The sequence below is a fragment of the Malaya genurostris genome, chromosome 3 (assembly GCF_030247185.1).
Source record: "Malaya genurostris strain Urasoe2022 chromosome 3, Malgen_1.1, whole genome shotgun sequence".
NCBI lineage: Eukaryota > Metazoa > Arthropoda > Insecta > Diptera > Culicidae > Malaya > Malaya genurostris.
In genome coordinates this window covers 218676157-218820335 of record NC_080572.1, presented here as the reverse complement: position 1 = coordinate 218820335, position 144179 = coordinate 218676157, and the positions used below count along the sequence as shown (strand labels likewise).

The following is a 144179-nucleotide window of genomic DNA, read 5'->3' as shown; positions in this document are numbered from 1 at the left end:
CGATTCAATGCGAGGTACTGTGATCGCATCATAATCACACGGATAGGTTTGTTTTGATCAAATGTACCAAGCTCGCACGCGTGTCTAGACGCTTCGCGTAACGCTTGCCCTCTGACACGGACCTAAGGTTGCTGTTACAGCACAAGCGTCATGCGAAGCGTCAAGACGTGCAAACGGGTTAGTAAAATTTGATCAAATCAAACTTGTAAGAATAAATGCGATGCGATAACAATTCATCGTATTGAATCGCATCGCTTCGCTCCGCCTGTGACAGCAACCTAAGAGTGATCGCGATGCGGTAAAAGTGCATCGCAGCAAAACGCTTCGCAAATCGCGTTTTCTCTGACAGCACCTTTAATCAGTCTCGGGTTGGCGGTTCAATGCATAGGGCACTGGTCTAACAAACCAGTTGTCGTATTTTCGAGCCCCGACTTAGAAGGATTCATAGTACCAGTAAGATCGTAGCACCAGCCATGCAATGGTTCTGTACACTAAGAATCGGCTGCGAAGTCTGTTGAAACAGAAGGTCAAATTCCACTACAGGAATGTAATACACAGGCTTTGCTTTTACCTTTAATCAGCCCAATCAAATCACTTCATGTGAGCTAATTATGCGGGAGTATCGTGTTTATACGTACTTGAAATTCATTCTTAAGCTTGATCCATTAGTGAAATTTTGGATCAGAACGATCACGTATTTTTTCTGATAGATCAATAATCGACATACTTTAGTCAGAGATGCTTTGAAAATATTCCAATATTTCAACAAAACACCTCTTTTACGCAAAGTTTGTCATGAACATTTGCTGAATTTCGGGGATAATACAAAAGTGACAAAATCTGTAACTTTGTTCTTCAGAATTCTGAAATGGTACTACCATTTGCCTATATTTTACAAGCAGATTTTTACTATATATTTACAGCCTATATTTTACCTAATGGATTTTACAGCCTATATTTTACAGCCTATATTTTACCTAATGGATTCAAATTATACAATTTTTACTTTAAGCTTCTTTTTTATAACACACCAGGTAACCGTTCTCGTTAAAAATAATGACTAGCTCGCAATGACCAGCGAACCATTCCTCATAGAGCATCAATTATTGAACAAAAAACTGAGTTATAAGAATTTCTTGTCTGAATGTATCGAGAGCAGTTACTTCTAGGAGAAAGATCCCTATGAAAAAATTGGTTACCTTTTATCTAAAGAATCGTTTTCTAGTGTTTAAATGACTGCCTAATCAAGAATCGGGAGTCGTTCAAGTACCTGTAAACTGTTTGAGCTGAAATTGCCTCATTCGTAGCATTAGGAGGTCAATATAAACTGCTAATGTACTGATGAGTCGAAGACGAAAAGAAGTTTTTTTTTTAAATTTATGTTATCTTACAATGTTCTATAAGAGTATTCGTTTTGGTTATAGTTCTGCTATGATCTGCTGATCGAGAATAATAGAAACGTGAAACGAAAAAGATTCTTCCAGAGCGATGGTCTTAAAATAATTTTCAAACTGTTCGATTTATCCAGCTTAAAAAAACAGCAATTTTAGGGCCAATCCAATCGACTTAGATAGTAACTGGCCTTTTGGTATCTTTTTTGAACCAGATACCTAAATCCCCATGTTTGCGCAAATTAGCCGCTCTTTCTGTGTCAACCGTGTTCTTTCTTTCCTCGCCGAACTAACAAATCATTGGATAAAAGCCATTTGCCGACTCAAGAGCTGCACCCACTTGGGTGGAAAAAAATCTATCCACCTCGCACTGAACTGCTACCGGTTCTCGAGCATACAGGCTGCAAAGTTTACGTTCGATCGTGCGTCGTAGCAAAAAAAAGCACACACACAAACACGCGCACAAAAATTTTAATTTATACAGTTTAACGCGTTTATTAAATTACATAATTTATTGAATATTATGCAGATCACTAAGCCACAGAGAGGGAAAATGAAATCGATATTTCACGTACATGGAATGAAACGAATAATCAATGAAACCCTTCCAACTCAGGCGTGGTTGGATTGAAGGGTTGTTATCTGTTATAATAAATTATTTTAAAAATGTATTCAATCTAAGCTCATTTGCAATTATTACATTGCTGTTGTATTTTTCCTTCACAAAAAAACTGCGCAAAATGCCTGTGTTGAAATGAAGTGTGCAAGATTTTTTTTTGACGAGAGATATCTACGATTTTCTCACGTGAGCGTAATGGCTTATCAGCTATCCAGATCACAAGAAATAGTTGAAGAATACTTTATTGTGCCCTTGTCTCCTACTAGTAAAAAGGCTTAAAGTGATATTTGTAAGGTTGAATTAATAGCTAAAATCGCTCAACAAAATACATAACAGTGACTGAGCCTAAACTAAATTTTAATTATCTTTGAGAGAACACGGTTGACGGGTTCGAAGAGTATATTTCTTCTCTAAAAAATTTCAAAATTTTCTGACAATTTTTTAAATACATTGGTACAATACCTACATAAATTAAATTATCTCTAAATTGCGGATTAATAGCAAAACTTTTATTGAAACATTATTCCGCCATTTTGAAATAAAATAATGCGTAACTAAACAATAATAGCAAAATGAACTATTACTTTAATGTCAGTTTTCTATCGATTTTTATTCGAGTACGGCGCACTCGGTAAATAGAACTTTCTAAGTGAACGATGTGAGTTCAATTTCGAAGTATTTGACCGCAACTTTCTCCGTTTCGGATCCAATTCAAAAATTTCGTACTCACTTTGTGTTATCACATTTATAAATCTTTAACGCTCATTCGAAATCTTTAACGCTCAACAATAATTTCTGAGCTGAAAGTCCTTTTCCTCTAAATTGAATAGCAATTGACTCCGGTGTAAAAATAATATAAGATCGGTTTCTGAATTTTTAAGTACTGCTTTCGTTTCTTCCGAAAACAAAACCCAGAGAGCCGTGTAGCGGAAATGAGTTTGTTAAAAAATAACTAGCAAAATAGGTTAATTAGAAGAATTTACCGTTTAGTTTTCAAAAATGTCTCTCCTATTTGCATAGTCACTTAGTAAAATACACCCCAAAATTGAAATTTTCAACACTTCTAATGTTATTCAGGAATAGTAAATCAAGTCCGGACAAAATTCAATAACAAGCTAAGAGATCATTAGATTTTGAAGAAAATTACTAGCACTTAATTTATATTTCTTGAATACACTGTAAGTCCCAGAACCAATTATTCCTAACATTAATTCTAGTTAGAAAAATTTCTTTCGCAAAACTACTCAGCTTGGATTGTGTGAACAGTTGGTAGAAAATACAAAATTTCATCCAAATCAAAAGTGATGATTTTTGTTAATTGATTTTAAATATTTAAAATTGTTTCTTTTTAGTTCAGTTCTCAATAAGAAACCTTTCCAGTACTATAATACGAAAATTGAACTAATTTTCATGAAAATCATCAGATGAACACTTTTTTGTAGGATTTGTCATTTTTCGTCTATGACATAAAATTGGTAAAAATAAGTATGTCCCTTTTTAAAGCACAGACTAGGTCTATTTTTGAAAAACATAGTGTAAAAAATGGGTTCTTGTGACATACTCAGATTTTTTCTTTAATTTTAATAGAGTGTTGCCAGCTCCGGGTCTGATTTGAAGCGAAATTCGTCCTTTGAGAATGACGTGTCACTTTTGAGGTATGCTTTGGATAAAGTTTTCAGTTGTGCTAGTAGTAGTAGGCCACATTTTCCTACAACAACTGTCTTCTGTCTTCTGTCTTCTGTCTTCTGTCTTCTGTCTTCTGTCTTCTGTCTTCTGTCTTCTGTCTTCTGTCTTCTGTCTTCTGTCTTCTGTCTTCTGTCTTCTGTCTTCTGTCTTCTGTCTTCTGTCTTCTGTCTTCTGTCTTCTGTCTTCTGTCTTCTGTCTTCTGTCTTCTGTCTTCTGTCTTCTGTCTTCTGTCTTCTGTCTTCTGTCTTCTGTCTTCTGTCTTCTGTCTTCTGTCTTCTGTCTTCTGTCTTCTGTCTTCTGTCTTCTGTCTTCTGTCTTCTGTCTTCTGTCTTCTGTCTTCTGTCTTCTGTCTTCTGTCTTCTGTCTTCTGTCTTCTGTCTTCTGTCTTCTGTCTTCTGTCTTCTGTCTTCTGTCTTCTGTCTTCTGTCTTCTGTCTTCTGTCTTCTGTCTTCTGTCTTCTGTCTTCTGTCTTCTGTCTTCTGTCTTCTGTCTTCTGTCTTCTGTCTTCTGTCTTCTGTCTTCTGTCTTCTGTCTTCTGTCTTCTGTCTTCTGTCTTCTGTCTTCTGTCTTCTGTCTTCTGTCTTCTGTCTTCTGTCTTCTGTCTTCTGTCTTCTGTCTTCTGTCTTCTGTCTTCTGTCTTCTGTCTTCTGTCTTCTGTCTTCTGTCTTCTGTCTTCTGTCTTCTGTCTTCTGCCTTCTGTCTTCTGTCTTCTGACCTTCGATGCGTCAAAACAGGACAATAACAAAAAAATACAAGCAATCGTTTTGACCACCCGGAAGATGAGCTTGTAGATTTTACAAGAACTAGTACTGAACGTACGTTTTGACGAAAAGATTAGTTTGCCGTAGAGTGCCGCGCATACTGGCGCCAGACCAGAAACTTGAACGCGAGCCAACTTCGGAAGTGTGTCCGGTCAGTCCCTTAACGGATCACTTATTCTGTTAGTCCAAGTCTACCCGATTTGATATCAGCATGGTTAAACACACTTCCGAAGTTGGCTCGCGTTCAAGTTTCTGGTCTGGCGCCAGTATGCACGGCACTCTACGGCAAACTAATCTTTTCGTCAAAACGTACGTTCAGTACTAGTTCTTGTAAAATCTACAAGCTCATCTTCCGGGTGGTCAAAACGATTGCTTGTATTTTTTTGTTATTGTTGCCAAAACAACTGCTTTGAAGCGACTCTACGGGTTGGAAAGGTTAAGAGTTTTCAGAGATTTTCAAGACATATTTTCAAATGATTTTCTTCAAATGGTAAAACTATCAACTGAGTTTATTACTGTTCTTTGTTAGAGTGGCCTCTCGTGGAGCAATAAAAATTGGTTTTTGCTATACAAAGCACTAGCACACAAGAACATCCAAACCATTGACAAAATTACCGATTTGATGATTCAATTGCTTCCTATTCTCTTTATTCACTAATATCAGTTTATTTTTAAATAAATTTTTTACGTGGCCAATTGAGCCATATTTTTGTTAAATAAACATAATTTTTTACTATTGGATCTCGTTGTCAGCCCTTTCCTTGGGGGAGAGCTTCCATTGTCGCATGATCGGTGTTGTGGGTGGTTTCCGTTTTCATTTCGTTTTTCTTGTTATTCGCAGTCTAATATCAGTTCCCAAGTCTCAATCTCAGTCTCATCTACGCTACTGAGCGAGGATTTTGCAAACCTTTCGTAGAATTACGCTTCGAGCGGAATCAAAAAGTTGGCAAATAGCTCAAATAAAAGTTGAGACACAAAAAGAAATATATTTCATAAAATTTAAAAAAAAATTCAGGGAGACTACTTCTCAATGTACCTAGTACAGTATTTTACAAAATAAAAAGTAGTAGCTTCCGTCTAACTTAATTGGAAGACGCTAATATCGATATCGCGTCTGCAAATGGGTTAAAGCACGCAAACTAAATTCTCATCTTCTCATTTTACTACTAACGCCGCAGAATAGCATCCAGACGACGCCGTATTACGGATAAAATAGAATATACTGATACCCATGAAGGAGGTACTTGTAAGAATCAGCAAACCAGTTAGTGTCAAAAAATAATCACAACCTTCAAAAAGATCAATCTCTGGCCCGATAGATAAAACAGTTTGCAAGAATTATGCGGATTGTGCGCACGCGTCAATGCCAGAGACGCGATAAAATAAGTGTAAAATCTTGAACGCCTTAGGCTCACTTTAACAATCTCAGTTTATGCCATAATTTTTTTTTCGGTCGACCAATTGATTCGTGATTAGGTGCCATTGCGCAACATTTGCTACAAATTGAATCACGGAGAGGTCGAGTCCGAAAAATGCGGTTTGCAGTTAAGATAATTGCATACCACCGGGGAACCTTTCTTTTTTCCATAAATTCTATTGCCTGCCAAAAGGCAACCGCCAAACAGCTGCACCGAGCGGGTCAGGGAATTAGACTGGCAGTCGGCACGACAGTTCGAAAAGTGGTTTAATTAAAACAAGTTACGCATTGCACGCTGCTTGACGGTCTGCAAGATCCTAGAATTGGATCGAATATATAAAATATTCAACGAGCGCATTTGTGCGTGCAAATCTGAGGAAAAAAGATACGTGAACATTAGTCTTATATTCAATTTATTTCGAATTGCCTTATAAACATACAGTGGAAAACGCGCCAAAGCTGAGAATGACCGACACGTTGTGGGTTGGGCCCGTACCTGAATAAATGTTGCACATTTTTCAACGCACCAAGCAGATTGTCCCTCTGAGCGAAACTGCATCATCAAAACTGCATCGAGAATTGCTATTTATCGCCTTCTTTGAAATCAGTTTCCGTTCACCATCGACATATTAAATCTTAATTATCTGAGTCACAGTCCGTAGATTGTTTGAAAATCAGTTTTGACACTTCATAAGATATAATTTGACAACTTGGAGTAAGATTACAGTATTTGCTTGTCAGTTTGTACACGGTTCACGCGAAACCATTACGGTATGGCATTTATCAGATCCCCTTTTGCCGTTTCTTGTAGATCAAAGATAGTTACGATTGCTTGCTCAATGTCAAAAAGATTTGTTGGAGACACTGTATACAGAAATATCCAAGGACACACCAAGCATAAAACCGACCAAAGCAACCCGATCGAGACAAGCCCGATTTAACATCCCAATAAGTCGCTGAAACAATTGTAAATAAATAGGCCAAAGCAATGGCGGTCACGACGGCGACGCGTCGCGTTTGGTTTGTCTTCTCATGTTTTTGGCTCCTACACGGACCAGAAAAGAAAACAAAAACGTCCATATCCAGCGAACTGCTACACTTAGCCATATTTGTCCGGCTCGACCTTGAACTTTGATATTGGTTTTCAACTCTCATCGGTTGGAGGAATTTCCGTGAGGGTTGGTTGTATCTATCTCTCTAAAGGTTATGATTCGCATGAAACTCGATGGATTTGAAATTTAGGGGAAGGCATTATAAAGCGCCCCTACTGACTAAAACGACTAAACTGATTGTGTTTTTCCCGTGAATATTCTTCGTTGTGTGACGTTTGACAATCGATTAAGCATTCCATGAGATGTAGAAGTTTTTGTCATTATTTATGGTACTTCCAGAAACAGTATTCAGACCCCAGCATAATTAAAAATAGTTCGTATGTCCATGAATTAGTATGACGAATAAATTGAAATAGTTTTGAGCCCAACTTTGAAGATTTTTTGGTATCGTCATCTTTTATGACGGTTTGAATTTTGAAAACTCACAACCCCGTGATTTCAAAATTGAAAGTAAATTCACTACTAGGTGAATAAAGCACGTTTTTTTTTGCTTTTCTCATATAGAAATGCTATGTAATCGCTGTGAGAACCGACTTTTGAACCGAGGCCCGGAGAGCCGAGTGTCATATACCATTCGACTCAGTTCATCAAGATCTCAATATGTCTGTGTGTGTATGTGTATGTATATGTATGTATGACTGTGACAAATAATGTCACTCAGTTTTATCAGAGATGGCTGAACCGATTGTCAAAACTCAGATTCAAATGAATGTTTGTACGGTCCCATAGACTGCAGTTAAATTTTATACCGATCCGACTTCCGGTTCCGAAATTACAGGGTGATATGCACCAAAAGAAAGAAAAACATTAGTCACACACGTTTCTCAGAGATGGCGTGACCGATTTTCACAAACTTAGATGCAAATAAAAGATCTTATGATCTTATACAATTTCTTTCTGAATTTCATTTGGATTCGGCTTCCGGTTCCGGAATTATAAAGAAATGGGTGGAAATTTAGGAAAAAAATGCAATCAATTTTCTAGGAAATTTCCTAACCGATTTTCACAAACTAAGATGAAAATGAAAGGCCTTGAAATTCTTTTAAAAGTCCCCGAAAAGTTGATCCAGATCCGACTTTTAGTTCCGGAATTACAGAGTGATTAGTGAAAATTTTCAATTCCATGAGTATTTTTCCACAAGCGATGGTGAATCGAGGTGCACATTTTTATAAAACTTACTGCTAAATTCATCTAGTTGACAAATCTTGTTAGCTAGAGCATATATATAACACTACTTTAGGACTAATAGTCCCCGGTTTCCGTTTTCGAAAGCACCGATAATAGTGAAGATTTCTAGTACCAAAAACGGAACACTCTTCGATTTCTCAACAACGGTTAAACCGATTTTCACAAATCATGATTCAAATTAAAGCTCTCATTGTCCTGAAATATGCTGTGCAATTTCATCCAGATCCGACTTCCGGTTCCGAAATTACAGAACGCGGAGTGTCAAAACATTCAAATCGTAATTGAAAATGACGATGCAAAACTGGTATGCGTCGGTACCTGCGGCTTTGCTCCGTTCGCAGCGTGCTTTGTTCAATTTCGTATAGCGTGCAGGGTTACCACATTTAAATCTATATTTTTCAGGTGAAAAATATGTAAATTTGTGAAACTATTATTCAGTTTGTACCTACTTGTTAGTGTTATTACAAAATCATGATAACGATGCTTTTCTATAAAAGTACACTGACTGCCTTTTTCATATAGAAAATTTATTCAATCACTTGAAAAATTGACTAGTGAAAATTGGTCCGGAGGGCGAAGTGTTCTGTACCATTCGACACAGTTTATCGAGCTGAGCAATGTCTGTGGGTGAGTATGTCAAATAATGTCACTCGTAAACTAAAAAATCAATAGTAGTCAAAAACTCTAAAACGAGACTCGTTCAATTTTCTCAGAGATGATTTGATCGATTTCCACAAACAAACTCAAATAAAAGTTCTTATAGTCTCATAGGATAAAGTGTTTTTAATCATTTAGCACGACGATGAAAAATGAAGACAAAATTCTTATTAACTTGACATAACTGTTAATAAATTGAAAAGGTGAGGTTAGTTCATACCCAAAGAAAGCTTCTTATTTTATACAAGATTCAAAAAAAAAATTTCTTGACGGCATCTAAACTAGTGATATTTTTGGAATTATATGCAATATGAAAAAAGATTTTTATTGTTATAGTTCCTCTATAGACATTATTCCCCTCTATCGATTCAGCAGTATGCTTCGATTAAAAATATTATTTTATAAATTTATAACGATTATTCAGACCTGAGGACAGTGGGTCGCGTATAGATTTTGAATCTCCCTCCCTGATTCCCTCAATTCCCTTTGCGACTCTGTGTCTATGAACCTTGTTGAGTAGATTTTATTCCTTTCCTCTCCTCTCCTCTTCTTTTCCCGAAAACTACCAGGAAATTAAAACGAATAAAATGGCGGACGCATTGCAACGGATTGTTTTTCACAGAAAAATCTAAGACTTTATTGTTTATCGCGACAACATATATGTTTTATGTACTAATCGGAGCTAAACTAAATTATCTAGACTTCGTCACGGGAGATTTAAAGTACACAGAAAAAAATTGTGAATTTCACAGGTGACAGAATTCTACAAACGATACAATTCACAACTACTAAATTTTTCAAATGACGTAATATTTTATTCGCACAGAATTTTACATGCTCCGCGTGTAATTTGCACTCGACTACCAAGTGCTGCTGTATGGATTTATATTAATCAATTATTCAATGAACAGATACGAACTCTGCGGTTAAGTCGAGTACCCGATATGCTTGTGATCTAATGTTTCTCGGTTCAAGTCGCGCTGCTGCTATCAAGTTTTATTTCATTCGAATTCAAGACATGTAATTTTCAATTCACACAATTTTACATGTTCTTGAATATAAATTTGTATGAAATACGACGCCCCATTTATGTGCATCTTATAAGATGTAAAATCACAAGATTTTTTCGAACTGTGTATAAGTCATCAAAGTCGAGATATTCGATGAACAAATAGAGGTATGTCATTCCAAGTGTTGCAATTTTCATCAGTTCTTCAGTCAGAAAGAAATACTACACATAATATTCTCAACTATATTTCGCATTGTCATTCATCACCGTTTCCAAACAAATTTAGTTTGACATTTAGAAAATAGCAAAAAAACCTACGTCTTTAACGTACTGTCCTCAGCCCTAACAAAATGTAACATTGCAAAGTGATCCCAATCATGTCAGAACAAAAAGCAAAGCAAAGTCTTGGCATTACATTCCTTTGGTAGAATATGGCCTTTCTGTTTCAACAGGCTTCGCAGCCGATTCTTAGTGTACAGAATCATTGCATGGCTAGTACTATGGATCCTACTGACACTAAGAATCCTTCCAGGTCGGGGCTCGAACATACAACAACTGGCTTGTAAGACCAGCGTCCTATGCATTGAACCGCCAACCTGGGTTGTCAGAACAAACGTTTTTTTTTTGTGCTTCAGAAGTTGATTTTGGATCATTCATGTCTTCAGAAGAATTTCTGTTTGATATAGTCCACTTCTATATAATATAATCAAAGTTGTAATCAATCCACCTACAAGTGAGTTAGAAAAATTATTTTGACGAGATAGAGCATTTATGTCTTCAGAAAAGTTGTAGATCATGTTTGAACAAGAAAAAATGTCGAAGACGTGAACACTATAATATGCATTGGTGTCGAGATATTGGCGACCGCCATTGTTTATTGGGTACAGCCAAAATCAAGTTTTTCCATCATAACTTTTTTTAGTGAATTTGTAGAATTTTCTAATGTTCTACAATTATATTTCAATTATCAAAATACAATTTTTTATCAAAGATTGCATACTTTTAAGTTTACAAACTAAAAAGTTTTTTAAACTATTTAATTACAAAATACTATATATTGAAGTATCAATGTCTCAAAAATGTGAAACCAATTTCAATTTGTAGCATCCTAACATACAGTATTCATTAACCCTGTACATTTAATTCAATATTATTTAAAGTAAACGTGAGAATGGGAGCAGTTGAAAATTTCAGACAGAAGTAATTTTCTGAAGATAGACGAGGTTTTCAATTTTTTCTTCAATAAAATATTGTCGATCTGTTTAGCGGTTTGTATTTCTTTTTTGATTGAAAGGAACACTGTATCATGAGAACTCTCCGTTCTTTTATGTTTCAGTACTTTGTGGAAAGTTGTTTATTTTGTTTTCGTCTTCTCCTATTTTTTCGTTTACTTTGATTAGTGAAAACGTGTCATGACCTAAAGTTGCTGTCAGAGTAAAAGCGTCGAGGCGTGCGTGCGAGCTAGTTGCATTTGATCAAAGCAAGCCTGTCAGCAAGGATGGCTTTTATCGTATCAACGATTGAATCAGTGCCATCAAAGAGAAACGGAAATCATCGCAACAACAAAAACCTGGCATGGCTCATTTAACATAGAATCGACACCAGTGCGAGAGCGAATTTCTCTCGATGACATTTCTGAGAATCAAAGGTTAGCATGCTGCTGTAGGGATCCTCTCTGAAGCAACAAACGGTCGCTTATTCTCGTTTCGCGATCCGATTCTATACAGGCAGTTGGTAATTGCGATAGAATCATTTTACTATTGCCGCTTATTCTAACTATGTGCATATAACCTTTGTGTAAGTTGTGTCTATGAAAATGTCTGTGAATGCTCCACACAAAGGTTTTGAAATATTGCAACCTAGTATGAGAATCATCGATTCGATTTTCAACGATAATTGTCAACTTGCGATTCTCTCTTGTTAAATTCCACACAGCACCAATCATCATCAGACTGTAAATTTTTTTAAGGGCGTGAAATACTCATAGTATGAAGTGGAGCGAAAAAATGTAGCAAAATTCTCTCAAGGTTCATGCATTGAGAGACTCGAGTTCTTGTAGCATCTTCTACCGGATTGGAAATGTTGTATACAATATAGATAGCAATATAGCAGCTTCTGTCAAATTTTCGGCAATCACCAACACTGCCTGTCAGAGTGAATGCAATGCGAAAACAGTACATCGCATTGAATCGCTTCGCTTCGGTTCGCGTTCCGCGCTCACTCTGACATCAACCTAAGACTTTAATATTGATATTTTAAAGAAAACTGCTTAGTAAATGCAGCAAAATCAATGTTTATGTAAATCAAAGTTCAGAAAACATAACTTTTTCTAACTGTGTCTCACAAGTTTCAAATTGTTTCATTTTCAATTACCGAAGTTATATCGTGATAAAAAATATATTGACACGAATTACTGCAGTACAGTTACAGAAAAAAATGAAGATGAATCAGATATCAGTAATTCAAAGAAAACAAAAGCATTCTAAAATTGGCTTTTACTTTTTTGATTCAATTCATGTCTATATGGTAGCTGAAAGAAAAAAACATTTGTGACTCTTTACGAACTGAAAAATTCAGTAAATTGTAGTTTTTGGCTCTTGCGACCCAAAAAGTTGCCCTGTCATAGACTATTCCTTGTTGCTTTTCCATTAAAAAGATTAATTTCGACCGTGTTGGAATACAATAAAAATCTTTCCAAGCGCTTCTACTCCCTACTTCCAGTTCTATGGGTTACGTCGGAAAAGGAGGTTCTGATGCAGTCTAGGTAGGTTCAATGGATTGGACAGGTCATGACATTGCTTATCTGGGATTTTCATGATATACTTTTCATGAACTGCCTTAAAAACGAAAAATAAACCATCGACAGTGAGTATTAGTGTGCAATATTGGAGCGATTAATTAAAAAAATCGACAATGATAACGTTACTCTTTACAATGTTCCATCGAGCTAGTACGCAGTATTCTGGAATACGGAATTACAATTTGGACCTTGTGTCACAATGTTCACATCGATTGGATCAAAAAGGTCAACGAAAGTCAAAAATGTTTCGTCCTATTTGTTCTTCGAAGACTCCCGGCTGAATCGTCTGTCGTAATTGTGCTCTTGCGACCGAAAAAGTTGCCACTGCTGCTATAGGCTATTCCTTGTTGTTTTCCCATTAAAAAGAATAATTTCGGTCTTGTTGAAATACAATAAAAATCTTTCCAAGCGCTTCTATGCTTCTACTGCTACTAATCCTTCAACTTCCAGTTCTATGAGTTACGTCGGAAAAGGAGGTTAGAAAATTTTTATTGAATTATTTTCTTTTTATATGTTAATTAAATAAAACCGCGAAGCTCTGAACGTAATCGTTTCAACTTAGTAGTTAATCTAGTGAATCTAGTTACTGTAATTACATTTTGTTTGTCATAAAAATTGACGCTCATGATATTGAAAGTATCATGTACCACAATGATCAGCTGTGCAGTGGTGCAGCATTTACGAGCTTGCGTTAAATTTTATTACCGTTGATTGCCCCCGTTTAATTGCATAGGTAGCTCATTTTTACGTTTCAATTAGGTCTCTAAATGTAGTGCATTTTTAATTTAACATTGTAAAAATATGATGATGAAATGAGGATAAATTTAGTAAATAAAACAGACGAAAGCGGCCCTAGAGTGCTTCATTGAATGGAAACAAATCTTGAGCAAAATTTATTCTAATTACTCAACCTGCGTTGAGTCGCGCGAATCGTCTAACAGAGAAAAACTGAAAACCAACCAAAGACACGAATTATCATGTCATAATCATTAATGATACTGTATCCACTGACATCACGTGTAACGCAACAAGCTGGTCAGTAGCAGCCCCTGCGGGTCTTAATCTAGCACGCACATGAACTGATCTACTCGATATAAGCCAAATCACCAGGATTAGCTTTTGCATGCAGCTTAACGGTGTAAAATTTTCGCCCAAAGCCGAGTAAGATAATATCTCATTCAAACGGACTCAAAGTGACAGCAGGCATACTGCGGCACTACTACCACTACTACTAGAGACTGGTTAAAAAGTGCGTACCAGCAGAACATGTCGTGAGACATTCGGTGCCCGCGGGCCGCGAGTGATTTCTCGTAGGAAGTGAAGGTGCTGAATGGATCACTTTCAGTCTCAATCGAAACTTGTGCTGAGCTTGCATGGCCCAGACTGGATTTGTAAAAGTATAAATCTCTATGAAATATGTCAAATTTGCATGTTGAAATTATTTTAAATAGACAACGTTATCGGCTGAAAATTCCATCCATAACGTTCAAGAATTTTCAGTGAAATATAGACTGTTGCACGCATAATCCAAATGGATCATTCACACCAATCTTGAAAGCAATAATTTTGCGATTAGAACAGCACAACCCAGCAGCCCAGCGTGGAGTTAAGTGCGACACGCAAAGCCCCGGGCTCAATATTCAACTTCTAATACGAACATGCCCATATGCAACGCACGTTACACGGCGCTTAAACCTGTATCGACTGTCGATAGGTCACAGCAGGTCCGCATCATGGTCGGGATTGACCGCGCAGTTTGAGCCGAGAGATACAGACGGAACGGGCAATACAGATTAAAAGTGAAAGGAGCTGAGTACAAACTAGATCAATACCTAAACTCGATCATCTAATCTGACGCACTAACCACAGCCACACCGCAAAATATTAGAACAAAGAAGGGTACAATTAACATCGTAAGCAGAAAATAATGTTTGAATTACGGTAAAAATATTATCATCTCAGCACCTCCTGAGTTAACCCACAAACACCGGTTTTCCTTCTATTCACACACGGAACGACCGAAATCAGCATTTTCGCGAAAAATTTAGTTGAATTGCTGATTTTAGTTAGTTATTTTTTGAGACAACTAAAAAAATCTTACTTTTGCTAATTTAGATTTTTTATTCTCATTCCCTTAATAATAATAAAATATTTGTTGAAATGACTATTTTTTTTAGTTGAATTCACAAATTAAACGTGCTGTCATTTCTTAGCTGAGGCACATTTCATTTCCTTTCAACTAATTTTTTAGTTGAATTAAAGAAATAAAATGTTGTTTTCAACCAATATGAATGGTTGAATTGGTTTCTGCAATCTGCAGCTATATGGCGCCCTGTCACCGAAACGCTAACACCGTTATGACTACTAGCCACTAGATGGCACACTACTGCCGAAAAAATTTCAGCGCGGTTGTCTTTTCTATATTGGCAGGTATAAATACGATGCTGTATTGGAGAAAAAGACATAAACGAAACATAAACATCTTTTTGAATTTTTTAGAATCACTGTTTTCTTCATTCTCACTGAAAACTTTGAGCACTCGGAAACAAAAACCGAATACAAGTAGTACACCGGACGGCGCAGCTCGGAAGGTTTGAAGATACAAAAAAACTTCATCACAATTAGAGTGAAACATTCGAAATTCACTTCACTGTTCCGCGTAAAGACATTATTACGCAGAATCGCTTCAAGTGCGCACAAATTCTGAATAAATACGATTTCCACTAACAGTTTACGACATTTTTACATATCGGTTTAGAAATTTATATAAAGATATATCGAACACATGCGAAAAACATCAATTTTCAAGCAGTTTCAATAAGACTGTCCTTTTTAGCTTTTTAATGGATTGTTTTGCTTTGACACTTCTCATGAGTTTTTGGCTAATAAAGATGTTAATAATACCCATTTCAATTTTGTTTTCTTTGTGCTGTCCTTCAGTAATGATGGTGATAGATAAATAGAAACAAATTTTCTGATTTTAATAACAAAATTAGTTGTCAATGAGAATTTCGTGTTGGATTGAAATATTGCTGGTTTGTGCCCAGGATATTCACCAACTAAACACATTCTCTAAAAATAAGAGTTTTTTCAGCAAAGTAAATTCTCAATTTCAACTAATTTTATAGTTATTTTGGAAATTTTGTTGTTAAAATCAACTAATTCAAAAACAGTAATACGAATTAGGCGCAGAGCTAATTTCGGTCGTTCCGTGCAAGTAACAGTTTTCAGTTATTCAATTCAATTTGTTATGAAGAACATGGATCATAATTCCAAACGGGAAATTAAATACCGTGCTTCAGCTTTTGCGGTTCAATTTGGTCGACTATCAGCTCGCTATGTAAGTGGCTCATTCTGCGGTTAGACAAGAGTAGATTCTTGAAAGGTAGACTGCATTTTTTTCAGCGCAAACAGGTTGTTGTTTGACTATAACGTATCATTACGAATTTCACAGACGTCATAGAGCCGAGCAAAGGACTTACTGTCAGGGTTTGATCGTTTATCTTATGTTTGATGATGAGTTAGGAATTTGCAGCGTAAGATAAGATGCTAAACAGCAATTTATTCGAAAAATAATAACTTTTCAGCATATCAACAATCAGTAATCCCTTTTTTGTAAATCAGCTGGGCAGAATAAATTGAAATCGATTCCCAAAGCAGCAGTTTTCTGAGATTGTCAAAGTATACTTTAGGAGGACTACTTCAATGCAAGTATTATCGTGCATTAATGGAGCGATTGCATACCGAAATCGCTGTGCAAGGGCCTTACATGAAGCACATGAGCATCGCTACCATGGTTAAAATCAACGGTTTAGGGTTCCGATTGCTTGTCCATCCACTTTGTTCACCTGTTTTGGAATTTTAGGCCACTACTTCCGGAACCTGATATCGAAACCTGTAAAGCACCAATAAGTTTGTATGACCATCAACTAATATGACCTACAAATGTAGAAGATGTTTTCCGTTCTCCACGAATCGAACATGTGCGACTGAAATGGTATGACAGTAAACGTTAAGAAATTTAATACGACAACCTTCTCTTGGTCACAGTCACAAATTTTATTCAAATACCTAATAATAATAGTTCCAGTGGAAAAGATTAAAAAAGTCTGTTCAAAACGCCGGTAAAAGGCGCACCGAAAATTAGGTACATAAGTAATCTTCAGTAACATATTTTTTTATCTTTGGGCCTCTCCAGAAACAAAATCCTGGGTACGGCCCTGTATATCATTAGACAAATATTTCATTATTACTTCGTTATTTTTTTGTTAGGTTCTGAAAAAGAATCTAAGAAACTTGAATCTTTTTTATTTTTTAGAAACGATTACTGCTCTCTGCATAAGTTTGTCTATTTTATCAATAAGGTTTCGGAACAAATTCATCAACAGGCTTGATAATGGATTCCAAAGTACAGCGATCAGTATACAGGCATTGCGAAAAAAAACAATATCTTCTTTGTCGTTTGATTCTGTTCGCATTGCGAATTCCTTTTCAATGTACTCTTTGGAAGCACAATTTTTCACATGCACCACGAAAGCAATAACTTGTTGTAGTAGTTTTATCACAAAGCATTTTTTCTATCATTTCTTCCTATGACACAGTTCTTAAACATTTCTGTGACACAATTAGATTGACATTTTCATGGATTGTACATATACATTATGCGTTCCTGTACAATCAAGCAGAATGCAATGTTTTGATATTTTTGTACCTATCTATAAAAATCATATTCGCCTCTATGAGCGACATCATTAAAAAGAGTGTTGAACGTCGGAAACAAAACCATTTGTTCCTGGTATAGATCGGCTGATATCATTATAATCATAAAGTTCCCTTATTGATTGTTCTGTACTGTCGTCGATACCACGCTCCTTTTTTTGTTGGTTCTATAAAGGATATTTTGTTAATCAACAAGTTGCTTTACTTGTCTCATTACCTGAATTAAGCGGAACCATATCTTTACGTCCACATGAATGCAACTACCATACAAAACGGCAATTTTCCCGAACAATTTTTAGCGAAATCGATAAAAGAAATAGTTAGTTTATAATCCATTTAAGAATTACCCTCGCTCAGTGGAACATCCAAACAGTTTCAATACCACAGTATATACACATTTGTAGGGTAAAGTGTTATAATATGCCCCCCTGAGAAAACATTGAGTTATTTATAAATGTACTGATATTTTTTTCCAGGATGTAGGTAATTCTTGGCAATACACCTGAGTAACATAATTTTCAATTTTTACGTTTCGTCTTTGACTCATCAGTCTCAATGATTCCGGTAGATCTCTTCAAAACGAAGCAGCTCCTTCGCTCTCTCAAGTCATGGTCATATCGAGCAAAAGTGAATTGATTCTGAATTTTGTATTATTTTTACCCATTTTGTACTTTGAATTAAGTAAAAGTAATTTTCTAATCTGAATTTATGGCCTTTTTAATTGGTTACACTTCGAGTGCCGGACCCTGTATAAGCACTTTTAGATTGTTGAGTATGGAGGAAATGTCGTTTATATTTAAAATGAAAAGAAGAGGCCCTAGGTGAGAGCCCTGAGGTACGCCAGATGTTACATTAGTTGGTTCAGAGTTTATGTTTTGGAAGCGAACTACTTGTACACGATTCGTTAAGTATGATTCAAGCCAATCCATAAGGCTATGTTCTATGCCATATTTTTGTAGTTTGTATAGAAGTAATGGTGTGTCAGTACGGTCGAAAGCTTTACTAAAGTCGGTGTAAAGAGTTTCTACGAGGTTGCCAGCGTCCATTGCGTTCAGAGTGAATGTGACAAATTCAAGGAGATTTGTTGTAGTTGAGCGGCCTTTGAAAAAGCCATGCTGTTCGTTAGTTATTACGTTCTTCAATTGTTGAAAAAGTTTTTCGTTTATAATTTTTTCAAATAATTTTGGAATGCCACAGTTACTTTTCACTACAATCAGTATTTACAGTATTTGCACTGGTCTAACAAACCAGGTGTCGTATGTTCGAGCCCCGATCTGGAAGAATTCGTAGTGTCAGTAGGATCGTAGCACCAGCCATGCAGTAGTTCAAATTCCACTACAGGAATGTAGTACCAAAACTTTGCTTCACTAGAAACATTTGTAGTATTTTTCTATTACAGTTTTACAGCAAAATACCGTTCAAAATTATTTAAGCGTTCTCATCCAACTATTTTATCGACAGTGTCGGAAGGGATAGAAAAAAAACCTTATAAATGTTTTGCGTTGCTCTCGTTGCATTCATTTAACTTTGATTTCAACTCCCATCGATGTAGGCAAATCTAATGTATTTGATTGTATCCTGAAGAAGACCTGCCGCTTTTTATATAGAGCTATAACTGTAATTAAGTGCCACTTTACAGAAATTACAAACCTCTGTAGTTTATTGTACCGATTTGCTATGTTGCTCGAATATCAAAAATGCAACGAACGCCAATGATCATCGTTCGCTTCCCTTCGCCTTTGTTCGATATTCGTTTTGGTATTCGGACTTGTCCGTATATTCAGATGCGAACGAACCCGACGATGCTTCATTGCTCGCACGAAGATCTATTCCTTGCATTCGCATTAAACATACCCCCGAATGACTTAAGGCGAATATGGAACGAATATTCATACAGCGATCATCGTCAAAACCTAAAAGGCTATCCGCATCAGGCCTTCGGCTTCGGCTACGGCTGAGATGCACATGCAGCTGTGTGCAGTGCGGTAAAATTTCATTTTCAATCGAATAATATAATATGAAAATGAAATTTATGGCCACTGACCGTCAGCATATCCCTACTAATTCATTTGACTTTTCCTGGAATTTTCAAGTGAAGCTCCCGAAATTCAACGTCAGTTGAATAATCGTACCTAGTCATTTGACGTTTTGCTTGCTCAGTTTCGAGTGCCAAGTAGTGTAGCTCCTTCATTGCCTTCGCTCTTGGTAGTAAGCAAGTTCGAACGAATAGAATTATGAATGGAGTATAGTATTAAAAATGAAAACTGAAGGAGGAAACAATTAATTCATGTGTATTCTGTGATTGATATTTCATCTATATGGGTTGTCTTTCATCTATTATCTTGAACCAATTCGAATTTTTTCATGAACCTCATTTGAAGGCCGCTCTCACACTATTGAAAGAGATATTTTGTTACTTCAAGAGAACTGACGGTGGTTAAACTGAGCCTCGATTGAAGAGAAACGAGTGATGAACTGAATGCTGCCCGTTCGGACCGTCAGCAAACATTGTGTGTGTCAGAGAGTGAAGGTTACTGCATTAGAGAGATCGTCAATGTTTTTCACATTCAGTTTCAATTGAATTGAATGAAGTTTTACTGCACTGGCTGTGTACATGTGCAGCTCAGCCATAGACGAAGCGGAGAAAAAGTTAACGCCGGAGAGCTCGGATCGGTCGGATCGGCCTAATGCGAATAGCCTTTAATTCGCGATGATCGTTCATGCTGTCTTCGAAACAAGCAAATTAAGACCCTCTGCATTATTACCATAGTCTCATGTGTATGTGATGAACCATATTCCAGCACTCTTCCATTGATGCTACTTCTCGAGATATGATGAATTTATTAGTTGAAGCATGCTTCGCGAAGAATGGGAACCAACGATCAACGATTCGAACCAATTCGAAGAATAAAGTAAATGAATGAATGACGAACGAATGTATAAAACGAACATGCACGATGTATACCAGCAGCGAAGAATGTATTAGTATATTCGGGTTCTCTACTAACTACGGTACACTATATATCCACGAAAAAAATGTCTAGAAAAAATGATACTTCATTTCCCGGTCGTCTAGAATTAGGAGCGCCTTTCTGAGCACTGCACAACCCGTCAAGTCCACCAGAAATTACCTCAAACGAAATGTTTTGACAGCAAGTGGACATAGTGATATGAAATTGTTTTCTGCATAAGTAAACAAAAAGTTTTGAGTATTTCTAATGTTTTAAAAACTTGTGCACCTGTACCTCACTCCATTCGATGGAAAAGACACTTACTGATAATTTTAATAACTGTTTAACAGTTACTTTTCACTACAATCAGTATTTACAGAAGTTCGGTTATTGGAAGATAATTTTACCATGCGGACGGTATGGTTTTTACCGTACTCACCGACTATTCAGATTTACCGTATGAATTGTATATCTTTTCACAGAATTCTGTAGTGAAAATTCGCGTTAAACTGATCGTTCGGTAAAAATTTGCATAATTGTTTTTAAAATGCAGTTCATGTACCGAAAAATGAGTTAGTTATATTGATTACCAAAAGTTTTCGTCAAAAAAATTACCGAACAACGGAATCAAATCTTTGTGAGAAGACGCTGAATTGGTCCAGACTCTTCATAAATTCAATTTAGACGGAAAGCAATGATACTATATTTACATTTAACAATACGTATGATGGGTAGGGGAAAAAAGATATCTAGGGAACAGAATAATTCAGTTGGGCTGACGCGAAATAAAACATTAAAATTCGTTCATTCATAACTGTACGTGGTTGGAGCATTATTAAACAGAGCCATATGAATCTATACTACAACGATAATAGTCATAGTGAATTCATGGCATATGGTTCAGAACAAGTTTGTATAACATTTTAATCGCCTGCATTTTTTTGTTACTACAGCATATTATAAAATAACCATATACTATATTTCAACAACAAATCATACCATCTGTGTACAATACTTTGTAGTTGAACAAACACATACCATAACAAATGAGGTTGCCACAACACGTAAGGTTTTTTAAATAATTTGAGCTATACCAGTTGCCATTTTCACTTCTGCGGCCAATCATCGTGTTATACTATTAAAACTACCCCACATTATCAGATCCGAATGAATTCCGAAACAATTCCGAATCGACGACAAATTTTCATTCGGAATTCCATGTGGAAAGAACAGCATAAACTGTTGAAATTCGATGGAAATTAACAAAAAGGCCTACCTTAGTCAGTATCATCCATTCCTCTAGCTGGAGTGTAATGGATTGATGCAAGTCGCCAAACTTTTACACTAACTCATAAAAAGAGCGAAATATCAATGACATTTTTTAATGTCACTGTCAATGGGGTTGATCGAGCACCCAGAAACGAGCAACCGTTTGAAAATTCATTTCGATAATGCGGATATATGTGGATTGTGTCTTGAAACTTTCCATGGAACAGTTCGCAAGAAATTTTAACTGTGTGAAGAAATTAATGCAAAAGAAATTCGCGATGTTAATTTTGTTACGAAATGACTAAATTGGACAAATTTTTGAACTCTTCAAATATATTCTTCACTCAACGCCCTTTCGATAATCGTAATGAAATTCAAACGCCCTTTTAAAAAGACGATTTGACAGAACCGGAGAACCAAAATTTTTGTGACTTGAGAATAATAGAAGCTGTCAAGTTATTACCCGGTTGATTATATACCATTTCCAAAAGACTTGAAAGATATTGAAAATATCTAACAAAACAAATCGATTTCCTCACCTTCTCTCAAAGCAAAGTTTTGGCATCATATTTCTTTTTTGGAATAAGACCACAGCCCATTTTTAGCGTACAGAACCATTTCATGGCAAATTCAACAATTCTATTGACACTAAAAATCCACAGTGTCGCACAGTCTCTCTCCTTCCTTAGATTTCCTTAATTAGCTTAAATGGAAAATTTTAGAAAAGCAAGAAAAACATATTTATTAAATTACCAGAAGGGCAGAAGTGTAAAATATGAATAATATTTTCTAGAAGTTAGACTTAAGTAAAATGCAGTGAGACTTGAGCGAGTAAAAAGTTCTGTATCATTATCTCGACACATAAACTCTATAAAATTTCATACGAAACTGCCAATGTCAGTACTAAACCAAAGAATTCATGTTCCTGAAAGCTCGTATATCGCTAGGCGATTTATTCAACACAAATGCACACTGTTCAAGTTGAACACTCCCATTAATAATTTTTAAGTCAGGTGCCACTCCAGTAGCTATTATTGTTAGTTTTACTGTGCGAAAATGAGTTGATCGGTGCGGTTATGGTCGACACTAGCCAAGTGTGACAATGTCACCGCGAGCATTCGAGCCGAGATCACATGTATATTTTACGTTCTCCTAACGCGATAAACGCGCTTCATAATGTATAATTAAATTATCATTCATTCATCGCATTTTGCTCGTATTTACTTGATCCAGTTTTTTTGTGTATTAATAAGTATCCATGAAAAATGCTCACATTGCACGCAAGGATTTTTATCTTCTCAATATTTTAATGCTGCTATTATCCAAATGATAAGCACGTTTCAAGTACCAGGTTGAAATGCAAGAATTGCAGAATTAAGAAAGAATGTTTTCCTGTTCGTTCATAAATCTCACGAATACCGGTCAATCGACCGACAGTGCGTTACTGGAATGGGTAACTTTCCATAAGAATTCGCCGATACAAGAAATCAAACCAGTAGCTGCTGCTGGTACATATACTAATGGTATAATTAATTGGATTTATTTATTTAATAATTAATAAACCTCTGGGGGTTTTCCAGCAATGTTGCGTACCACGGTGGAAACTGGAGCGGACTTATCGGCACCGAGCTTCAAACGCAACCATACACCAACTTGTAGAGCTTAGAGGCAATGTTGCGAAATTTAGCACGTCCACGACCATATTAATCTCCCATCAGCCAGTATGTCCAGTGCTTAGTCACCTTTGGGAGTCTGTGAGGCCGCGAAGGGGGCAACGACTTGAGTTGACTCTGGTGCAAGGTGGCCGGTTTTTTTTTGTGTTCGTGCAGGTCCGTGATTACTGGTTGGCAGTTCGACTACAGCCAGAAGATCTCTTGCATGCGCCAAGTCAATAGAATTGACAAACGTAGCCCGAAAATAAGATGCAATGGATATCTGATGCTTACTAACCGATATACACGAAAAATAATTGGAGAAAAACTCGTCGACACTGGAATCAGCTTACAAAGCTATAAATCAAAGAAATTGGTATCTCAAGCGGTGGGGCTACCTTATCTGTTCGGAATTTCTATATAGAAAAATAGTAATACATATACTTAACACTAAATAATCGATGAATAATGTCAGTCATTTAGCGAAAATAATTGCTCCACATTAATAACCACCTCGATTTTCATGAACAACCCAAACGACCATTCGGCTCCTTGATGTACTGTCCACTCAGAAACAGGTTCACGCAATAATAAGTTGAAAGAAAAATTACCACCAGTAAGCTCGCGGAAGGTGATGAATGCATAACAATTTATCTGTCAATGATTAAGTGTGTTATACTTTGAAAATTCTTGAGAACGAATAGGATCGAGGTTATTAGAATAAATCAAGGTTCAACGTTTTTTGAATTTTACAAAAAAATCAATCGGGCTGTGAATAAACAATAGTTGACAACAAATGCCCTCGGCATCTTGGAGCTAATTCACTATGCCTTATTAAAAATGAACACCAAAAAAATTCGAATTTTACAGGTTACATAATCTCTCATACGATGTAGTTCATAGAGACCTAACATGATGAAAAATTCCATTTGTGACTTAATGTTAGAATAGCATGAATTTTACTGGTTTCGACGGTAACTTACATTCGGCTAGCAGGTGGGACTGTATGAATTTAAATGTATCACTTACCAGCCAAGCAGACGTGTGCTTCTGTGACTCAGTCGATAAACGGACGTACTTTGTGATCCAGTGATTCTCTGTTCAAGTCGCGTTCAAGCTTTATAAGACCAAACCATTGTGAACTTCTCAATACTTCAGATTGTCATAATATGTATGTGTTTGTGTGCAATTCATGAATTAAAAAATATTCCTTTCAAAAGTTTTATACGATTGGGCTTCTAAAAGGAATCAAGATAATTTCAGAGCAATCTCGTTTCGTTATATGTCACAAGAGGAATATGGCGATGGTGCTGTAGAATGGAAATATATTTGTTAACAAACAAACAAAATTCAAGGTATCTTTGATTCATTCCAGTAACAGAAAATAAGATTGCTGCGAAATTATTTTCAACAGATACAGAAATGAGCTATCATATTATATATAAATCTACAAAAAGTAAAGCTTTAATAATTAGTTAAAGTTAAAGTCTTTTATAATAAGGAAATTCAAAACATGAAAACTGCAATGAGTATTAGTGCCGATGGGAAATAATGAAGTTGGTTTGCAAAATGACAATTGTCTTATAATTTTTTGCAAATTATATCTTCAATATTGTACTTTGCAACTTAAATACAGTCCGCCCTTGTATTGCTTATGGAAAACCGAGCTAATTTTTAAAAATATATGTATTTTATAAACCAGCGATTCTTCTTTGATTTTGTTTTCAAAATACCTCGAAAACAGCCAGTCGCATCGTCTTGATTACAAAGAATAATTTATTGAAAATTTCATGAGAATTACAAAAATTTTCGATTTCGCAAAAAAAAACAATGTATATTTTTTTAGAAAGTTGAACCTACAACTTCTTTTAAGACATATTTTATATAGAAGCTATAGGTTTCTAGTTTTAATTGTTTGAAAATTTGTCTTCATTCAGTAAAAAAGGTAAAACCACTCAAGCGAAGCGGTTGTGTTTCAATTATACTGCTCGTGAGTTAATGGCTGCAGGTAGTTGAAACTGCTGGTGCTAATAGCCAAGGCAATATTCGGGGCGTTTCCCGACTGGAAAGCTAGCAACGAAGGCCATCCCGTTCATACGCACAGAGGTGTAGACACAGAGGTGCGAGCGCATAGAAGTGACGAGTCACAGAGGTGCCATCGCATAAAGGTGCGAAGACGAAGGGGTGAAAAGGCACAGAGGTGCTAAAGCAACCCAGTGCTGATCTACCAGGTACAAGTATTTATACGCTGAGTAGGATCGAAGGATACGACATATATCGTGAGGTGCTACACTGAAAGGATCACATTTGATCGCCACCAAGAGCAATAGCACTGTATCTGGGGTCAGGTACAGGCAGCACACCAAGTTCAGTGGTGACCACCAGAGATGGCATTTCACTAGAGTTATACACCAGGGCGTAGGTTTCAATTCAACACTGCGGATACATTTGGTCTGCTCCACACAAAGAGGAAAGCGCACTTCTTCTCAGTGTCCATTGGACAGCCTTTGAGTGCGTGCTTGTGTTGAAAGAAGCTGGTGCAAGAGAATCACATTCTCTTCGCACGAATCGCTCTCACGTGCTCTCGCCTAAAAACACCCAAGTGATCACTGGCGCGTGATGGTGAGCGAACACTTCAGTGAACTTCAATTAATGGAGAGTAGAGATCTGACCTTGCTATGAAAAAATTTGCAAAGGAAAAACGAAAATTCAACGATAAATTGTTTCATTTTGCTGATTTTGCGTGCCCTACGTCACTTATACGCAAAGCATACACCAGAGTGCTCACCGGCGTGTACACCTCTGTGAATGTATCTGCATTCACCTCTGAGAATTTATGAGCTCTGCTCTAGCACTTTGGTGCGATTCAGTGGAGGAGGTAAAAGGAAATAAACAAACGCACTCATGATGCGTGCACACTTTATATAACAGTGGTGTATATATGTGAAAGAGAAGCGCTCTCGTTGAAGTTGTCAGTGCGAGGGGAGAAATTTTGCTCGCTCTTCGCCACACAGAGGAGATGGACATCTCTGGTGACCACAACGACGGCAGAGCAACTGAGGTACAGAAAACGATACCAAAAGACTGCCAATTGGAAATCGTTGGATGAGCTTCACGTCGTTCTTTACGACAGAGGAACAGAGACAACAGCAACAAGGTAGATTTAATTTAATTTAATTTTTTTATTTCTCTTACAGCTGAAATTTATACTATACATAAGTTTTCTTTTTGATATTATTAATTTACGAAAAAACTATTAATGTGATGGATGATCTTATGAAAGATTATCCGAATCCGATTCCGGATACTAGTAAGATCTTAAATACTCCAAGGGCTAAACATTATCCAGAGGGTATCACTAGGCCATGGATAGTCTATTTTCGAAAAAAAGAAAAGGAATTAAATTTGATGCGAATTACAAAGGAATTGACATCACATTTTTCAAAAATTGTAGGAATCTGTAAAGTTAATAGAAATAAAATTCGAGTTGTTGTTGACGATTTGAAACAGGCAAACAATATTGTAACCTGTAAATTATTTGCTGTTGAATATAGAGTTTACATTCCATCGAAGGAGGTGGAAATTGACAGTGTTGTGACTGAAGCAAGTCTGACAGCCGATGATTTACTTAAAAATACCTAATTAATTAATCGTTTTAAAAACTGCATGCTTGAGGGAATTAAGATACTCGAGTGCAAGCAATTGTACTCAGCATCTACTGTTGATGGAAAAAAGTCTTATCGTCCCTCAGATTCGTTTCGAGTAACATTAACCGGATCTGCGTTGCCTAGCCATGTCTATATCGATAAAATTCGTCTTCTTGTTCGGCTTTTCGTACCGCATGTTATGAATTGCACGAACTGTAAAAAAATCGGGCATACAGCTACTTACTGTAAAAATAAGTCCAAATGTATCAAATATCAAGAGCCTTATAAGGATAATCTTTGCGATAAAGATGTTGAAAAATGTGTTTATTGTGGGGAGAGTCCTCATGATGATCTTTCAGTATGCGCTGCATTTAAGTTGCGTAAAGACAAAATGAAGCTTTCTATAAAAGCATGGTCTAAGCGCACATATGCAGAAATGCTTAAAACAATTATTGAGTTCCCCACTCGAAACAGAAAACGGTTTTTCAAATCTAGAGCCAGAGGAATCAGACTCTGATGAAAATAGTGAAGTCACTCCTTAAGGTTCTATTAAGAGGAGGAAGTCCTTCTCCAAATTACCAAAAAGACACCTAAAATTACACCTTCAAAAAAAGATCCCCGTGTTAAAGCTAAAAATCCAAATTTAAAACCAAAAACTGTGCCTCCTGGTTTGTCAAATTCACAAACCAATCCAGGAACTAGCACAAGAGAAGACAATAATCTAGTGGGCTCCGTTTCACAGCCACCATCAGGATTACTGGAGTTTTCGGAAATTGTAGAATGGATTTTCGCAGCATTCAATATTTCTGAGCCTCTAAAGACCATTATAACGGCATTCCTTCCAATAGCTAGAACTTTTTTAAAACAGTTATCAGCTCAATGGCCAGCTCTCTCAGCTTTTGTATCATTTGATGGATAATCTATCATCCGCCGCAAATGATTCAATCACTGTCCTGCAGTGGAATTGTCGAAGCATCATGCCAAAACTTAATTCATTTAAAGTTTTGTTGCATAGTCAAAAATGTGATGTATTTGCTTTATGACTTTAACATTATACGTCTCGATAGAGACTCTCCCTATGGCGGAGTGCTTTCAGGAATAAAAAGATGTTATTCCTTTCATAGATTAAACATTCCTTCGACTTCTAGTATAGAAGTACCTTGCAAAAAGACGTTTGTTGAAATTGTTCAACAAGTTTCTTGAGCAAAATATTGTCCCACCTGACTGGAGGCAAGTGAAAGTTATCGCCATTCAAAAGCCGGGGAAACCAACTTCCAGTCACAATTCATATAAACCAAATGCAATGTTGTCCTGCATCAGAAAATTGTTCGAAAAAAATATTCATCGGACTTTTGTCGAGACGAACGGTTTGTTGTCAGATACTCAATTTGGCTTCCGTAGAAATAAAGGGACGAATGATTGCCTTGCATTGCTTTCGTCTGACATCCAAATTGCCTTCGCTCAAAAGCAACAAATGGCATCTGTATTTTTAGACATTAAAGGATCATTTGATTCAGTTTCCATTGAAGAATTGATTGAATTTCTTTCAGACGAGCTTCATCAACATGGACTCCCAGCGGTTATAAATAATTATTTGCACAACCTTTTGTCAGAGAAACGCATGCATTTTTCACATGGCGATTTGGTAACATTCAGAATTAGCTACATGGGTCTACCGCAAGGCTCTTGCCTCAGTCCGCTCCTCTATAATTTTTACGTAAATGACATTGACAGCTGTCTAGTATCCCCATGTACACTAAGACAATTGGCAGATGATGGCGTAGTTTCAGTTATTGGACCCAAAGCTATTGATTTGCAAAAACCATTGCAAGATACCTTAGATAACTTGTCCGTTTGGGCTGTTCATCTGGGTATCGAATTCTCTGCGGAGAACTACAGAGCTGGTCGTCTTTTCAAGAAAGCATGATCCTGCACAGCTTCAGCTTTACTTTCAAAAACCTCGGGGGTGGTTTGATTCCAAATGCACGTGGGGAGGACGCATTAGGTATCTGATAACAAAATGCCAACAAAGTGTAAATTTTCTTCGATCAATAACAGGATCTTGGTGGGGTGCTCATTCGGAAGATCTAATAAAATTATATCAGATAACGAATGCTTCAGTGATGGAATATAAATGCGTTTGCTTTCTTTCCGCTGCAGACTCTCATATTATCGAACTGGACCGAATTCAGTATCGTTGTTTGCGAATTGCTTTTGGTTGCATGCATTCGACACATACAATGAGTCTTGAAGTTCTGGCGGGAGTTCTTCCATTGAAAGATCGTTTTTGGGAGCTTTCATCGTGACTGCTAATAAGATATGAGGTACTGAATCCTCTGGTTATTAATAACTTTTTTTTTGACACATCCATGCAGCGCGAAGTGCGTGGAATCCCGGAACATCTACGCTCGATGGAAATCCCAAAAATATTTACAAGTAAGTTCAGGCGTGTATATTTTACACGGACGGATCACGAATTGAAGAGGCTACTGGGTTTGGCATGTTCAACAATAATGTTTCGGCTTCATTTAGGCTTCAAGAACCTGCATCTGTTTATATAGCAGAGTTAGCAGCAGTTCATTATAGTTTGAGTGTAATCGGCACATTATCTCCAAACCATTATTTTCTTTTCACAGATAGTCTGAGTGCAATTGAAGCCATTCGCTCAAACGCTGCTGGCAAAAATGAACCTTTTTTGTTGGGCAAAATAAAACAATACCTGAACGACATTTTGAATAATAATTATCAAATCATAATAGTTTGGGTCCCGGCTCATTGCTCCATTCCAGGCAATGAAAGAGCCGATATTTTAGCCAAACGAGGTGCTGTTGAGGGTGAAATTTATGAGAGACCGATTGCTTTCAACGAATTCCATAGCGCGTCCCGCCAAAGAACACTTGTCAGCTTCACTGGCACTGGCAAGCTTCTTGGGATAGAGATGATCTGGATCGGTGGATGCACTCAACTATTCCTAAAATATCGACAACGGCATGGTTCAGGGGACTGGATACGAGTAGGGACTTCATTCGTGTGATGTCCAGACTCATGTTCATTCACTACACGTTAGCTGCAGTTCGAATTGAACTTTCCGAGACTAATCATTGTGCTTGTGGCGAAGGTTATCGCGATATTGATTATGTCGTTTGGACATGCGTATAATGCTTTACCCTAGTTGGTGTTTATTGAAACTTCGTCCGGATTTACCCATTTCGGGATTAAGGAAATGCCGGAAGTAGTAATAAATTTTTAGAATAGAATTTGCATCAATTTGAATGAGGATTCAAACAGATTTTTCATATACATAATATACGGCACAACTCATTTCCACTTGGAAATGACATACTTAGTACATGTAGTAAAAGATAGTTGAGTGAACACGAAACTAAACATGCATCTAAGTGAATTTCAATATAAACTCATAAAACAAATCCCGTTTGTTTTTGTTTTAATTAGCTAAATCCCATCAAGTAGAAAAGCTATTGTATCTATTTTCAGAAAGTGTGAGCTTATAATTACATTACTTTCTCTTGATGCATCACTTCAGCCTCTAACTTCTAACAAAATAACCAGCAGTACTGAGAAGCCATAATCAACCGGCTCCACCGGGTTAATTCTCAACCCGGAAAAGTACTTGGCCCTTGGTTATCCAAATTGCCGCCAAGCCTTCAAGGTTGATTTGAATGATTTGAATAATAAGTGTTTATTTTCAGCTCCGTGTCTGGATCAACCACATTGCAGGAGAAAAGTCGATTTACTAAGCTCATTTTTTTTCTCTACTTCTATGCCAGTAAACCCAACACTTCTAGTGCTGGGGCTGTGGTATAGCCGTTTCCCTTTTCCCAGCATCCAACCGCAGCACGAATGACGCAGCCTACCATGAGTCGTTCTCCTTTTCACACTCGTTTGAACTCTCCCCTCGCTGGCGGCGACGGCGACGGCGGCGACGTCGATGGTGGCGTCGGATTTAAACGTTGTCGTCGCGTGCGGAAAGAAGGGTGATGCAGCCAGTGCCCACTTAATAAGTGTATCAAATCTTGCAGCCGCAGCACTTCGGGCACGCAAGGTGGGGACATTCTTCTACGCTGGCTGTCGATCAGTGTTTTTTTTTCTACTATCGGGTGTAGTCGGCTGTGGAGACCCACAGCCTAATGGAAGAGAAAAGAGAGAAGGATACATATCTCGGCGCGAGTCGTGATCGGCGTTCTAGGGTCCGATCGGGGCAAACCGGTGGCCGTAGAATGATCACATTTGCGCGTGGAAATCCGAATAACTAGAGCAGAGCAGGAGGGTGCGATATCCGAGAGTTGCTGTCGCGGAGGTCCTCCGTACTACGAGATCTCGGGTGCGTGTCAACACAGGGGGGACACATTCTGTGTACAGTCGATCGCAACGCGTTTCGCACATTTGGCGGCATATTCCGATTCCGAATCGGTGACGGTTTACAGTATATAAGAGACTAGAGGGCTAGGCCGAGCCATCAGTAGTAATTTTAGGTCGCTCTATGTCAATGTAGAGCTTTTAATTTTTTTTCTCTCGGGCGTTTCTTGCGAATATCCTGTTTCGGGTTCTAGCCGGGAGTTCCAGTTGTGTTCTATTTGTCGTACGTGCGTAGTGATCCAATTTTCTGCTGAAATTTTGGTGATTTATTAAAAAACTTCAAAATGAAGGTGAGTTTCAAGGACGATTATTCAGTAGAACGGATGTAAAGGATTTAAACTAACAGAACTGAAACACGGGAAGAAGCTGAGTTATGGTGTGTACGGAGAATTAAGTGATTTTTTTTCGAAATGCATAATTAGTGACAAAAAACAAAACAAATGGATTCGAGCTTACGAGCCTATATATTTTAAGTGAAGAAATCACACAGGATATTGACTAATGCACCTTCAAGTTCGACACCTGATCAATTTAGAGCATGATCGTGCAAAAAGTGGTTGCTACTAGCAAACAAGTGACATGAACTACCAGCGCAGCGAAGGTTGTTTTCAGTGGTGACTCGACTAATTGATCCACATCGCTTCGATAGATCCTGTTGTAGCCCGTGAAGTCGCATGAGTGATGTTTTGAGGCCGTACGGTTCTGCTTGAATAGAAACTGAAATTACTTACTGCTGTGCAGCTACCGTCTAAGGATCATGTCGTACGCGACGTTGACAGTTCGTTTAGGAGCAACCGTCTGTACAATCCGTGCGGCAACCAGTTGAATCGATTCCCAATTTGATCACCTTCCAAGCTACAATGCCTTGAGCGACCTGGTGACCGACAGACGCTGTTTGGAGCACCGCTTGACGTGTGCTTGAATCAACGCACCAACAGTTTGCTCGATTAGATTATGCTCGATTAGTAAATGCTAAACTGTGACCGACCTCAGAATCGTTTGTGCAGCTCTAGGGGTTCAAAAAAAAAACAAAGTTGGTATGATAATTGTAAGCTAAGAATCGAGCAGATTGATGGAGCAAGCACACGCCCAACGGTAATTCCATAAGCGGCTCGAGAATGCGCTGACAGGCTGCTGCAACAGGAAATGCAAATCAACTGCCGCAACTGCAGGCTGTGGCAACCAAACGCGACACTGTGTTCCACCTGCTGAATCCGGCTTAGGAACTACAACAAGCGGGCTAGTGGTTTTTGTAGGCGCCCTTTTCTCACAGCTAGTTCAAGTGTGATCTAATAGTGCGTGGTGGCAAATAGATAAATGAATAAATTACAACCGTTCTGATTAATTGCGCTACTGCTGCGGTGAGAGCTAACAGAAGAAATATAAAAAAAAAACATTTAACAAGTGATTCATGGACTGTTTTGAGAAGGGGGGCGGGGGCACGGAATGTTGTGTTGAAATGAACAATGATGTGATTGGATCACAACATGGACTGAGTAGTGCAAACGGATCTTTGAGGACATGTTTTTGTTTTATTAATCCTAAGGGTGTTCTTTACAATTTGGTAAGTTGGTGGATTGTGTTCTAATAAGGATGATTGTGGCTCTTCGCGACTACTCAACCCGAATGCTCTTATATCAAGAACAATATTTTGGAACTAGATACCAAGACTCGGTTTTAAATTCGTCCAACTGATTTCTAAGCACCGAACGGTGAAGTATCATATAATTACTATTTCAAATAACCAACATCATTTATTTGATCTATTTACATAAATAATTGATCGTAAAAATGGGTTCATGTATTGAACGATTTCAAGTGCAATTTGATCAAACACTCTCAAGAAAAGGAAACGACAAGAGAAACGGAAGCGTACAATTTTTTAGGCTTTTATCAATATCTAATTGAAAAACAACAGATTGGAAAACGACTGACGAGAGCAACGGAAAATTGCAAATTTTGCGATAAAATTTCCACATAAATAGGACTCATACCCAGGCGCGTACCCAGAAATTTTTTTTCGAGTGTGTTTCAGAACACGATAAATAATTTCCATAACCATGGAAATATGTATATAATCACTTGAATTTTTTTTGGATGAAGTCGTTTGTTGAAAATTAATTTGTTCTAAAATATTACATTTGGTCTAAAATGTTGAAATTCATTTGTTCTAAAAATGTAAAGTGTCTTTTCATTTAAACTAAACTTAAAGTCATTATTATCCAAGAATGCAATGCATCTCAATATAAGAAATTTCACAAAGAACTGATTGCCAAATATTTGCAAAGAATATCAGTAATGGACAAGGAGAAGTTTTATTTAAATACCCTTTTTGCCTTTCTCTATAAAAAGGTATTAGAATTGTTGAAAACCCCGACTTTTGAACGGAGCTTTGGAGACCCATAATGTTATATACCATTCGACTCAGTTCGACGAGATCGGAAAATGTCTGATTGTGTATGTATGTGTGTGTGTGTGCACTTTTCGAAGATATTTATACTCAATTTTCTCAGAGATGGCTGAACCGATTAACAAACTCGTTTGAAAGCTACTATCGGGCCATTGATCAAGTTCAAAGATCAAATGGCTGTGACTTTTGGTTCCGGAGATATAATGGTATAAGTGACATAACCGACAAAACACGTTGATTTTTACCGCTCTTATACATATAAGGGTGCCAATATTTTTGGATCACTTTTAATTCTATTATTCAAAAGTTCAAGCACCTCGAAAAAAGTCCTCTTGCAAAATTTGAGCTAAATCGGACATGGATAATGGGTGCTGCCCAGCGGTTAAAGTTTGAAAATTTTCGATCTTAAAAAAGCACCATAGGGGAAAGTACATGAAATTTCCGAAATCGAAAAATTTTTTTGAAGCCAAAAATCTTAAAATTGCATGAAACGTTTGACTAATTTGACAATTATGTAAGATCGATTTTTTCAGTGTAAAATAAGATTAGTAATTTTTCAGTATTTTCATTCCAAAACTAGACTTTTTTTGAGAACATCAACAGTATTACAATTTTGTGTAGGATTCATCATTTTGCTACTCTAATCGTTTGCAAAAAAAAAAGGTTAAATGTCTAGTCTTTTTCAATAGATAGTCTAGATAAATTTTGAAAAAATAAAAAGCAAAGAAATGGAAAAGCAAAGTTTCGAATTCTACATTGAAAAAAACGGATTTTAAATTTAATGCGGATTTAGTGTTATCTCAAAAAAAATTTTTTTGAAAAAAATCGACTTTCTGGGACTTGATACTTTTTCTAAGTCCTAGAAAGTCGATTTAAGAAAAAAAAATTCGAGATGGCATCAAAAATTTTTTTTCGATTTCGGAAATTTCTATGGTGATTTTTCAAGATCTATGAAAATTCCACTAAGTGGACTTAGGGGTTTTTTTAAATTAGCATCACTCTTCTCATACAAATAGGCAACGCAAATGTCAAGCGCTTGGTTGGAAAAAATGATGCCTACTATGTGATATAAACACTGAAGAATGCTTTTGTGAACTACTCGATTCAATCTGAATCACTTGGTGTCAAAAATAAGCCCATATTAGTGTCATAAATTATTTAATAAAAAGATAAAAAATGTTTTATGAGACTGTTTTGAAGAAAGAGAAAGGCATTATCACCCCACTAGGTGGATTAAGAAGGCTTTTCTAAAGCTTCCCGCCTTACAATACATGAACGGTGTGAAGGAAATATAATAACCTATACTGGGACAAAGTTTCGTTGAATTCGAAAGTGGTGCTTAATTTTGTAAATTGGCATTAAATTTGAAATCCGTTTTTTTTTTCAATGTAGAATTCGAATTGACGAGTTTCGTGCAAAATCGTATTCGGAGTATAAGCATATAAGTTTTAACACAACAAAAACACTTTGCTCACTTTATTTTTCCAAAATTTGTCTAGACTATCTATTGAAAAAGACTAGACATTTTAACTATTTTTTTTTAAATTAGAGTAGCAAAATGATAAATCCTACACAAAATTGTAGTGCTGTTGATGTTCTCAAAATAAGTCTATATTTCGAATGAAAATACTGAAAAAATTACTAATCTTATTTTACACTGAAAAAATCAATCTTAAATTTTTGAAGTCAAATTACAAAAAAAAACATCATTCTTTATTTGAATATATTTATATATTATATTCAGTTTAGTTTAGTTTTCAATAAAAAGGCACTGGATAAAAAATTCAGTTTGGACAAAAAATAGTTTTTTTTTTGAAATTTTGTTTCCTTGAATCTTACAATGTATGTATGATTGGTTGCTTTTTACAACTTCAAATTTATATAAGATTCTAAGCTACATCAAAATGCTCAGGAAATCTACTATTTTTGTACATTTAAAATATATGTCAATAGTTTCTACTTGACTTTCAAAATATGATTGTCGTATATCAAATATTATTGATAGTAGATGAAACTAACGTTCTGCGATTTTTGAAATAGTGTAGTTTACTTACAATTAAAAGAAGTAAATTTAGAATTATTGGAAAGTGATCGTTTGAAATAACAGTTTCTTACATATCGCAACTTGTCATTTGTATCAAAAGTTGTTAAAAAATACTCCGATTGAGACATCTATTGATGCCCCAAAGGACCAAAGAATACATTGTTGGGTAATAATGCTGGAATGTACCAGGTGCGCAAACTGAGATGTCGTTTTTTCATCAAAGAAATAAATGAGTATTCAAGAACAAAGGAAAAATATTTGTTTCTGGTAAATATTGGCCCTCTTTTTCAATATACTGATTTCAGTACACTCTTTTTACGCGAGGGATACGTACCGCGAAAAAAAAAACCGCGTAACTTTTGAAATCCATGTAAAAAAAACCTCAAAAGTAAAGAAATATATCTTAGAAATGCATGAAACGTCCAGATCTGGTGTGATAACAAAAAAAAATTTTTTTGAAAAAAACTGGTTTTGAGGTTTTTGAAATCGAATTTTCATTTATGCCAAATGTCGAATTTTCCAAATGTCAGAGAGTTGACTTAAAATTTCGGGATAACACCAGATCTTGACGTGTCATGCAATTCTAAGACAAAAGAAGAACACCGGATAAGCTTGAAAATTCGCATAAAAACGCGTAACTTCATAAATCCGCGAAAAAACCGCGTAACTTCGGAGATCCGTGAAAAAAAACTCATAACTTCGGAAATCCGCGTAAAAAATATCTCTGTGTACATTTCGGTCATCTTTTCGGAAGGACCGGGGCGAAAATGGTCGCTTTTGGTCTTGGGCAAAAAAAAGCTCGGGGAACAATATTTTCACTCCGAACGTTGTATACTGTTCGGAAGCAGGGTAGCCGCATTCAAATCTGATTTTTTCAAGCAAAAATTCTGTAAATCTGTGTTAAATTGAAAAATCTGTATTAAAAAATCTGTACACGGAAATGATAAGAAATTGAAACATAACAAATAATGTAGTTGAAAAATGATGGAAGTGATTTTTCCGTTCGATCGTCTCGAAAGGATGATTTGATGAAAAACATTTGAACTTCAATTTAAAAATGAAAACTTATTCTGTTTACTTTCACATTGGTTCATTGACAAGAACGTATCTGCCGATCTTTCTGTTTTACTGCCTTACATTATGACCGAGTCCATCATCTTTCCATTTTATCAGAAGAAATTTGTTGAAGTATATAGAAATAGCGCTATACTAATTGCAAGAAAAAGTGACCATAGAAAAATGTTTATCAACAAATAGGACAATTTCTAATGTTTACCACAAAATCAGGATAACGGTTTTACTTCGAGAAAAACAGATCATTGCTCAATTTTGAATCCGTGCTATTAAAAAATCTTCACTTGGTTTAGAATTTATTTTGATTTTGCGCTCGGTGTCAGAGAGTATTTTTTTTCTTCAACAGAACAATATTTTTAATGTTCTTTAGAACTTTCATAATATAAAAAAATGTGAGATTAAAATTGACTACAGTGTATTTGTTGATTTATTCGATTTGGATACAATAAATGTAAAATAAGTGTAAAATGATTTATCAGTTCATAAACAAAAACTTTAGACCGTGTATTAAAAACAATATATTTTTCAATTCATTAGTTTTGATGCTTGTTTCCCTTACTGGTCCTTTTTTATGAAATACAACCATCCGCTGGCAATATGTTCACTAATGAGTGCAAACTTACTGTTTCCCTACATTATTTTTAGCTAAATCGAGACAGTCATATTAGTCCCATATTGAAAATCGGAAAGATGAATGAATACATATTTCGGTAAGAATTCGCTTTTTTCCGCTACTGTAATGATTGATACTCTTGAATCACATACATGGATCACGTTCTAAACTTTTCATCTGAAGTGAAATATTCACCCCTATTCAGTATTTCGATCGAGTCGGACTTTGTCGAACGAATGTAAAAATTTGCATTCTCGAATTGGATCGAGTGATGCTTTTGTATGAAAAACTCAAACTCGATCGGGCTACAGAATACCAAATTTCGTATTCGAAAGAAACAATCCGATTCGAACGAAATACAGAATCGGGGTGATTGCATTTTTTTGTCATTCGTTTATATAAAATCCGTTACGCAACAAGATGGGGCTCATATACGAGTACTTTTGTTAACGAACGAAAAGATACGCGCATACCGGTCCCATCTTAGCATGCTATGCTTCTCTCGCGCGTGGCTCAACCAGTAACTTTGGAGGTTCCAATACCAATAGAAGTCGAACCACCCTAACGCCACAAATATGGCGGTTAAAGGGATAAAATTTTGGGAAAACCATCTCCAATACAAACTCTTTCAAACAGCGGACCCGTGCTGCAAACGGAATATTGCTGGACTATCAATTAGGTATAGATTGAATTTACCTACACCTAAAATGAACCTTGAACCGGCCATGCTATTTGTAATTCTATGTATTATGGAAATTAAAAATATCAAAATGATTTTTTTTTCCTGCAAAGCTCTTAACATCGTCATTCGAGAATGATTTTCCATTTGGTTGGTTGTCTCTATAAATTGCTGTTTGTTGAAAACTAGTGCAATCGGTGTGTAAATTCTTTGAACTGATTCAAAACATAACATTCTATCATCATAAAACCGCAACATGATTTGACCTTGGAACGGTTGTTCTAAAACAAATATCAAGATGAGTGACCTTGAACTGATTTTTTCCATCGTCGAAACGTATATGAACCCGGAATATCCGTTCCAGGAAAGTATCCTTGTCAGCTTACCACCGCGAAGTGAACATGAATGAAATTATTATTGAAAAACAGTGCTTAGTTCACCTATCAGTTCACATTTTTTATGGATCAGGGTCATTTCGCCGAAAGCCGTTTCGCCGAATGCCATTTCGCCGAATGCCATTTCGCCGAATGCCATTTCGCCGAATGCCATTTTTCGAAAGGGTCATTTCGCCGAATCCTGAAAACGTCTTAAATCGTAATTAGAATTGATTTAAATTAAAGACAAACTAAAGATAATAGCGTTAACGCCCGTTTTGTTTACCTACCATTGTAGTTCCCGAGAAAACTTGTTGACTATTAGCTACTAAGCATCAAAGCAATTGCATAGGTGTATCTATCAGGCAAATGTAGGTGGTATTTTCAGTTTGTTAAGTGAAAATGAAAAAATATCTAATGCGGCTACGCCACATCGTTTTGGTTCATGTGCTGTCCGACCTCGCTACCGCTAACTAAAGCAAAGAAACCTAGACCGGGCAAACGAGGTAGTTACAGGTTTGTATGCAAGAGGCCGCCGCTTCCGCCGAGCCTTCTTGGCTTCGGTCATGTGGCTGCGCCACATCAGTTATATAGAAGACATAACATGCATGAGATATGACCCTTTCGGCGAAATAACCCATTCGGCGAAATGACCTATTCGGCGAAACGACTTTCGGCGAAATGTCTTTCGGCGATATGACCCGCTCCCATTTTTTATCAATCCGCATGCGTTTTTTGATGAAAATTCTTCAGTGTTTTTAGTTTTCATGAAACTATTTTTATTGACCGTCGTTTTAGTGTCAGTTTGAGATTTCAATCACTTATTACCCTGTAGTTCCGGACCTACAAGTTAAATCTAAAAGAAAAATTTCTTGAAACCATAAAATTATCCCCAACGCATGAAAATCGGTTAAGCATTCCATGAGATGTCCAAGTAAGTTCCACTTCAGAGTTTTTGGTCATTATTTATGGTATAGTTTTTGGTAATTATTTAGCGGTATTCAATGAACAACTTAACCCGGAACGGTTCGTATGGCCATAAATTAATATGTCGAATAAACAAAAATATTTTCGAGCCCAATTTTTGTGGAATCGTCATTTTCTATAACGGTTTGAATCTAAAAAACTTATCACCCTGTCATTCCAGAATCGGAGGTCGGAAAAAATTATTAATTTTGTATGGGAGAAGTCTTTCAGTTTGATCTTTTGTTTATGAAATTCACAGATTGAAGTCCTTTATTTCCGATACTTTCGGAACCGAAATTCGGAAATCGGTGTAGCTGAAGTCAGTTAAATTCACCTAAGGGATTGTAAAGCATTTCGTTTGATTCGAAATTTGAATCTTTGAAGATGGAGGAAACCGTTTGAACCATCTTCGAGAAAACTGAATGATAGTATTTTTATTCTGTTACATATATCATTCAGTAGCTCCGGAATCAGAAGTCGGATCCAAACGAAATTTAGGAACCTTTTATGGGGGCACAGGACTTCTCATAAGAATTTAAGTTTGTAAAAATAGTTTGTAAGCCATCTTCGAGAAAATTGAGTAAAATTATTTGACTAGACTAGACTCCCGGGTCACGATTTTTTTTTTGAAGCTTGCGCGAATTCTATACATTTTTTTTAATTCAAAATAAAAGATTTAAACGGTTATTTCGATTGATTTGGAATCTTCGGCAATGCTTGAGGTAATTATTTATAATCGGTTATATTATAAAATCGGTTTTTCCAACACAGGTATTGTTTCATTTTTGTATATGTTGTAGCTGATAATTGAAAAAGGTCATGATAGACCACAAAGTTATAGTCTTTTATAGTAATGTTAGCTACACCACAAAAAATGCTACAAAATATACGAATTCATATATTGCTAAAATATTCTATGTCAGTAGCTTCCAGGAGAATATTTACTTTTTTATGTGTTAATTTGAACAGTCTTTAAACGCCATCTTTCGTATAACACCACGAACTAATTCTAACTAAAATGTTGGAAAACTGTATTTGTTACAGATTATTGATTTTTGTTTCATAATACTTTGAAGAGCAAAAAAACATTATAGGAAAGAACAATCTAATTTATTTTCTCAAAACTATATATTCACAGTAGAATTACAAGCTATCTAATTTCCATTGCTATAAATTGCAATGATTTACTAAGTTGAGATAGAGTTGTCCTACCATATAAATGCTAATGTTTGCACCATTAAGCAATGTTACAATTTTAAAAATTTCAAAATTTTCGGTTGCCATTTGTTAGATTATCCAAATAGGTAGGATGTTTCTCAGTGTCATAAAATGAATCTTTTTCAGAAAAATTTCGCAGAATTTGGTATTTTGTCACCGAATTTTCAACAGCTAAACGTTCGTTAATTGAATTGAAAAATTGTTGAACACTGTAAATGTTTACCTGTACACCAAATGGAATAATGTAACAAATGGTTCACTCAAAGCCCGGATAGTTTGTACATTCCCACTCCACTGGATCGATCCACCTTGCTCGTTGTGCTTCTCTTTTTCTTGTGCTCACCGGATTAGATTCAAGAACCATTTTCACTAGGTTGCCGTCCGGTATCCTAGTGACATGCCCAGCCCATCGTAACCGTCCAATTTTAGCTGTCTGATAGGTGGTTCTCTAAGCAGCTGTTGCAATTCATACGCGGTCTCCACACTCCGTCTTCCATCTGCACTCCGCCATAGATGGTACACAGGACCATTCTTTCAAAAACACTTAGGACGCGTTGATCCTCTGTCAACATAGTCCAGGTCGCGTGACCATAGAGCGTTCCGATCAGATGTGATTGTCAAAATTGTATCAAATTTTGATCAGATGTGATTGTCCCGATCAGATGTGATTGTCAAAATTGTATCAAGTTTTGATATTATAAATAACACAAAACCTATCTGAATTTGATATAAACTCACTACGGATAGTTGTTAAAATATCAAGATTTTATATCAATAATTTGTATCGATTGTATCTGCTTATATCTATAACTATTTTTAAGTAAAATATTCTTGGTGCATCTTAAATGTTTTAAAAGTGTGTATTGAAAAACGTACTTTATTTGCATTTTCTTTAAGAGAAAAAAATGATAATTTCACTATAATGTCCAAAACACAGTTTTTTACCACTATTAACAAATCAAATTTTGGTATAATTTAGATAGAATTATACATGGACTGGAAAACTACATCTTAATTATATGTCTTGGGTTTAAATATCAAAACGAGCATTTTTTAAATATTTCTGATATGGTTTCTTGTTCAGGTTCCTTCTAAAATACGTCTCTGAATTTCTCTGCTAGTATCATTATCGTCTTGAGGAATACTCGAACCGATGGATATTTGATTTTGCGAGGAAAGTTTGTCCAGATTCTGTTCCTACGCATAGCATTATTAGGGAATCTTTTTCAAATAATGGTTCCATTGATAGCCCCTTTTCTATGATGGAATTTTCCATAGCACTCATGTCTTGTAACAATAACGCTCCTGGGTTGGACAGAATTAAATTCAACTTGGTGAAGAATCTGCCCGACCTCGCAAAAAGACGTTTGTTGGAATTGTTCAACAAGCTTCTTGAGCAAAATATTGTTCCACCTGACTGGAGGCAAGTGAAAGTTATCGCCATTCAAAAGCCGGGGAAACCAGCTTCCAATCACAACTCATATAGACCCATCGCGATGTTGTCCTGCATCAGAAAATTGTTCGAAAAAATTATTCTACGACGTCTCGACACTTGGGTCGAGACGAACGGTTTGTTGTCAGATACTCAGTTTGGCTTCCGTAGAAATAAAGGGACGAATGATTGCCTTGCATTACTTTCGTCTGACATCCAAATTGCCTTCGCTCAAAAGCAACAAATGGCATCTGTATTTTTAGACATTAAAGGAGCATTTGATTCAGTTTCCATTGATGTTCTTTCAGACAAGCTTCACCAACATGGACTCCCAGCGGTTATAAATAATTATTTGCACAACCTTTTGTCAGAGAAACGCATGCATTTTTCACATGGCGATTTGGTAACATTCAGAATTAGCTACATGGGTCTACCGCAAGGCTCTTGCCTCAGTCCGCTCCTCTATAATTTTTACGTAAATGACATTGACAGCTGTCTAGTATCCCCATGTACACTAAGACAATTGGCAGATGATGGCGTAGTTTCAGTTACTGGACCCAAAGCTATTGATCTGCATAAACCATTGCAAGATACCTTAGATAACTTGTCCGATTGGGCTGTTTATCTTGGTATCGAATTCTCTGCGGAGAAAACAGAGTTAGTCGTCTTTTCAAGAAAGCATGATCCCGCGCAGCTTCAGCTCCATATGATGGGAAGAATGATCCAACAGGTTTTGACTTTCAAATACCTCGGGGTGTGGTTTGATTCCAAATGCACGTGGGGAGGACACATTAGGTTTCTGATAACAAAATGCCAACAAAGAGTAAATTTTCTTCGAACAATAACCGGATCTTGGTGGGGTGCTCATCCGGAAGATCTAATAAAATTGTATCAGACAACGATACTTTCAGTGATGGAATATGGATGCGTTTGCTTTCGTTCCGCTGCAAACTCTCATATTATCAAATTAGAGCGAATTCAATATCGTTGTTTGCGAATTGCTTTAGGCTGCATGCATTCGACACATACAATGAGTCTTGAAGTTCTGGCGGGAGTTCTTCCATTGAAGGATCGTTTTTGGGAGCTTTCGTCGCGACTGCTAATAAGATGCGAGGTACTGAATCCCCTAGTTATTAATAACTTCGAAAGGCTAGTTGAGCTTCAATCTCAAACAAGATTCATGACTGTATATTTTAACCATATGTCACAGGAAATCAACCCTTCAAGATATATTCCTATCCGTGTCAGCCTCCTAAATGTCCCTGACTCAACTTTATTTTTCGACACATCCATGCAGCGCGAAGTGCGTGGAATTCCGGAACACCTACGCTCGTTGGAAATCCCAAAAATATTTACAAGTAAGTTCAGGCATATCGACTCTGAGAAAATGTTTTACACGGACGGATCGCGAATTGAAGAAGCGACAGGGTTTGGTATGTTCAACAATAATGTTTCGGTCTCCTTTAGGCTTCAAGAACCTGCATCTGTTTATATAGCAGAGTTAGCAGCAGTTCATTATAGTTTGAGTATAATCGTCACATTATCTCCAAACCATTATTTTCTTTTCACAGATAGTCTGAGTGCAATTGAAGCCATTCGCTCAAAGGCTGCTGGCAAAAATGAACCTTTTTTCTTGGGCAAAATAAAACAGTGCCTGAACGTCATATTGAATAATAATTATCAAATCACAATAGTTTGGGTTCCGGCTCATTGCTCCATTCCAGGCAATGAAAGAGCCGATATTTTAGCCAAACGTGGTGCTATTGAGGGTGAAATTTATGAGAGACCAATTGCTTTCAATGAATTCTATAGCGCGTCTCGCCAAAGAACACTTGCCAGCTGGCAAGCTTCTTGGGATAAAGATGATCTGGGTCGGTGGATGCACTCAATTATTCCTAAAATATCGACAAAGGCATGGTTCAGGGGACTGGATGTGAGTAGAGATTTCATTCGTGTGATGTCCAGACTCATGTCCAATCACTACACGTTAGATGCACATCTCCTTCGAATTGGACTTTCCGAGACTAATCATTGTGCTTGTGGCGAAGGTTACCGCGATATTGACCATGTTGTTTGGACATGCGTGGAGTATCGTGATGTCAGATCTCAACTAATAAATTCCTTGCGTACCCAAGGTAGACTATCCAATGTCCCAGTTCGCGACATTCTTGCTTGTCGTGACGTTCCTTACATGAAACTTCTTTATTATTTCATTAAGTCCATTGGAGTTCCAATTTAAATTTTATTTTATGTTAGATTGTTTTCTCTTCCATGAGCTCAACCAATAGCCAGCTATCTTATATTAAATAAAAGTGATGAACTGATACAAACAAACCTGAAATAGTTATAAGATCATGTACAAAATAAATGTATTTCATTTAATGTAATTTATAATAGCAACTCGCTTGATAAAAACAGTGTTTAGATTAACTAATGAATACCAACATACTAATAGGATATTCGAAATGTATTAGGTTTAAAGTACTATGTATTGTAGATGCCACGGCGAAGAAAAACTTATGTATATTGCCTATGAAATAAACGTATTTATGAAAAAAAAAAAAAATCATTATCGTCTCCAGTGAGCCCAAATACACGAACTATTCAACAACGTCGATATCGTTACCGTCTATGAACATTCGTGGTGGGAAGCGTAGTGTTTCTTCTTTAGATCCTCTTCGTCTCATGTATTTCGTTTTTGACGCATTCATAGCCAGTCGGACACGCCCTGCTCCAGCTTTCAGTCCGATGTATGTTTCCAATATCCTCTGTCACAATATCACCGTAATCAACGAAGCCGAAAAGCTGTACGGGCTTTCGAAATATCGTACCACTCGTGTCGGCCCTCGCTCTTCGAATCACTCCTTCCAAAGCAATATTGAACAAGAGACAAGAGATTCCATTACTTTGCTGTAGCTCCGAGATTCGATGGGACTCCAGAGTGCTCAGATACTCGGGCGTAACACATCACTCTATCCATCGTTTCTTTTACCAATATTTGCATAGTTGTGGTGAAATTAAATTTATGTACCGAGATTTCGGTTATTTCAATATTTTTCTGAAGCTTCCTGTACTTCACCCGAATCTTCCTTTTGATGCCATCGATAACCATCGGGACCCGAGCTAAAATCAAACAACCTGTAGCCCCCTTCCGGGTTAGTTATCCTTTTATTTGTTAGTCTAATCCTGGGTAGAAATGATTCACAAACCAAGAGCAAATTTTGTTAATAAAACCAGATATCTCAATGGTAAAAAATAACATTATTTTGTTTGAAATAAGAGTTGAAATTTCGAAAATCAAGACTTAGTCTACATGACAAAAAAAGCAACAAAAAATGAAACTCTGTCATTGTGATATCAAAGCAAGAACAAAATATTAATAGAAGAATTTTTCAGTTATGTGATCTTCTAGCATTCTATTCTATTCATTCTATATCATAAAAATTCTCTTATCTGATTCTGATTCAGTTTATTCAATTAATTTTATTTTAAATAAGATATAATAACTAATATTGATACTGTACAGATATTGCACTATTTCTTGATTCCTGCAATGTAATATCCAAAAAATATCAAGTGTCGCTATGACATCACAGAAACATCAAAATTGTAATAGAATTTGCTTTTATTTTGATTTTTGTTTCCTATTTTGGTCTTTTGACGAATTTGACAAATGACGAATACGCTACGACTATGTTAAGGTACAACTGTCAAACTTAGTAAATAGTTTTCTTTAATGCAGGACCTACCATGGTATATGTTATAGCTTACGTGCATGCAAAAAAAAACAAAGGCATTGTATGCACAGATGAAACGGGAACATAATCTGTCCGAGGGTGCAAACCTTATCACGCATACGGTAGCTTATAGTTTCGTTCGAAAAAGTTAAAGTCGAATGTATATTAGCTTTAGACAAGATTAGATCAATAAATAAACATTTTCTTGTATTCTGTTGTACTTATAAATAACTTTTGGTTGAATAATATTTTCGAACAAATTTAGTATTGATTAAATCCCTCTGAAAATATTCAAAAGTTGGAAAATAAAACCGAGTTCTCCAAATAGGAAAAGCATTCAACAAAGTGTTCAAAAGAGGGAAAATCATTAATGAAACAAAAATGTTAATTTCATGCCGCTTCTGGCATCCAGCACCGGTATCAAACCCATATTAATAAAAAAAATTCCCATTCAAATAAGACGAAAATACGTTCCCGAGTAATGTAACTCACGAGACATGTGATTCCGAATACGACATAACTAATTAATCGATCAAACGACTCTACGAAAAGTGTACGACTGATCGAATCCGCAGTGTCCGGTGACCAATCATTCTAGAAATGCTTTAATTTGGTCAGACTGTCGCATAACAAGTTCGTTAGCCATTGAATTATACGAATCACGATAAACCAAGCCTCGTCACGAGATACAGCCAGCCTGTTGGCATGGGTTCGATGTCCATTCCATTTTACTTTGAACGGTATGTCGCGCGACCTAATGCAGGTATGAAATCAAACGATGCAAGGTTGTTCACATTCCGTAAGTCGAATAAAGTCGTGATAAACCTTTGCCATCCGTTTTTTATTTTGTGTTTTTTTTTTTACATTTTGTCATATTCAAACACACATAGCGAAAGCTTCTGTCCGTGCACTTGAAAATATGCCAGTATAAGCAAGTAATTAGATATTTTCTCTCTGTTTCGTTTCACAGTTTTTCGCTGCAATCTTGATTGTGGCCTTAGCAGCGTCTAGTTTAGGGAACCCTGCTCCAGACTGTCCGCCCGGAGGACACGGTTACTCTTATCCAGCACCCGAAGTACAACTATCCATAGGCAAAGCAATCAATTCAGTCAGCGTAACACCGGGTTTTTCCTCGTATTCAGTGGATGGAGCCGTCAAGTATGCATCCGTTGGACCTTCGTACAGTTCGTACGAAGCATCGCCAGCCTATTCCGCATACGGAAGTGATTCCGGGCTGAAACTCTCGAGCTATGTTCCGGCCGTAAAGACCGTATCGGCATCACCGGGAATTGTGTATGCAGGCAAATCACCAGCCGCCTCGTTTGCCTCGGTGCTACCTGCTACCAAGCTGTTTTCGGCTGCACCTGCCATTGTTTCCAAAGAATATTTACCACCTGTGAAGACAGTGGTATCCGCTGGCCCATCCTATTCATCGTACGATGCTAGCCCAGCTATTTCAGCTTATTCCGCAACGCCCGCAATATCTTCTTATATTTCAACACCAGCCGTTAGTAAGATCGTAAGTTCTCCCGCTTACAGTTATGCATCTGCTGCACCGATCGCAAAGGTTGCCACATATTCAGCACCCGTGGCCTACGCTGCTCCTGCCGTAGGTTATGCTAAGGTGGCAGCTCCTGCTGTATCGTACGGTGCCTATGCTCCAGCTGCTAAAATCGCCATTTCTGCTCCATCCTTGTCCTATGCCGCATACGCTCCCGCTGCCAAAGTAGCAACATATGCCGCACCTGCTGTAAGCTACGCATCTCCAGTTGCTAAAGTAGCCGTAGCTGCACCAGCTGTTTCCTATGCTGCCTACGCCCCAGTCACAAAAACGGCCAGCTACGCAGCTCCAGTTTCTTACGCATCCTATGCGCCTGCCGCCAAGGTAGCAACATATGCCGCACCTGCCATTAGCTATGCTGCTCCTGTTGCTAAAGTTGCCGTAGGTGCTCCTGCTGTATCCTACGCTTCGTACGCCCCAGTAACCAAAACGGCCAGCTATGCTGCACCAATATCCTACACATCATACGCTCCTGCTGCTAAAGTAGCAACATATGCCACACCAGCTGTAAGCTATGCAGCTCCTGTCGCTAAAGTTGCCGTAGCTGCTCCGGCTGTTTCTTATGCATCATACGCTCCAGCTGCAAAAATAGCCTCGTACGCTGCACCAGCTGCCTATGCATCGTACGCTCCCGTAGCTAAAGTTGCTTACGCAGCTCCAGCATCTTACGCAACCTCGTATGCAACTAGCTCGAAAGTTGCCTACGCTGCTCCTGTGGCGAAAGTTGCATCGTACGCCTCTCCGGTAGCATATGCTAGTTATGCACCAAAGGTAGCATACGCTGCTCCGGCCGTATCTTATGCTGCCGCTGCTCCTGCCATATCAAAATACGTTTCTACTCCAGCCGTGTCTTCATACTACGCAACACCAGCTATTGCGAAATATACTGCCGGTCCGGCCATATCAAGTTCTTATGTATCGGCACCAGCCGTCACCAAATACGCTCCATATTCGGCTCACGCATACGCACCAGCTGTTTCGAAGTACGTGTCATCCCCAGCATACTCCGCATACTCAGCAACACCAGCCGTTTCGTCTTACTACTCTTCGCCTGCCGTATCTAAGGTAGTATCCGGTCCAGCATACTCATCGTACATCGCGGCTCCAGCCGTCGCAAAGGTGACCGCCGTTCCTGCTGTCTCGACATCATACGTTTCACCAGCTGTCTCGTCGGCTTATGTCACACCAGCCATCGCTAAAGTTGCTGCAACTCCTGCAATCTCAACTGCCTACGTGTCGGGACCGGCTGTTAGCAAATATGTAACAGGTCCCTCTTATGCGGCATACAGTTCTGGTCCAGCCATCGCCAAGTATGCCGTTAGTCCAGCCGTTTCTGCCTACAGTTCTGGAGCCGGTTATTCTAAAATAGTTGCAGGACCTGCCTATTCCACCTATCACAGTAGTCCGGCTATCTCCAAGGTAATCAGCACTCCGGCAGTGGCTGCCTACAGTGCTGGTCCGGTCTACTCAGCCTACTCAGTTGCACCCACCGTCGCTAAGTACGCTGCTGGTCCGGCTTACGCCACTTACGCCTCTTCCGGTGCTGATGTTCGTTATGCAGCTGCTATTCCTGCCATTTCTACAAGTTACGCGGCTGCACCAGTCTCAACAATTGTGAAGTCTGCAGTACCCGCTACAATCGTGAAGACAGTCGCCGAGAAACATCTCGAATACTATGTAATTATACCACTTTCTGTTCGTCATTTCAAAACGGCATAATTCGTGTTATTGTTTTTGTTTTAGGATGATCATCCACGATACGCTTTCGAATATGGAGTCAATGATCCTCTGACCGGCGATCACAAACACCAGAAGGAGGAACGTGACGGTGATGTCGTGCGGGGTCAGTACTCCCTGGTTGAACCGGATGGCAATGTGCGTACGGTCGATTACTACGCCGATTGGGCCACCGGATTCCATGCCACCGTGACCAACAGCAGGGATCAGGTCCACGCGACTAAAGTACTGGGAAAACGTGCCGTTGTTAAAGCGTAAAGTTTCAGGCGTTGAAAATTCTGCCACCTAATTGACCCACGACGAAACTGTGTATAAATGTGTTTAGTTATTAGACTGTAAGTACCGATGAAAAGTGCCCACGCAAATTATTTATTGATCAAAGCAAAACGCCACCTGCGAGAGAGGGAGGAAGTTTCTAAACGAGCCTTCTGTTCAAATATTTGTTGTTTTATTAGTCACGATCTTCCATTCCGTCCTGTATTTCTTGTATATACTAATTTTAATCAAACGTTAATCATCACTAAAACTGCTCCTACTCCATCTCCCTTCTTACATTTTCCTCACTTTTCTGTTTTCTGTCATTCTATGAAAATCGAAGTTTGTAAAACGAAATGCCAGCAAGAGTAACGAATAGGAAGCATTTGACTCATTCAAAGGAAAACGCATGATTTCAATGTGATAAACGTGTCATAAAATATTATTTGTATTTGCCTAAAAGAAAGAAAAAATATATAAAAACACGAAAAAAAAAGCCTAATCAGAATATTTTATTACAAAATATAGTTCAAAGATGATCGATCCGATTTTCGTTTAGATTCAATATGATGGTCATCTTCGGATTTTATGTTCCTGGAATATTTTGAATTTTCCTTCGCGTTTCGCCTTCGATTCATCAGTGCTAGACCGTTCAAATTGAACAACTATTGCCATTCAGCAGTTCGACTTGAATCGCTGAGTAGCTTTAAAGTAGTCTCCACTTCTCGAAGCGTGCGACGTCGTTAATGTAATTTTGAAATGTCGTTTTGTTTGAATTGATATGCGTTTTGCGAGAATTGTTCATTGCAAGTATTGTAGGATGTAGACAACACACGAATGTAACGACAACTTACAGAGGCACTGGGAGTTCAACAACAAGCAATGCCCAAACGTCTACAAGCCATGGGAATGATTAGGAAGAATAGAATACGGTGCCGCATGAACTGACCGAGAGACAAATGAAGAACCGAAAAGTGACGTGTGAAACGCTGCATCTACGATACAAAAGAAGTCGCTGGTAACGCAAGATATCGTGGGTGAAGTCTGGTAAAACATCGACATCGATAGCACGGCCGGAAGACAGTCAATTCTTCTAGCAAAGCATCCACATTTTTTTTTAGAAAAATGACAAAACTATGTAGAAAGCAATGGAAAACATATCAAATGAAATAACTATAACAGTTCCTTTGCATTTAATGTGCGTGTTTACAGGTTAGTATGCGAAATGCCGTCGATTCCAACAACGGGTCAGCTTTCGATGAAATGGTTCTTCGGTGGAACGCCTTTCGGCGATAGGACAAACTTACATTTTATTCGAAACACCTCCAATGATTTTATGTAAGCAGAGTTAGCGTTTTTGCTCAACTTTTAAATGTGAAATTTTTTAACAGTACCGGAATAAGAAAGGCATCCTTATATGGCTTTTGTTTTTTGTTTATGTATGTGGTAGAGGCAGAATTTTTGTATGATAATTTCTCGAGTTTCGGAGAGGTTTGAACCTCTAAAACACCTCTCTGTATACGCGTCTGGGTGGAGGATCAAAGCGTTTAATATTTATGAACAGGCCAATGCAGAAATCAGATAAGTGCAATTTTGTTTGGTAATTTTTTAATACAAAACCGAATAGAAACATTGAGTGCAAAAACCGGACACGGACTTCGCAATGCAAAAATCGTTTCAAAACATCTTTCTTGCAAGAATCGGACAAATAAACTTTGTATGCAAAACCCAACAAAATAACTTAGCTGCTTCTTTCGAAACAAATGTTTTTATCCGGATCTTGCATTCTGTTTTTATTTCGTCGACTTGTTGGAATTGACAAATATTTCGATTTGATTCAAAGCTTCAATGTATCTAAAGGGTGGTATTTTGCTGGTATCTTTTTGGCAACACTGTCTTTGACAAATGACGCGTGAATCATGTCTTGTGTCATTGGCAAACTTGTTTAGCTTGCTTCAGCTTTAGATTCTATCATGAATCGTCGTTTGGTCTATGATTGAATCCTGAACGAACGCTGACATAGTTGAAGGAAGATCCACTTTGTTATCGAAAATTGTGTTCTGCGACGAAGCTCATTTCTGGTTGAATGGATACGTCAACAAGCAAAATTGCCGCATTTGAAGACCAGCCAGAAGCATTGCAAGAGCTACCAATGCATTTAAAAAAAGTTACTGTTTGGTGTAGATTATGAACCGGTGGCATTAGTCGTGAAATACCGGCCGATATGCTGGAGAGAGTGTGCCAAAATTGGACCTTGCACATGGGCCATCTAAAGCGGGGCCGCGGCCAACATTTGATGAAATCATTTTCAAACATTTAATTATATTGAAGATCAAATCCTACATCTCTTGAAAAATAACCCTTTACATCAATTATTAACGGTATTAGTTTCATCGTTACCCATTAGACTCAATCAAACTGAGGATCAAATCATCATAATGGTACATGCATGATTAAAGAACAGAAAGATCTACACCAATTATTAGAGAAAAACACGCTCAGGTCGATTCAACATAGATTATGGATAACTCATCATGTGGATAGATCAATTTGATATTTTCTTCCAATGAAATAAATAAATCTACAACAGAATAAACAATATGGATATTCTGTTTGCTGTATTTTTTCATTCGTTAGCTTAGCCTTATTAAGGTGACCATGGAAGCGAGCCACAAATGGCAACCAAGAAACCACCTACCCTCCCACTCCACCTTCCGCTATTTTGCCCTGCTCTAAATGTAAACAAACCATGAAACACATTTTTTCTACGCGTAGGGGTAAATATGTTGGATAGAATTGCTACTGCAATTTGGTGACATATTCACTCATCGTATTGATATATGTATACGATAAACTATCAACTCTGAAGAATGATTTGTGCAAAACTTTTTCGGACCTTCATTAGAATTTTTCTTCTTAGAATGTTATTATTTTTCACTCACCTCAAGATTTCAACTGCTGTTTATAGCTCTGTGACATAAATGAGCTTTATGAAACTCTTTTGAGTTGTTCTTCACCGATAAACTTATCCTCTGATCTAAACATTTAATTATAAAACCTTTGAATAATTCACAATTCTGGTTTTGAAAATTTTCCAAAAATCCACGATAAAAAGTTTGCCGGCCTGCTTTAGTATTGGTAATACCACCCTTTTATATTGGCAGTGATGCCATACATAATTAGAAAAAAAAACTTGTAATGCACTAAAAATTGCATTATTTTTAATTAGTCGCACATTGATATAGTTAAAATTACGGATCAAAACTACTTTCGTACAAGCACTTCAAGTATTGCAATCTGTTCAAAATGCCTCGTCCATCTAAGAAGAGGTAAGCAGCGCTCATTCGCGAAAATCAATAGAAAAATAAGTAGAATACGTTGATAGAGTGTGTTTTGGGTAGTGAGTATGTGCGGGACTCATCAGTTCAAACAGTGGAAGAACTGCCAGAAGTGACGGTTCAAAACAATACCACGGAATTTAGAAACTGTACTGGATCCAATAATTTTGTATCAATAGGTAAAGTTTTAGAATATTTTCGTTAATATATGAAATTATATCTTCAAATTTGCATAATAAATCTTTTCAGAGCAAATAGCCAATTTGTCATCAAGCCCTCTCGTGTCGATTTGTCATCAAGCCCTCTCGTCAAGTACCACTTGACTGTTCTCTGGGTGAGGTTGCTTTCCTATCCGAAAACGATGATGTTGTTGACAAAATGGAAAATGTAGAATTTGTTGGTTTGTATTTTTTTCAACATGGGAGCTTCATATTCAAAAATTAAATTTAATATAAAAAGCCATTGCAGCAGAGTTTGTTCTGATTTCGTGTCACTATACTTATTTCATCAATGTAACAGCTTCCTTTTTACTTTGTAATGTAAGAAAAATGCCAAGAACCAAGCGAAGGCAAACAGTAAACTATCTTCTTTGGCACAATCATTATATTCTTTTGGTCGCATGATTGCAATTTGTTAACTCCAGAATGAGCATGAAGATGAGATAAGTCCACTCTGTTCTGCTAGGTGATTTGAATAGTTTCAATGTTTACGTTTTGATCTGGCAACTGTATTCCTTTCAGCACAAATATTATTGTTTCATTCCTCTCTACTCACAAATACTATTACTAAATGAAAAAGTATTGTTTCACCAATACTTTTACATTTATTTTCCTTGGCTTCTGTCCACGGTCACCTTAAACGAAAACGTGTAATGAAGCGAATATTTAAGTTCAGAACATGTCTGTGTGAATGTATGCATGTAATTATGTGTGTATGTGAACTTTCTAAGCACAATTTTGTCAGAGATGACTAAACCGATTTCATCAAACTTATTAAACTTCATTGATTCAACTGCCAATGTTTTGCGCTAAAATTTGAGCGATTTTATAAAGTTTGCAATGTTATTTGTTAATTTTCGTTGGTATTGGTTTGCACGCTTGTTGCTCGGAAAAGAAAACAGGTGCAAAATACCTAGTTGTCCGCAAATTGCTCCGAAACTGATTTTTTTTGTGCGATACATATCATTCTTTTTTTTCAGAACCAACATATCGATTGCAAATAATTAACGATAATTACTTTGATCGAAATAATAAAATCTTAAGTGAAATATTTATTTTTCGTATCGATGTCAATCCAGAAACGTATCTGACATTACCCACCCGCAATTTTTAATTCTTGCGATCACAAAATTTCCGAAGAAGTGTACAATTTTCATCCAACCATTTCAGCTGTTCACTACATATTTCAGCTCGATCGAAATACAGAATGCAAATTTTCGCATCCAATCGAAAAATTCCGATTCTATCGAAATACACAATAGAGATGATTATATTGGTCCGAATATTGGCAGGGAAATAACAAGAAAAACTCGAGAAAACTATTTCTAGAAACACAACTTCCATCTACTATTTTTGTCATTAAATTATAAACTTGAATTGAAATTAACGAAATTACGTCATCATAATTTTATAAGTTTTCGAATCATTCTACCAATTTCCTAGGTAAACTAAACCAAATATTTTTAACTGTATATGATAAAAGACGAAATACTTTTCACCCCGGGTAGGTTTGGATGTGTTTCTTTGGATTTTTGTTTCATTTTTATAGTACCTAAAATAGATCTGTGATATTTGGAGAAATAAAAAGCGACAAATATTTGACTTTTGAAATATTTATTATGTTTCTTAATCGTGTTGTATAGTATGCTGAAATGGTTCACGACAATGTGTTACCCGAACATGGTTTATCTTGATTAATGTAATGCATATTTGAAAGGTATTTCGTCGTCTGTAGCGTTCCATCCAGTTGTTCACAGACGTCCTACCGTAAGTCCAACAACTTGTGAAATTCTAGGAAGGAACTATAGCATAAAACAGGCAGGACTATAATTTTGCATTGAAAAATACATGCCTTTGATAACTCAACATAACGTCCTGTTGTCTGCACCCAGATATGAACTCATTAGCAATCAAGGAACATAAAAAAATAGCGCAAGTACCTACGATTCTAGGAAGTAGAATGAATATCAATTTATTGTTCAACATTACAATCATTCGCTTTGTAAATCATTGAAAATCCCAATTATCATACCCTAAAATGTAATTCTACAGCTAGTAAAATTTGTCCTTACCATAGCGGAACCATCATCGTCGATGTCTGCCTTAGTCGGAAATACTTTGTTGTTTTTTCATCGACTTGAGAGCTCGTTCTCGCAATTGTTTCTCCAGGTCGTCATTGACAGCCGGGCCACGTACGTCCTCGTCTTCGTCGGACGAAGAACTACTGTCACGTTTGCTCTTGATTTTCTTATGTTTCTTGTGTTTCTTGTGCTTCTTAGTATGCTTCTTATGTTTCTTGTGTTTCTTCTTCTTGCCATCAGATTCGGAAGAACTTCCTTCGGAAACCTCCTTCTTTTTCTTATCTTTGCGGCGTTTTTTCTTCAATCGGTCAGATTCTGAATCGCTCGACGAGGAAGATGAAGGTTTTTCAATCTTCTTAACCTTGACATCTTTCGTAACGACTTTCTTTTCCTCGGTAGGTTTAGACTCAGAATTACTGGTATGCTTGCGTTTCTTGATGCTTTCGTCTCGTACTTTTGCAGCAGCCGCGGAAGCCGCAGCTGCAGCAGCAGCTTGAGCGGCAGCAGCAGCCGCAGCCGCAGCTGCTGCGGCGGCAGCTTCTTTTTCCTTCTCCAACTTTGCGGATCGTTTACGTTCCTCTTGGAGCGCCGCGGCTGCATCTTGTTTTGTGGCTTTCTTCGGTGGTTCCTCATCCTGATCACTGTCCTTGGATGATTCATCTTCGCTAGATGACGAAGAATGTCTTCGTTTTTTAGGTTGTTTCTTCTTCAACTTCTTCTTGCTGGGCTTCTCCTCCTCTTCTGTTTCGCTGCTACTGGCAGAACTTTCGCTGTCACTGGTTTCTTTTTTGTTATTATTGCTGACTTTGGTTTTACCCTTACTGCCAGCGGTAGGTGCTGTATTAGCCTTGGAAGCCGATTTCTCCTCCTTGTTCGTTGTAGAACTTCCAACCGAAGTTAGGCTGTTGGAAGCGGATGCCGTTTTTACTGTAGACGCAGCAGCATTGGCTGCAACAGCCGCTGCAGCACGCTCGTGTGGCTTCAGGAAAGGTGATGGAGTTCTCGATAAACTGCTGCTATACCTCGGTCTAACGGCTGGTTTCTTTTCTTCGACCTTCACTACTTCTTTCTTAGGTTCTTCCTTTTTAGTGACTTCCGGTTTTTTGGATATTTTCTTGGTATCTTCATAATCAGAATCACGTTTCCTCTCTTTTGTCGGTTTGAAATCGCTGATAATTGGAGCAGCGTCTCCATCATCCCAAAGCTCTCCCGAATCTAAAGTATCCAACACTTTGCCGCTAGCGGGCTTTCTTTCATCACCCCAACTGGGTCTGCCTTCGACCGGTTTCCTTCTGTTATCAGTTTGATCTCTACTTGGCTGACTGTTGTTTGTACTACCGCGTCTGTCATCAAACCTCGAACCCGGAGGTCCCATTGCAGGCCGACCAGATTGTTGCTGGTCATCCGAACGACGCCACTGGTTACCCTGTCTCTCTCGCGACGAACGTCGGTTGTAGCTGTTATACTCACGAGACGGAGGACTTTCCGCTCTCTGGCGAGATGACGACTGATAACCTCCTGAAGATCCACCACCACCACCACGGTCACCACGACCACCACCACCACCACCAGGTCCGTTTCTTCCTCCATCTCCTCGTTTAGGTGATTGACGTCGACCTCCGCTGTTGGTTACACTTCCACCCCTACCTCCTCTGCCACCTCGTCCACCACCGACACCGGCTTTATCACTATAACGATAGAAAAAGAGATACGATTTTGTTACAAAGTGTCTTACTACAGAAGCATTACGGAATCCTAAGATAGAAAAAATCAGTTTCATTAATCGCCTTACCGAGAATATTGAACTGAAATAGGACAAAACATTAGTATTCAGTAGAAACATTTAATATGGATTTTTGCAATAATATAAAAGAAATTTCCAATATTTGTGAATAAACTCATTTCGATTAGTAAAAATTGAATGACATTTTTCACCTAAATCATAACAAATGAAACCATCATCCGGGTAATCTTACATTCGTTAATAACTCACTATTGTGGTAACGCTGCGCAAACGGTAAAGTAAATGATTAGCCCGAAAACAAAGCTCACATCGAAATCAGTTAGCATTTCGATGAGAGTATCTCGGTGGAAAATATTCAAATCCAAGTGTCGAAACCGTTGGTGTTGTTCACACCAAAGCGGTTATGGTTCTAACTAGAACCGCTGAACAGATATGAAGCTGATTTTAGGAATGATACGTGCAAAAGGCGGTCACCATCACCATACCGGTTTACCTGTGACTAGCAACTTTCTCTTATACCGTTTTCGTTTTTAAATTGTACATTTTTTTGTATTTTATATTAAATACAAGAGCATACTTCATGTCAAAGTGTAGCTTTTAGAGATTAAGAAACCTATAGAAAATCAACTTGATGTTTGATGTTTGTCTCTTCTTCTCCTCCGCGAATGGCTAGCAAACTGAATTTCTATAAAAGTGGAGTGCTTCTGGCAAGTGGGTAATATCCGGTACATACTCGGTAACTGAATTCTAGAATAGAATTCTGAATTGATAAAATGATCACCTAGCCTGTGTTTTGGAACTGAATTCTGAACCTGAATCCCAGCACTGAATTCGGACCGCGATTCGATATTCGATCCAGAACTTCAGGAACTGTGTTCTAAATCTGAATTCCAGACAGGAATTTCGGAACTGAATTCTGGTCTGAACATCAGTTTCAGTTTCAAACTTCAGATCCAAAATCCAGGTCTAGAAACAAGATCCCAGATTCAGAATTCAGTTTCAAAATCCTGGCTTAGAATCTAGTTCTGAAATTATGTTCCAGTTCCAGAATTCTGGTACTTGATTCTGACCTTGGATTCTAGACGAGGAACTGACTTTTAGATCTGACTTCTGGAAATGAGAAAAAAAATAAAACCGAATTTCAGAACTTGATTCTGAAACTAGATCATGTAGCTGGAACTGAATTGAGTCGCGGGCCTCTCACAGAAAGGACATGAATAGTTTCGAACCATGTATATTTTTGTTGATAACAAGCCTCTAGATGGCCCAATACCAAACTTCATGAGTGTTTGAATAATAGCTGATCGTGTCAGACGAGTTCAAGTTTTTATCAAGCAATGGTGAAATTAAATGATTTACGGTACGGATTGGTCCATCATCCCCCGTATTCTCCAGATCTGGCTCCCAGTGACTATTATCTATTCCCAAATCTGAAATGGTTTATCCAAGGAAAAAAAATTTCGTCGAATGCTGGGGTCATAGCAGAAACGGAAGCCTAATTTGAAGGCCTTGACAAATCTTTTTTTTTTTCAAAGGGTATCAAAATGTTGGGGGACTGATGGGTAAAGTGAGTCGCTCTAGATAAAGAATATATTGAGATTATACTGAACAATAAAAAAGTTTTCACTGTGAAAAATTAATTTTTTCTTTGTTAGCCTTGGGACTTCTCATTCCATGTAGTATACCAAAAGCTATCGCAGCTATACACTGGTTTAGACAGGTATTATGAGATGTAATGTCTCACAATATTATAAACGAAATCCGACAAAAATCGATAAAATTGATTCATTCTCCAATAAAAAGTGAACATTAAAAAAAGCTATTTACGAGACATTTTTAATTGCGCCGAAGCGCAATGTCTTCTGTGACGTCCTGAAGGAATCGAATAGGCATCCATCTCCTCTGTGTGACGAAGAGCAAGAAAAAATTCTCCCCTCACACTGACAACATCAACGAGAGCTCTTAAGTGTACACGCATCATGAGAGCGCGTGTTTATTTTCTTTCACCTCTAGCACTGGATCACACCAAAGTTCTAGAAAAGAGCTCTCAAATTCTCTCAGGTGGGTGTATTTAGTCGAGAGCGCGTGAGAGCGATTCACGTAACCCGGGTTGGCGGTTCAATGCATAGGACGCTGGTCTTACAAGCCAGTTGTCGTATGTTCTAATCCCAACCTGGAAAAATTCTTAGTGTCAGTAGGATCGTAGTACTAGGTATGCAATGATTCTGTACGCTATGAATCGGCTGCGAAGTCTGTTGAAATTTCGCTTTTCCTTGCTGCGAAAAAGATTTTCGTACCAAACCAACGCACGCTACCGTCTAAAAATATAAAAATTAAATCACAGAAGTTTTAAATTTAAAAAGAAAATCACCCGCATTTAGGTGTATTTAATCGAGATCGCGTGAGAGCGATTCATGCGAAGGGAGTGTGCTTTACTCGCACCAGCTGCTTTAATCAAAAGCACACGTTCAAATTCTGTCTATTCGACACTGAAAAGAAATGCGCTTTCCTTTTTGTATGTTGTTCACCGGCTGCATCCCAGTGTAGACATAAAACTTACACGATGATGTATCACTCTGCAGGGGGCTCCATCTTTTATGTCGGGATGTAAACGCTGAATAACTTTCACATTTATGAACCGAGAGATTACATGAGATAGGTTTTCGAACATGCCGTTCATCATAGACCAAGACCAAGGATTTGCGCAAAAACCAACATTGGGCCATATCAAAGAAAACAAAAGCGTCGATGGAAATCAATTTCGGTGGATGTTGGCTCATTATGTCTGCACGCAAATGCGTGAGAAAGGTCTCATTTTTGCAAAATTTCCGGGACGTCTGGTGTCAAAAAGGGGCGACATTGACTGACCACTCACCCGATTCGAATCCGAACTGTAGCGACACCAGGTTACTAAAACAAACATTTTAAAAGTTGTTTGGGCGACTCTGGGTCAGCTCTCGGGCTGCTCTGATCAATAAGCGAAACGTAATCGTATAGGCCTAAAAACATATTCTGTCTTCAAGGTGAATTGTTACAGATATGGTAAAAAAACTGAAAATTTTGAAGTAACTATAACTCAAAAAGCAAAAGTCCGATCTCAAAAACATTGAGCAGCGCTCAGGACGACCGGGGGACCTTTCATTTGCGACTAGTTTGATCGAAATCGGTCCAGTTATCTCTGAGATCTCGACCTCTTTGTTTTTTTTTCGTTTATTTTACCCCGGCTTTAACCATTTTGGTCGTTCACCGGGGACCTCTTTGTTGACAACATACATACCGCTACACACACATACACGAACTTTTGCTCAGCTCATCGATTGGTATATGACTCTGCCGAAAAAATTTTCTAAAGCTTGAGCGAATTCTATACCTATTTTTATATTTATAAAAAAAAGGCAAAATTAAATTTGTTGCGTCTATATGTGACAATACATGAAACATGGATCCATCCAGTGGCATCTCGTCCTCATGTGCACCTCGTGCACTGCACAAACAGTCGAATTCAAGGAATGAACTGCACCCCCAGTCCCATCCAAATTCAACTATTTTTCTGAAAACTTTATTTATTCGATGAAAGCAGGTTGGATCGCGCCGAAATTGCGTGTATTTACACGCATCTCATATACATCAGACATAAAATTTCAAGTATCTGTTGTTGCTCTGTTAGTGTCTTTTCCGTGCACATGAGTTACTGCACAGATTCAAGAAGAGAAAGAATTACCCAGCGCAGCTCTGAAATTTGTTTGTTTATTAAAAAATTCCATTCGAAAGAATATCGTTATCTCATTGTATTGAAAACAACAAGCGAATCTCCATTCCTCAATTCGTTTTCACTTACAACGGACTGTTACATCTGCCAGCATACCACAGAAGCAGTGCACAACTAGTCAATCTTGTCACGAGACGCCACTGGATCCATTACTTCACTCCGGAATCAAAACTACATCATCTGAGTGGACTGCAGCCGGTGAACCACCCTCGATGCGTCCAAAGGCACAACTGTCATCTGGGAAGATTATGGCTTCAGCATTTTGGGATACACATGGTATAATCTTCATTGACTATCTTGAGAAAGAAAAAACAGCGTTGTTAGATCGTTTGAATGCCAAAACTAAGGAAAAATGACCTCATATGTCGAAGAAAAATGTTCGCCGATAAGAAATTCAACTCAAGCGAAGCAGCAATTTCTGAATTTGAAGACTGTTTTGAAGCACAAGATAAATCCTTCCACAAACGCAGCATCGAGAAATTAGAGAAGCGTTGGAATGATTTTATTCCTCTTGATTTTCGACAAAAATGCGTTTTCCTTAGTTAGTTACACGACTTATTGTGTAATTTTGTTTTATGCAAGTACGAAACAAGATACCAAGTGGTTTTTGGAAAACGTTTCAGTTTGTGTACTTAGCAAAGTGGCTGTAAAAAAGATAAAATGAACATAAACATAATCAACGAGAAAGTTATATACGTTGAATTAAATTTCAATGTCAAGATACAAATGTTAGAAACGACAAACTTGTTTTTTTTTGCAACTACATTAAACTCTTCCGAGAAAGTAGAACTCATAGTGTAGAGTTAGGGTTGTGAATTGATAAACATATTCAACACATAACACATTCAACGTAATTTTGTTTCATTTTCAACAACCTTGACCTACTTGACTGAGAATTTAGTTAATCTACACATTATACATGCTTCTAGTGGAATGTTCATATTAAACATTATAAAAATTGTAACAATAAAATATACTCCTAAATTTGCATCCAATCAATTGAACAAAAGTGATAAATGAAATAGCGAAAATTCACTCAAGTCTGTTCTATTCGGAGAATACGCATGGCATGGAAAAGATCGCATAAAAAACCGCGTATAACTTCAAAAATATCCATGCGAAACTGTATTACTTTGAAAATACGTGAATCTAAAATTTTTTTTTCAACCAGATGACTTAAAAATTCCAGAAACGTCAAGATCTGAGGTATCTAAAAAAAACTTATAAAAATCGGCTCAATTGGACTTGGAAATGTTTTGAGATTTCCGCAGTAAATTTTTTTTGATGTGGAACACATCTTAATTTTCTATATAGGGGTGCAAATCAGAAACTAAAGGAAAAATACACTTAGAAATGTGGTCAGGTTTTAAACACTTGCACCTCAGTCCATTTTAAATCAATTATTAATATTATTTCATTATTTGATTGGAAATATTTCTAAGTTTCGATTTGAATGTATCAAGCCCCGGTTTTTTTTTATTATATATAATTGAAATTTTGATTAGTAGCGAACAGTGTCCTATTTTGTCTGCTAAATATCTCCGACATACCGGATTTCCCTGGAATACACGACGGTTTTGAAGGAGTAAGCGATATATCAAAGGGAGAGCATCGCTCTGATTGGTCAATCGATGCAAAAGTGAAGCTGTTGGAAGCACGCGAATCTATAAATATAAGCGAAATTATAGCTAACGTTTCAGTCCTACGTGTAGCATTCCAGAGGTAGGTTGTTGCTAGACAGCAAGACAAAAAGTGCTATGAAACGATTTGAAGCTTTAATTGGTATGCTCTGATCTTGGGTCATGCAAGCTCGGATGAAATTCCATGTTATGTCGTTTCGCCTGAGAAATTGACAACTACCTCTGGGTCATTTTTGAGTGCTTGAGATTAATTTCTAATTTATATAAGATGAACGCGATTGATAATGAGAAAAAGTTTATCGCTTCAACCGAAATCGCAGAATGGTAGAGGAACTTAACGCTACAAAAATAACTGCTTGCATACAAAAGTTGAACACAAGCTTGGCGAAGAGAAGCTTAAATATCGATATCCGAATCGCAAGTATGTACAGAGATATAATTGCATACATTTGGGATATTGGTGTAATTCCGTCGGCTATAAAACAAATACAAATCAAGACAAAGAATATTCGGTGTTGGTTCCTAATCAAGATCAATCTAAGCAAGCTCTCGTGCAATTGTGTGACGATTGATTGAACTGTGTGATTGTAGATCATCAGAAATTTTGATTGCCTTGTTCCACATCAATGGCTCGAACAAACCCATGGGCCTGAACCTTGTAGTTTTGTTTGTTCGTTTTTTGCCAGATATCTTAGAAATGCATAAAATGTAGAGATCGGTATTAGATCGAAAAAAATGGTCTGAACAGGACACCCAAAGTAATAATAGTAACATAAAACCTCGTATAAAAAAGAACTTGTGTATTCCTTAAAGAATAACCTTCTCGAACCAGCAAACATCCTCCAATCTGTGGAACTGCTCTGCCAACGAGCTACTCTGAAGATGTATGGAAACCACATTTCAGATGGAACTCGATGATTGTTCTATCGGTGTTTCCTTTTTTGGATATAATTAAACCCGGTACTCAGGGTAGTTTCAAGGTAATAACATTATGAAGCTGCTTTGTGTTTGAGAAGAAACCACATTTTACCCCACACCACATATACTGCAGTGTGACCTAATATCGCAAGTAACATTCACAACCATACACAGTCATCGATCCATCTTTTTTTCTTCGATTCATCGGTTGAAGACATTTTGTTCATTTTGTCGCTTGATTTGGGTCATGGTGGTCAGCTTCATCAACTACTCTTTTTGATATTGAAAAGATCTGAAAACCAACATCGATGTGAAGCAATTTAAGTGTTCGGTGCACCATAACCATGAATTAGTTGAATTGAACATGTTATCTCTTTGGAATAGCTAGAAACAGGAAAATAACGCTCATTTGAGCATAACTTACACTCCTACCTCTTCATAATCTTCTTCTTCTTCTTCGTCTCTGTGTGCTTGTCTCTGGTCCAGAACGGAACTGTCTTTGTCTAGGCAGTGTGCGCTTGAAATCAAACTGAACCACTCAGCGGTAAAGAGTCTGGACCAGTAAAGGTGTGTGTATGTGTGGGAGACCGCAGACAACGGCCCTGCAACCGGCGTTTTTATTTTGGTACGCATCCTGACACGGAAAAGTGACCGTTCGTTTGAAGGTTGAACCAAGTGATATTACTTCGGACAGGACGATGTTATTAAGCAGCTTACTCCTGGCATATCCCAAGGTTGTCATCATAGCGCATAGCGCTTCGGTGGAATCGGCTTGTCATCATTGACCTGGTCGAGCTGGTACATTCCGACTCGGACAAGGAATCCAAGCATGAGAAACAAGGTTCGGTCCCGGAGAAACGCGTCCGTTCGGATTGGTTTTATCGGAGACTTATTTTTCCCAAAATTGTCCGGAACAAATGTCATCAGCCGCCGAGGACCAAACCGGACCAAAGAAGTTGGGTTGAACAGAAATCAAGCAATCGACGCACCGTAGTCGGCAGATGTACACCCGAACGGTCAGTAACGGTCACGAACGGACTCAGGCAGCTGAGCACGATCGGCCATTTGCAAACGCCTGAATTGGATTTTTGCTGTTCTAACTGAGGAAATTGAGAGGGTCGCACAAATAAGGTAACACTTTCAAGAGAAAGAAAAACGAGGAGCACGATCAAATGATGGTTCATTTGAAAATTTAACAAAAGAAAATCAAAAGCAAGTAGGCAACAATAAGCTGGTACCAGAAATGGATCTTGTGCACGACGCAATACAGTTTCGGAAGGGTTTTCTATACATACCGATTTGATCGTCCACGGTTGTCTCTCGGTGAACGCGACCAGCGTCTTGGCGAACGGGAACGATTCCGGGAGCGCGAACGGTTGCGAGACCTGGATCGATGTCTGGATCTGGAGCGATCCTTTCTGCCTCTGGGAGAGCGACGACCTCGATCGCCCTTTCTAGTGGTACTTCTTCCACCACGATCCGACTCCGAACCCGATGAGTCCTTGTTCGATCGATAGTGACGTTTCTTCTGGATGCTGTCTTCCTTCTTTTGTATTTCGAAATCGTTCGGTTTCTTTGGACGTGATGATGATCTGCTGCTGCGAGATCGACTTCTGGATCTTGAAGTGTCTCTACGACTGTGGCTACGACTGCGGCTTCTACTGCGACTTTTATCGTTACGTAGCTTCTTATCGATGTTGGCTGAGACTGGTTTTTTCGCACGATCACCACTGCGACTGCTAGAGGATGACCGTGATGATGCCGAACTCGGCGATCGTCTGGAGCGCGAACGTGATTTCCTATCCCCTTTGGAGGATCTGAAAAAAAATCCAATAATCTTTCTTTTTCTACAGAACAAATGAATATCTCACTTTGGTTTGGACTTCGATCTGGACCGAGAATGCGAACTAACACTCTTCTTTCGGCTTACCGACCGGGACCTGGATCTGGATCGAGAACGTGATGTTGAGCGACTGTGGCTGTGACGCTTGACCGCAGGTGATATTTTTTTACCCTCTGCAAAGTTCATTAGCTTTGACTGTAGCTTTGACATTGAACCATTGTCTAGCAAAATGCAATGTAATGGATTTTAGATCATACAAATCGTATGTTCTACGAAAATCTTACCTGTTGGTTTCTCCTTCGGTTCAATCTTCTTGCCACGGGATGAGCTTCGTGAGCGCTTCCGATCACTTAATGTTGATAAAAGAATAATTATTATTTAACCAGTACTAACATACACATACAAAACTCACCGAACATCGCGATCCCGTTTGATTTTCGGTGATCGGCTTCGTTTTTTGGATCGATCTGGAGAACGGCTACGTTTCTTAGATCGGTCCGGAGAACGGCTTCTTTTCTTGGACCGATCCGGTGACCGACGAGGAGATCTTGACCGGCGCCGGTCCCGTGATGACTTCCGTTCTCGTGAGGATTTTCGATCACGCGAAGACTTTCGATCACGAGAAGATTTTCGATCACGAGATGATTTACGGTCCCGCGAAGACTTTTTATCTCTAGATGAGTGCCTGTCGTGGGAACGACGACGATCACGGGAACGCGAGCGGTCCCGAGATCTTCGACGATTTTTCTCGGTTGATTTTCGAGATTCCCGTGATTTTTCCGGTGATTTTTTGGAGTTCTTTTCCATCCCGTGGTCTTCCGCACCTAGCTTGGACTCTTCGGTCGGTTTCTTATTCTCCTTATCCTTTGAAATTGGAACATCCGCTTCAATGAAATCTTCTATCATTTTCTCTTCATCATCGAGATAGTCGTCCGGTTCCGGTTTGTACATGGGACGTGATTCTCTCTTCGATTTTCTATGATCGTCCCTCTCGCGACTTCCTCCACGACTGCGTGATCTTCGTGACCTAATTTCGTCCAACAATTTAGACTCCTCTTCTCTCTTCATTATCTCCTCTTTTTTCTGCTCTATAAATTCCGCAGGAATTCCGCTTTCAGACTCCTGTGCTGACAGTAATAAGGTCCACAAGTCTTCCATAAACACGCGAGCGTTTTTACCATTCAAAAAGCCAGTCATGTTGATTTGCATCTTCTTAGGACAGGGATACTTTTCTTCCTCCAGCTGATTGTAGACAAACTCCACAATCACATCATCCTCAATATTTAGCATATCGGTAATTTTCTTGCTGATCCACGGCCGAAGTACATCCAATTTTACCTTGGACATATCAACGCGTTTGTTTAAATTATCCCCAAATTTCATCTGCTTCAACAGTTTCTTTTCTTTATCGCTGAAACGCGTATCCTGCTGTTGATTAGTACCCTAAAAATGATCCAACATTCAATTTCGTGACATCAAATTTAAGAACGCGAAGCCGAATGCCACTTTCAAAAGGCAACAAAGATGTGCCAATGTTATAATTTGATTCTATCAAAACTCACCGTAAACATCATTTTCGTCTTTTTCGTACTAACAAGCAAAACAAAACGTTAATTCACGTTTTATAAACAATGCTTTTATATCCAATTACTAGTTAACTTCAGTGGATAAATTTTCACTTGACCTTTTTGCCACTTTCAATCGATACTGCAAACCTTTCTCGACTTCGTATGGATTATACCGGTAAGCAACAATTTTGTGGCACAAAAACAATCCTCAATAAACGAAATCCTTCATCTGTCGCAAAAGATACTGCATATTTTCATCAACGACAGCATTCTTAGCGAACTAGAAACCGACACATGCAAAATGGCGATTTTTCGAAACAGGCAACGAGACGATGAAAAAATCCGAAAAAACTTCTTGTTCTTTATTTGACAGCACGACTGACTGATCAAAAGAGGGAAAAGACAGCCGGCGTCACAAGCGAATATCACAAAATAAAACACGCTACCTGCAAAATACATCAATGTAAAGTATTTTTTTCTACTAAATTTTATTGTAAACAGGATTCACACGCTCGTTCAATATTACTCTACAGTGAGTACAATTTCATATACTACCGCTAAAAGTGGAACTAAATATATATATATATATATATATATATATATATATATATATATATATATATATATATATGTATATATATATATATATATATATATATATATATATATATATATATATATATATATATATATATATATATATATATATATATATATATATATATATATATATATATATATATATATATATATATATATATAGTGAATAAAGCAAGATTTACTCACTTTTGAGTAAAAGTGTGCTAGAAAAGGGAATAGGGGCAAACATTTCCCAAATTTCTGCGAACAACCTCTAACTTACTTTTTGGCGAAACAAAATTCTTCCTTTTCAATGGCAAGAAATCTAATCGATACTTATTGTCCACTTCAAATTCATATTCATCGAAAATCTTTAATTGCTTCCACAATCAAGTTTTACAAAATTTCCTCGCTCTTTGAAGCACTATGAGTACAATTTGTTTTGCACTGGAAAAACAGAGTAGAAACTACTCAGTTTTCTTAATCAATATTACTCAGTTGCTGGCAAATAAACAAAATATTTGCCCTCGGCATCTTAGAGCTTAAGCATTGTGCCTCCAAATTAGATTATTTAATAAACAAAATAAGCACAATTGAGTAAAAGTTGCTCACTAGAGAAGGACGCAGTTGTGAAGTTGTGATAACACCAACTTTGACAGCAAATTTTGTATTTAAATTTGAGTGCTTTAACTGCAGTAGTATTTATTTTTGGTAATTTTTCAACAATTTCATTACGATTCACTTACAACAACTTAATGAATCGATTGAAAAAGGAAACTTTGCTTACAACATTTTTCCAATATGCAATGGGTTTAAATTCTACAATTTTTAAACCTGAATTCAATTTACCTTCAAGCACAACTACATGTGATGGCCTAAGTGTACTACCTTGGATTCGATTTAGCTATTTCCGCGCTTGAAATATTGGTAATAACATTTTGAAATGCAGATATAACTAGATTCAGTGTTGCCACTTTCAACATCACTGATAACTCGACGTAGTGTTTTAAAATTGCATGTTCAAATTCACTAAGATGCTAGATTAAATTATTTTTCACTACGCTTCCATGTGTTTTTCCTTTGAATGCGATGTATTTTGCTGTTGAATCGAACTACATGTGTTAAACACTTCATTTTCTAATGGAAATGAGTACAGCACAAATGTATGTACAAAACACTTGAATTAGTCAACTGCGTTTCAATTGAAATCTATGTGGAAAACTATATGACATTCATATGAAATTCATATAGAGTCTAGAGCTAACGTTATATCTTATCGTTTTGATGTGCATTTCAGATAAATGTAGCATGATTTCCACTTAATATCAACAGTTTTTACACTCATTTTATAAGGTAAGTGTATATTTTCATGAATTTCATGTGTTCTACAAGTAGTGATAGTTCAAATTATTTTCAGTGTAGATGTGGCACTTCGGTGCCAAATAAAGTGTTTTACAAGTAGCATTAACTTACGTCTGCTTAACGATTCAATTAATTTGATTTAATTTATGTCGTTCATTTGTACTCGGCTTTAACCTAGTTATTAGCGTACAAGTTGAACTATTTATGACTACATTAAACAGTCCAATTTGAGCTGTTGTGTAAAACAAACAAAACGATTAGCTGTTTAAACAAAGATTCAAACGAAATACGTTATTTTGACTAGAACAAAGGTTGTTTGTTAAAAAAAAAGTTGCATGAAACTGAAATTGTTGTTGTCGAACATCAAAAAATTCAAAACTTCATTTATTTTTACAATACTTTTTCTCTGAGTGTAATAGACTTTACGTTTGAGAGGAACTAAAAATGGTTAGAGTGACTATAATCAGAGTGGTGACAGCTGTTCGTTTGGAATGACAGCTACCAGTTCCAAACGAGCAAACGACCTGTCAATTCAATGTAAAGCTAATGGAATGTATTTAATTGTTGCCAGCATTACGGATGAGATGTCGTCACTCTGGTTATAGGCACTCTAAAAATGGTATGTCTGCAAGCAAACGTAAATAAACATTGACAGTTGGTTTTAAGAAAATCGGTTCGCTTCATTCCGGAACTATTTAGTATTCAGAACAAATATATTTGTCGGGTTCGGGTCGAGTGACGCATTCAAATATTCGGTCTGGTCTCAGGTATTCGAGCACGTTACCGGACCAATTTTTCTATAAAAATTATACTTGGTCTCGAGTCATGTAAGGGTTGAGATTTTTTTTGAATTTTCGATCGTGTACGTGTCAATGTTGTCTTGTCTATGTTGTCAATCCAATTAGCTTGGTAACTTGTGTCCGCATTTTTCGAAAAAAAATCTAGCGTTTTGAGTTTTATATATTGCAAAGGAATATGTAAAAATTATTTCTGAAATTTTCTAACTAAAACGGTTGAGACACTTCTCACACGATTTCCACATGTGTAAAACACACATTTCATTCGCGTGTCGTTTAAATCTAATGTGAACTCAATTGAAAGATCCACACCCATACCAAATTCCACACCTAGGCATTTCCCACACGCTGCCAAAAAAAACCCAACGGTTGACTTAAATTCACCTAACATGAAGTAATCAAGCATGTTTTTAATTGTTGGGTGAAAAGTACTGTATCGGTTGAGTAGTTTTCACTCAACAGTGTAGTTTACTTCAATAAGTTGCTGTTGGGTGAAAAAATTTTGTGTGTTGCATTGCAGAAACTATCGGTCAGATTTGAAGTGAGTGAAATTATTTTGTAAAATTGCCGGTTTTGGGAGAATAATTCAATGATTGTCATCAATCGCAGTGTGAGTAGCTCTATATAATTTCTTTTTAAAATAATAATTACACCGCAATATCATTTCAGGTGATGGAAGATATTGAGATGCGTTCGATCGCTCAACGGTGCAGTTCCAGCAGCTGAACAGAACAGCCTTGGTAGTTCAATGATATAGTTATATTGTTGAAATATGTAAAAAGATTAATATTAAATAAATAAAGTAATCATAGTTGACTTTATTGTTGCGTTTTATTTTTCAAACCATCGAACGAAAACTGAAATCAAATTACCCAAGTTGATTTTTATATCGCTTGCGTAGTTTCTACCTAATCAGTACTATTGATGCTTTTACTCAAAAATAAGTAAAACCCATTTTACCCAAAATTGGCTTCCTGCACACAACCCCTCTATTGAGTGAAAAGTACTTAAAATTAGGTAATTTTTTGGCAGCGTGCAGGTGTGGAGTTCAGTATATCCAATAATATTCTGTACGTGTATATCTGTTTTCTGTTATATAAGTTACGTGAGTTCTTCGAACGTCTATTCTTTGTAGAATTTTTTCCAATATGATTATCTTGAAATAAGAGTGAACATCACAAATCCATCGTTCGAAAAGCGCAGCGACGCTTCTACTGTCAAATTTGGTTTGTCGGATCCACTGAACTAACATTGACAACTTCCGGCATTTTGTCTTGTGTACTTTTCTTTTCGTCCAAAACTGTCAAGATGGTAAGTAACGTGTAGCGCAAATCAATAGGATAATTTGACGAAATTCACCGTAATTGCTTTTCTTTCATACGTGAAAATACTACAAAATTGTGATATTAATTACGCTAGTGTCTGGATCCATCAAGTTTTTGAATATTGTTTTGATATAGTCGAAAAATCAGTGATAGCAGCCGCATGTAAATGGTTGTTGATGTATGCGTGGTACACTGAATTGAAGATATTTGCCGATGGCTACCGAACTCGTCAACAGCTAGTTATATTAGCAGCAAATATTTTGATGTTTAAGTATTCCAGTAAGATACTGTTTGTGTGTTTTAATTCCTAAGAAGGAATATATTCCTTAGATGCCGAAAGAATAAGAAATAATACTGGGCTTTCTATATAAATCGTTACAATACGACCTCGATTGTTTCTAACCACATATTCGTTCCCTTGCAGGCTCGTGGACCCAAAAAACATTTGAAGCGCTTAAACGCTCCGAGAGGATGGATGTTGGATAAGACCGGTGGTGCCTTTGCACCTCGGCCATCCACTGGACCGCACAAATTACGCGAATCGTTGCCGTTGGTGATCTTTCTGCGTAATCGTCTGAAGTACGCTCTGACGAACAATGAGGTAACCAGGATTGTAATGCAGCGTCACATTAAAATTGACGGCAAGGTGCGCACCGATCCGAACTACCCGGCTGGATTTATGGGTGAGTTCTTGTTTACCATTCATAATAGTAATGACGGCCTAATCGAAGCAGACTAACAACGACTTGCTACGTGTTATCTGTCAATATTTTGGCCAAAAGCAATTTTCCGTCGACGGTCATTGAAAACCTTTGTGGTTCTTTAATAACATAATTGACGGAGCACAGATATTTAGCTGGGAGAACAGTTCATCAGATTTTTATATCTACATACTTCATACTTCTATCTTCAATTCCTTTTTACAGATGTCATCACTATTGACAAAACCAACGAAAATTTCCGTTTGATCTATGATGTCAAGGGTCGTTTCACTGTTCACCGTATCACCCCTGAGGAAGCCAAGGTTTGTTGCTGTTGTGGGCAGATTGGAATCCCGATTAGTAACTTTTTTTCTTTCTATTTCTACAGTACAAACTTCTGAAAGTGAAACGTGTCCAGATCGGTCCGAAGCGTGTCCCTTACATTCTGACTCACGACGGACGCACCATTCGCTATCCGGATCCAATCATTCATCAGAATGATTCGATCCAGTACGACATAGCCACCGGCAAGGTGATGGATGTACTGAAGTTTGAACCAGGAAATCTGTGTATGATCACCGGCGGAAGAAATTTGGGTCGTTGTGGAACCGTAATTCAGCGAGAAAAACATCCCGGATCGTTCGAGATTGTTCACGTGAAAGATGCTACTGGACACGTTTTTGCCACTCGATTGACCAACGTCTTCATTATTGGCAAGAGCATCAAGGCATTCATTTCGCTACCCAAGGGTAAGGGTGTTAAGCTGTCCATCGCCGAAGAACGCGACCGACGACTGGCTAGCAAGGCTGCGCATTAAAGGATTACACCATCCCGGAAGTGTACGAGTGTTATTTTTGTTCACGTACAGATTGAAAGACAAATTGTCGGAAAATTCATTTGAAGATTCACATCTGTATTCAAATGCTGGAAATAAGAAACTGATGAAAAACTAAATGATGTTTAATATGTCCTGTTTATTCCGGTAATACAAAAAAAGGTTCAGCGGTTTCCATAACACGCAAGACCCGGAATCTCCTACTGGTTCTTCTTACCACAACTGCGCCAAAATCTTTTCAATAGCGAATTGGCTTCGAGCCTTTCTCATAGAGAATAATGTCAATTATTTGCAACCGAAGTCTCACATTCAAGATAACTGCACTCCACTTAGTTTAAATTCACTTTGTTTAAAAATTTTGTCTTCAGTTTAGCTTAACGAAGTCGATCCTAATAATCATTTCGTATTTCAATCCATTCAATTAAGAGAATTTACAACGGAATAGTCGATGACGAAATTCTGTTAAATTGTTGATCTCGTCAGTTCCGTCTTATTAACTGTACACATATAACGACGCAAATATTTAAAGAGAATCCTCAAATTCAGCTAACCACCCCTATTTTTATTCTATTTCGATCGAATCGGATTTTGACGGACGAATGTAAGAATTTGTATGGAAAACTCGAACTCGATCGAGCTACAGAATGCCAAATTTCGTATTCGATCAAAACAATCCGATTCGAACGAAACAGAATCGGGGTTAACATCAGTATTGATTCGATTCGAGCTGCGGACTGTTTTGAGGTTGTGTAACTTCTTTGGTTTGCTTTCGCCAGATACCAGCAGTTAGAAAGTTTGCTTTGTTCCTTTCGCACTGTAAAAGTTGCAATTATTTCCATCAATATTCAGAAGTAAAAATTTCAGTATCGTGCCCACGGACAACAGGTCAGCCTGGAAATAGATCCAAGACAAAAGGTCCTTTCTAGAACTGTCATTATTGTCATAAAAATTAACGTTTTTGGCAGTCTGCTTGTAACTAGTTGATAATCAGAATTAATAGTATTAGTTTCATACTATAAGAAATGAATTGCTGCTCAGAAATTGAACTCAATAGTTATTAACAGCGAGTTGAAGTTCCCGTTAGAATAACTTTGTTCCGTTATTACATCCGTTTCGTCTTATACTCGTCAGTGCATAACAGTTTTTGTTGAACTGTAATGCCACCTAGCATTTGTTTGCATTGAAGACTACTACTCTGAAAATTTCAGAATGACATCTTGAGAGTTTTTGAAAAACACCTGTAAATAATGCTTTTGCTCGTCAACGCTTTAAAATGGTAAATACACCGTATAAATAAAGCAGATACCATAACTAGTTTTCTATTCCGATTTCATAGTTTATGGTAGTATTGAAAGAACGCGAATTTATAATGTTTTATACAGGCCAGGCCCGTAAAATTGCCTTAAGAAATAAAAAAATACTGGTACGTGCGCTGAGGGGGAGGCTTGAGGGTTTCAACACCCCCCCCTCATGGAAGATTTTTTAACATTAATTTCCATGAACAATAGAGTACTTAACTGCAAATAACTTGACAATTCATATTTCAATCTCAGAATTTACAGGGTCCGACATGTAACTTTTTTTTAAACATGCAATAAAACACAAACGGTTCATCCGATTTCAAAATTTATTTTTTCATATTAAAGTACAATCCTTCCGGGTAATTGTGGAATATAATTTCAATCAAATGGCTGCCTCGGCTGGCCTTGCAGTACGCCATACGAATGTTGTCCTTCAAGGCTTGAATTGTCTCTGGCTTGTCCACATAACACTTATCTTTGACTGCCCCCCAAAAATATTTGTCTAACGGCGTCAAATCACAGCTCCGAGACGGCCAACCGACATCCGACATCCGAACTGATAATTCGATCTTCGAAGACTGTGCGCAGAAGATCGATCGTAGCGTTGGCTGTGTGGCACGGAGCGTGTCCAAGGTGTCCAAGTCTTCCTCTTCAAGTAACGGGAAGAACCAATCGCTAATCGCTCGCCATTGACCGTGGAGGCGGCTCCTGCCTCATTTTCAAAGAAAAATTTCCCAATGATGCCACCAAACCAAAATCCGCACCAAACCGTCACTCTCTGAGGATACATCGGCTTCTCCATGATAACGTGCGGGTTTTCCGTCCCCCAGATGCGACAATTTTGCTTATTAACATACCCGCCGAGATGAAAATGTGCCTCATCCGAGAAGATGATTTTTTGGCAAAAATCGGCGTTTTCTTCAAAGTAAAACTGCACTTTTTTCACGCGTTCCTCAAGCGTATACACAACCATTTTCGTTCAGCGGAAGGATAAAACTAAGTTTCTGTCAAATCAGAAGTGACATCAAGGTTACCAATGTCGAAAAACCCGCCAGTTCAAAAAAAAAGTTAGATGGCGGACCCTGTATTTTACAATGTCAATATTGTTGATGACGCACTTTTCTTTCAAGTTTTTGCGCCTTTCCCAACTTTCGAACACCCCCTCATCTCCATTAACCATATGTCAGAATTATTGCTGTTGTCACATATATTTTATGTGTCACGCACTTACTTGAATTCATTTTGTCATGTTCATTTTGTGCTCGCAATATGGCGTCAGTTGAAAAACCTAGAACAAACAACATAGGCAAAATTCCTTCTACCCTTCTACGGTATTTATCACAGTGATTTTAGGGTAAATAATTGCTCATTGATTTTATCGACAGTTATGAAGTCTAGCTAATTTTTATTATACTTTCAGATCTAATATTAGTACCAAGCAGAAGTATAATTTATAAGCGAATGTACTATGTAGTGAGTTTAGTACAACTTATTTGCATGACCAATTGGCATTACGCGAATTCTGTGCTCTAAAAATACGGAACTGAAACACAATTCAGTTTTGTTTTTTTTTTTCTACAGCGGAGTTCAAAAGGCAAAACCTCTAGATATGGTTCCAGCACATCAATCACATTTAGAACTACTAGTTCCAGCTGAATGCATTCCTCAAAGGGAACAATGTTCGCTTCAGTTTAGCTGCTCCGGAGAAAGGATTTATAACAATGCATTCTGTATTTTTGATATTTTTCGCAAGTGATTCAACAGAAACGAATTTAAAAGTAAAATTTTCAGAATATCTGCGTGCGAACAAAATTTATCGCAATGTTATGTCCAACAGACTATGTAATCTATTAGTTTTTAATACCAATATACCAATATTAAGATTCAATATAGAACTTTATAGTAACAATTACATGAAAATAATGTGATTATTAGGTAAAATTCTGGTAAAAAGTAAGTTCAAATGAAATAAATTTTACAGCACAATTTAAATGAACTTTTTATAAATTTCACAAAAGTATTCTATAGAATCTACGAAAAAAGTGACGTAGATATTACGTGATACAAATGTGGACTAAGAGTTCAAGAGTTTATTCTGTGCTATCTATACTTCACATAAGTATTACATGAAAAGTTCTATGGATAAAAATCACATACGTTTTCACGTAGCATTGAAGTGAGGATTTTTCTGAGTGTATCACTGGTGTAGTGCAATGGTAAAAACGAACGGTTTCGGTGCAGCTTTCGCTACACCAGTGTAGTGCAATTTAAAAACGAAAACGACACATGGCGTTTTTCATTGAAAAACACTGGTGGCGTGGATTGCTCTGGTTTTGCACTTTCGAGCAGAAATCGCAATGAAACACAGTTAGAATGTTGCATTTCTACTCGAAAGTGCAAAACCAGAGCAATCCACGCCACCAGTGTTTTTCAATGAAAAACGGCAATAAGTATAGCTGAATTTTAACATTCGGGAGTTTCTTTTGGTTTGTACAATAATCACACATTTCATGAACCGAAGGCCAGAGAAGAGAATTTGTGCCCGCCCATGGACTGACACCGGCTCGAGTACTTCGAAGGTACATGGCGTCGGTTTCTCTGGGATTGTCTTGGCATACTTTTTGTGAACTAAGCACTGTACACGAAAAGATGCAACAGACAAAAATTTGAATATATTTCAGATATATTCGGTTATGGATACATTTGAAAGTCTCGAGGATTAGATACACACATATTAGGATTTGAATAGTTGATTTATTCAATCTCCTCTACTAGGGTAAACTACCAAACCTTGGACTTAACACTACCGATCGAATTCTGTGGAACGATCACGTCATCGTCACGTCACTTTAATCTATATTTGTTTTCAAATTCTTTTCGTTTTTGAAAACCTTTGTTTTCCGAATTTTATCCTTCATAATAGTTCAGAATTTTGCTATTGGGGGGAGTGCTGACAAGTTTGGCGGAATTCCTTCATTCGATACAAAACAACATCGTTGGCTTCGTATCACTCTGTGTAATCGGGAAATCACCTACCTAGTTTAACTCGGGAAATCACCTATTGCGCAGATCACCGATCTGGACATTGATGCCCGTTTTACTTGCTTGAAACTTGAAACTGTGCCTGTAATGGCGGCTCGCGCCAATCAAGCTGCATTGCTGTCCATCTGATGTGTGAGGAAGTATGACATGTAGAGTGGCGCACGGTCATGCAGTGTTGCCCCACACACACACTCCATCACCGGTTTCGCGCAAGGGCACGATGCTAAATTCCGCCAAAACAAAGTGTCTCCTTTGTGAGACCGGAGGAAGGGCAGTGGACATCTCCTCTTTATGTTTTTGACCATTGACGATCGGCACCGTTATGTACGCTTTGCTGAATTTAACGCAATCACAGATCACCTGCCACACCAAATACTTCTTGACAAAATTCATACCAGAGATCTACTTGGTGTCCGCTTTAATGTACTTCTCGTCGTCCATTTCGGCTACACCAACCACTCACGGTACAACTTTTCGGCATGGAATTTGACCATCGTTTTCGGTTTATGGTTTCAGTTAGACAACTTCGTTGTCTTGTCGGCGTCATCTGGGTCTCCTTAAACGATTTTACCGCACGGGGCACGGCCTAATTGTCGATTCACAAATGTTCCACGATCCACCTGTGGGACAGGCCTGGATTTTTCTCAACCGAGCACATTTTTTAAGCACTTCTTGCTTAGAAGGCATCTCAATAACTATCTGAGAAATTGTAACGAGATTTTGCACATGTAAACGTTACACTTCAAACTTGTTCTTTTTTTCAAAATTGCATCAATATTTACACTCAAAATAATAATCATGTTATAGTTACGTGAGAAGTTATGTGAATATTTTCCACCCTACTTTTCACGTAGGTTTTAATGGACTGGCATTTAGAAACTATTTAATGCATAATCCAATAAAAGTTACGTGTTTCATAGGTAAAATGTAATGTACTGTTCATATCACATTTACCTATCAGTTCATATCAAATTTAGATACCAGAGAATTACTATTTTATATATTGGTTGAAGTCAAAAGGGAGATTTCAGATTTTTATATAAATCTATGAAATGCAAAACACCATGAAAAATAAAACATTTATTTCAGAAAATTAGCTTAAAAAATCGAAGCCGAAGTCGAGATCCGAGAACTCCCCCAACACTACCGATGCAATTTGATGTAACATTACATGGTTTCAGTGTCTCTAGCTTCATGCCGATTCTGAACTCGTTTTTCGGTGGACCAACGGCATTTGAAGCATTCGTCAGGAGCGGACAAACTTCCGGGCTCACGCAGGCACTCAGTTCAGTCTAACACATGGAAACTTTCATACTGGAATGGTCCGGTCGATGTAGTGAAAAATTGTAATTAAATAACATTTTTCGCAAATATTTACACTACTTACACTTTGAGGGCCACTGTTCGCCATTTTCAAAATCGAGTTTTTCGCACTGGAAATTCACGTAGATTGTTTGACGTTTGGTCATTTCACGTAAAACTTATGTGATGACTCTATTCATTTTAGGGAATGTTCGTATAACATTTTCGTCACGTAAAATATTCAATTTGACATTTGAAACCATTTTACGTGATTTTTCCAGTGAATCGAACGTGAATTTTTATTTGAGTGTACCCATTCAACACAAAGTTGTATACAAATAAATGTGGCATTTATTTCGAGTATAGTCCTTGTATGCATTGAAACGTGTGGACGAATATAAGTATCCATGAACGGACCCAGACGTAATGATGAGAATATGCCTTAACGATACTGAATCAGTCTTCTGTACGATTCAGACAGTCCGCCTTCTTCCGTCACCGTCACCAGAACGTCAGCGTCCGTCAAAATTAGTTCAATACTTTCTTTACTGGCATTTTCACACTTCTGTCAAGACATTTCGTGACGGTGACTCCAATTACGAATAAGTCTTAAAAAAGTGATTTTCTGTTTTTTTTTTAGAAAATAACGATCGCACTGTAGCCCAGTATAATTTTCATAAGGTCAGCAGCCCGACAGATTCTTTCTAACCCAACGGTTAAGCTATGATAACGTAAGTAATATGGGTCTGTCAAATTAAAAGAGTTTTGGTATCTATGATATTCATTAACAATAATTCCGTACAGAAATGCTTCGTCACATTCTAGAACGAAACATCCATCTGTGTTAGAAAAATGTGAAGAAATTGAAAATTGTTGTCATCTTCATTTATTTGGTATTTTACCAAAGTTTATTTTATACGGTGAATGATTGAAAGTAGTATTCAAAAAGGTATTTATTTGTTAAAAATAAATAATTTATTAAATTTAGTCCATTCTCGCATGTACAATAATTAAGTATAATAGATAGTGAAAACAGTTGGATCCATTATATTTCCTAAGACACAAGCAAAGTCTGAATATTTAGCAATGCAACTAGTTGGATTCAATGTTCTCACTGTTCAATGGATCAAATGCACGTTAACATGGTTAATACTATAGGACAAAAAGCAAAACATATTTACAAGAAAACTTCAGTTACACATATATCCGGATGCTGGACCCTAATTAACAGTAATTTATCCAGTAAAGTAAATAAATCTTAAAGCTATGGGCATAAACGCCATTTTGTAGCGCTCTTCCCATTCGATTCGTATTTGAACTATCGGCTCCAGATCGCTAAGATGATCGAACCGTTGTCTATCTTTTTCATCCACTTGTTTTCATTTCCTCTGCAAGAAGTACAACTTGCGCCACAAACAGAAACGGTTTCAGCAAACCGCATCATAAAAATAGCATCACTTCAATGTACACTCGGAGCAAGTTAGTTTCCTCAGTTTAAGCACTCTGAATTAAATCTCAATCTTCTGTTCTGTTGGTTGGCCATCGTCTCTTCCCGTGTGTCGACATTCACGGTATGAAGTTCCCACCTGTTTCACGTGGCTTCTCGGCAACATACTTTGGCTTGCACACACATCCACTCTCCACCAGCACGTAATCCTGTCCGGTGAGTGTCACGGGACCCAGTGGAATCACCAGGAATAGATATGGAACGTACGTTTGGGTACATTCACCCCGGACCACGTCGCATTCGGATGATCTGCAAAAAAAAAAAACGAAGCAAAAACAAATACGATAGGTGAGTGCGTTAAACTAGCGTGAGATCAAACATAAATAAAGCAATTAATATACGTTCGAGCTGCCTACGAGAAGCGAATTTCTCGAAGCGATTCCCAGATGTTAAACATATACTTATCGGCTTTTTGATGTTGTATTCGTGCACAAACAAGATAATTGAAATATTAAACAAATGATTTGAATGCCGCCTGAGCTTGAAAAGTGCCGAACCGCTTCAATTATGTTTTTCTTTGGAGGAAACTTTTCTCACTAGATTTTCGATGATCGTGAAACTTGTGTGAACTTATAATGTTTTACATAACATTATTAATCGTTGGGGTAAAACATAGGAAACTAAACTGTTGCACTTATAATACAGTATGTGATAATCAATACGAAGCAGAACTCTAATCCATAGATAAGCCGGTGCTATAAGACCACCAAATATGGAGGACGTTTTTAAAGTTGGGTTGCTTAGGAGTTTCTGAATTGAGTTGTAGGGTAACAGAGGTATTTTGGCCACTACATATATTTTGGCCCACCTAACAAACTTATGGACTGTAGAAAAAAAAGAGAAGGACTTTTTTGGGGAATTATTTTGGGATCCAATAAATAGAGTAATCCGAATTTTGTATAAAGCACTTTTTAATATGTATATTAAGGTACAAAAAAATGATTAGTTTTAAAAATTGAAAAACAAAATGGCGGCTTGGCGGCATTTCCCGCGAAAGTGCTGCATGTGGAGATAAATATCAAGAATATTCTGTAAAATTTTTGAATCGATTGGTCAAGATTTACTTGACTTATGTTTCCGGTCGTTAAAATGCAGCACTTTCGCGGAAATGCCGCCAAGCCGCCATTTTGTTTTTCAATTTTTAAATCTGATCATTTTCTTGTACTTAAATATACATATTAAAAAGTAAAAGCAAAGTCCTGGCATTACGTTCCTTTTGTGGAATTTGGCCTTTCTGTTTCAACAGACTTCGCAGCCGATTCTTAGTGTACAGAATCATTGCATGGCTAGTACTATGGATCCTACTGACACTAAGAATCCTTCCAGGTCGGGGCTCGAACATACGACAACTGGCTTGTAAGACCAGCGCCCTATGCATTGAACCACCAACCCGGTCTGTATCCATACTAGATCCAATTTGTTCAGGAATTGAAGCTGCTTGACCATGGTAAGCGTCGAACACTCGCTCAGTGGGCATTGGATAAATTGACCGAAGATCCGCTTTTTACCGCAAAATTGTGTTCACTAACGAGCTGCAGTCGAATTTATTGGCTTCTTATCCACTAAGCAACATTTAATGCCAATAATCAGTGCATTAAAGTTCATTTTCCTTGACTTGGACGATTTGTTTGAAGTCGCCATGGCTAACGGAACCAGAGAACCAAAGTTTTTACTTATATGACGGATGTATTGAAGCCGTCAAGTTGTCCACGTGTTGCATGTCACCAGAAACTTTGGTTGCGAAAATTTTGAAAGCATCCGGTATTAAATCACGAAATAGATCGATTTCATCTCATAAATATTCGATCCACTCACCTTTTCGATTGATGCTTTTCAATTTATGATACTAAAAAAAATGTCATAAAAAACTTTTGTGTTGATTTTCACGCAGTTAAAATTTGTTTCGAGTGCAGCAAAAAGTACAAGCGTCTGTTTGCTTTGGTATTCGACACAAAAAGTACGTGCTCCTATTACACACACATGTCATTTTTCGACTTTCTGTAAAAATTTATGGTGGGGTGCCGGCAACCGAACATCTTCCCCTACATTTAAAACCATACAGCGACACTTGGTAGACTAGTGCAAATTAAAACCGGAGCGTGTAAAATTCTGTTCAAGTGGAATATTGCGTCATTAGAAAAATTAAGTAATTGTGAATTGTAAGGTACACACTTAAAAAATGTTACATCTTTATAGATGCACATAAAAGGAGCGTCGCGATTTACTTACATTCACAATACAAAGCATTTAAAGATAAGTCATATCATTAACTTCACAGTTGTTTTAGCTGAAACTCACATCGATATAGACGCAAAATATATGTTTACATGTTAGTAGATGTAATATTGTGTTATCACCGAAGAAATTACGGCATACTTGAATTTACGCCAAGCGTAAATTTCATTTTTTCTAAGAGTGTATGTAGAAATATGTCACCAGGAAAATTCTTAATTTTTTTTCTGTGTAGAGACAAAGTCTTTGTTTTTATTCCATTTGTTTGGTCTGCATCTAATGCTCTATTTCTGTTGCTTTTGTATATAAAATTCTAGCTAAACAGGGTATCGAATCAGCTGCATAAAACAAATTTTGTGATTGAATTTTTGATCAATTTTGGTTACAATACGATATTTACAGTTTTCATTAACATCACTACACCACCGGTACGATATTATTGTACTACCGACTGTAAAAATTTGATATACATCGCAAAGCATGCAATTCCAACGCATATATCTTTTTAAATAAGTCTGAATCCATTGAAATTTTTTCTGTCTTTTGGGGGTGGCTATGATTACCTCAGCACCGTATTCAACAAAAATCAGGAATTCGTGCCTGTGCCGTGATTTTGTTTTCTTCAATACAGTTGGAAACTCGTGCTCATGTGAGCTCGATGCCGATGGACTCGCTTGTGCTTTCAAAATCGAGCTTCGGTGTTGGTTTTCGTTTTCTTTACCGCGTGTACAAAATCGAACACCGCACACAGCGTTCGTAGAAGCGGCGTTGTGTTTTCGTCTTCCTTACCAGCGCATATACACACCGGTGCGCTTTATAAGACGGTTTGAAATTTTTCACAATCATTACATATTTAAATGAAATTCAGGAGTTATGTATAGAATCATAAGACCTTTCATTTGAGAAAAGTAAGATTTCCGGTGGTTCCGGAACCGGAATCCGGGGGCTGGTACTTGGCATCGGAATGGATACGTTTGGCCGTCAACTTACAAGACCTATCGTTTGGAACTAATTTGAGCCCCATTAACCTCATTTTGCTGAGTTTTGCATCACTACTCTGTATTACCGCATTGGAATGTTTAACACTCCAAACACAATTCCAAAACCGGGAATCCAATTCAGATGAAATTCAGAAGATTTGCACAGGACCATAAGACCAATCATTTGAATCTAAATTTGTAAATATCAGTCACGCCATCTCTGAGAAGTGAGAAAGTAATTTAAAATTGAAATTTTTACACTAATCAAAACACCCTGTACAGTCTTTCTGTGGTAGTTAATTTGAAACAATTTAACTATTTAAATTGAACAAACAGAGAAAAGATTACGAGTTTCCAATGACATCATATTAACAAGATATCCAGCTCTCACATTTCCCGAACAAATTATTGGAAACATCCTTTTTTGCTAGCATGGCGCCCTCAGGCGAGTCCGCATCGAATCTCATACATAGAAGTAGGGGAGAGAAATGTCAAACTCTTGCGCGCCAAAATAGCAGCACTGCCAGAGATGCCAGATATTTTCATAGGAAATCTGTATTACTCTCTATTGAGGTTTCTATGCCCGGTGAAAAATGAACGGTGGCCCTACTGAAAAATGGGTGGCCAACACGTTTCCTGATGAAAACAAAACAATATGTAAAAGCGATTCACACGCAGCATCAAGCGGCTATCACCTTAATGGAACGATTACGCAGCAGCAACATTAAGGTAGCGCTTCGCCGTGGTCACGGGAGTTCGCTGCCTATCCCGGGGTTTCACGCACTTTACAAAAAATTGTGAGAAAACGGGGAAGAAAACGGAAATTCCAAGAACATACGATTCTAGATAATTAATTTTTCTATCGATTCGTATATAAATTGTGTCTGATAAACATTTTTATCGAAAGATTTCGTGCGAGTTATAAAAATAAATGAGTTTTTCCTTATTCTTTCGCACGCACACAATGTCAACGCATGTATTGGGGTGTGCAACGTGCTACATGCGGTAGACGCTAACAACATTTCTTTTGTTTTCGTTGTCCGTTCTCTCTGCGTAAACGTTGAATATAGATGAGTAGAAAATGCCAGTAAGTGTTACTACTTTGTAAAATAATTTCTATTCATGTTTCAGTAGAACCAGAAATCAGTAATGATTTTCATCGCTACTAGCTTTGACGCTTTATTAAAAACGTAGCACATCCCTACATATGCGAGTTGTTTATAGCGAGAAAAGGAAAAAAGAAAACCAAATTTTAACAAAACTCGCACGAAATCTCGCGAAAGAAAAGCTTTCTAACTGATATTTTTCGCCAAATGCATAGTAAAATCATTTACCTACAATCGTATGTTTTTGATTTTTCGTGAATCGGGTTAGTATTTTAGAAATTTGCAATTTAGGGTGGAATTTCGGCGACAAAGCAAGAGGAAGCAGTGAGTTGTCTTGCTTCGACCTGACCACGGCGAAGCGCTACCTTAATGGTAAGCAATTCATATGAAAGGACACTAGGTCAAGTTCACGGAACTTTTTAACGTCGGATACGTGAGCAATAATCGGCTAAATAAACTTAATAAACCAATCTGGACGTCGACCGAAGTTGATTGATCGTCTGAACTGTGTTTAATGCATTCGTTTCCTGATGAAAACAAACCAATCTCATTTGCATTTGTGGTTGTAAGTGAGCTGTCAGAGAGCCTAATTAAAAATCTGTATTTATCTGTATTCACTAACAAAATTAAATTTCAACAATAAAATGATGTTAAAAGATGTTATTCCAACACATTATTTCTTTAGAATGGTAGATTCAATGAGACCAAGACTTTGCTTCTCGTCACTGCAATCAAATACTAATAGATTGCTCATACGAAAAAGTTTTTATTTTGCTTCTTGGGAGATTCGTATTACATTTAAGAAATATTGATTTGACGTAATATGTTGAATGTGATGCCGTGCGATGGCGTTGCTGAACTGAAGATTGATTTCGCTCCAAGCTGATAGGGTGATTTCACAGGTTTGCGATATGTACGATGATATTTATGACATAATTCTACAGACGATACAATTCATAACTACGGAACTTTTCGAATGACGCAATATTCCACTCTTAGAGAATTTTACAGGCTTCGAGTATAATATGCACTCATCTAGCAGGTGCGATTGTATGAATTTATATTGACCAATTACCAGCCAAGCAGATATGTGCTTTTGTGGTTCAATCGATTAACTAACATGATTTGAGATCTACTGTTTGCTCAGTTCAAGTCGCGCAGTTGCTATCGATCTTTTGTTTTATATTTTATAGTGATTTTCACTGAAAAAAGAAAACTTCATTATTAAGAAAACTTCAGTCATAATGAATTCATATTGATAATACGTATGTGGCAGATTACGGCTACAACTTGCGCGGATTTTTAAGCGTGTGCTATTTATTTGACTTAATGTACGATTCAGACGATCCGCCTCCTTCCGTCACCGTCACCGGAACGTCAGCTTCCGTCAAAATTAGTTTAATACTTTCTTTACCGGAACGTTCACACGCTCCGTCCGTCAAAACGTTCCGTGACGGAGACGTTACGTGTGAATGGCACCATAAGAATGCATGTAATTAATGTTGACGGTGCCGGTGACGGAGATTGACTGTGACAAAAGAAGACGGTACGTCTGAATCGTGCATAATGGTTATTTTGTGCTTAGTATGTTCCCTTTTCATTTATATTTTGTATTAATCGACGCCTTGGTTTTCAAAACCTCGTACTTTAATCGATGGAGCTATTTGTCTACTCTAAAAAGTTGATCGTCTTTGACAGATATACATTTGTTGATACTTTCGATGAACAATGAAATAACAATTGTAGCTAAGGATTTTTACCAGTTGAAAATGCAATTGGCCTCAATCCAACAACCGATTAATTTTTCTTTTGGCTCTAATGCTAGTTAATTTCAATACAACAGACAGCGAAGGGGTTAAAACAACTGTCCAATTTTCTGGCAGCGATGCCAGGTGAAATTTTAGGCGTCTGTGTATATACGACCTCAATATTTAGAAGTATGACGAAAACACCAAACGAAAACCCTACAGTAATAGCAAAAGTTATCAAAATGGACGATTGTTTATAAAATTTTCGAAAATCTGCAAAAAAGTCGGCTTAATTGCAAAGTCTGCTAACAAACGAAATTGCAAATTTACATACCAATCTGCAAACCTGGCATCAGTGGTTCTGACGCTCATTATTTCGCAATCCTGCGACGATTCCGTCGCATTCTATGTGCAGCTGAAAACCACTATATTCGATTTTAAGCCATGTAGTTTTCAAATCACACAATTTTACAGGTTCTTGAATATAAATTTGCGTGAAATTTTTCGAGCTGTGTATTCGTAATGACTAGCATGTTAGTGAATTATACAGGTTCTAACGGTAATTTGCATCCTGCTAGCAACTGTATAAAATTAAGACTTACCAATTATTTATCAAGAAGGCTTGTGCTTCTGAGACTTAGTCGAATAATGAGCGTATTTTGTGACCTAATGATTCTCGCTTCAAGTCGTCGAAGTCGGTGCCGGATTTTTTGGTACTTTATATAATTTTATTCAAGCCATTTTATTTTTAAAACACAAAATTTTACATGTTCCTGCATGTAATTTTGCTAGAACTGCAATGATTCATTTATGTGTATCTTATAAGTTTTAAAATCACAAGATTTTTTTGAACTTCGTGAACATATAAAAAGGTTCAAGTAATACTTTGAGTATTACAAATTTTATTAATCGATCGTCAAATCAGCAGTGAAATCGGTTGATGCCCTGCCTAATAAAATGATTTAAGGTACTTTAATTCGGGACCAAAGGCCAGCATCGTGACAAGTTTCTTCGATTACGCTTTTCATTTTTTTCTCTCTCAATGAGTTTGGAGAAACGAAACGTTCAGTATAATAAAGAAAACAATCAACGGCGAAGGCATCTTTCGAAGTCAATTGCTCACCAGTCAACAGTGATGTTTAAGACCACTCTCTCGCATTAATCGAAAGCGTTCAGCATAACAGTAGCGAAGAGAAACTTTTCTGTAGAGGTTTTGCCGACCAAATCAATAATAACCTCGTGTCGAACTATGTGAGCTTTTCGCTGTCTACGAAACCGGCAAGCCAAGGTACATTTACGCGCCCAATTGGGGATCGAAAGGCTATACTTACTCGCATACTTCGAAGACGACCTGTTGCAGGAGATCGGGAAATTTTTGCACAATCGTGACGGGCTGGCCGGAAGTAAGACTCACGCCATACATCGGAGCGGTGGTGTTGTAGCGCGTTTTGCACAGTCTGGTCGGTGTGTCACTGCGGCACTGCGGTGTGCTGTCCAACGAGCGACCTTCAAACGAACGTAAAGGGAAGAAAAACAAATTTTTAATGACAACTATTCCAAATGTGGTTTATGGATAATTCGGCAAGTAGATCATTTATATTTTCATCACGTGCCCCGTCCTGTTTCGGCTACGAAAATGAAAGGAAACTATGATCGTGATCAGATAGATTTATTGGGATTGTACTGACAGTACTTCTACCCAATACTTGAAGCGCCCATTCACTGTGGTATCCACAGAGTTGGAAGAAAAACAAAACACGTCTTCACAGATCAATCAAAACAATAATAGAAGCTGTGAACAGCTACGAAATTTTCGTTCCAATTGAATCAATTTTAAAACAACAAACAGAAATTAAATCTCATTCCTGCTCCTTTCCATGTCCGGAACAATTACAATTCGAATATTTCCCAACGTGATACAGAGATCCCCTCATGCTCCCGTTACAATGTTTTTCTTTTCTCATTGCACTAATTTACTCAATTTCACGCTAAGCTTATTGAAGCGCGAGACCTGCTTTGTAATGAAAACGGATACTTTTGTACTTCACAAGTGCATACTGAAAGGTTGGATATGAAAAAAAAAGAAAATAATTATCAATTACAGCATTTGGCGGCGTTCCCGTTTTATGAGCCTGCTCCATCGTCTCGATGCCCACTTGGACGTTTCATCGCGACCGGATTCCCAGCAATCTGCAGGTGTCCGTATAGAAAAATATAATCGATAAATTTTAAACTTTGCGTTCCACTAGAGGACACCGAGTTTTCTAATTTCTGCTGTGCACCCGCACACAAACCAAGCCAATTGGTGCCGAAACCGGTGATATCGCGACTATAAGCAACCGAAACAATGCATTATGCATATTGCTTGTGCCGAAAAAGGAAACTAGCTTTCGCTGAGCATTTCCCCTGTGGCTGGGAAAATTCACATGTTGTGCACTTTTACCGAAATTAAATGCGAACCTGACCGCTAAATTGTATTCATCGGATGCGAGAGAAACGTTTCCATTCGTCAAAAAAATCGTTTCTGTTTTAATTGGATTTTGCGAAATGTACCGATCTGGAGTCAGCTGGGTGCAGTATCTACTCTGTTGAGTTAATAATTTCGACATAGGTTACTCAAACAATAACTGAGTTCTATTGTTGCTCTAGATATGCGTATAAAGGGTGATTTTTTTGCTGGTATATTTTTGGCAACACTGTTTTTGATAGATGACGCGTGAATCGTGTCTCGTTTCATTGTCAAACTTGTTCAGCTTGGTCTACAATTTAATCATGAATCGTCGTTTGGTCTTTAATTTAATCATGAATGGGCGCTGGCAATGCATTGCTTTCTCAAACTTATCCATATTCGAATCTCATTTATCTCGTCTCAAGATTCTTTTTTTTTGTATTTACATACGGGATTGACGAATGTCACATGAAGTCTAACAAAAAACGAAGGAGGTGTGAAAGAAGCAAGACACGTACAGCGAGAGAAAGACGCAATTTCGTCCAGGCGATTTTGACAGCACACTCTTAAAAATAGTTAGTTAAAAATAAGTAAGATCCCACTCATATACAGAAAAAGTGGAACAACTCTAATTTGGAGTAACTCCTTTGTTTCTCAAATTTGAATTCTTCCACTGGAAACGATGTTTGGGTAAAATCTATTCATTTACTGAGTAATGCTTTATTTGTACATGTGCCAAAAATAGAGTAATTAGCACTCAAATTTTTCCACATATACCAAATTTGCGTAAAAAATGCTCTTTTTCTGAGTGTATTGCATTAAAATATTAAGTAATTGACACACAATACCTAAAATAACATTATTCGTTTCCATTCTGAAGCAAAGTACGGAGCTCTCCTGGACACAATATTTGCGTCGATGGCACAACCTAGCACAGTCTATCATTCCGGTTTTTTGCAGACACAACACCGTTTGTGTTAAGCAACTCACCCTTAAAACACGCCATCTCACTAACAAAAAAATAGAGCCTGTTGCTACAAATGGTTATTACACCTTTAAGAATGATCTTGCTAATAAGGAGTGTATGGAAAAGTAGTTAGCATAAAAAAACATATTTTGACATCAGTTTTCGATATATTGAAGAAAAATTACATTTATATGCATTTCACTGATTATATTGAAGAAAATCCTAGTTTCTGTGAAACGCTCGCACTTTGGACTTGACATTCTTCATTAAATTCTGCACAGTTACTTTTGTGACTTTCCTGGTGGCAGCTGTCCAATTTTTTTTGAACTCCTGCATGTTTTGGGACACTGTACCTTCCTTCCGAAAGTGCCGCTTGACAATTGCCTAATACCTTTCAATTGGCCGAAGATCCGGAGAGTTCGGTGGGTTGTTTTCCTTTTCCACGAATTGTACATTATTTTTTGACAACCACTGTAGAACGGAGTTGGCGTAGCGGGCTGAAGCCAAATCCGGCCAGAAGAGAGGAGGAGCCTTATGCTTTCTGTACAGTGGCAGCATTCTCTTCTTCAAACATTCTTCCTCGTACACCTTGGCGTTAATTGTGCCCTTCGTGAAGAAAATCGACGACCGCAAACCACAGATACAAATTGCTTGCCAGACCAACACCTTCTGCCCAAACTTTTCCATAGCCACCGTTGTGTCAGCGTCGTCCAGGTCCTGGTACACCGATTTCGTATAATATTGCGGTCCAGGCAGCGCTCCAGAGTCTTCCTTGACGTAAGTTTCGTCGTCGATCAGGATGCATCAGTCTTTATTCTGTAGAATCCGGCTATACAGTTTTCGCGCTCTTGTTTTGGCCTGAACTTGCTGTACCAGGGACATTTTCGGCACCTTCTGTTTCTTGTACGTTTTCAGGGAGTGCCGAACTTTGCTCCGTTGAATCATCCTGATGCTGGTGTTGAACTGCTTGGCGAAATCTCGCGTCGACGCCGATGGGTTTTTCCTGATGTACTCAACCACTTTTAAGTCCCGGCCGGGCTGGCTGGGACCCGTCTCCTACCGGATCGGGGCAAATCCTTCATGGATAGGGTTTTACCGATCTTCTCGATAATATTTTTGACACTGGTTTGGTGCACTTTCACCCGTTTTGCAATTTCGTTGTACGTGACACCACTTTCTGAGTACCAAGTGTGGAGAATTTTCTTTCGCGTTTCCGGATCAAGTCGACTCATCATTGAAACGATAAACCGTACCGAAACCAATCGATTGCGCAGCTGTTATTGACGTGTAAACAAATATGTCACCGCAAAACACGCTGCAAAAAAAAATTAAGCCGTTTCAGAGTAATAACTGTTTGAATGTTGCTAACTACTTATCGATACACTCCTTAGTAACATAAAAACGTGTTCTTGCGTTATACTCAAATTTAGAGTAAGAGTTACTCATTATCATTGATGGTAACAACTAAATTTTTGACGTTTCCATGTATCATTTGAAAATGAGTAACTAGTACTCAAACTCTGAGCAATTTTTTCTAAACGTGCAGCCATGCTTCTGTCGGTTTTTAGAATACCTCACAAGCGGGAGAGAGTGTGCCAAAAATTAACCTTCCTCGCACATGGGTCATCTAAAGCGGAGCCACGGCCAACATTTGCATGAAATTATCTTCTAACATTAAATTATATTGATCGCTCAATCAATTCCAATAGATATTTCATAAATTTTCTCTAATTTGTTGTATTTTTTTTAAATTCAACGATGCGAAGGTCGTATTCACAGAACTCAAATAGCGAATATTTCAGTCCAGGATATCGCTGGATTACACAGAGGGTCAGTTCGTTTTGTCTCGAAACTGTAATCACGTTGTCATGCTCTAGAAGAATGTTCTAACATGCAATTACTAAAGAGAACTGTCATCCAATGTCATTACCATAGTTTGGTGAGATCAGAAAGATATCCTGTCGCTGAATCACGCACACACTTTTTTGGAACTAAAAGGACGAGCGCTAGCGCACTTCGAGTACCTGTTTTGCTGTATCCAGTACTGTACGCCAGAGAATGGAATGATTACCCAACAATGGACTGAAGTCGTACTTCGAAGCGGCACGAGTGTCTCTGAAAAATCGATGAGAGTTTCGTTTTGGAACTATGGACCGCTACTTCCGCAACCTGAAACCAAAACCAGTATAGCCAAAGAAAGTTTGTATGGCCATCGACTAATATGATTTGAAATTTTGGAAGATGTTTTCCGTTCTCCACGAATTGGATTAAGGGAGCTATCTTGGACCACTTCTCAGAATCTATCACATCATCAAAAGACTTGTGGATTATTGTGCTCTACGTAAATGGACAGTTAGAAGGTCTTAGACAGGTGTGGCAGAAATGGCATGGCAATAAACGAAACCAAAACCCTGTTTTAATCCACATAGGGGTGTAATGATGCCTTTCTCATATCTTTCATATTCTCATATATAAATGTGCGGTACTCTTCGAAATATTTTTTTTGATTCTTGAAAAACAAAAACGTTTGTCCAGTAACTCGCATAACCTACAGAGTGAAACAGTACTCAGGTCGGTTAGACCATCTCTGAGAAAACGAAGTGAGTTCCACTATTGCAGGTACTTACGAAATCGGATCCCGAAAACCGGTATAATCGAAGTTGGTTCGAGAAAAGCGACTGGGATCCATTTTTGAGTGTATGGCTACAATCTCAGGTCGTTAATCGAAAACCGGAAATCAGCAAAACTGAAATTAAAATGTTTGGCCATCTATTAACAATCACTACCGATTGGAATAGTTTTAAGGCAAGTTTAGAAACTATTTTACTCGGTGAACGACCGTTAGTAGGTTAAAGCCGGGTATAATAAAAATATATTTAAAAAATCTACGTTTTTTACTTCGCCGCTTTTAGTGACGGTATAAATATTTTAACAATCTTCATCCTGTAATTCCCGAATGTCGGATTCGGATGGAACTCAGGAAATCAATATGGGACCACAAGACCTTTCATTTGAACCGAAGTTCGATAAAATAGGTCACGCCATCTCAGAGAAAGTTGAGGAAGTAATTTGAAATAGGAATTTTTACACTGATCACCCTGTAATTCTGTAAGCGGAAGTCGGATCAAAATAAAATGCAGGAACTTCGTATGGGATAAACATACCTTTCATTTGAATCTAAGTTTGTGAGAATCGGTTCAGCCGTATCTAAGAAAAGTTAGTGCACTTATTTTCATTTTTCTTGCACATATCAGCCTGTAATTCCGGAACCGGAAGTGGGATTCGAATAAAAATGACGAACTTTGTATGGAGCTATAAGACCTTTCATTTTAACATAAGTTTATAAAAATCGGTTGAACCATCTCCAAGAAAAGTGAGTGCAAAAAATGTTACACACATACCAACACATACATACACACACATACATATATACATACAGACACACACGGGAGAGTAGTATATTAAGCTACGATATGACTGACGAAGAAGACTAAACATCAGGTGGACTATTCTGACCCCTGTCAGAATCTATTCAATAAAAGGGTGATTTTTAAGAGGTATACTACTTGATTTGCACAAAAAAAAATACAAAAAAGGACGGGTGTGTAATGTCAGAGACATAATTGGATGTCGTGAATACGAATAAAACTGACACGATTTCTTTACACTTTCGAATTCGAATTGATAGTTGATCGATTGTGTGAATTGCGAAACTTTCCCCCTTTTCACTACTAAAATTTTAAACGATTTTTGACGTCGATTATCTCATTTCAGATTTGCATATTTCATTGAAAGAAATTATCAAGATGCTGTACAGGATTCATTTCTGCCTTTTAGAAGGACCAAATTGTGGAATTCTCTACGATATTTAGCACAGTTTGGAACATTTATCTCGAACGATTTTTGCACAGTGCACGAAGCAAATCAAATTATTTTGGATTTTCACTAAATTGATGATTTCTACCGTCGATTTGCAAAGAAGTAGTCTTAATAGTTATTTAGATAACATTTAGAGCCATTAGAACTGCTGATTTTATATAATGTTGTCCACTTTTCGTTTCTTGTTTTCTTTCTCTCCAATGCAAACCACCAGCAGCTGATGCAATCGTTCTTGCTTGAATTGAAAATAGCTTTATGTACAAACCGACACATCCGCTCGCAGTGCCAAATGATGCAAAACTGGTTTGATGTGTCTTCTCGCCTTGACGACCGGAAGGCAAATGAGAACTACGACCTGAGCGTTTGAGGATTTTAACCACTCAGAAGGTGCGCTCTCCGTTGCCGCTGTTTGAATACGTCTTCTCGCCCCGATGTCTGGTTCCATCCAACGCACAAGAAGAAATGATCGATTTTCGACCACGGTTCCCATTTTATAACGTTCAGTTGAAGATATGTGCCTGACTACCTCAAAATCGACGTCCTTGCGCGAAAAACCCAAGCAATAGTAAAGAGTTTTCCGCGTTGTTTTAAAATTTTCAGAAAACCTAATTTTTGAGTTGTTTGTGGTTATCTCACACTGTTCAAAATATTATCCTAAATTCCTGATCATATTTTTGATGAAATAGTGAAAGAATTATGTTGCTGCCATTAATACAAGTCGAGATATTCACGATTAAGTTCTGCCCATTCTTCCATATGGTTAATTTTGAAAAGGCGCCCCATAGTAAAGTAAGTTTGACAAAATTTGAGAAAATTAATGTAATGTTTATTAGAATCGATAGAACGATCAATATAATTTAATGTTTTAAGTTGATTTCATGCTAATCTTGTCCGCGGCTCCGCGCAGGGGGCATGCGCAAGGTCCAATTTTGGCACACTCTCTCCAACATATCGGCCGGTATTTCGCGAATAATCCCGCTGGCTCATAATTCACATCAAACAGTGTCTTTTTAGGATGCATTAGTAGCTCTTGCAATTTTGCTTGTTGACGTATCCATTCAACCAGAAATGAGCATCGTCGCTGAACACAAATTTTCGATAAAAAAGTGGATCTTCCTCCAACTTCGCCAGTGCCTATTCATGATTCAATTATAGACCAAACGACGATTCATGATAAAATTATAGAGCAAATCGAACAAGTTTGACAACGACTCACACACTCGTTCAATGTTACTCTAAAGTGAGTACAATTTCACTCACTTTCGTTAAAAGTGGAACTACTCTATAGTGAGCAGAGCTTGTTTACTCACTTTTGAGTAAATATGGTATTTGTCAAATTCTGAGTAACATTTATTCAGTGCTACAAATGGTAAAATTAGCTCGAGTGAGTAAACATTACTCAATCATTCGAATTGAATAAGGGATTGGAATAAGGAATTCTTTGCTTTAAACAAATAAGTATGTCAGTATTTGTTTAAAGCAAAGAATGAAGGAAGCCGCTACCTGTTCATCGGTCATTGGAAATGATCCTTCTGCCTTCCTCCGTTCCGTCTCCGACAAAGGGAAAAGTTTAGTGAACGTAAATTTTCACACAACGTTTTCAAAGCTCTGTGAGTAAAACTTGTTGTCAATTTAGAAACTGAGTCGAAGTTACTCATTCTTCTAAATCAATATTACTCACTTTTTGACATTTGAACTAAATGAGCAAAAGTGAGTACAAATTACTCACTTGAGAGTAACATTGAATGAGCGTGCAAGACACGATTCACGCGTGATCTGTCAAAAACAGTGTTGCCAAAAAGATTATAGCAAGAAAATCACCCTTTATATTATTATTCTGAAGCGCGTGAAATCAACTAATTTATTTTTAATGCTCGATTGTAAGCAACATTTCCAATTTAAAATGGAACGTAAAATTCAGGTTTATTTGACACAAACAAAATCGTTCCACACTTTCCTACGGCTTTCAAATTCATAGGAAAATTTATGTGACCAAAGGTGCAGTTGATTGCCGCCAATTATTTAAATTCGCTATTTCATCATTTTTCATAGCGTTACTGAAATTTCGACTATCAAGGCTCATCAGTACTCCTTAAAATGTCCAATTATAATCACTAATTAAGCGGGCTTGGAACACCGATCTCAATGGGTAATCTGTGAAACAATGCACTTTTCACTTGAGTGATACCTTTTGCTTGGGTTAATATTATTTTTATTTGGTGATATGATACTCACTGTATCGAGTGCGCGCATCTTCCTGCTGGTGCACCTCATTGGCATCACCGTACACTTGCAGCAACGTTCGCTGCATCAACTTGGGATCCACTGTCGGGGGCTGACTCATGCGGCCACGCCTTGAGGATCCACTCGGGCTCCAACTGGAGAATGTCCGCGAAACTACACTGGCTGGATATGGTGCATTGTTCGGTCCTATGCAATTAGAACTGTCCGTGAGAGCGTTTCCTGATATGTACTTTAAGTTCCCACTGCTAGAACATTTCTCTGTCGCAAGGTTTGGCCATAAGGCCTGTGCAGCTCGGGTGATTTGAATGCAAGTGAGTACGAGTACACATATCTGCAAGAGTAAAAACAAAACTAGTTTTAGGATTAAAATAGTCTGTAATTAATTAGGTTACTCGGAGAAAACATTTGCTCTTCTTTAGCGGATCTTTTTTACAGCTTGAAACCTTGAAAAGCAACTCGAATAGACATGCGAATTGATACATTGCAATAAATACTGAAGTGTGTGTGAAAAGAACCGTTCTTTCCAAGTGGGTTAACATGATAAGCGAAAATTTGAATATCGATCGATCGATCCATTACCACCTATACTCGATAGTCGGTTGTGGCTGCGTCAATTCGGATTTCGATAGCCCATAGTGATTTAGCCACCGTCGAGAAGCAGTTGAATTAAAAGTAGTGCCACTAGTGACCTACTTTCCATCTTTCTCTGTCGCGTTTCAGAGAAAAAATAAGAATCAAAGTGAAATAAATAAAAGCGAGGTGGTGTGAATTGTCTCACTCCATCACATCAGGACCGTTCGTGAATTCTCAAGCCCATTAACTATCTTTGCGACTGAATCAAGATTTGATCCACGCGATGGAAGCGGTTAAGCAAACAATGGGCGCTTACTCGGATGTAGGTGAAGAGAGACTGAAAAGTGCACTTGAAATTGAATTTAATAGATTGCGGACAAGTTGCAACCGAAAGAAATGTCTACGGGTTTAGAGGAACGTAATCACAGATGAGGAAATATAGTTGAATCCCAGACAAGGTGTGTCTTTCGGGGCAATGAACTATCTTTTCTCAAGGTACAACGACAAAACATGCACGCATGCTTGCGTGTGTAATAGGGAAATGTGTTTCTGGATGAACATCATCGGAATCAAACATGATGTGCTTCGTTTTCCAAATAGTTCTGTATTAATAACGCATGTCGAGGTCGTGTTTAAAAAACGATTATAGAACAATATTATTACAAAGAAACGGGTATCCACCGGTTGACGCCATTAGAGCCTACTTATCTATGCACTTTGGAATAAGCTGTATTTTTATTGATATGACCTACTTGAGATCTGGCTGAAAGTTCAATTCGAAAATGAAATACGTAGTGTTCAATTTGAGTGGGTTTTTATTATCTGATGATCGGTTTTAAAACCTGCTTGGTTCAAAAACCTTAGTACTTTGCTTAACGTTTATATGGTTCTACTTCTAGCTGAAATGGTTGCTCTGGATGATTACCGGTAAAGCCAGAAACTTAATATGATGTTTGCTTCCCAACTTTTCGAGCCACATTGAGCACAGAAAGATTGTGATTTTTTCAATAATGACTGGAGAATATATCAAATTTGAGAATATATAAAACACAAATCAATCTGTGAACCTGGCAACTCTGGTTTCAGCTGTCATATAAATAAAACGTGTCCGCGATTCGCACGCTTACTTGTGGCTACTCAGTGACATAAAATAGTGTTTTACTCAAAATTGGATGGAACTCTATCAAATTTATCAACTGATAAAGTCAGTTGAATGTTCGTTGACTTCAAATGTGACATCCGTTGTACATCGGCCAACGTTTTCTTTCTACTACTACTCAACTTTTGGATAGACATGGTTTTTGCAAAATTGGGTACCGGCTACTCAATTTTTGCAAAAACCATACCTACCCAAAAATTGAGTAGTTGTATAAAGAAAAAGGTGACCGATGTGCGACGGGTGTCATTTTAATTCAGTGACACTTTCATCAGACATCGTATCAATCAATTTGAAAGGGTTCTACCCATTTTGGGTAAAACACCATTTTGTTCCACTTATTAGCCACAAGTAAGCGTGCGTGAATAAATGAGACATTTACACTAAAAAAAGTGTAATCAATAATTACCATTGCCAAAGATTCTTTAACTCTTCTCAAAAGTAAGTCAAGAATCAAAATGGCAAACCGATAACACGCTTGCATGTGTCTGGAAGATCTCCCCCCAGACGCCTGGCAACGTCTGCCAGAAGGTTTTGCGGGAATGTCAGCAGAATTCCGGCAAGAGTCTAACAACAATGCAGCAACCGTTTCCGGCAGAGAATTTCGCCTAGCTGTTATTAACGGTTCTGTTTCTGCCGGATTTTTTCCATACAATACTGGCAGGACCGTTTTGAATCGGTTCTTCATTTGTAGCGCTTTGGTTTATTTTTTTTAATCAGAAATTTAAATAAAGAGCCCCCCCCCCCTCCTTTGGTCCCAAAGATCAGTTACTTGCAGGAATGCCTGATTTCAGCAGACTTTGTAGTATATTTGAAAATGAATCGTCGCAATAAATTATGGAATTACCTTGTTAAAATATTTAACGTTTTTAGCAATTTTTGAAGGGAACAATTTATTTTTCTCAACTTTGCTCATGAAAATGACCTCTCAAGTACGTGGAACCGATTATTGATTGTATATAAAGGGTGATTTTTTAAGAGCTTGAGAACTTTTTTAAACAATAAAACGCATAAAATTTGCAAAATCTCATCGGTTCTTTATTTTAAACGTTAGATTGGTACATGACATTTACTTTTTGAAGATAATTTCATTTAAATGTTGACCGCGGCTGCGTCTTAGGTGGTCCATTCGGAAAGTCCAATTTTGGGCAACTTTTTCGAGCATTTCGGCCGGAATAGCCCGAATTTCTTCGGAAATGTTGTCTTCCAAAGCTGGAATAGTTACTGGCTTATTTCTGTAGACTTTAGACTTGACGTAGCCCCACAAAAAATAGTCTAAAGGCGTCAAATCGCATGATCTTGGTGGCCAACTTACCGGTCCATTTCTTGAGATGAATTGTTCTCCGAAGTTTTCCCTCAAAATGGCCATAGAATCGCGAGCTGTGTGGCATGTAGCGCCATCTTGTTGAAACCACATGTCAACCAAGTTCAGTTCTTCCATTTTTGGCAACAAAAAGTTTGTTAGCATCGAACGATAGCGATCGCCATTCACTGTAACGTTGCGTCCAACAGCATCTTTGAAAAAATACGGTCCAATGATTCCACCAGTGTACAAACCACACCAAACAGTGCATTTTTCGGGATGCATGGGCAGTTCTTGAACGGCTTCTGGTTGCTCTTCACTCCAAATGCGGCAATTTTGCTTATTTACGTAGCCATTCAACCAGAAATGAGCCTCATCGCTGTACAAAATTTGTCGATAAAAAAGCGGATTTTCCGAATGGACCACCTAAGACGCAGCCGCGGTCAACATTTAAATGAAATTATCTTCAAAAAGTAAATGTCATGTACCAATCTAACGTTTAAAATAAAGAACCGATGAGATTTTGCAAATTTTATGCGCTTTATTGTTTAAAAAAGTTCTCAAGCTCTTAAAAAATCACCCTTTACATAGCTGAAATATTTATACTTTTGTCGTAAATACGACTTACTTTACTATGGGGTGCCTTTTCAAAATTTACCCTCTGAGAGAGTGATAAGTTTTTGATCGTGAATATGTCTCGTTGTATCTAACGAATCAACATAATTTTTGCTACATGCCATCGGAAATATGATCACAATTTCATGGTAAAAATTTTAGTTGTGTGACATAATCCAAAATAATTCAAAATTAAACTTTTCTGAAATGTTTGGTATAAACGAGTATCAATGATAAAATTTCATGAGGCGCGTTTGCCTTTCTCGTATTTCTAAAGCTCATAGCTCAGTAATCTGTGAAAGGATTTATATAATCTAACTACCAATGGAATCGAAATTTTTCAACTTAAACGTGTATAGAAAAAGCATTGAAGTATTTCAATAGTACACTATTGAAAAACCTGTCTCATTTGACCCATGTCACCACCAGCCAATCAGAACGCGTTCTGAGAAAGAGAACAGAATATCTGCTGCTGTACAACAATTGGTTGGAGAAAATTGTTCTGAACAGTGCTTAATATCGTAGTGAGTTCCACAATTTGGTCCTTCTGAAAGGCAGGAATGAATCCCGTACAGCATCCTGATAGTTTTTTTCAACGAAATGCAAATCCGATATTAAATAATCGAAATTAAAATTGTATATGCTGCTATTTTTATAGCCGTTAGGACCGCCCATTATTGAAAAAGTTACAAACGAAATCACGTAAAAAGAAACCTGTTGACAAAAATTAGATCAGTTTGGATTCTATCACCACTACGAGCAGATGTATTTTTTGTCGTTTGCAAAGCTAGTTTCGCTTCCGACAAAAGCGATTACGTCACAGCTGCCAGTCATTTCCATTGGTGAAAAAACAACGGCGGAGAGCATTACACAAAATCAGCCGTTCTAATGGCTCTAAAAGTTTTCTAAAGAACTATTAGGATTTCTTGCTCGCAAATCGAAGGTAAATATCCTCAGTTTAGTGCAAATAAAGAACAGTTTGATTAGATTTGTGCACTTTTCCCTGTGTGAAATTCACAGTAATCGAGATCAAGTGAAGATCTTTGTTTTTGCGAAAAATGTAAAAAAGGGGAAAGCTTGAATAATTCATACAATTGATCAACTAATTGATATTCGGAAGTATTAAGGAACATGTCAGTTGTTTTCGTATTCACGACATCCAGTTATGTCTCTGATATTACCCACCCGTCTTTTTAGTTAGTTTTTCATACGGAATGTTTAAAAAGTTTATTATCGGGCCCGATGTAAAATGAACTTGTAGTCATCTAGGCTATTTTTGATTGTGTTGGTAATTTTTACCCGAAATTAAGTCGCGGCAGGCCAGAAGCAAGTAAATATCGTGATCAGGGTTCGATTTTGTATTGCGTTGGAGGATGAGAAGTAGGTACAATTCTGTATTTAAATATATGTATTAAATCTGCATCCTGTACGAAATCCGCATGACTGTATACAAATCAGTACATTACAGGTAATTATGTATGCATGACAACTCTGTTTGTAAATGAAAAAAAATAAACACAGTCTAGGTAACAGACTGATTGTTGTTGATAGGGTAACGTGGCGCTATTATGACATATGCGAATACTGTCCCAACTAAAGTAATATTCGAAATGACCGTTAAAATGATTGAAGAATCCAATTTGAGTGTCCTGTCTGTTAGTCTGTGCTTCATTTCTCAATATACGACGTGACGTGGTGAGAGAATGATGCAATTTCGACAGCAAAACTTTGAAAGCTGCCGGAATCTTACCAGCTGCCAAAATTTCTCACAAGCGGAACTAACAGTTCTATCTTCCTCTGACAAAAGGGCTTAATTGCAAATGAGTGCCTATCTTTTTTTACTTTCCCTTTCGGTTATTACGGAGCCGTTATAGAAATGTATTTAAAATTTTCTATATAAATCCAAAACTTTTTGTTTTGACTTGAAAGTTTTACAAAAAGTTTGGTTGATGTCAGAATGAAAGTGCCCACGACCGTTACATTTGATCAAAGTAAACCTGTCAAAATGAATCACTAAAGGGAAACTTTTATAAAGCATCCCAGCTGGCTTAAACGCCCTTTTCCTTTTTTAAGCATTCAAGATTTTTCTAAACTAAGTTTTATCACTAAAATTATCTTTCCGTAGAATCTTTCTGCTATACAAGTTTGGCAGTTGTCGTTAGCTGAAATATATGAAGAAACTAAAAATAACATTAGACAGCTTTTCGGTGTAAGGCTTCGCTTCGACTAAATAAACATTTTATTCATATAAGACGTCTAATGGTCGGTTGCCACTGGGTAACTAACTTTTAGAGCAAATTCAGCAGCTGCAAGATTCATATGAGTGGTCTATAATGTAAATGAAACTGAAACAAACGTATCCCCAGCAATCCGTTTTAGTTTTATTTATTCGACCAGTTCTACTGTCAAATTTAAAACTGGTATACACTGCCGTTCTATTTTTTCTATATTTGAAACACAGATAAACGCTGCAGAGAAACAAAACCCTTTCATTGATATACTAATTTTCTCATAACAGTCCCTCTAAGAACTCTGATACGAACTAGATTCAGCAGTATGCTTCGATTTAAAATATTGTTTTATAGGTTTGTAACGATTATTAAAACAAAATGTAGCGCTCGGAGGATCTAAAATGTTGCTTCCCGATTGGTATTTGTTGATTACGCAAGTAATATCAGATGCAAACAATCTTTTATCTGCTGTTCTTCTATATCCTTTTCCTGTTTTTCTTCTATATCGACATTTCAAGGGGCATATTGCATCATTGTTGTGGGGCATATTATACAACTGATGGAGCATTATGTCTATGGTAACTGACTGACTGACAATAAGGCCATTTTAGAGAATCACATCTACCGGAATCATTGAAAATTATGTTCCTCAGGCATATTGCAATATAATACCCAAATTTTCGAAGACAATATATTAATACATTTAGAAATATCTCAATGTTTTCTTAAGGGGGTTTCCCCATCAGTACATCGCATTGAATCGCTTCATTTCGCTCTAGGTGCCGCGCTCACTCTGTCAGCACCCAAAGTCAAAGTCAAAGTCTTGGCATTACATTCCTTTTGTGGAATTTGGCCTTTCTGTTTCAACAGACTTTTATCCTAATTTAATTCTAACATAGTCACAACGATTTGAATTTATTAAAACATATTATTACTATTATTACTTAAACATCATCTTAGGTAACTCGTCATTAATTATGAAATCTACTCGGAAATATTATTCGAACCAAACGATTAACTTCTATAAATTATAAAATAAGCTGATATTTTCAGACATTTTGTTGATAATTTCATAAACTGTTTCGAGTTTGTTTGTATCATTGCATAATTTTTATTCTAATTTAGCTATTGGTTGAACTCATGGACGCAGCTGGAATCAGAACTAAGTCTTAAAAGGGGTCTTTATTAAATTGAAACTCCAATTTTCTTTATGAAATGATAAATAAGTTTCATGTATGAAAGGTCATGACAAGCAAGAATGTCTCGAACTGGGACATTGGATAGTCTACCTTGGGTACGCAAAGAATTTATTAGTTGAGATCTGACATCACGATACTCCACGCATGTCCAAACGACATGATCAATATCCCGATAACCTTCTCCGCAAGCACAATGATTAGTCTCGGAGAGCCCAATTCGCAGGAGACAATTTCAACAGACTTCGCAGCCGATTCTTAGCGTACAGAATCATTGCATGGCTAGTACTATGAATCCTACTGACACTAAGAATCCTTCCAGGTCGGGGCTCGAGCATACGACAACTAGCTTGTAAGACCAGCGTCCTATGCATTGAACCGCCAACCCGGGGTAACCGGGGTCAGCACCCATAGGCATCGAATATAAAATTGATCCGGTAATTCGTGAAAGAAAAATTAAACAAAGAGAAACTGTCATTTTCAGTTGAGTTGGGCACTTTTGTCGTGAGACGATAGAATGATTTTTTTGGCTATAAAGAATGCTTACATAAAATTTAAGTCGAAAAATACAAAAATTAATCCTATGTATGAAAGAGGTTTTCGATGGAATGGATCCATAAGAATTGAGAATATTTTTACAAATAGGATAGGGGAGACCGGGGCTAGTTGGCCGAGTTTCGTTTTCGGAATTTCAGTACGCTTTCTGGTTAGACATTTTGATAAACACTTTGCTCTGTCATGAAGGTACACCTTTTGAGCACATGTGTGATTTTTTTCATTTCTGTATGGAAATCAGGAAAATAGATATTAACAATCAAATGCGGACTAAAAAACCAACCACAGAGCCAATGTAAGTTGGACGAGTTTTAAAAAATATGTGAAAGACATAAATTGTATCAATAAACGTTTTCCTTAATTTAAAAATGTCTGTATGCATCATTTTTATTACGACCTTGACGCTCCTCCGAATTAGCCTTGGGGAGAGGTCTGTTATTTGCAAGATGGCTTACATCTACAGCAGATTCTATAATAATGGACGAGTTTTGTTCGGGGTTGGGTCAATTTGCGAGAAATCCTGTCAGGAAAAAAAAATGCTAAGAGTTTAAATGGCATTTGATGCATAAAATATTGGAATCATATTTTCTATCGACAATTTCCAACTTTTAATGGTTCTAATCTCTTATTTCTATTTGTCAATGATTTTAATTTATTTTCATCACTTATTTCTCATGTATACTTTTCCTTATGATCATCAATATAAACATAGAATCCAATTCCGTCCAAAAAAAGGATAACATTTTACGAAAATCCAAGTGCACTTTACTCTAAGCCACAATTACAACTCGGCCAACCAACCCCACACAAAACTCAGCCAACTTGCCCCAATGAATGTTTTCGAGAACAGTCACGTTTAACAAAAATAAAAGTAAGGTTATACTGAAAACCAATATTCCATTTTGTGATGTTTGAATACCCTTTCCAATGGTACCATGTTTTTGGAAATCATATATAAATTGATTCACGTTACACGTATTACTGTACAAGAACAGAAATTTACTCACCAGTGCCGAAAAAAGGAAAAACGTGCTCCTGCACAAACGACAACACAGAAACACCTTAAATTGCGTCGGTACATGGGTGACCTAATGCTCCATCAAAATCGTTATAGATGTCGCCCTTACGCACAATAGCCTTTTCAGTAATGCTGTTCGTCCAACCAGCCTCGGTCTCCCCTACCCGATAAGCTGATCATGACAAAATTCAAATTGTATCTCGCTTTGATATACTTATCACAATTTTTATTTGAGCTACTGCAGAGGCTCACAGTAGAATTTCTTGTGAAAACTACTTTCTATTATCAATTTTTTATTACTTGCTGATCGATCGAGACGTTGACATAATACATAATTTGCAACTGTAACGAATATTTCCAATACCTCGAGCGTCGATTTTTACTATCGATCAATTTTCCCTCGAAATAATTACTGGTCAGTTCTCACTCACTTTCTACAAAACAAAAACGATTCGCACGAGTTTGTCATGCCTGGGCCAGCGAAATGAAAATGAAAAGCTTCACCATGGCGAGATCATACAGACTCGCAATGAGAAAGGTGAAGTATCTGTGAATGTTTGGCCACATGAGGCACCATCAGTCGTGGTATAAAAGAGGTAGCAATGATTCATGCCTTTTGTTTTACACGAAAGCATATTGTGGCAGCAGGAAAAAGAATTTGCTGACCTGTTTCTTGAACGCCTCGGCGCATAGTGCACCAACGTCACGTCGTTCCAAGCATATGGGGGCTGTTATTTGCGAGCTACTCTTTGAAGCCAACGAACGACGGAACGAACGGATGGTGCAGCAATTTTTGCAGCAGCCTGCTCTTGGAAACGCAGACGACTTTTCGTGATGCTGCTTAATCGTGGAGAAAAGGGTACTGAATGGGAAACGAAAAACAAAACATGATACTCATTGTAATTTCTTTTCCAGGCGCCCTTTTGCTGCATGCCTTGCAACCCTGAGAAACATTCCGTTTTGAAAAGTATTTCGCTCAATTTACAATAATTTATTCATGTGCATGCTCATGAAAGTTCTTATTGTCGTAATTGCTGTAGCCGAAGGTATCTAATATAAGGTTTTGTTTTTGTCCGGTGAGGAAAGTTTGTAGATTATAAAATGTTACTCGTTTCAAATTCTTATAAACTATAAAATAATAGTGAAATATTACTTTTCCGAAAAAAACATGAAAAAGAAAAGTTATTCGACTTCCAAATGTGGTCTAAAATCCATACGACAGCTTTATGAAGCAATGCATGAATTCCTTCCAACTGTGTAATAGATGAAACAATAGAAATCTCATTCGTCGCGTACCAACGTTTAACGCGAGAAACACGATGGGGTTTTGGCTCAACCATTCCGCAGCATAGTTTCAAGCATCCAAATATAAATTATGATATGAGCATACCGTCGAGATTGATCTGCTCAGATACTATGTTACAAGCCTATCAAGCATGAAACACACGTCGGAAGTATCAGTTTCTTTGGGGTTCCAACAACTGGTAGGTGTACAGACAAAACAAGAAAAAAAAACATTTACGGTATCCGTTTCCTATGTTGAATCCATGCTAATTGCATTAGTAGTGCCAGTGGCGTTGGTATTGACGTATCACCATCCTCCCCAATGAGGGAATGTTTCGATATCGATTTATCTACGATATCCGATGAATTTTGAATTGGTGGTTTTGAGTGGGTTAAGAAGATTTTTTGACGTGAATACGTCTTACTTTACTATAGGCATCTTTTCAAAATTGAACCTCTGATAGAGTGATTAGTTTTAGAGCGAGAATATCTCTTGTTGTATTTAAGTTCAATTTGATTTTGCCTATACAATCAATGTAAAAAACGACTTTTGAACCGAGGCCCGGAGGGCCGAATGTCATATACCGTTCGACTCAGTTCGACGAACTGAACAAATGTCTGTGTGTGTATGTATGTATGAGTCTATGTGACAAATATTGTCACTCGATTTTCTCAGCGATGGCTGAACCGATTTTCACAAACTCAGATTCAAATGAAAGGTCTTATTGTCCCATAGATCGCTATTGAACTTTACTTTTATCCGACTTCCGATTCCGCATTTAAAAGGCAATATGTGCAAATCTATGAGAAAATGCGCACTCAATTTTCTCGGAAATTTCTCAACCGATTTTTAGAAACTAAGATACAAATAAGACTAAGAACTTAGAAACTAAGATGCACAAACGAAACGCACTTCGATTCCTCAGCAACGGTTAAACTGATTTTCATAAATCAAATTAAAGCTCTTAGTGTTTTAAAAAAATACTGTGCAATTGCATCCAGATCCGACTTCCGATTCTGAACATATAGGAAAATGAGTATCAAAACTTTCAAACTGTCATACAAAATGATGCAATATCGGTACGCATCGGTACGTGCTGGTACGGAAGAAGAAAACGTGCTTTGTTTAATTTTGTATAGCGTGCAGGGTTGCCACATTTCAATCTATATAAACTTGACATAACTGTTTACAAATTAAAAAGGTTATTGTAGTTTATACCAAAGAAAGTTTTCGATTTTATTCAAGTTTGAAAAAAAGTCTTGACAGAATCTTTTAGTGATGTTTTTAAAAACATAAGTAATATGAGAAAGGCATCATTATACCACTAGGTGGATTAAAAAAGGTTCTTAATTATTAGTTTACGTTTCGTCTTTGACTCTTTATTGCGTAGTAGTTTATGTTAAACTGCTAGCGCGATCTGACAGCTCAACCTAAACCGGTAGCAAACATAACGATAATGCTATTTGCAAAACACTTTTTGCTATTACACCGTATTGTAATGTCTAAACTAATGTTTCAGCCGAAACGGTTTTAATTCCTGTCAATGTGGGAAGTATATAAGTACATTCAACAATCACTGGATAATATAACGAGAAAGCTTCAAATCATAAAATGTGATATGGATGAGGATTATGTTGGTTATATTCTATATTAGCTTAGTTCTTTGGATATTTCTCTATGTTAGTTTTTTTTTTAAATTGTTTATAATGGATACTTCAGTTAATAAAGCGGCAAAAATTAATGGCCCAAAACTAACTGTTTTCCGGATCTGACATATTTGTTTTGGCCGGGTCGGGCTTTGTACCGTTACGCGAAACCGGTGATGGAGTGGTACGAATTTTTGGTGATTTTTTTCTGATGCATATTTTTCGCGTACAGTCTTTATGCTGCTGTAGTTTGGGTTTCTTATTAAAAACTCGACTTTCAATGCATCGAAGCTATTCGACAAAACTTTTTACGGTTTGCTCTTCGTTGTCTCTCTGGGAAGGATGCCTACGACCACAGAGAACAGATATACAGGCACGCATATGAACTGTGTAAAACATTTGCTCAGTCAGCGTGACAAATAATTGCAGATGTCATCGCGATCGACACTATTTTGGGTGCCGCTTCCACATGAGACACTTCTTATACAGGGTGCTAAATTTACTTCACGCTAAATTTTTGTTTTGCTCTTGGTTAAAATCACAATTTGATTTCGATTGAAATCCCGTGTGTTTTAAACGACATGAAAATAAAGTTGTCTATTACATCTATGGAAATCGTGTGAGAAGTGGGGCGAATAGTCGACTAGGTGGCAGTAGTGAACTCCTTGTTCCCAATATATAGTAATTTTAAAATTTACACAGATTTTTGAAAATTTTTGTTCGGTATATCTACACGGAAAGACCGATATCAGCATTTTGGCGAAAAAATTAGTTGATTTTCTGATTTTAGTTAGTTATTTTTTGAGACAACTAAAAAAATCTTACTTTTGCTAATTTAGATTTTTTAATTCTAATTTCCTTGATAATAATAAAATATTTATTGAAATGGCTATTTTTTTAGTTGAATTCACCAATTGTCATTTCTTAGCTAAGACACACTTCATATCCATTCAACTAATTTTTTAGTTGAATTAGAGAAATGAAACGTTGTTTTCAACCAACATAAATGGTTGAATTGGTTTCTGCAATTTGCAGCTATATGGCGCTCTGTCGTCGAAATAACGCACCGTAATGACTACTAGCCACTAGATGGCACACTACTACCGAAAAAACTTTCAGTCGCGGTTGTCTTTTCTATATTGGCAGGTATAAATACGATGTTGTATTGGAGAAAAAGACATAAGCGAAACTTCTTTTTGAACATTTTTCTTCTAAATCGCTGTTTTCTTCATTCGACTTCGCGAAATCGACTCTCTCACTGAAAACTTTGAGCACTCGGAAAATAAAAACCGAATACAAGTAGTACATCGAACGGCGTGGCCCGGAAGGTTGGAAGATACAAAAAACATCATTTGACATGTACAATTAGAGTGCAACATTCGAAACTCAATTCACTGTTCCGCTTAAAAACATTATTACGCACAATCGCTTCAAATGCGCACCAATTCTGAATAAATACACTTTCCACTAACAGTTTACGTCATTTTTACATACCGGTTTAGAAATTTATATATGGATATATCGTAACACATGCGTAAAACATCTAAACAATTTGCAAGCAGGTTCAACAAGACTGTCCCTTTTTGCTTTTTATTGGATTGTTTTGTTTTGACACTTCTCATGAATTTTGTGGCTAATAAACTGGTGATAGATAAATAGAAACAAATTTTCTGATTTTAAAAACAAAATTAGTTGTCAATGAGAATTTCGTGTTGGATTGAGATATCGCTGGTTTGTGTCCAGAATATTCGCCCAAAGATAAACTCAAGATGAAATACTCTATGATTTTTCATATAGCATTCAAATAGGACCCCTCGATGAAATCGGTTCACCGTCAGTTGCAGTACAATTCTTATAATTTAAAACAAAACAAGCGTCGAATCGCTACATGCGTCGTAACTATGACAATTTTTGTTTATGTAGAATTAATCTTAAATTGCAATATGATAGAAATCGTAGTATTTTGCTGCATATCGAGTGGATTTTGAAACAGGAAAACAAAAATCAATCAGAATTTAAGAATCTGTTCAATTTGCAATATTCTTATCTTACGTGAAGTGAATGGATGTTACAACATATTTTGTGTGGTATGTTTACATATGTTTACTTCTTTCCAAACTTGTATTGTTGCTATGGAATTTTACCGTCGTTTTCAAATGTTTATCGACGCTTATTTACGAAGGGTCAACAAAATTACACTATTACTAAGTTCACTGGTTCACGATTACTGGTCCGATATTTTTCGATGGATCGTATGGGACATTGTAATCTTGAGTTTATCTTTGATTCGCCAACTAAACACATTCTCTAAAAATAAGAGTTTTTTTCAGGAAATAAATTCTCAATTTTAACTAATTTTATAGTTATTTTGGAAATTTTGTTGTTAAAATCAACTAATTCAAAAACAGTAATACGGATTAGGCGCAGAGCTAATTTCGGTCGTTCCGTGTATATATCTGTTATCTGTTATCTTCCCAGTTATCATGTATGTCGTCAACTTATCAATCTCGGCTTGTTATCCGTTCGTCGAATTTTCTCCAAAGCCATTGTTGTAGCAGATTTGTAGTAGTGCAAGTAAATTAATGATCAAGACTCAAAGTATTACGATTTTGAAATATAAGCGGAAGGCCCTAACTTTAGAATAATCAGTAGATCATATGTTAGATCAAACTCTGCTGAGCCACATTGTATCTCAATTCCGGATGACCACTCAATGCAATTAGTCACTTCGAAATAGAATTCGTATTGATTTTTCAGTGCTGCCGTAGTCAATATCTGCACATTCCAACATTCGATTTCAAAATAATTGAAATCCAAAATGCTCTCCATAGTCCGTTCCATGCGCACATTTCATCAGCAAATAACAGTTCCGGGGAAAAAACACATTTTAAACGGTAGGAAATCACGAAACAAATAGATTTAAATTTTCAAACGGCCATATGCCCAATACTATCCACATTTAAAGGTTGAATTTTTAAATGTACGTTAAAAATCAATCAAAACAAAATTGACTTGTGGCGATTGAAATATCAAAGCAAACGGAAACAAATGTTGCATGGGGAAAATAATCTTCGACAAAACAACATGCCAGAACTCATAAACTCACGTGTACATAATAATAATAGTAATAATAACAAAGGTCATTGACTTAGCAGACAGCGGCTCTGTTAGGCAGTAAATGGACATTAGAGCGGAAATACCTACTATGAGCGAAAATCATTATGCGATGGAAAAAACCGCGCATTGGACTAACAGAGCAAAAAAGATTGATGTTCGTATGTTTTTCCTACAGAAGAAAAAAATGTTAACATCAATCGTGATCTCCGGTCTCGACGCAAGCCTAACGTTTCCATTTTACCATATGAAACAAAATCACATTCAGTGATGGAACTTGACCTTCGCTATGACAATGACGTGAAAAAAAATCTGTTCGTATGAAACAAACCTTTCTTTTCCAGGAACTGTAGGTTTGAATCACTCACGTTGAAACTGCGTTGCGTTGATCGAACCACTTCATCATGGTAAGATTTAACTTAACCACTTCATCATAGTGAATTTGACTTCACTCATTATTTGAATTATCGTTCGTGCCTTCGACAAAAACATTGCTCACTTTTTTTGATATATCTATAAAGAGTGATTTTCAAATCTTGTAACCGGTTTAAACTACTCTGATCTTTTCACTCCTGGGGGTCGTGAAACTATGACTCAGATTTTTCAATGCCAGTTGTTTGTAGTGATTTTTGAAGCTCTGAAGAGTAAAATAGTTAAACAGAAATTCAATGAAAAATTTGAAAAATAATACGATAGAAAAATATTGAATCGAAAATAGCAAAAGAATTTTCGAATACCGTGGTTGCCTAATTCACATAAAGACTGTCCCAGAATGTATGAACGCAACCAAAAACCGCTGCCATTTCGCAATGGTTCAGAATCTTTCAATTTTTATGGCTGTGCCCTGTTGTTTACACTCTTCTCTAACCACTTGTGCAGTTGTTTATTCGTTTTCATTAGTTTGTTTCGAAATGCGTGGACTTTCAGCAGAACAAAGTCGAAAACTTGTGTACAAATGGTGCACAGAACGCGGACTGTCACTGAGAAAGATAGCAAAAATGCAAGGAGTAAGTGAAAACGCCGTGCGAAATGCAATCAAGAAGTTCGGTGAGGATAACACCTTTGAGGATAAACCGAAAACGGGTCTAAAAAAAGGTCCTGCTAACCCTCAGTTGGATAAACGTATACTAAAGGCGTTCGAGCAAAAGAAGGAGGTTTCAGTTAGGGATGTGGCCAAAAAAGTGGGCACTTCGAACACAAAACAAATCCATAAACGGTCCAACCATCTACCCACACTCGGATCCATTAAAAACAAAGATTTATGGTATGCTGATTTCAAGCCAGTCTAAATAAAGCAGTCATCCGCAAAAAATAAGCATGTTTTGATAATCATCAACGACAAACTCAATGTGTGAGATATTAGATGTACTGAGATGGTTAACACATTAACTGGAAGTGCTTTTACGATATTACGCAAAAATCTGGTCAATGCATCAGAGATACAGAGAGCTGTTCGGTACTGTTTAGTCGCAATAAAAAAGATTTCTTGCGTAGGTATGAAGCAGTGGACGAAACATGGATCTACAGTTTTTCTTCGGAGTCATATCAGCATTCAGATGGAGAAAGCCGTCTGAAAACACAACAGGTAGCAGGAAAATCATGGCGGCAATTTTCAGATGCTCGAGGTATAATTAACATCTTGAAAAGGAAAGAGCCATCAAAAGTGATTATTGCATTGAGTTATTGATGAGTTTGATGTACGACAACTGAAGAACGGCCTCATATGAAGAAGGAATTCAATAAATTGTGCTCCAATCTGTTTCCTCACCCACCATATTCCCAAGAGCCTAGTACCCAGCGACTAATTATCCTTTGCTGATCTCAAAAAGATGCTCCAGGGAAAAATATTTGGTAAGAATGAGAGAGTCATCGCCGCAGTTGAAGCCTATTTTGAGGCCATCCACAAATTATTCTATAAGCTTGGTATCGAAAATTTGGAAAAGTGCTGGAATGATTGAATTTAGCAACCTTCTTTACGGTAGTATCGAACCGCATAGAGTGCAGTCGATTCGATACTAAATTTTATTTTGTGTGAGTGATTTTAATGAATGCCAGTGCATTCATTTAGCAGCAGAATTCGTATGGAAACCGTGAATTTATGTATACGAAACTTTCGTATCTGTTAGAGGAAACCACGGGAAAGGTTCGGGCAACAAGGAAATAAGGCATGGTTAATTACTAATTGAAGTTTCAATCACCAATTATCTAAAATATGTAGATTTATTTACTCGAATTGATGCGTAGGAATATTTTCATTCGTAGATTGTTATGTTGACTAAAAATAATATTCTTATTGTTTTAAATAATACTAACATTACCACTGTTTATCGATAGAAAATTCAGGTGGGTAATTACCCAACTTAGGATTTTACTGGAAACTCATGTGAGTGAATATATTGGTCAATCGACATGTATTGAGTGGTTCAAATTATTCATAAGTAAAAAAGTAAAAAAAAGAAGTAAAAAAGCAGCACTCCAAAAGTTTTGAAAACGCTAACGTAAGCTTGTTTGAAAAGTGGTTAGTGCGGATAAAAAGAAGTTATTTTGCATCAAGTATTACTGGGGCTCTGCTCTACATATGGTGGGTTCACAAAGGAGTCATATAACTTCTTTCGGGTGGTCAAACTATCGAAGGATCACTGTGTCAAACGCAACTGATACGTCTAAAGTAGTCATTGTTCGTACATTTCCATCACAGCAACGCTGAGACATGTGATGCTGAGAATCAAAAGAAGACCTTTAAGCTTGAGCTGTTTTGCTATTTAGGTTTTATCTCGCTTCTAGAAGCAAAGCCCGGTGAGATCTCGTTTCATTACTTACAGCGTCATATTCACCATCCCAATTAACAATAAGTCGCTAAACAATGAACACTGCTTTTCCAACTTTCCTAGCGAAGTCATGGCGGGAGCATCTACAAGTGGACTGATTCACTTTGACTAGCTTTCAGGAAATAACTGTCCATTCGGTGTTTCTGTATAATATCACATTTCCATTTAAAACAGTACAATGTGATTCTCGTATGGATTTGTCTTCCTGAAATTGTTTCTAAATTGTTTTCTCCCGACTTCTTACTTTAGATTTTTTTCCAGATACTAAGTTCCATTGACCTCAAATGTGCTTCTTGATTTAATCGTAGAAACGACAATTTTCTAACAATCATAATTCATACTACTCGTCCATCCATCATGTCGTCTTATTATGGTATTATGAGCCTATAGCGTGACATTGGTGTAATATTCGTAGGCACGAGATGCTACGATGCTGCTTTGCGGAACTAAAGAACACAGTTATTCGTCCGGATACCCACATACCGTGCCTTCTTTCTATCTTTCTTTTTTAGTCTCCACTGTTTCTATCTTCTATTGAATTTAAATAAAATCCACCTTTCATTTCTGAAGGCTTTTCGTTCTGTTTTGTTTAAGATCGTTTCTGTTTACGTTTCTCTTCTATTTTGCATTTCATTATGAAGCCCGCTCATTCCAGTGACCTATATATGTATATATAAAAATAAAGTTGAGATTTTGTTTTCGAAAGCTGCAGCATATCATAAACACAGACAAGTCGTCGATGTCGCCCCCTTGCCGAGCTGGCAGGTATGGCTCCTCGCGCCGCCGACAGGTAACCGGCAACCCGTTCCAAGCTGAGAAACGGTTGATGAAATGGGTCGAATAGTGTTAAATGCTTACAAACGTACCGGCGTGGCGCTGCGGTGCGTTATACAAGCCTTGGATGCAGTGCATCGATCTTCCGAAATTCGAAGGAAGTGGGCGTGAATACCCGAAGCGGAGAAAATAATCTATCAAAATCAATTTTATGCCCATTCCTAATCTGATTTGACGCGAGAAATTGAAAGCCAGTAATTTTTCGTTCGTGCCTCCAGCTCACTTTTCAGACCCTAACTGTGATTATTACTGCACGTACATATGTGATGGTATGCGATATTTCGGTTTCAAAAACGAAATGGGCAAGAGGAACTGAATTATCTTTACTTTTACTTTCCGGTACGTATGAAAGATGTGTTGCGTAGATATGATGCATAAAATTTGATATGTAATATCATCTGCGCGCAAATAACTGAAATTAACGTGGTTACATCTTGATTAGCTTGACCATACCGCGCCGTGTTCTGTGTACTGTTACATAGTTACGAGAAAAGGTTTGGGATGTGAATAATTTGAATTTAGTATAGAAAACAGCATTAACGTGTACGGAAAGCGTTTTAGATGTGCAATGTTTACACAAACAATTTTCGATAGTGCGATTTTGGAAAGTTGGAAATCGTACAGCTACCAGCGAAGCAAAAACAATAAACTTCGATATATCATTATCTAAATTTTATGACATGACTGTAAATAAAACAGTGTTGTGGCTTTCCTTGAAATGATTTTACGTAGGACTACATCTTTCTATACTCTACGTTGACTACTGCCTATAACCATAGTGACGACAGTTGTTCGTTTGGAATGAGCTTTTTTTGAAACGTACAAACGACCTGTCAACTACAATGTAACGCTAACGAAACTGCCAATATTTAAGATTAAATGCTTTGAATTGTTGCCTACAGTACGGATGAGATTTTCGTCACTCTGGTTATAGACACTCTAACTCTACTGGCTTGGGTGGATGGCAAGACAACAGAAGGACGCTTTGTACATTTACCAATCAAGGGAGGAAATTCTTGGATGGGATCTGATTTACTTGCATGTAAATCGTACTACACAGATAAAAATATTTACATCTATTTTCATGCACATATTTGGAGCAGGAAATTAAATATAAAGTTAATTCTCAGGTCTCCATTTTTCAATATACTATAAAAGCAAAACTAAGCGTAAATTGAAATATGCTGTGATATTCATTGAAAAATCAAGGCATTTCAATTTACTTTTACATCGGTGATGGTTTTCAATCAATTTTTTTTCAACTGATGTCTATTTCATAGTATCATTGATTAACGTGTCGTGTAAATCTCATTATTTTTTTGTGTATACAACAAACTGTCAAAGGGTGTCGTCCATTTAGCACCCCTTTTCAGGGCTACAACAAAAAATTGAATGAGCTATTTCCAACAAATTTTAGGAATAATTTTTTTTGGTTTTGAAACAATTTCAGAAACGAACTGCAGCTAAGGTACTAAAATTAAGTATGGCAAACAATTAAGTTTGTTCGGATAGAGATCCCGAAATGACTCAAGATTGGTTTTTGAAGAAAGAGAATTTATTTTTTTCAAGCACTGCCTTCAAACCGTTGGAACTAGATATGGGCAAAACAATTCATTTCAAAAAACCGTTCAGTGATGCAGAGTTCTATTAAAAGAACTAGTTCTCGAGAGGCGTTCGTTCGTTCTTGTCATAGTTAGTTTGCTTGTCAAAAGAATAATCGAGACACCGATCTCGAAAAAGATTGAGCGAGCAACAAAAAAAAGGTCCACGACTTTGAATTGAAGAACTACCGTTCTCAAAAAAGGAACCATTGGTCATTCATTCTTTCCAAAGAACTAGTTCTTTTGAACCGTTCGCGAACAAATGGCCCATCTCTAGTTGGAACTCGGAAACTGTTGTGTGAAATCGATTGGACAATTCAGAAAAATATCGGACAGTTTATAGCATTTTTTGCATTAAAACTCTTATTAATTGGCACCGAAGTGCCGAACGAAAACGTTATTTTCGGCTACGTCTGCTTAGCGGTTCAAGTTGAACTTTTTAAGTTTGCACTAAGCAGTTTAATTTGAACTGCTCTGCACTGACGAATCTCAGACGAAACGAAAAGAAAAGTAAAATCGGTTATGTGCCCTAAGCACAAACTTAGGTTAACCCCTAAATGAAGAAGTAATAGTTAACCACGCAATCAAATCAAACCAAAATTTTGAGCAATTTGAGTTTCAAATCTAAATATTTCGAAAACGAATATTTTCAGGAAAAAAGTCAACGTGGGTACATTTATTGATCTTGAACTGTATTCTACTGTTACAATGACCATTTTGCATCATTTTCAAATGTTTTCAAATGCCTTCAAATTACCTTTATTTATGAAAAGACGCTCAACGCAAATATTGTATTTAATAACAAGTTCAAAATTAGAAATTTTGAAAAAAATAAAGATTTGATTTTTCAAATTCTCTTTTTTGTGTAACTACAATTTTCAGGTGTTAATTTTCTACCAGCTTTTTTTTACAGTGCCCACTTGATTTCCTAAAACTTTTTCTAAGACACACTTTTTGCTCAATTAATTGTAGTTCTTCAACTACATGTCTAAAATTTTGACAACTTAAACTTGACGCACGTTTAATCTTCGTGCATCAAAAATAAACATGTTCATATCTAATTTTAAAGATGTAATGTGACATGACAGTTGACATGACTATATGTGTTGTATCCAGTGTTGGTGATTGCCGAAAATTTGACAGAAGCTGCTATATTGCTATCTATATTGTATACAACATTTTCAATCCGGTAGAAGATGCTACAAGAACTCGAGTCTCTTAATGCATGAACCGCGAGAGAATTTTTCTACATTTCTTCGCTCCACTTCATACTCTGAGTATTTCACGGCCCATGAAAAAATGTACAGTCTGATAATGATCGTTGCTGTGTGGAATTTCCCAAGAGAGGATCGCAAGTTAACAGTTATCGCAGAAAATCGAATCGATGGTTCATCTTGATGTTTCTCATAGTAGGTTGCAATATTTCAAAAACCCTTGTGTGGAGCATTCACATACATTTTCATAGACACAACTTATACAAAGATTATATGCACATAGTTAGAATAAGCGGCAATAGTAAAATGATTCTATCGCAATTATCAACTGCCTGTATAGAATCGGATCGCGAAACGAGAATAAGCGACCGTTTGTTGCTTCAACGGCTGCTCGGCCATCCATGGAAGTTGACCATCAATGTTAACTTCCCTCTCTGAGCAGCCTAGATAGCCGTGTAGTGTCGGTAGCGGTTTCCCAACTGCTAAGAATAACGCTACGGTCCACCTGTACCGGTGGTATAAGTCCACCAAACAGGTAAGCCGTGTGGCATCCGGCGGAATTATTTTTTACCAAGAATTGATCCACTGGTTTCCTATTCCATGTCGTAAAAGGCCACAAAAATAGGAACTCCTAAGTCAAGGTGTATTTCCGTGCCGATGGCTGAATGGCTGCAGGAGGTTAAACATTGCAGTCGTGAACGGAATATCTTGGGTTTTTCCCTTACTGGATACACGCAATGCTTAGCAATCAACTTCTTTGATCATCGCTTCGGTAGGCCAGAGATTAGAAAGCTGAGTGTCTGTGGGTGTCCTCAAGGTGGTGTACTATCCCCACTTTTATGGAACCTAGTCGCTGATGGTTTGTTAAGGAAACTTTATAACCTTGGATTTCCGACTTATGGTTTTGCCGACGATTATCATATATTGATGACCGGTATAAGCATTAACACTCTCTTTGATTTAATGCAGCAAGCCCTGCGATCTGTTGAACAATGGTGTTGTCAGGTTTGGATTATCTGTAAATCCGGGCAAAACATCAATGGTGCTTTTCACTCATCGTAGGATAATTACAGGAGCTCGTCCGTTGCAGTTCTTTGGTTCAGGGGTCACTGTGGTCGATCAAGTTAAATACGTCGGGGTTATTCTTGACTCAAAACTGAATTGGTCTGCTCACATTGATTTCAGGATTAAAAGAGCTTGCATGGCTTTCGGCCAATGCAGACGAGCTTTTGGAAAATCATGGGGACTCAAACCCAGATATATTCATTGGATCTACACAACTATCGTTAGACCAATTTTAGCATATGGATGTCTTGTATGGTGGCAGAAAGGAGAAGTCGCGACAGTTCAGTCAAAGCTAAATCATCTCCAAAGGATGGTCCTAATGGCGATGACAGGAGCATTCACGACAACTCCTTCTGCTGCTCTAGAGGCGCTACTGTGCATTAAACCACTACATGTGTTCCTAAAACAAGAAGCATTATCTTGTGCATACCGTCTTAGGGTTACAGGGCTTTGGAACAGTAACCCATTAGAATATGCTACCAGTCACACTCGCTTGTGGTCTCAAATGTTTCCGTGGGATGAGTATTTACTCGCTCCTAGTGACCTAACTCTCACAAGCAGTTTTCCTTTTAAAACATTCAATGTGAGCTATCCTCTTCGTTAGGAATGATTGTCTGGTTGTCTGGAACGACAACTTGATGAACACATAGTTTGTTTTACGGACGGTTCTCTGTTGAATGGTCGTGCTGGTGCTGGTATCTACTGTCGTGAAATAGGCTGGAGCAGTCTCATTCACTTGGTAGATGCTGTACTGTGTTCCAAGCAGAAATCTACGCAATTCTGTGTGGAGTACAATCGGCACTTCAGCAGAGGATCTGTGGTAAACGTATTTATTTTTGTTCCGACAGTCAGGCAGCCTTAAAAGCACTCAGTTCGAATGACTCACGGTCGAATCAAGTGATCGCATGTCGAACTCAAATTGAAGACCTCAGCATTTCAAATGCTGTTTACTTCATATGGGTACCCGGCCATTCTGGTATTACTGGAAATGAATGGGCTGATGAGTTGGCTAGAGCTGGTGCAACGAATGATTTCGTTGGTCCTGAACCAGCTTTACCACTTTCAACTAGTTGGATAAAGCACAAGATACGTTCTTGGGCTGCATCCAAACATGCCAGCTACTGGCGCAGCTTGCAAACATGCGCTCAGACAAAAGCATTTCTACCAAATTTAAATCTGAAAATGTCAAAGTGTCTACTGCATTTCTCCAAGTATCATTGAAGTATTCTGGTCAGAGCTCTGACTGGACATTGCAAACTCAATTGTCACATGGCTACTATTCAACGTGCTGAGTATTATTCGTGTGATTTGTGTGAATGCGATTATGGTACTTCATATCATCTGATATGTAACTGTCCCGCATTGACGCAGCTACGTATCCGGGTTTTTGGTTCTCCATACATGGTTGAGTCTGTGTATGCGGAGCTAAAATTGAAGGATATTCTCTCGTTTCTCACCCAATGTGGTAAGGAGCTATAGTCAGAAGGGTTCATCGTTCTTCCTGGAGTGAATGAATCCCTTCTGTATTCACCTTAAATAGGGTTTGGCAGATTGTTTGGCATCCTCTGAGGGGTACCGAATTTACTTCTTCTCGTACATACTGCGAGTCGTTCTGCATTCTTCCGGGAGTGCAGAATGGTGTCGCTTTTGTAAGATCTCTAAATCCTCTCGGGGGTTGGAGGTTTTATTAACAGCAGACTGTTCGGGACCTCGTAGAGGTTCAGAATTTCCTTCTGCTTCCACTAAATGTGATCCTCAGCAGATTGTTCAGCATCCCTTAGGGGTGCAGAATTTACTTCTGCTTTTATGTGTTTTTGTGTCGTCAATTTTTCCCATCCTCCTAGTCCAACCCTTACCATTTCCTTTCAATCCTTCCCTCTTATATATCGGGAAAATGATGCTAAAAACAAATTGATGGCAAGGCACAAATCTCCAAATATCAAGGGGAACGTGCCATTTGAGCCAATTTGTTCTGATTCCTGATTCCTGATAACAGTTATCGCAGAAAATCGAATCGATGGTTCATCTTGATGTTTCTCATAGTAGGTTGCAATATTTCAAAAACCCTTGTGTGGAGCATTCACATACATTTTCATAGACACAACTTATACAAAGATTATATGCACATAGTTAGAATAAGCGGCAATAGTAAAATGATTCTATCGCAATTATCAACTGCCTGTATAGAATCGGATCGCGAAACGAGAATAAGCGACCGTTTGTTGCTTCAGAGAGGATCTCCACAGCAGCGTGCTAACCTTTGATTCTCAGAAATGTCATCGAGAGAAATTCACTCTCGCACTGGTGTCTATTCTATGTTAAATGAGCCATGCCGGGTGTTTGTTGTTGCGATGTTTTCCATTTCTCTTTGATGGCACTGATTCAATCGTGTGAAGAGTAAGATTGTGAAAGTTCACATAAAAAAATTATGAATTTTACAGGTGACATAGTTCTACAAACGATACAATTCATAACTACTTAACTTGTCAAATGATGCATTATTCCATTCGTACAGAATTTTACATGCTCTAAGTGTAATTTGCACTTGGCTACCAAGTGATTCTGTATGGGTTTATATGTATCAATTCATGAAGCAAATATATGTTTCTATGGTTCAGTCGATTATTTCACGTGCTTGGGATCTAATTTTTTTTTTTTTTTTTTTTTTTTTTTTTTAAATAACTATTTATTGGAATATGAGTTAAAATTAAATTATTAAGATTTAAATTGGGTGTTCAGCCACAAGTGGTGACTTTTCAGCCCTGTTATATATATATATATATATATATATATATATATATATATATATATATATATATATATATATATATATATATATATATATATATATATATATATATATATATATATATATATATATATATATATATATATATATATATATATATATATATATATATATATATATATGATTTGGTTATTACCATGAAGACATCATTTGCTTCCGCAATTCTGAGATTTTTGTGTAGGGAAAATTCTAAACCTACTTGTATTGTGTAATGGGGAAAAGGAACTTATATACTAACTTACTAACTAATACAGAGAGCGAATCGATCCAATTGAAGATTGCATCGATTTTTGTCGGAATTTGCTTATAATATTATGTGACATTACATCTAATGGTTCTATATTTGTGAGTCTGTGTAACTCATTTGTACTAAACCAGGGAGGACGCTTCAGAATCATTTTCAGAATTTTATTCTGAATCCTTTGAAGCGTTTTCTTCCTGGTGGAACAACAGCTTGACCAAATTGGTACCGCATAAAGCATGGCTGGTCTGAAAATTTGTTTATAAATTAACAATTTGTTTTTTAGACAGAGCTTAGAATTTCTGTTTATAAGAGGATATAAACATTTAATATATTTATTACACTTTGCCTGGATTCCTTCAATGTGATCCTTGAAAGTGAGTTTTTTGTCATACGTTAAACCTAAGTATTTAGCTTGATCAGACCATGTCAATTCCAAGCCATTCAATTTGAGAATGTGATTATTGTTTGGTTTAAGAAAAGAAGCTCTTGGCTTGTGAGGAAAGATAATTAATTGCGTTTTTGCTGCATTTGGTTTAATTTTCCATTTTGACAGATAATCACTGAAAATATTTAAACTTCTTTGTAGGCGACTGCAGATCACTCTTAGATTTCTACCTGTGGCTAACAGACTTGTGTCGTCACAGAATAGCGATTTCTGACAACCAACGGGTAGATTTGGAAGATCAGAAGTGAAAATATTATACAAGATTGGAGCCACACTCGAACCCTGCGGAACACCGGCTCGTACGGGTAGCAATTCAGATTTACAATTCTGATAGCTAACCTGAAGAGTACGATCAGTTAAATAATTTTGAATCATTTTGATCAAATAAATAGGAAACTGGAAATCAGACATTTTTGCTATTAAACCTTTGTGCCAAACACTGTCGAATGCTTTTTCTATGTCTAGAAGAGCAACTCCAGTGGATAACCCAGAAGATTTATTTGATTTTATCATGTTCGTTACTCTGACAAGTTGATGAGTAGTTGAATGTTCATGACGAAATCCAAACTGCTCTGGTAAAAAAATTGAATTCTCATTTATATGAGTCATCATTCTTAACAAGATAATTTTTTCAAAAAGTTTACTGATAGAAGAAAGTAAGCTAATTGGGCGATAACTTGATGTTTCTGCTGGGTTTTTATCAGGTTTTAGGATAGGAATTACTTTAGCGTTTTTCCATCTTTTTGGGAAGTAAGCTAATGAAAAACACTTGTTGAAAATTTTAACCAGGAGTCTCAAGGCAACATCGGGAAGATTTTTAATAAGAATATTAAAAATTCCATCATTACCAGGAGCCTTCATGTTTTTGAGTTTCCTAATAATTGATTTAATTTCATCAAAATTCGTCTCAATAATGTCATCGTGTGATAACACTTGGGTTGAAATATGATCATACTTCAGTGAGACTTCATTTTCAATAGGACTCACAACGTTTAAATTAAAATTGTGGACACTCTCGAACTGCTGAGCTAGCTTTTGAGCTTTTTCACCATTTGTAAGAAGTATTTGATTTCCTTCCTTGAGAGCAGGAATTGGTTTCTGAGGTTTCTTAAGAACCTTAGAAAGTTTCCAGAAAGGTTTAGAATATGGTTTAATTTGTTCAACTTCTTTAGCGAAATTTTCATTTCGCAAAAGAGTAAATCTATGTTTAATTTCTTTTTGTAAATCCTTAACTATGTTTTTCATAGCAGGATCACGAGAACGTTGATATTGTCGTCGACGAACATTCTTCAACCGAATGAGCAGTTGAAGATTGTCATCGATGATAGGAGAATTTAATTTAGTTTGAGCTTTGGGAACTGAAAGATTTCTAGCTTCGATAATATAATGATTCAAATTATCAATTGCTGTGTCGATATCCGCAGAATTTTCTAAAATAGTTTCATGATCCACATGATTTTCAATGTGAGATCTGTAATCCAACCAATTAGCTCTATGATAGTTGAAAATAGAACTAATTGGATTAACTATAGCTTCGTTGGAAAGTCTGAATGTTACAGGAAGATGATCTGAGTCAAAATCAGCATGAGTAATCGGTTCACTACAAATGTGACTTTGATCTGTTAGAACCAGATCAATTGTAGACGGGTTTTTCACGGAAGAGAAACAAGTAGGATTACTGGGATGAAGAACTGTAAAGTAACCAGCTGAGAGTTGATTATGAAGTATTTTACCATTACTGTTATTTTGCCTACAATTCCACTGGACATGCTTAGCATTTAAGTCCCCTATTACGAAAAATTTCGATCGATATCTTGTAAGTTTTTGCAAATCGCCTTTAAAGAAATTTAATTGTTCGCCGGTGCATTGGAATGGCAAATATGCTCCAGCGATGAAATAAATTCCATGAATGGTTTCAACTTCGATTCCCAAGCTTTCAATAACTTTAGTCTTGAAAGAAGATAAAATTCGATGTTTAATTTGCCGTTGGACAAAAATGGCAACTCCACCACCAATTCCAGTAAACCTGTCAAATCGATGAACCACATAATGTGGATTACTTTTCAATTTTACATTTGGTTTAAGAAAAGTTTCTGTCACAATGGCAATATGAATTTTGTGAACTTTGAGAAAATTATAAAATTCATCTTCACTCGATTTCAAAGATCGAGCATTCCAATTTAAAATATTCAAATAATTATTTAACATCACTGTTAAATTTTAAATTCATTATAATATTATTTGCAAATTTCCATCCGATTTGAAATGCTTCAAAAAGTGATGAAGTCGAATTCATTTGGATGATCATTTGAAAAAGTTGATCTTGTAGGTAGATCATTTTATTTTCAGTTATATCGCCTAAATCGACTTCATTTAAAGAAGCGAATGGCATTGAAGGAATATTTGTAGGTAGACTGCCATTAGAAGAAGATGATTTGGCCGGTCTACCTATTAATAAATTGTTTTCGTTAGAAGAAGAACTGCAAGGCGGTCCTGTGTTTTGATTATTTACATTAGAAGAAATAGGAGAGAGATTTCTACCTAATATACCAGCATAACTGACATTAGAAGAAGATGATGACGAGGTCGATCTACCTGTCAATAAATTGTTTTCGTTAGAAGACGAATTGGCAGGTGCCTTAGAAGAATTTTCAGGTATGTTCTGTAAATTTAAGGTCGTTGATTTGACTTGTTGTCTAAGCGAACGAGCGTTTAAAATTTTTTCCCTGACAGGACATTTCAAATAATTGGATTTATGATTTCCATTGCAATTTGAACATGAAAATTTATCAGTGGTTTCTTTCATTGGACAAACGTCTTTCGAATGCGATTTACCACAATTCAAACACCGTATATCCATATGACAATTTTTGGTTCCATGACCGAAGCCTTGGCAACGACGACATTGCGTTAAGTTTGCAATACGATTATGCCGTTTATAATGTTCCCAATGAATTTTAATGTGGGAAATGAAACGTACTTTTTCTAAAGTTTTCAAATTGTTTACATCACTTCGATTGAAGTGTATTAGGTAAAGTTCATGGGAAATTCCAGAGCGTGGTTTAGAAGTACCATTCGCTCTTTTTTTCATAAGTATTACTTGGGAAGGGGCAAAACCAAGCAATTCTTTTAGTTCATTTTTAATTTCATCAATACTTTGATCATTTGATAATCCTTTCAAGACAGCCTTGAAGGGTCTGTCTGATTTTATATCATATGAATAAAATTTATGAAGTTTTTCGGACAAATATCGAATAAGACGTTCGTAATCTTCCAATCCATCCACCAAGACTCGACATTCTCCTCTTCGTCCGATTTGAAATGAGACTTTTACTTCCGGGAGAAAAGTAGAAAGCTCAGTACGGAATGCTTTGAAGTCGGAAATCATCACCGTCACTGGTGGCATAGATTGATGTTTCTTCCCAGAACGACAAGCGTCCATTTTGGGAATTTTTGAAGAATTTTCTTCTATGTCGCTACAATCGGATTCAGGAAGAATCTCGTAAATATTGTTAGACGGCATAGGATCAACGGAAGGGAAATCCGTCCGTTGTCTTTTATTTTTACATTCAGATTCTATAAGATCGTGAATGTTATTAGAAAAATGTTGAATAACGGATTGTGATTTATTCCGTATTGAATTATTTTTAGCCTTAGGCTTGTTGCCTTTCCGGTTGGACGCAGGCATTTTTGAAATTAATGAAATTTTAAATTAAATTAACTAGGCTAAATTAGTCTTCGATTAGACTCCTAGCTAGCCTTAAAAAAGGCTGATTAATTTCTTAGTCACTCTAATATCACTCTTTGTATCACTTAGTCACTCTAATATCACTCTTTGTATCACTTAGTTAGTGATTCAGGTAGCCTTGAAAAAGACTGAAGCCTTGAATCAATGAAACTCTAGGTAGCCAGAAAAAAATTCCAGGAGCCAAGAGCTATACGCGTGCGGTGCGAACGACTGTTCAACACCGACTGCTTGGGATCTAATGTTTCTCGGTTCCAGTCGCGCGCTGTTTGCTATCTATCTTTTGTGTTTTTTTATTTCGATTTTTCTCAAATCACACAATTTTACGTGTTCCTGAATATAAATTTGTGTAAAATACGACGCTCCATTTATGTGCATCTTATAAGATATAACATCACAAGATTTTTTCGAACTGTGTTGGTAGAATGTGGTTGAAATGAAACTTCTTGGACAGGAAAACAACTAGAAAAGAAGCGATTCTAGGGGTTTTTAAAAACATTAGGGAGGGAAATCTATGTGTCGTTAGCAAAAATGATCTATTTTTCATATTACTGTACACCCAAACCTCCATTTACGTAACTTATATATGTATATATGTATTAATATACGTACGCATGTGTGCAAATATTTGTAATTCTTTATACATATACATATAAATATATATATATATATATATATATATATATATATATATATATATATATATATATATATATATATATATATATATATATATATATATATATATATATATATAAGCGATCTTTTATATGTATGAATATATACCCATCCATGCAGACGGGTGAGTGTGTAAGCATACATACATACATATATAAGGTTCGTAAATGGAGGTTTGGGTGTACAGAGATTAGTCATAGAGAGTCCTCCTAGAGATGCCGAAGCTCGCAAATGAATATCTAATATGGCAGACCATCCGCTTATGAGACTTGAAGAATGACATTCATTTTGTGACTGGCAACATCAGCTAGGAAATCCATGCGCAGAAGTACCTCGAGAAACGTTTGTTCTAATGTAAAACAATTGTTTCGTTTTGTTTTGGCCGGATTTTATATTCTTGCCCTTAAGGAAAAGAAGACATGGAGTGATATGGCGTCAACATAAGCTGCTACGCACTGATGAGTGGAAGACGAAACATAAAGTCAAATCAGCATTATTTTGTTTGAAATATGATTTTAAATATAAAAAAATTTTACAAAGTCTGCATGCGAAAACAGCAATAAAACATAAAATTCTGTCATTGTAACATCAAAGCGAGAACAAAATATTTATTGAAGACGAATTTCTCAATTATTTTGTATTCTAGTATTCAGAATAGAATGATATCACAAGCGTTTCTTTTATCTGATTCTGATGCAGTTTATTTAATTGATATTTATTTGCAGATGGAACTACTGCATTGTACTTAATTCAATTGAATTTCTTCATAAATAACGAAATTAGATATGATAACTAATATTCGCCGTAGTCGTATCCTTTTTACGATCGTATTTCATTTGTATTCCTAATAACGCTAGCAAAATAAAAGGTAGCTAGGATTCGATCGAACCACATTCGATCGAAAAATCAATACGGCGTTATTCAGAATAAGGGTGATTGATGCTAAACAGATATTTTACTATTTCTTGATTCCTTCGATGAAATATCAAGAAAGTATCAAGTATAACTATTACAGCACAGAAACATCAAGACAAGATATGATGGTAAAACGTGTTATTATTTTGATCTTTGTTTGCTATTTACATCTACTCGGGAAGCGCAAAAGCCAGATGCCAGCAGCAGGGTGTTCTGCGCGAACCAATACACACAAAGAAGGCTGTGCAAAGCTTGATGGAAGGAACTAAACAAAAGGTTCAGCAATTTGCATTTATTAAAAAAAATTGTTCAGTAAATATTTGTTCATGTTGAATACATAATGCAAGATTTGTCCATTTATTGTGGGTTTCATGTAAAGACAACAGTAGCTGTCTTGAAGTCTGTTTTTACTGATCATCGCTGGCAACGAGGAACATACCGAGAGGAAAAATGTAGTAAATTTCGAAAACTGAAAATTTACGAAAAAGACTCGCTAGAGGAAGGACTCGAATCTGCACCTTTCTGCTTACCGTGGAGATGCTCAACCATCTAAACTATTCGGGTATATAAAGGAATACGCCTCAGAAGGTGAATCTTTAAAAAAAAATTATTATATCATAGAATTAATAAAAGCATTGAAGCAAAAAATCATATAATCTACGTTGAAGGTTTCCAGTACATTTTGTTTTAAAATTTCTATATCTCAAAAACTGTTCATTTTAGCAAAAATTTGTTGTAATTCTTCAATATTGAAACTTTTGCTTGCTTTCATGGAATCGCATCGAAAATATGTCACAATTTTTAAAATAACATTTTTTTTTCGAAAGATGTTAAGTTCCATTTCCGAAATAAAATGAAAATGCTGCTGATTTTTCACAATACATACTTTGTCTATATAGTACCAGTAATATTCTAAAATAACGCCGACGGCATCAAATCAATCGAACCAAACGTTTTTAAGATACATTTGCTTGAGGAATTTTTGCTTGAGCCCTTATCGAAAGTAAGGCTAGTTTTAGAATGGCAAACCGATGATGGTGTTTTTTTTTGTTATAATGAAGCTTATACAAAGTTTGAAACAACATTAAAATATATAAAAATTAAATTAAAATAAAAAACACACAAATCGTTATTTCTGGTGAACTTTGTGGAAAACTTATGCCGTTTTTCATTGAAAAACACTGGTGGCGTGGATTGCTCTGGTTTTGCTGTTTCGAGCAGAAATGACTATAAAACACTGTCGAAAAATTACACTTCTGTTCGAAAGTGCAAAACCAGAGCAATCCACGTCACCAGTGTTTTTCAATGAAAAACGACATTAGTTTGGTTTAATGTAACGTACCGATCTATCTATCTAATCTTCAACAGGTATTAAAAACTTTTAACAGCTTTTCGAATACATAGAGGTGAAATAAACTTCAACGCTTCAATCGTCTGCGTTTTCTTCTGAGTAGTGATTTCTACGATCGAAAAACAAGGAACTCGAACTATACATTAGTTGTTTGTCAAAAATTCACCAAAAGTTAAAATTATAAATAATAAATTTTCAACTGATTTTAATTTATGATTAATCAACACTGATCGTGTCAGCTGACCGGAGAAAGTGAACTTTACTTGATCGTACGAGATTACCAAATACGGGGCTAGCGTTTTTCTTGCACACTTATTCGCGATTTACGATGGATGGCATTAATTAGCCTGGCACATGCTGCGATTGTTCCGGAGTATTTATGACGAGAGATTCGTCTTCAGAGGCTTGGCGTTGTAATTACCCGTCATCACCTGTCACGTCGGGCGGTGTAATACTTAGTTTGATTATTAATTGCTCTGTCCAGTACGTATAAATTTGTGAGCACTTCGCTGCCCTATTAACGTTTCGTTCACAATAGCTTGCTTCACTATGGTCACTAGCCGATTTCAGCTGAAATGGAAAGGGGCTTTCTTTGTATCGTGAATTAAATGATATTTTCAATCGTATTTGTTGAGTAGTACAAACGATTAGGCATTTAATTACAAATGTGTGTGTAACTAACTAACTAACCTCAATTACAATTTTAAGTTGGTGTTATTTTTTTGACACATTGTACAGTCGATTCTTACCAGCTAATGGAATCGGGGAAATTGTTGTATTGATTTCTTGTGATACGAAATTAAGCAGGTGACATTTGCCATGGCTACTTCTATTGGCACTGTCTCTAATTTAACTTGTGCTCTACGAATAATTTAAAGAAAGTGAAAGCTCACCGACCAAAAAAATTTGTGCGTAAATCGTTTTCACGTTCTTCTTACCGGTTTCATCAATCAACCGCACAAAAGGTCGCGGTAAAAGTACGCATTCTTTTTCTCCGGCCGTCCCGAAGTTCACTTCGACTGATGAGCAACAACAACAAAAACAACATCTTTCTTTGCATGTGTGGCAATGGCCGATAAACGGTAACGAGTGCGAAATTACTTTTTTTCCGCATCAGTAAACGAATAAGCATAGAAACTTGCTTTCCTGAACACGAAAAAGAAGGGATTGTCTACTGAAATTATGCGTACCATGGCCTAGAGCCTAAAGAGACATGTTTTTTTCTGCCTCGTTTCATGCAACCATGATTGCCATGAACTTGACATAAGAATTGCAATCCGAGCCCACCGTAAGAGCAACATGTGCACGCACGAGGCGAGAAACTTGTCTGACAAGATTTCTCGCTGGGTTAAGACTTTGCTTTATCGTTTGCGAGGTGAGTGTGATCGTGGATGATTTTGATAGTCACGAGAGAAAGATTATACAGACGAAAAAAAAACTACGGATAAGAGTATTACATTTACGGAGGAAATGAAAACCTTTTTTAAGTGGAACATGGTGTTTTTACTACATTAAAGAAAAAACTTGAGTGGATTTTTAAAGTAAAAAGTGATATTTAAAACTATTACAATAAAATTTTGATTTTTGCAACATAATTGTTTAAAAAAATGTGATAGAAAATATTCATTCCTCAAAAAAAAATTTCCTCCGAAAAATTTTGATCGATTTGCACTAAATAAAGTTTCAATATTAGGTTACCCAATCCACGCTCGAAAGTAGGAAGCGAAAACCCTCGTTTACAAGGAGGCTCCCTTTTAGATCCGGATTAATTTGATAGGGAAATGTAGGGTAAAGCGGGGTATGCCTAATATACTTTCGTTTTGAATCATCCTCGAACTGTACTACGCGCTTTTGTTTCGATACATCGTTGTAATCGTTCTAGATTTTGAATCACACATAAGTTATCTCAATCCCCATCGAGAAAAAAATTGAACTATTCCATAGTGCTCTCGTTTGCGCTTCTACAAGGCATTATGTTTTTCGTTTTCGACACGGAACGACCGAAATCAGCATTTTCGCGAAAAATTTAGTTGATTTGCTGATTTTAGTTAGTTATTTTTTGAGACAACTAAAAAAATCTTACTTTTGCTGATTTAGATTTTTTATTCTCATTCTCTTAATAATAATAAAATATTTGTTGAAATGACTATTTTTTTTAGTTGAATTCACAAATTAAACGTACTGTCATTTCTTAGCTAAGGCACACTTCATATCCAGTCAACTAATTTTTTAGTTGAATTAAAGAAATATAATGTTGTTTTCAACCAATATGAATGGTTGAATTGGCTTCTGCAATCTGCAGCTATATGGCGCCCTGTCACCGAAACGGTAACACCTTAATGACTACTAGCCACTAGATGGCACACTACTGCCGAAAAAAATTCAGACGCGGTTGTCTTTTCTATATTGGCAGGTATAAATACGATGTTGTGTTGGAGAAAAAGACATAAGCGAAACATAGACTTCTTTTTGAAAATTTTACTTCTAAATCGTTGTTTTCTTCATTCGACTTCGCGAAATCGACTCTCTCACTGAAAACTTTGAGCACTCGGAAAACAAAAACCGAATACAAGTAGTACACCGGAAGGCGTAGCCCGGAATGAGAAGATACAAAAAAACATCATTTGACGTGTACAATTAGAGTGCAACATTCGAAACTCACTTCACTGTTTCGCGTAAAAACATTATTACCCACAATCGCTTCAACTGCGCACAAATTCTGAATAAATACACTTTCCACTAACAGTTTACGTCATTTTTATATATCGTAACACATGCGAAAAACATCTAAACAATTTGCGAGCAGTTTCAACAAGACTGTCCCTTTTAGCTTTTGAATGGATTGTTTTGCTTTGACACTGCTGTCCTTCAGTAATGACGGTGATAGATAAATAGAATCAAAGTTTCTGATTTTAATAACGAAATTAGTTGTCAATGAGAATTTCGTGTTGGATTGAAATATTGCTGGTTTGTGTCCAGAATATTCGCCAACTAAACACATTCTCTAAAAATAAGAGTTTTTTTTCAGCACAGTAAATTCAAAATTTTAACTAATTTTATAGTTATTTTGGAAATTTTGTTGTTAAAATCAACTAATTCAAAAACAGTAATACGAATTAGGCGCAGAGCTAATTTCGGGCGTTCCGTGGAATGTTATCGTTTTTTCCCACGAGTTGGAAAGAAAAATATTTTCTTGAGGAAAAGCGCCTTACTTTGCCCGAGTAGGTGAAAAATCTTATCTCATCCTACTGATACAATTTGGATGCGCACTAAAATCTAATTTTCTTTGTATTTATTGTAATTATTTTTCCATAAATTTTTGTTCGACGGGATGGAATGTACTTACAAACGGAACTTTTGCTTTAGAAATAAAACGAATAATTTTGTAACCATCAAAATATTCGCCATTATACTGAATAACGACGTATTGATTTTTTGATCGAATCCTAGCTACCTTTGATTTTGCTAGCGTTATTAGGAATACAAATAAAATACGATCGTAAAATCGATACAACGTTATTCAGAATAAGGGCGATTGGCATCATAAAATGCACAAATATTTGTTAAAGTGAAGGGCGTAATCATGACATTTTATAAAGTACACTAAGGTCTTTTTTATGCGGTCTTTTTTATGTGTTTTTTATGCGAATGTTCAGAGTTATGCAGTTTTTTTATGCGAAGTTTCAGAGTTATGCGGTTTCCTTTCCGCGGTTTCAGAGTTATGCGGTTTTTTCATGCGAATTTTCAGAGTTATGCGGTTTTTTGTGCGAAGTTCCAGAGTTATACGGTTTTTAAGCGAAATTTCAGAGTTATGCGGGTTTTTTATGCGAAGTTTTAGAGTTATGCGGTTTTTTTATTCGAATTTTCAGAGTTATACGGTTTCCTTCCTGCGGTATTTTTATGCGAAGTTTCAGAGTTATGCGGTTTTTGTTTATGCGGTACGTAAACTCGCATAAAAAAGACTTGATTGTACCCCGCATTGCGCTCTACACGGAGCAAAGCGAGGCAAATAAGTTTAGTCGTTCTGAACAATTCGGTCGTTCTGAAAAATTACTTAACGTAACGAAAATTCAACATAAAATTGGTTTTTCTCATAAAAAAGGCTACGCAATCACTGTGAAAACCGAATTTCGAATTAAGGCCAATTCAGCTCGATGAACGGAGCAATTGTCTGTGTGTACTACTCATATGCAATAGCTTTTCTCCGAGATGGCTAATCCGATATTAACAAACTTAGGCTCAAATGAGAGCCACTCTTGCCTCAAAGAAAATTAATTCCATATGGATCTTACTTCCGTTTTCGGAATTACAGAGTGGGGAGTGAAAAAAAACTGCAAAGTCAATAGCTTGCTCATATGAAAGAATGGTTACAGATTAGTTAATTTCTCAAAAATAGTAGGGGAGACCGGGGCTAAACCGAACATTGTTGGAAAATTGTAAAAAGTATCCATTATAACTTAGTTTTTGTCCAAGTTATCTATACCGTTGCGTAGCTTCAACCTTCAGCTTTCATTTCCAATTTCTGACTTAGAACAACATGCATTAGTTTCCGAAAAATATCGCGAAGAAGTGACCAACCCAAAAGTCATAATTTCAGGAACTGCGGGGCTAAGCTATGTGTTTACTCAATTCATCAATACCGTTGTATAGTTTCAACATTCAGCTTTCATTTCCAATTTCTGACATGGAAAAACATGCATGTGTTTTTGTACCAAATCGCGATGAAATGACACACCTAAAAGCCTATATTTAGGAACCGCGGGGCTACTAAACCGGTCTTCCTATAGGACTAAACCGTACACGTACACAGTAGGGAGCCAAATCTTAAGATAACTTAATGAAGACAAAAGAAACCTTGCGTGAGACATAATCCTGCTCACTGGGAATCTATGTATTGTCTCGAAACTTTAACCCAGTACGAAAAAAATTATATTGAAACTAACTAGAGTCTTTACTGAAGACTATTTCAGTGTTTCGACATATAATTAACGTTTTATTCAAATTTATTATAAATCTAGTTTTAATAAGTGATAAGAAGTAGAATGGAAATATATCAATATCAATATTTATGTATGTTTGAATAATTTGTTAAGAATTTCAAGTCGAAAATTATCAGGTGTACCGGTTTAACCCCGTGTCCAGACTAACCCCGGTTTCCCCTAAATAAATCTTTTTTCTGTTTGTGACATTCAGGTAACGAGAGATCATTTGCTAAAAACAGGAAATGAAAATTATAAAATGATTGTATTCAAGAGAGAGCAAGGATGTGATTTCTCCGAGATGGCTTCACCGATTTTTTCGAACTGATTTTTTTGTTTCGATTATAAAGGTTTTAACCGTAAGATCATTCGCATGAACTGAAATTTAAATGAAAGGTCTTGTGGTTCTTTGCGGAATTCCTGAATTAGGTCCGGATTTGACTTCGGTTCCGGAATTACAGATTGAAAAGTGTTTGAAATTCTTAGCCGTTGCATAGAGCGAAAATACAAAATACGGAAAAATTCTTCTAAATTGTTCTCAAAACTGTTCCAGTGCATAGATCATATAAGTTGCTGTCCACAAAAACCAACTTCGGCTATACCGGTTCCCAGAATGGGGTTCCGGAAGTACCAGAAATAGGAATCAAAATCTCCAAAACAGAGCACTCTCACTTTGCTCCGGATGGCTCAAACGATTTTCACAGACAAAATGGCCCAATATACGAGTAATATAAGCAAGATATTATGTGGATTAAAACAGGCTTTTAGTGGACAATTAATCACTAAAGACAGCACACATTTTCATACGTAGTAAATATCTCATTTGAAATGTAAAAACAATCATTTAACTAAAATGATTATTTCCCTATATTATTTGTATGTTTCAGATTTCGGACGACATCGTGTGAACGGAAAGACGACTGTTTTACAATCAGCCTCGGGAGATGCCTTTTCGGTTACTTTAGAATAAAATGAAGAAAATTTGCCATTTATTCTGCCATTTGACAGAGTGTACGGATTCATTGAACAGCACTGTTTAAGGGTACAGGGCCGGCTCAAGGCTCATTTTTGGCGTAGGCAAGTTTTGTTGTGAATCATCCGCAATCTATACCTAATTGATCGTTCCGCGAAGAATCATAAATCATAAAAATGATCCTCAACGCCGATCTTCCATGTGTTAGATATTTGGTTTACAAAAATCGCATTTTCCACAGTCCACATTCAAAAAATTCAAGAAAAAGAAAAAAACGTTTTCCAAATTACTGTATTTCGACGCTCGCTTGATCTTGGCGCCCTAGACAACCGCCTACTTTGCCTATTTTCCTCTAGATATCTACCTATACTATATACACCATAAATCAACGTATGACTTTTTTACTTTTTATATCTGGTTTTTATCTTCTGCATCTGCAAGTGCTTTAATTAATTTATCATCATGGAACTCCGTCTTACTCGACACGCAACTTGAGAATCAGTTTGCAGAATTAATGAATTAGATGACCTGTATCTAGGTAGCGAAACATATCAAAATTACACTTTTCTTTCATTTCTGAAAAGCGGTTGCGTCAGAGTGATGAGCGAATTTTTTTATGAATCGCAAGCGGCATTTTTGAAGAGACCTACCAAAATTGCGATTTGGTTCGAGTAGTAAACAAATCTATTGCCATAATATATATATTAATCAATTTTTTGCTTGCAAAAATATGAACTACATTGAAAACAGGTGTACAACTTTGCTTCCGCCGTTTTTTTCAAAATTTAAAGCTTTATTGCGAAAAAGAGCTTACAGATGTATTATTCAAAGTGTTGTCCGTCTAGTGACAAGTTTCTCCATGAAGCAATCCATTTTTCCAACTCTTCGAAGAATTGGAAATGTTGTAAACGACGGAAGCAAAGTTGTACACCTGATAAAAATTTTACACTCTAAATGCATAGTTTATCTGATAGAGCAATAGGTCCGATTAAGTAGTATTTTTCATGGAATCGTTAACTATGCACGAAATTGCAACTGATAAATCAATGCCACAATGTTTGTTCCCCCTCTCGGGCAGATAGGATTAAAAAAAACACATACTCAAATTAATAACCAAGTCATGGTATGATCACTAATGCCGTACAAATGAGGGAAACAAGTAATTAGCGACATTAATTAGCGCGTTAACCGGCATAGTTGAGCAGCGCGCAAACGTTCTTCAAATAAACATATTGTTAATAGTTTTTCTTGGGAGTAAAACTATATCTTAGCCAATTGCAGAAATTTTGCAAAATCTTTTGCTATGTTGCGTTGTGTTGTTGTTTATTGTTTATTTTTGCTACCTTTACAATTCATATGACAGTACATATCTTTATGAATTAAAAATAAAACTAAAGCGTAATTTTACTGCCATGCAGTACAGCTGATTGACGAAACCGGTAAGAAGATCGTATAAACAATTCACGCCAAGATCTTATACATGTTCGGTCCGTGTGAGGAAGCGTAATCGAAAACAATTGAAACTTTTTTACAGTTTAAGGAAATAGTTCTGCATTTTTCGACTCAAGTCCAAAACGTTAGTTAGAGAACAAATTTTGGAATGTATGCATTATTTTTTTGTAATTCACTGCAGTTCAAAATACACTTAAGGAATGTTGTGTCATCTGCGTAAAAATGATTCTTCGATAGTAACAGCAAGAATATTATGTAGATTGAGACCAGCAGCGGACTTTGTGGAAGTCCAGAACAGTTCAAAAACTCAACACCCAAATTAATAAAATCCTCACACAACATTTCGTCAAAGAGGATTGTAACAAAACACCTTCACGAATAGAAACGATTAGTAGTTCCAATTTATTCAAGAGAATTCCGTGACCTAGTTAGTCGAATGACACCTTAAGATGTATCAATCTACCACCACTAGTGCAGTAAAACTTCATTCAATTCAATTGAAACCGAATGTGAAACACACAGACGATTTCTCTACTGCAGTAAACTTCACACTTTGACACACACAACGTTCGCTGACCTACCGAATCGGCAGCATTCAATTCTTAAATCGGTTCTCTTCAAATAAAAGCTCAGTTTAACCGCCGTCAGTTGATCTCTTGAAGTAACAAAATATCTCTTTCAATAATGTAAGAGCGGCCTTCAAATGAGGTTTATGAATACATTCGAATTGGTTCGAGATAACAGATGAAAAACAAACCAGATAGCCTAAATATCAAATACAGAAGACACCAAAATTGATAGTTTCCTCCTACAGTTTTCATTTTTAATACTTTACTCCATGGATATTTCAATTCATTCGCATTTGCTCACTACCAACAGCGAAGACAATGAAGCAGTTAGACTACTTGGCACTTGAAACTGAGCAAGCAAAACTTCAAATGACTACACGGAAAGACCGAAATTAGCATTTTGGCGAGAAAATTAGTTGATTTTCTGATTTTGGTTAGTTATTTTTTGAGACAACTAAAAAAATCTTACTTTTGCTAATTTAGATTTTTTAATTCTAGTTCCCTTAATAATAATAAAATATTTGTTGAAATGGCTATTTTTTTAGTTGAATTCACCGATTAAACGTGCTGTCATTTCTTAGCTAAGGCACACTTCATATCCATTCAACTAATTTTTTAGTTGAATTAGAGAAATAAAACGTTTTTTTCAACCAACATAAATGGTTGAATTGGTTTCTGCAATTTGCAGCAATATGGCGCTCTGTCACCGAAAAAACGTTAACACCGTAATGACTACTAGCCACTAGATGGCACACTACTACCGAAAAATATTTCAGTCGCGGTTATCTTTTCTATATTGGCAGGTATAAATACGATGTTGTATTGGAGAAAAAGACATAAGCGAAACATAAACTTCTTTTTGAAAATTTTACTTCTAAATCGCTGCTTTCTTCATTCGACTTCGTGAAATCGACTCTCTCACTGAAAACTTTGAGCACTCGGAAAACAAAAACCGAATACAAGTACTACACCGAACGGTGTAGCCCGGAATGTTAGAAGATACAAAAAACATCATTTGGCGTGTACAATTAGAGTGCAACATTCGAAGATCACTTCACTGTTTCGCGTAAAAACATTATTACCCACAGTTGCTTCAAATGCGCACAAATTCTTAATAATTACACTTTCCACTGACAGTTTATGTCATTTTTACATATCGATTTAGAAATTTATATATGGATATATCGTAATACATGCGAAAAACATCTAAACAATTTGCAAGCAGTTTCAACAAAACTGTCCTTTTTAGCTTTTTAATGGATTGTTTTGCTTTGACACTGCTGTCCTTTAGTAATGACGGTGATAGATAAATAGAATCAAAGTTTCTGATTTTAATAACGAAATTAGTTGTCAATGAGAATTTCGTGTTGGATTGAAATATTGCTGGTTTGTGTCCAGAATATTCGCCAACTAAACACATTCTCTAAAAATAAGAGTTTTTTTCAGCACAGTGAATTCTAAATTTTAACTAATTTTATAGTTATTTTGGAAATTTTGTTGTTAAAATCAACTAATTCAAAAACAGTAATACGAATTAGTCGCAGAGCTAATTTCGGTCGTTCCGTGTAGGTACGATTATTCAACTGACGATGAATTCTGGGAGCTTCACTTAAAAATGGCAGCAAAAGTCATATGAATTTGTATCGATATGCTAACGGTCAGTGGCCATAAATTTCATTTTCATCTGATATCATTCGATTGAAAATGAAATTTTACCGCACTGACCACCACAGTCCATATTCCGTATACAGTTCGAAGCAAACTGCATAAGATTCGTTGAAACCGAGCGTTAAACCACAACAATACAAGCAGATAAAAATGGAAGGAAGGAATGCAACTTTAGTTACAAACGGCAAATCATTAAATTATTTAACCAGACGAACTACAACATTTCTTGATTTTTAATAAGAATTTCTTGATTGGTCTTTTTTACCTATTTTTATATATATAAAAAATAGGTATAGAATTCGCTCAAACTTTCGAAAATTTTTCCGAGGCCCGGAGGGCCGAATGACATATACCAATCGATTCAGCTCGACGAACTGAGCAAATGTCTGTGTGTGTGTGTGTGTGTGTATGTGTGTGTGTCCGTATGTGTGTTGTCAACTAAGAGGTCGAGATCTCAGAGATGGCTGGACCGATTTTCATCAAACTAGTCGCAAATGAAAGGTCTCCCCGTCACCCAAAACGCTATTGAATGGTTTTGAGATCGGATGTTTACTTTTTGAGTTATACAAAGTTTTATGTCAAAATTTTCAGTTTTTTGACAGTATCTGTCACAATTGACCTTGAAAACAGAATATTTTTTCAGACTTAGATTCCGCACGGTAATACCTATCCAACAAGCCATAGATTGTTAAAATCCGTCCATTTTTAACGGAGATATCGAAATTTTTCTGTAAGCGACTTTTCCCCCTATTCCAGCAGTAGGAGTTTTGAGCGCTGTATGACAAAGAAATGCTTGGGAGCAACGGAAAACACGATTTTTTATACTGTTACATACAATTGTTTCTAAGTACCAAAAGGATTGTGTACAGCATCCTTTTTCATGACATTTAGCCTCGGACCGATTTTGGCACGGCTCGTTTTTGGCAACATAGTCGTTCGAATATGACATATATAAACCAGATGATGGCAGATTTTTTTTAATTATTTTGTTTTAAACTACTTACAGCAATAAATGCTGGAACAACATAACATCCATATACCATTCGAATCAGTTCGTCGAGATCAGCAAATGCGTGTGTGACAAATAACTTCAATTAATTTTCTCGGAAAATTTCTTTTCTACAAATTCAGATTCATACGAAAAGTCGTATGCTCCCAAACAAAGTTCCTGCATTATGTTTGGTTCCGACCTCTGGTTTCGGAACTACAGGATGATATGTGAAACGAAATCAAAATTGTGTAACTCATTTTTCTTGAAGATGGCTGAACCGATCTAAGATGCAAATGAAATCTAAGAATCATCTAAGATTCAAATGAAAAGTTTCAAAGTTCTATAAAACATCTTGCTTTTCAGTCAGATCCAACTTCCGGTTTCGGGGATTGTATAAAAATGTCTATTCCACATAATTTAATCAGGTTTATCGGGTTAGCAGATTTGGATAGTCGATAAAAAAATTAACTTTTTTCAGTTTTAGTGGTATTCAGTTGTCGATCAGAAGGCACCTAAAAATTTAATTCGTGCTATGATCTCTCAAAGATGTCTTAACTGATTTTCAAATGTTTTGAAACAAATGTAAAGTGTACAGCTACTCAGGTGAATTTATCTGACTTCGGCCATACCGCTTTTAGAATTCCGGTTCCAGTATAAAATCGTTTCTCAAAGCTCAATCGTTTTCTCAAAAAAAGCCTAATCAAATTTCAGAAACAAAAATTTTAATTAAAACAAACTTATATACAAAAATTAATTATTTTATCCAATTATGACTTCCGGTTCTCGAATTACATGATGATGAATTTTTAAAATTCAAACCGATATAGAAGATGACAATCCCGAAAAGCTTCAAAGTTGAACTCAAAACTGTTGTAATTTATTCGTCATATGGCCATACGAATCGGTTTGGGTTATGCTGGTTCCTGAATACCGGCTCTGGAAATACCTTAAATTACCGTAAACTCTAGAGTGGAACTTACATATCATGGCATGTTTAATCGATTATCACACTTCTAGATTCAAATTCGATCCGATTTGCAGTTTCGACATTACAGAGTAATGAGTGATTAAAATCTCAAATTGTCGCTTAAAACGAGGGTCATTAAAATAATGTCATGAAAACTTAAACACCGAAGAATATTCATGCAAAAAACACATGCGGATTGATAAAAATAGGTATCATCTCACTGCTAGGTGGATTAAACACGTTTTTTAGCAAGAAATGATATCAATCTTGTGGAAATGAGTTTCCCTGTTTTTTATTTTGGATTTCATTTCAAACGATAAGAAATTCAAAGTTCTTATACTAATAATTCTAACAATATTAAGAAAAAATATGTAATTAAGTTTCGATGTTTCTATTTTAGGTAGCTATAAGTACACTACTTTTCCACGAACTACGCAAATGTATGTATTAGATCAAGATCATGGACCGGTATAAAGTTATTCCTGTTTTAAATACATATCAACGATATAATTAGAATTAAAATGTTGCACAAGAAATTCAAATAGTTCCTCCTACACAATATACGCATCACTAGAATTTCTAGCTTATTTCATTAAATTTAATATAAACTGCTTGGATGAACTAATTGAATGGCTGTTATTTTATTCTTCGTCCATTAGATTTAAGCATGAGTATATTGAGCTATATATTGAGGAGAAATCAACATTTCATATTTACCATTGATGTCTCAGACGAAATCATGATGAAGCTTTCTGGTCATTACACGTAATTATGAGTTCGAGACAAAACATAGAGTACACAGGTTGGTTAATTCACCGATGGAATATACAAATCAGTGTCAAACTTCGCATTGGTATATATTAAAGAAAAATGCAATTTATCAGCCATGAAGCCAATCCGTTGGTACAAACAACTAAATATATATAGAAGATAAAATGATATGTCGACCAACAAACTAACAAAATGGTTGGTAGTTTTTAAGCCTAATATAACTAATGACTAAAGAAGCAGACATGAAAATTTTTACTACAGACACGAGGCTTGAACCCATAATTTTTCCTATCATGAAAAATAGTTTTTCCAAGTAAATTGATCTGAATATGAACTCAGAAATCAACAGAACCTTCCCACATGTTTAACTTTGTCCGGCCGATAAAAATCATTATAACAAAAATCAATCGTCAGATAAAAATTGAACTAAGCCGTCTGGACTTATACATTTTTAACGATCAAATGAATCACCAAACTTGCATGATCAAAACTCGAACAAAAGCTAGAATAATCTGCACGATCAGCTAGTTTCCTGGTATATAATTAATTCGCATCCATATTCCGTAAACTAATCATTCCTAAACCAGATGTATAATCCCTGGTTTCTACAGAGCACTTATCTGATGCCAGGGAATAAACCGAACAGCCCTTCCGGGTACCTCCCATAGTCTAGTGAAATACCTGTAAATGACAAAATAAAAGTGCTACATACCTGAACCCTAGAGTAGATCCACCGGTATTCCATCTTGTTTCAACCTATTCTTATTGTATATTCAGAGGAACAAACACAGTATTTACGTTCGGAGAAAACGTCGATGAAAATGTTCGGCACTCGAAAACAGCAATTTTAACACTTTAATTAGCTGCTAACAATCGAAATGCTTTCAAGAGAGCAATTTCTCCGGTTTCTCTGCCCTCGCTGAAAAGTTCGTTTCAGCAACACTTTTCGGGTATCTGTGTGTGATTCATTCGCAAAACAGCAAAATAAATTTTCCTCCCAGTTTTGAAAATCACGATAAGCGCACAAAACACTGGATTTAATTCTTCAATTAGCAGCACCTCGGTTGGATTGACGTAGGTTGGATAGCGCTTCGATCTTCAAACGCGATTCACGACCAATGTGCGGTATTTTGCGGAGCAAGGATAACTGCAGGAGCTCATCAATCTGTTACTTATAATTAGTTCACAATTTCTGGTGGTTATTGTTCCACTTCCACACCAGCGCACTAGCCAATTAGAGCCGGATACATTCACAGTCAAAGTTGCTCGTTGAAACCGTCTGTATGTCGAGGAACAAAGAGAACCAGAAACAGGAATGGATAGCAGAAAAACAGGTGATCAAACTTCACAGGCAGAGGTCAGGAAGAGATGATCTCTTGCACAATTTGGAAGCTTGGTGCCCGTCCTACCAGTACGCCCGCCAGGTATCAACTGAATGGCAAACCGCTGTTCAAATTAACTCCGACTGTCCGTCCGGAACCGCAATCGAAGATGAGTATAAGCAAGGAGAAAGAATTTGATTTCTTGTTGGTGCCCGGATCGCACTGATGGGTTTTCTTGGCTCACTTCGTAGGCTGGGGTTTCTCAAGAGTCTACACTCTGCATCCGTCAGAGAGAATTGAGGTATGTGCAAACGCTCTATGAATGAGAGAGCACGAGGAAATATAAATACAGGTTCTCAGGTAGATCGTAGTGGAAAAAGTACCTGATTCTTCTTGCCGACATGCCTTCCGAGCAGTCATTTTTTCCCAGTGTCTATCAACGCGATCAAGCGCCTTTCACGATAGGTGCTGCTAACATATCGACGACCGAACTGTGGGCCAAGAGGATCGAGATGTGGATTCAATACTCAATACTAGTAAGCTGCTGGTGTCACAAATTAGTTGTCGTTTGCTCGGAACGCATATCAGAAAGAATAGTTGATAACACTAATGTATTTTCCTGGGCCCGGTTTGGTGTTAGCTCAATCATTCAGTCGTTTCAAAGATCAGCTCCGCCTCAATGCGGTGTTTACTTCAAATGGATTATAGAATTACTGAAAACCCCGACTTCAACTGGTTTATGTTTGGCATCAAGCGAAAACGACATTGAAGCTTGCTTCAGATAGAATTGGAACAAATACAACTGCCTGTATTTAAGTTATTTATTATTTAATTATCTTTTTTTATACAAATGTAGCGTTTTCTTCATACTTTTAAGAAAAAATACGGATAAAATTATTCGTCACGGTTTCGAAGGAATTCTCGATTTTTTCCTGTAACACGGCTCATTTGGCGGCGTACACCTTCTTCGTCCATCGTTTTAGCTATTTTATTCCACCAGGTCGTCATCTGATTGATGTCTTTGACAACCTTTCCCTTTGCCTTGAGTCTCCTCTTCATGATTGCCCAGTATTTCTCAATAGGGCGGAACAGGGGGCAGTTGGGTGGGTTAAGGTTTTTCGGAACAAACTGGACCCCTTTCTCCGCATACCATTCTTGAACGACTTTGCTGTAATGACAGCTTGCCAAATCTGACCAAAACATAATGGGATGGTCGTGGGATCGAATGAACGGAAAAATTTTTTGTTTGGAGACACTCTTTTTGATATTCTTCCGATATCATTGTCTTATTTGTAACGAAAACTTCCGTTTTTTTTGCCACAGCTGCACAGCCGTTGTCTAGTAAAATTTTTGACCTGAGATTTGCCCCAAGTCAGCCTTGACATAGGTTTCATCGTCCATCAGAACGCACCCGTCGAACTTGGTCAGCACCTGGTCATATAGTTTCCGAGCACGAATTTTTACCACACTATTCTGTTTCATGGTCCGATTTGGCTGTTTGCTAGCTCGATACGACTTGATTTCTTCCCGGAGTCGAGTTCTCCTCACGGTACTATGGGCAGCACCGAATTTTCTGGCCAAATCACGGTCCGACAGATTAGGATTCCTCTTAATCGTCTTCAAAATCTTACCACGCAGTTTCCGGTCGACAGTTCCACTCCGACGATTGGCTTGAGGCTTCCGAATCGTCGTCAATGTTTCCTTATACCGCGCCATACTGTATTTCTGGGCAATTTCAGCTGTTTAGCTAGCCTAGATGCAGACCACAATGGATTTTCCAAAAAACTGTGCACAATTTTTTCCCTTCTTTCGGCTTCCATGTTGATTGTTTACAAAGTACAGTCGATTTGCGGAATGTCAAAAATCATACGTAAAGCTGACAGAATTCCCGACACGTGGGCGCCAAGAACTTCCAAATCCGTCCACCAGGAGCGCCACAATATGATCAAAAGTTTGTTCCAATTCTAAATGAAGAAAGCTTTTTTAGTGTACAAAACCAATGCATTGGTCAACTTCAACTTTGCGAAATTGTTGAATATGACCAATTCACGTAATAAAATTTATAAATTTTTAGTTGGTTTGACGTAAAGTCGCCATAACTAAGCTCAGTTTTTGCAATGACTCAGTGGAAACGTAACGGGTGGCAACTAAAATTTTGGAATTTCTTTCTCAAGCTGTCAAAAAAAGACAAACGTACTTGGAGAAGATCTGATTTATTGAAATTAAAGATACATTGTCCGTTGTTGAAAATAAATTAGTGAACCTTTGAAAACGGTCCGTAATCGGATGTTCGGCGAAGCTTCCGTTTGATGTCGGAACAGGAGCATTGTACGGCCTTCATATCAACTTTGCGAATGCATCTTTTGATTCTACCAATCAACTGTTAGCAATTCGTGGCTCTCCAGTTATTTTTGTACACCAAGGAGCTCAAAACCCCGAAGAAATCTTCGATTGGGCGACACTGAGGTAGATTTATCGGGTTGTGGTTTTTGAGTACAAATGGGATCGAATGGGTATTCAGGAACGATTGTGTTTTTTTGGCGCAATGCGATGACGCTTTATCCGACCAAAACACGTATTGTCCATCAGCATGATATTTTTGAAAAAAAAAAACGGGATCAAAACTTTCTACAAACATTCGTTCTGGTACACATCTTGATTGATTGCCAACCCAGATGGCTTGAACCATGGCTTAGAAATGCCTTTCTCGTAAATGACAATGTACAGCATCACTTTCTGTTCAAACTTATGTTTAAACTAATATTTTATGTTCGGATGTACAGTAAAACTGTCCGTTGAATAGTATCGATCGTTTGCGGGAATCTGCGTCTTCGAAAGAGGGAAGTAACATTCGTCGTCCAAAACAAAACTTTTTCCGGAAAATTTTTTAACCAACCAGCGGCATTGGGAATTCAGCGTTGAAATCTGTGCGTCAGTATATTCCGGGGCTCGTGTCTTCTTTCGGAACTTTATTCCGAGTCTTTTCAATGTTTTGCAGATGTACTGGTGAGAACAGTTGAACTTTTTTGCGGCATCTCTTTGACTCAGTGAATCCTTGTTGTTGAAGGCACGAGAAAGAGAACGAAGTCCTTTTGCGTCCATAATTTTGGCTGGTCTTCCACTACCTTCCTTACGCGCAGTTGTTGGGCATCTTAGGATATTGTGAACTGTCGAAGCCGCAACATTTTTGCTTTTAAAACGTTGTACCGTATACTGTTTGCCGAGAGTTCTGTGCA

At 37.0% G+C, this 144179-nt stretch overlaps 4 protein-coding genes and 1 non-coding gene across 9 annotated transcripts; 3 read left to right on the top strand and 2 right to left on the bottom strand.

Annotated features, from left to right (window-relative positions):
• Positions 1 to 31013: 31013 nt before the first annotated feature.
• On the top strand, positions 31014 to 49857 carry LOC131434738 (paternally-expressed gene 3 protein). Of its 2 annotated transcripts, none has more exons than XM_058601808.1 (3): positions 31014 to 31545; positions 46773 to 49040; positions 49107 to 49857. In XM_058601808.1, exons 1-3 carry the CDS (start codon positions 31540 to 31542, stop codon positions 49356 to 49358), a joined length of 2526 nt encoding a protein of 841 aa, XP_058457791.1. In that variant the 5' UTR covers positions 31014 to 31539; the 3' UTR covers positions 49359 to 49857. The 2 variants fall into 2 exon arrangements, with proteins under 2 accessions (XP_058457791.1, XP_058457790.1); XM_058601807.1 differs by lacking the exon at positions 31014 to 31545 and adding an exon at positions 32665 to 32819.
• Positions 49858 to 54508: 4651 nt separating this feature from the next.
• On the bottom strand, positions 54509 to 66851 carry LOC131433678 (serine/arginine repetitive matrix protein 1). 4 transcript variants are annotated; one of them, XR_009230290.1, is made up of 8 exons: positions 66469 to 66851; positions 65319 to 66349; positions 65191 to 65255; positions 64935 to 65127; positions 64359 to 64880; positions 54984 to 56680; positions 54764 to 54859; positions 54509 to 54702 (listed from the first exon to the last, which is right to left on the bottom strand). XR_009230290.1 is itself a non-coding variant. In XM_058600200.1 (7 exons), exons 1-6 carry the CDS (start codon positions 66478 to 66480, stop codon positions 55015 to 55017), a joined length of 3489 nt encoding a protein of 1162 aa, XP_058456183.1. In that variant the 5' UTR covers positions 66481 to 66851; the 3' UTR covers positions 54509 to 54859; positions 54984 to 55014. The 4 variants fall into 4 exon arrangements, 3 of the variants coding, with proteins under 3 accessions (XP_058456183.1, XP_058456181.1, XP_058456184.1); XM_058600200.1 differs by having other exon boundaries at positions 54509 to 54859; XM_058600198.1 differs by having other exon boundaries at positions 54509 to 56680.
• A 3607-nt stretch (positions 66852 to 70458) lies between these two features.
• Positions 70459 to 72192, top strand: LOC131437188 (small ribosomal subunit protein eS4). The gene is made up of 4 exons (XM_058606365.1): positions 70459 to 70523; positions 70962 to 71220; positions 71464 to 71561; positions 71627 to 72192. The coding sequence occupies exons 1-4, from the start codon at positions 70521 to 70523 to the stop codon at positions 72053 to 72055; spliced, it is 789 nt and encodes a 262-aa protein (XP_058462348.1). The 5' UTR covers positions 70459 to 70520; the 3' UTR covers positions 72056 to 72192.
• On the top strand, positions 71252 to 71387 carry LOC131439733 (small nucleolar RNA SNORA16B/SNORA16A family). Its single transcript, XR_009231190.1, has one exon. It is a non-coding gene; the product is annotated as a small nucleolar RNA SNORA16B/SNORA16A family (small nucleolar RNA).
• Positions 72193 to 78670: 6478 nt separating the features above from the next.
• LOC131436766 (uncharacterized) lies at positions 78671 to 141111 on the bottom strand. Its single transcript, XM_058605670.1, has 4 exons — positions 140334 to 141111; positions 94822 to 95161; positions 86623 to 86797; positions 78671 to 79474 (listed from the first exon to the last, which is right to left on the bottom strand). Exons 1-4 carry the CDS (start codon positions 140364 to 140366, stop codon positions 79285 to 79287), a joined length of 738 nt encoding a protein of 245 aa, XP_058461653.1. The 5' UTR covers positions 140367 to 141111; the 3' UTR covers positions 78671 to 79284.
• Positions 141112 to 144179: the final 3068 nt, after the last annotated feature.

Coding starts and splice junctions, on each gene's coding strand:
- LOC131433678 (XM_058600198.1), bottom strand. Junction 64,881..64,934: donor AGATCGAAGTCCAAACCAAA/GTGAGATATTCA, acceptor ATTTTTTTTCAG/ATCCTCCAAAGGGGATAGGA. Junction 56,681..64,358: donor AACCGTGGACGATCAAATCG/GTATGTATAGAA, acceptor CTATCGTTATAG/TGATAAAGCCGGTGTCGGTG.
- LOC131434738 (XM_058601807.1), top strand. CDS start 32,667: ATGGACTGTTTTGAGAAGGGGGGCGGGGGCACGGAATGTTGTGTTGAA. Junction 32,820..46,772: donor AGGGTGTTCTTTACAATTTG/GTAAGTTGGTGG, acceptor TTCGTTTCACAG/TTTTTCGCTGCAATCTTGAT. Junction 49,041..49,106: donor AGAAACATCTCGAATACTAT/GTAATTATACCA, acceptor TTTTTGTTTTAG/GATGATCATCCACGATACGC.
- LOC131437188 (XM_058606365.1), top strand. Junction 71,221..71,463: donor CTACCCGGCTGGATTTATGG/GTGAGTTCTTGT, acceptor TCCTTTTTACAG/ATGTCATCACTATTGACAAA. Junction 71,562..71,626: donor TCACCCCTGAGGAAGCCAAG/GTTTGTTGCTGT, acceptor CTATTTCTACAG/TACAAACTTCTGAAAGTGAA.
- LOC131436766 (XM_058605670.1), bottom strand. CDS start 140,366: ATGGAATACCGGTGGATCTACTCTAGGGTTCAG. Junction 95,162..140,333: donor GGATCTACTCTAGGGTTCAG/GTATGTAGCACT, acceptor TTACTCTTGCAG/ATATGTGTACTCGTACTCAC. Junction 79,475..86,622: donor GTCGTCTTCGAAGTATGCGA/GTAAGTATAGCC, acceptor TTTTTTTTGCAG/ATCATCCGAATGCGACGTGG.